This window comes from Pimephales promelas, chromosome 18 (genome assembly GCF_988280905.1).
Source record: "Pimephales promelas chromosome 18, fPimPro1.hap1.1, whole genome shotgun sequence".
NCBI lineage: Eukaryota > Metazoa > Chordata > Actinopteri > Cypriniformes > Leuciscidae > Pimephales > Pimephales promelas.
This window is the reverse complement of record NC_142786.1, coordinates 446237-568132: the sequence shown is the minus strand read 5'-3', so window position 1 is coordinate 568132 and position 121896 is coordinate 446237. Positions and strand designations below refer to the sequence as shown.

Genomic DNA, 121896 nt, shown 5'->3' with positions numbered 1-121896 from the left:
AATGTGTACGATCTTGTACGATTTACTTTATATATAAGACACAAACCTGCTAACTTTAGGAACATGATGAGTTCAGTCTGTTTGTACATCTCTCTCCGTGTGCTAATTGTGGAATGGGAACTATATTTACATAATTTGTGATTACTTTTGATTACTGTTGTCTAGATACAGGGGGTGGCTCTTTTTACCCACAGGCTGAGAAACTAAAACAAACAAGTCTTTGATATGGTTTTGTTCGTTAATTTCTTAAAGTGTTTCACAAATTACATAAATTGTGTAAATATAATTCATCATTTTAGCTTTCAAACTGATCAACAGTTACTGTGAATAAATGACGTCTCATCATATATTTAGTTCACTTGGTAAAGAGATTGCCGATCAAAATCAGCTAAACACATGATGTCCACAGCCGTTTTACTGTACTCTTACACAAAGAAACGGGTCATATTTCACACGCGTCATGCTCATAACAAATGAACACGGATCCAGAATAAAGGAGAACGGAGACCAAGGCACTTTTCAAATATTATATTAATCTTTATTTCAGTTTTGACAAAATACCCATAAAATCCAAAGCTCCTACCTTTACAAAAATATGTCTTCTACAAATGTCCTCGGGTCTTTTCAAGGGAGCGAGCGAATAAAGCACAGTGTAGAGTACCTGACAACATTACTAGCTAGCGAAGCTTCGCCGCACGCCCCGCTGTCCTCCCGCTAGTGTTCATGAGGTCATCAAGAGCCGATAGCAGCCGTCCTGTTCACCACACAACTCTTCTTAAATTAATCAACTTAAATTAGCATTCCACAAATATACAGTAACAACATGATTGTTTTCCATTAACAACAAATAAGGTAGAACTAATGTACAGATGTTGAAGCCGTTTCAAGTGCCGCCAACAAAAAGCTTGATTATAAGATGATACACACACACACACACACACAAAAACAACGTCTTTTTGGTCCCACAGACATGTATAGCAAGAGTATAAAAGCACAGCAGCTCCGCACGAGAGAAGGCAACCGAGATTCTTCAAGCCAGTTTGAATGTAGATGAAGATCTTTATCTTCTGACTCCAAAGTGCAATTGAGCGTACGAGGAGGAACCTGCAGGACACAGATCAACATCAGCATGAAGTCGCAGTCGTTCAGTTCACATCAGTCACATCAGCAATATTATATTCATTTAGGGTTGAGAATCGAGTTCTTGAGGTCAGGAATTTGATACTTGTTCTAAAATAAAACTGTAGATTCGTCTTATCGACTCAGTGTGAGTTAGCGAGAGACTCACACGTGTGTATCAGTATACTGGAGCAGTGCAGCTCTTAACCCTTGTGCATCATTTTAAAAAAAAGTTACATATAGGTAAAAAGAGGACAAAAATGTCCATGTCAAAAAACTGTCGTAAAAATGTGACGCTTCGGAGAACAAACTTAAGTTTGGTATCATTGTAAAGACCCTTTGCAGATTATTGCTGAAGTAAAACAATAATAATAATAAGTAAATCCAAAAAAAGTTATATAGGTATAAGTTAAATATAACAAATATTTTATATAAAATATATATTTTATAAATCAGGTTGAACTCAAAACTGCAATAAAATCAAAGCCATAAATCTAAATAGGTTGTGTTCCAAATTTCTCAAAAAATGAGCTTTGGGTAACAGTTTGTTTGGGCGTAGTAACATATTTTCCCCATTGGGTGGCAGCAAAACCCCACTGCAGCTCACAGTGACTGGATTTGTTATTTGCAGTTTTTCTCTCTCATTATTATATTTTTTTATAACACACATACTAACCACACTCTGACATCCATACCAACACACCCACACAAATATCGTTGCATAATTTATCCCGTTGGCTCTATAATATGCCGAAGCAGAAAACAGGAATAAAGCGATATTTGTTTTATAGGCCAAACTTAAAAAAAATGACACCATCAGATAAAAAAATAGTAAAATAAGCCTTGCCATCAGACTAAAAACCTCTTAACAAAGATTGCATCATTTTATAGTTGACTGAACCGGGGATTAAAAATGGCACTTTTCAATGGGGACATTTTTGTCCAAAAGGCGCTGAGAGGGAGTATTTTTTGTACCGAATGCAAAAAATATTTTTTTAAGAAAATGACGATGAAATAGTAAAATTCCAATAAAAATACACACCAAGTTGTTTTGCAGTTAGCTTTAACACAGGCAAAGTGATCAAAAAAAACAAAAATGTCCATCAGGATGCAGAAGGGTTAAAGTGACAGAAGCCGTCTATAATAACACTGATCAGAGAAAACTCACTCCATCTCGACTGAATAACTTCTGTTAATATATTTGTACTATCACCTGACTGCACACTTCCCAGGCGCCTCTGCAGGGCCTCCAGGCGTGAGATGTAGTCGGTGAGAGCGCGATCCGGGTCGTAGTTCTGCAGGTGGGAACACGGTAAACCTCCGGGCTCAGCGGCCATACTGAGATACCTGGAGAGAGACGCGACACACTCATCAACATCCTCCTGTCCACGCGTGATGATGAATACACTGCCCAGACGTATAAAACAGGGTCTATACAGGCGAGTGCTGCGTTTATGTGTCCATGTGGTGTTTTTAAACGCTTTCAGACACACCATGTGTAAAGCCTGTGTTTGGGCTTGAGTTGTGTGTGTGTGTGTGTGTGTGTTCATGATAGGCTGAGTGTGTGTGCTGTACCTGTGCTGCAGTGATGGGGTGGATCGAGGCGAGTCTCGTCCCGTACGGCCCCGGCTCGTCCCCCGCCGCTCTCTGAACACCTCAACGCTCCCGGGCTGCAGGAATGAAGACTCGTTCCTCACATCCGCACCTGCACACACACACACACACACACACTCAGTGAGCTTCAGAGGCGCTCAGTGCAACATGATATATACACACTAGGGTTGTCCAAAGTACTGACTTCGGTACCAAGTCAACACTAGAATTATTAAAAATGTGAGGCTTTGAGCGGGATCATAAACACCTCTGATTGGCCGTGGTGCTCACGAGCTCATTGGATATGCCTGTGATTGGCTACAGTGATCAGCACTGTACATCAGTGAACTGTACATCAATGAGGCTCTTTAGTTTGAATATCCCCAACTGAGCAAGCCAAAGGCAACAGTGGCCGAAAAACTCCATCAGATGACCCGATGATGTCCTAAAACTCCATCAGATGACCCGATGATGTCCTAAAACTCCATCAGATGACCCGATGGAGAAAAAACCCCTTGGGAGAACCCAGTTCTGCTCTGGCGTTTATGAACTAGAGGCCAAATTTACAGCAACTGTAAGATAAAAAATGTATATGAATGCCAGGATAAATAAATGCAAAACCGTGGGGAAACCGAATCGTCAGTTTTGTGTATCGTTACACCCCTATAACACACACACACACACACACTCAGGGATGAACAGGATGCAGTCACCTGTGACCTGGCTGAGGCCGTTTCTGCTGACGATCGCAGTGCTCACGGTTCCTCCGGCTCTCTGCCATCTCTTCACCAGAAACCTCATCCTGCAGAACACACACACACACACACACACACACACCCAATAAAACCAGTTCAGTAAAGGAAAATAAACCATTTTACAATAAAAGCAAAACTATCACAAACAATTAAATCATACAAATATAAAATATTGGTAATTACCAAAAAAAAATAAATAGAGCACAAGTGTGTGTGTGTGAGAGAGAATGACTGAGTGTGTGTGAGAGAGAAAGTGTGTGTGTGTGAGTGAGTGACTGAGTGTGAGAGTGAGTAAGTGAATGTCAGAGTGTGTGTGTGAGGGTGAGTGAGTGTGTGTGTGTACCGTGAGAGGGCGATGCAGACGCGCACAGCCGATCTGAAGCGTGTGAAGCCCCTGCGCTGACGGCCGATGGACTCCAGACTGGTGTGTGAGTGTGTGTGTGTGGGCTGGCCCCCCATGCGTGCGATCAGAGACAGCGTGGCCTCCTCACACTCCTGAAACCCCCCCAGCAGAAGCAGGAGATACTTCTTCTGATACACCAGAGCCTTCCGGAAGCTCTCGGCACGCAGGTATTTCCCATACAGCCTCTGTGGACACACACACACACACATCCAGATCACACACTGACACACAGCTTTACATGCACTACTTTTGTGCTTTTTCCCAAGGACTGCAATCAGAGATCTCATTAATCATCTTTTTATTATCTTTTAAATCCTGAAAAAGTAAATAGATAAATAACAACAAACTAATAAAAACTGCACCTTGAGGGCCGTGTTGTCGGGGTCGGCCCCGGTCAGATCCCGCAGTGTGTCGGAGCGGATCTCGGCTCTCAGACGGGTCAGCTCTGCCTCGGCCCGACCCACGGCCTTCTGCAGCCGGCTCCTCTCCTGAGCCCAGGACTCACGCTCACTCGAGAACAGCACCAGCTCCTGCCGGCCCGAACCCTGCCGAGCACACACACACACACACACACACACGGTCAATCCTGCATCACCAGCGCTGAGACGGACTCTGCTGTGCTGAGGAAAACAGAGGCGTTACGCAGAGCCAGCTCACTGTCAGAAACATGGAAGGAAAAAATAGATCGAAAATAAAATGAACAAAAAAAAGACAGAAAAGAAAACACATCACAGCAGAGAATGCAATCGAAGTGCTGCACAGGGCGTAAAGTCTCCGTGCTCTTTGGTTGCTTGGGATAGTTGTGTTTGAAATCAAAATAATAATCCAAGGCACTCGATTTATAGTACAAAAGTTAAAAAGCCTTTATTAGTTCATGGCTTTAATTCATAAAATTGGTGACAGAGACACCTACACGTTGCGGCTCATGCCTTCGTCAGGGTGTGTGTAACAAACAAAGTCACAGGTGTGTTTAAAGTAGCAGTTGATTAATCTCAATAGTAAACAATAGTCAATAGTATTTTTTTTTATTAAATTTTTTTTTTTTTAAATTAAAAAATTGATGTATATATAATTTTTTTTTCTACACATATCAAGTCTGAAAAAAAAACAACTGAAAAACTACTACTTAAAAAAAAAAATCAAATAATGTATGTAATACAAATGTAAAAAAAAAATAAAAATAAAAAATAAAAATAAAATTTAAAAAATTGATGTATAATTTTTTTCTACACTTGTATTACATACATTATTAGATTTTTTTTTAGTAGTAGTTTTTCAGTTTTTTTTTTATTATTTTTTTTCTACACTTGTATTACATACATTATTATAATTTTTTTTTTAAAGTAGTAGTTTTTCAGTTGTTGTTTTTTTTCCAGACTTGATATGTTGTAGGATATTATGCTATCTGTTGAACTCTGCTCCCTGCTGGCTAATGTTTCATAGTATGACCAGGTGTTTACTATTGAGATTAATCAACTGCTACTTAAAACGCACCTGTGACTTTGTTTGTTACACACACCCTGACGAAGGCATGAGCCGCAACGCGTAGGTGTCTCGGTCAGCAATTTTATGAATTAAAGCCATGAACTAATAAAGGCTTTTTAACTTTTGTACTATAAATCGAGTGCCTTGGATGATTATTTGGATTAAAAAACAAACAAAAAAAAAACACATTCAGACAAAAAAATAATAGACCAGAAAAAAATACAAACAGAAAAAAATTATAAAATACAAAAAGCAAAAAAAAAGAGAAAAAAAATGACTGATTGATCGACAGATAGATTGACTCACGCTCTCGGCGACGGCCTTCTTCTGTCTGCTTCGGCGCAGCTCGTCCTCGAGGTTCAGTAACTGGTTTCGTAAGTCGTTCTTCTCTTCTGTCAGCCGACTGACGAATCCCGTGAGCTCTGCGTTCTGGCGGAGTAAACGCTCATTCAGCAGACTAGAGGATCCTCCAGCCAGCAGAGCGGGGCTCTACACACACACACACACACACACACAAATGAGATCACCTGCATAATAACACTCAATTAATAACAATAATCAATCACGAACCTTTATGATGCAGTGATAATGATCGATAGTGCATAATAATGTACTGACGCTAAAGGTCCTCCGACACCGCCTCCGAAACTTTCGTCCGTCATAAAAAACATTTGTACCGGGTTCGATTTACTGCGTTTTCCACAGTTTGAGAGGAGTTCTGACAAATCAGAGCCACCGAATGACGAATACGAAAATTTCGTCGAATACGAATACGGGAGTTTTTATATTCATAACCTAGAATACAGTTCAGCAACATCACACGACCAAGAGTGCATCTCGACTGATCATGTGACACTGATTTCATACGACAGCGATTGATCAATAGACAAGTCGTTAATATTAAGTCAGTTACGTTTTAGACGAAATATTGACTGTTTTTGTTGTATTTTAGCAGCGAAAATAGTTAGTTAATGATTCAGTGTTTTGAACGAATCGGTGGAGTCAAAGATTCACTGACTCCTTAAACAACTGCCTCATTCTTGATGAATCAGCTGTTTGAATGAATCATTTGAATGAACGACTCATTAAGTTGCCTCTTATCACCCGCATTTCTGCGCTCAATATCAACCAATCAAATCCGTTTACAATTATTTATTTATTTTTTAAGTCAGACCAAACACATTTTAATGTTTATTCAGGAGGTATGCATAAACAAAATGATAACTTCTGGTAACAGTAGCCTATTGACGTGGAGTTGGTGATCTGATATATCTGATATCTCCAATCTAATTGGCTGGCTACCAGAACACAAATATGAATATTTATTTATAGCATAATCAAATATGTATTTACAAAGCCACACAAGCTGACTGTTTCCCGAATGAGTGTAAATGTGCTCGCTCACCGCCGGTAGAGCAGAAGGGGCTGATGGGATACGCTGCAACAGTGACATCACATCCTGTACATTACTGTGAAGCCACGTTAGACTTTCACGGTCGGGCCCTTCTCCAGATAACCTGCATACACACACACACACACACACACACACACACACAGTTGCTAGGATGTTCAGAGTAGCTGTTAGTGAATTACTATTCTATTGCTAAGGGGTTGCCTTGCTGTTGCTAGAATGTTCTGAGTGGTTGAGTTGCTAAGGTGTTGCTAGGGTGTTTGGAGTGGTTGTAGTAAATTTTTGAGTTACTAAGGCGTTGCTAGGGTGTTTAGAGAGGTAGTACATTTTTGAGTTGCTAAGACGTTGCAAGGGTGTTTGGAGTGGTTGTAATAATTTTTGAGTAGCTAAGACGTTGCTAGGGTGTTTGGAGCGGTTGTAATAATTTTATTGAGTTGCTAAGGTGTTGCTAGGGTGTTTAGAGAGGTAGTACATTTTTGAGTTGCTAAGACGTTGCTAGGGTGTTTGGAGTGGTTGTAATAATTTTACTGAGTTGCTAAGGCGTTGCTAGGGTGTTTAGAGAGGTAGTACATTTTTGAGTTGCTAAGGTGTTGCTAGGGTGTTTGGAGTGGTTGTACATTTTTGATTTGCTAAGACGTTGCTAGGGTGTTTGGAGTGGTTGTAATAATTTTCCTGAGTTTCTAAGGCGTTGCTAGGGTGTTTTGAGTGGTAGTACATTTTTGAATTGCTAAGGTGTTGATAGGGTCTTTTGAGTGGTTGTAGTACATTTTTGTAGAGTTACTAAGGTATTGCTAAGGTGTTTGAAGTGGTTGTGTTTATTGAGTTGCTTAGACGTTGCTAGGGTGTTTTTTATAGTACAATTTTTAGTTGCTAAGGTGTTGATAGGGTCTTTTGAGTGGTTGTAGTACATTTTTGTAGAGTTGCTAAGGTGTTGCTAAGGTGTTTGAAGTGGTTGTATTTATTGAGTTGCTAAGGCATTGCTAGAGGGTTTTGAGTGTTTGTAACACATTTATGTTGAGTTGCTGTGGTGTTGCTATGATGTTTGGAGTGATTGTATTTATTGAGGTAAGGCGTTGCTAGGGTGCTGTGAATAATTGTAATAAAATATTATTGAGTTGCTAAGATGTTGCTAGGGTGTTTGGAGTGGTAGCACATTTTTTAGTTTCTAAGGTATTGCTAGGGTGTTATTGAGTTGTTAAGGCATTTATGGGGTGTTTGGAGTGGTAGTACATTTTCTGAGTTGTGAAGGCGTTTCTAGGGTGTCTGATCACTTTGCAAAGTATCAATACTTTTGTGACATCACTAGCCCTAACTTTGAGCAGCAGATAGTTGATGCGTGGTGTCGTACCTGCCCGTGGTGTCGCTGGTCAGGCTGTTGATCCTGGTGGCGATGAGCTGCAGTCGGCTGAGGATGGGGTCCGTGTGCTGACCAGTGTGTGTCGTAGCATCTGTCGTCTCCTGCTGCAACACCCAGTCCCGGGTTCGATCCGCAGGCCGAGCGTCTCTCAGTTTCTCCTCCAGCTCTCTCACTCTCTCCAGCAGTCGGTGTCTCTCTCCCTCCAGCTCTCTCACTCTCTCCTGCAGTCGGTGTCTCTCTCCCTCGAGGCTCCTGACGGTGTCTCTCTCCGTGTCCAGCTCCGCCCGCAGCTCTTCCACCCGTCGCCCCAGTGCATTCTGGTCTTGCTGAAGTGAAGACCTCTCCTCGTCCCACTGTCGTTTGCGCTGCACCGCGTCCAGTTGGTGCTTCTCCAGCTCCTCCATCATCTGCACCACCTGCGCCTGCTTCTCCACCAGCTGCGCCTGCAGGAGAGACTCCACCGAGAGCACGCCCGCCTCCACCTGCGCACACCAACACCTTGCTAGTGGTGGAGCTTGCAGTATTTATTTAGGGAAGTAAACATGTTTGGTTCCTCTGGTTACCTGGAGTGTGTGTGTCCCAGAATCCTGTGCGTTTGACGCGGAGCTCGTCTGGACCCGCCGGAGCAGCTGTGCGTTGAGCTCCTTCTCTTTCTCCAGAGCACTGCTGATCTCTGCGGCCCGAGCTCTCTGAGCGTCTAACTGAACCTGCACACACACACACACACACACACACCTTCAGAGTTACTGGATGAGCGAATGCAACCAGGAAAACGTTCCTGAGGGAACCGGCCACCTATAACTCCCCGGTGCGAGAGCCACTAATGACCCAAACACAAGCATTACGTGTGCTAGCGGACACACACCTGCAGCTCTGAGGAGACGCCGGCCTCCCGCTCCTGATCTCTGAGCCGAGCTGAAGTCTCTCTCTCTCTCTCCAGGGCGATCGACAGCTCGACCACACGCCCTCGCTGATCTTCCAGAGCCAGTTTGAGATCCTGCAGAGACCAATAACACATCAACACAAGCCATAGAGACAGAGCGACACGTGTCATAATCTGAAAGCCACGCCCACTGGGGGGGGGGGGGGGGTCAACCGTCTCCATTGGCTTTATATTGTGTGAAGCTGCCTCCATGTCATTTCTGAAGCTGTCATGTGACGGGGTGTACAGCAAACAAGCTAAAAAACCCAGAACTAAAGGTGATGATACACAGGGCGACTTTTTGAGCAATGTTGCCGTCAGCGGGGAAACAGATGAGACACGGCCCACGACCCATCTAAATTATCCACATAGAAATGTATTGCATTTTTAATGAGAAAGTGCCCAAGCAACAATCGCTCAGCAAGATTGCTCAAAATGTTGCCCTGTCAATCATCACCTCAAGTGTTTATTAGAGCCAGACCGATATTATCGGCCGATATTAGGCATTTTCCAAACTATCGGTATCTGCAGTTATATTAGCCGATAAATGAATATTTAAAAAATAAAATAAAAACGGACTAAACACGCTTAAACCATGTCACGAGTGTTGGAGTTGTATAGTTTGTCCACCAGAGGGCACTCTACACCGTCCCTGTTGGCAACACTCGTTGAGTTGGTCACGATACATACATTGCTTGAATAACAATTAAAAGATCATCCCCATCAGTTCTCGTAACTCAAATAAGCATGACAAAATTTGTGACCATCATGTCCAGTTTAAAATATATAAATAAATAAAACAAAATATCGGCCGATATATATCGGAATATCGGATTTTAAAACCCAAAAATATTTGTATTGGTATCGGCCTTCAAAATCCTTTATCGGTCGGGCTCAAGTGTTTATAAGCTGTTGACTCGGATCGGATGGGTATCACTGGCAAGTAAAATATCCAAATGTCAGTCGCCGATTTTGTTCCCCTCCAGTAGGTGTATGACACGTTGCTCTGTCTCAACTGTCTGTATCCACTTTTGTGTCCTTAAACGTTTGTTTTTTGGGGTCGGCAGCTTATAAACACTTAGTTCTGGGTTTTTTAGCTTGATTGCTGTACACCCGTCACATGGCAGCTTTTAGACATTGTTTTGTTTCTTGTTATAAGTCAGAAAAGACTCAATGGATTTCACCTGTGATTGACAGATTGTTTACCTCCACTTCCTCTCTCTCGCTCTCCTGCTGCCGGTCAGACTTGCACTTCTCCTTCTCGTACGCCCACTGCATCTCTCTCGCTCTCTTCTGCTCGTGTGCCAGTGTGTCGTTCAGTGTGTCGACCTCAGCGGCCTTCAGCGAGACCTCCACCCTGCCAGAGCACATGGGTCACACACACACACACATTCCTCATTTATATAAATATAAATAATGTTGATATATAAATATATAGATATATATATATAAAATGCAAACTACAAATAATAATATTAAGCGTGTGTGTGTGTGTTACCTGAGTGTGTCGAGCTCTTTCAGGTGTTTGCGTTGTGATTTTAAAGCGCTCTCTAGCTCTAGTTTAGTCTGGCTCAGTTCAGTCTTGATCTCCTCCAGCCGATCGGAGCCGGACCCGACCGATGTCCCGACCGGCGCCGGTTCTGCCTCCCTCACGCTCGCCGCTCCTGATCAACACAGGAGAAAACCTCGATGAAGTGAAGCTGAAGCTAATCTTCATCACTGAAGTCATTAGAGTCAGTGTGTGTCGTACCGGTAGTGTCCACATGGTGGCGCTGTGTGTGTGTAGACGTGAGTGTGTGTAGTTGATCTCTGAGCTGATGGATCTCCGAGCGCAGGCTGCTTCTGTCCGCCGAGCTCAACACACACATGCCCTCGCTGTGCCGGGCGTCCTGCGCACAACACACACACAGGTCAGCAGGTTAAACATCTCCTACTCTAGGCCGTCTCAGACGAGCTGAAACTCACTCATCTTACTTAGGTTTAATAATGTGGTGTTATTTTTATGTACAGCACCTGGTGTGGCACTAATCACAGCTGTTGGTTTGTTGACAAGTATTGGGACTATTTTCATGGCAAACAATTCCTTACATTTTAAAACACTGCATCAAACATTTCAACCTGACACAACGGGAAATTGAAAATGCTAAACACAGCTGTAATTAAAGCGCAAGATGTTTTGTAATTATTGCCGTAAAACATTAAAGCTAGTAAGGTACGAATCCAAAATAATGAGTGTTATTTCAGTATCATTAATATACTGTTGTAGTGTTTATGAATATTTTGAATTAGTTTAAAATGTTACATATATTTGTTTTTTATTTTGGTAAAAAAAAAATTGTAATTTTGTTACGTTTTTAATGGGTCTATATAGTTTGTATTAATTTTTATGTTAGTTTTAGTTTTAGCCTTGGCAACAAGCTAAAATAAAAATAAAAATCTCATAACATTTATTTTGAGATGTATATTATAATTATATTTTATATATATTATATGTAATAAATTATATATATTTATTATATAATATATAAAAAATAATTCTAATATATTATTATCAATAACATTATATATATATATATATATATATATAGTTTATTTATTTTATGGTTTATATAGATGGATATATATATATAATATAAAATGTAATTATAATATAAATATTAAATGCATTATTTACATATAACATATATTATAATATATCATCGATATATATAGACCATTTCACAAGATGTAAACAACACTGGTCCTGAAGCACTTCCTGTTTCAGTTTGCAACTGTTTTCTTTATTTTACATGTAAAGAAAAAATCTTAAAGATGTTTGTTTAACTTTTTGATTCAGTTTTAAATGTTCTGTTGGTTGTATTTTATCCCAGCTTTTATGTAGTGTTAAAAAACTGAAACAGGAAGTGCTTCTGGACCAGTGTTGTTTACATCTTGTGAAATGGTCTATAATATATATATATATTATATATCTATATGAGAACCAAACCGACCTACTGTATATAGATATACCGACCTCATATAGATATATTTCTATAAATATATAGAAAATTTATATATATATATATATATATTTTTTTTTTTTTTTTTTTTTTTTTACTCAAAAAAAGTTTAGGGCCTGAGCACCGATCCTCTTGGAATTGCTCTGTTTATTTTATATTATATTTTAAGATTTTTTTTTATAGTTTTAGTTTGTTAACCATAATAACCCTGTTATTAATAATAACTCTTGCTCTATCATATACAGTTACACACTCTTGAGTAAGTGATGAATGCAGTATATAAATCAGAGACCCTCAAAGAAACCCAACACGTCCATCCCACACAGAGCCGCCCAGTGATGAGGAGTGGCGCTGGCGTATGCTAACGACGGCGTATGCTAACCTGCTCCGCTAGCGCTCTCTCCAGCTGGTTGAGATGAACGACGGCGTCAGCGGTGTCCAGTCGCTCCAGGTGAGAGTATAAAACACTCTTCAGCGCGTCTCGCTCGTGAACAAACACCTGCTGAACGGCGGATAGCAGCTCCGCTCGCCAGTCGCCGTCGACCTGCACACACACACACACTTCAACATCTGAACCAGCTCAACACCTCAGGCAGGATTCAAAACAAAACGTGGATCATTTTAAAATGCAGATGCACCACTAGGGTTGAGAATCGAGTTCTTGAGGTCAGGAATAAAACTGTAGATTCGTCTTATCGACTCAGTGTGAGTTTCAAACATTCAGGCGAGAGACTCACACGTGTGTATCAGTATACTGGATCAGTGCAGCTCTTAAAGTGACAGCAGCCTAATATTCCTGCCGTCTATAATAACACTGATCAACAGAGAAAACTCACTCGTTCTCGACTCAATAACTTTTGTTACTAAAAGTTTGTTAATAAACTGCTGTTATTTTACATTTGATTACAGTTTCTGTTCCTGAAAATCTTAAATCGCGGTTTATTTCAATCGTATCTTTGTTCAGTTGCGTCTATTTGCTGCGATTGCTAATGTTTTATTTGTTCTTTTTCCTGAGTGTTTATTGTCTTTAATAACGCTTGAAGTGTGTGTTAGTTCGGCTAGTTGTGTTTAAACCTCAGGCAGACGCTGCGTGTGTAAGTGTTCTTCAGCTGATGATCTGCTCATGATATTCAGTCACATGTTCTGCAACAAGACTAAATGTGAATGATATCCACGTGTTTTTCTTTTTCTTGGAATGGATGAGGACTGTGGAGTGTGTGAGGTGGTGTGCTCACCTGTGTGTGCGCCTGCAGTCTGCTGATGAGGAGCTGCAGCGAGTCCACGGTGTGTATGAGGGCGTCTCTCTCGCCGCTCGCGCCTCGATCCGCTCCACACGCCGGCAGCTCGGACAGCGACAGCACCTGCATGCCCTCCCGATGGACCTCGCGCAGCAGACTCTGAGACGACAGGGGTCAGGGGTCACACACACACTGAACTGGACTTTTAAATCGTTACTTTTATGGTTTCCAAGGACTATAATCAGAGGGTTTACTCTCCCTCAAGTCATCCTAGGTGTGTCTGACACGCATAAATGCGCACAACTGGCGTAAATCAAGCAAGCTAGTGCACATAAGCGATAAATTCAAGCACTTTCAAGGGCCTGTATCTGTGTGTGTTTATTATCAAGGGCCTTAAAAAAGTTTTTTTTTTTGTAAAATTCACAAACTTTCAAGGATTTCGAGGACCTGTGGGAACCCTGATTATAAGGTCAGCATACTTCACGTCCAGAACGGTAGGATAGGGCGTTTATCAGACGGACAGCAGTGTTAACAGCATGAAAAGATTATATTTGCCTTTTTCCAAAAAATAAAACTGTATTTCATGTCTATATTGTATTTAAATAAGTAAAGCACCTCTTCCTAACTATTTAAGGGTTTTCCAGGACTTCAATTTAAGAAAGTCAAATTCAAGTACTTTACTTGGGTCACAGGTCACAGGTCAGGTCATTATTACATTACATCGGGATCCGGGAAAGCTCACCTTGACCCGGTCTGGCAGGAGGTCCGGCTCCGGGTCCCGGCGCGCGCCCTCGGGTGTGCTCCTGTTCTCCTGCAGGTGAGGGTGATCCAAACCTGTGCGCTGGCTCCAGTCTGAACTGCTGTCTGTTACACACACACACACACATTTAGGAAATTGATTATGACAAAATTAATGAAAGTTATACTTCTATTATGCTTCTATTCCCAAAGGACACATTAAACTGATCAGAAAGTGTCAGTAAAGACATGTTACAAAAGATTATATTTCAAATAAATGCTGTTCTTGTTCATCAAAGAATCCTGAGAATTCAGTTTCCAGCACTGATAATAATCATAACTGTATAACATAATCATAAATGTGTCTTGATCATCAGATCCTCATATTAGAGTGATTTCTGGAGGATCATGTGACACTGAAGACTGGAGTAATGATGATAAACTCAGGAATAAATGACACTTTACTGGATATTCACATAGAGAACAGATGATTTACACTGGAATAATATTTCACAGTTTTAATGTATTTCTGATCAATTAAACGCAGTCTTGATGAGCAGAAGAGAATAAATCATCTGTATTATTCCACAGTTGTGATGAAGATCTCACCGCTGGCGTATCCGTCTTTAAGCAGAGCGGCGGCGGGGCGCTCTGACCTCACCGGGGGACCCTGCAAACACACCTGAGATTACACACGATCCACAACACACACACACACACACATCTATCTTAACTTATAGGTGATGTTTAAAAGCAGATTTTTACACCCTTAAAAATGTTTTATTGTGAATGATTCATCAGTGCATGTTATTTAAAATGAATACAATGTTTTTCTTAATGTTTCGATATTTTTACACCCTCAGATTCCAGATTTTCAAATAGTTTCCACACATCAATGGACAGCTTATTTATTCAGCTTTCATCTCAATTTCGGGTTGTGTGGCCCAGGGTCACATATGAAGGTGTGTGTGACTGGCTGCTTACATGTGAAGGTGTGTGTGTGACCTCGGCGGCTGTGAGCTTGTCGATGGCGTCTCTCAGCGCTCGGCTCTCCAGCTCCAGCTGCCGGTTCTCCCTCTTCAAGCTCTCGCTCTCGGAGATGTGCCGGGCCTCCATGTCCATGATCTCGGCCGCGTGCAGCTCCCGCATCTGCCCGATCTTCTCCGAGAAGCCCGAGATCAGCTCCTGCACGTCCTCGGCTCTGCTCGGGTCGCTCTGCGTGCTCGCGTCCACACGCGACTGAGGCGAGCTCTCGGATTGGTCCGTGGAGGTTCGGTGAGGAAGGGAGGGCGTGACTTTACTTGCGTCAGCACTTTTGTTTATCCCATGATGCTCTCTGTTGTCTCCGTTTTTCCCTGCTTTGGTTTTAGGCTGAGACTGCGGCTGTTGTGGAGGCTCCTCAGATCTGGCCAAAGCGATCTGCAGCTCGTGAACTTTGACCCTCAGCTCAGCAATGGACACGTCTCTGACCTGAGAGAGACACGAAGAGCTTATCACCATATTTCTGTTATTTCTATGAAAGATCTGGAGTGAAGTCCCGGTTTTAGCCTTTAGTTCTGTGTGAAAGAACAACTGGCATCATTTTGTAAAATTAAAATGAAATAATTTAAAATTTTCTTTTCTTTTCTTTTAATAATTTACAATATTTTTCCATTCGAGTACCTCGATCTCTTCCTGCAGTTTCAGACTGCGTTCCCTGAAGCCGCTCAGCTGCTCTTCAGCGGCGGCCGCTTGACCTTTGACCTCCTGCAGCTCCTGTAGTGTGTCCGCCGCTTGACCTTTGACCTCCTCCAGCTCCTGTAGCAGCTCCTCTGTGGACCGATCTCCCTCTCGTGAGGCCTGCGGAGAAACCAATCAAAGGTTAAAGGCCAAAGAGCCTCGGTGACATCCCATCAGGCCGTGCGCGGAGCGAGCGAGTCTCACCCTGTGGAGCTGATCCTTCAGCAGAGCGATGCTCATTTCTCTCTCCTGCACAGAGAAAGAACAGGAATAATGAGCCACAAGTTCAGGAACGAGCCGAGACCCGTCTGAAAACAGGGAAACCGCTCATACCTGGAGCAGCTCCTGCAGCCGGACGCTCTGATCCCTGAAGCTGTGCAGCTCCTGTTGTGTGGCGGACGCTTGACCTCTGACCTCCTGCAGCTCCTGTTGTGTGGCGGACGCTTGACCTCTGACCTCCTGCAGCTCCTGGAGAAGTTTCGCCGTCTTGGCGTCGTCTTCGTCACGCGAGCCCGCTTGGACCTGCAGGTGAAACACAAGAGGTGAAGGTTTAGCGCTGAGCCGATGTAACGTGGCGTTGGTTTGCTGCAGCTGTACTCACTGTGAGAAACCAGAGAAAAATATAAATTAAATTAAACTAAATCGAGTGTGTTTGACTCTACCTGGCTGAGAGCCGTCTGGAGCTGCGTGATCGTGCTCTCCTTCATCTGATGAAGAAACAGCACAGTTAGCACCAAACAACAGTGTTCAAATACATCTAGGATGACTTGAGGGAGAGTAAATCATGAGCTAACTATCCCTTTTTAAACAGAACAATAATCTTGCTCTCCGTGTGAATGAGGATTATTTTTCTGACCCCATTGGCAGATATTTGTTCATTTTTTAATTTTGATCTATCTTTTAGAAAACGAGGCCTATTATCGTGAGATAAATACAGTAGGAGAATTTGGATCGGCGTTTGTACCTCCATCTCCTCCTGAAGCTTGTGGCTCAGTTCCCTGTAAAAGGTCAGCTCCTCTTTAGTGGATTGACCTTTGACCTCCTGCAGCAGCTCTGACGGCGGCCGACTGTCCTCGTCCGACTCCTGTGTGTGACAGACTCTCATGAGGTGACGGCAAACACTGCTGTTATTAGTAGAGCTGCACATGTGCACTAATCGTGATTTAATTCAGTAAATATTTGTGCTGCATGTCTCAGAGCAGCACTGTTCATTTAAACCATTCTCGGTTGTTGTTTTTTTAGTTTGAGGTGCTTATAATGTGCATTTGAGAACGAAACATGCGCCAAACATCTCAATCTTCTAATGAAAATTACTTTTGGTCAACAAAATATATGAAGAGTTCAGATGCAAAAGCCTCTAAGTGCCATTTGAAATTTTCTTCTTTAATGATGATTTTTGTCAAGCTTATATATTTAAGTTCAGTAATTTCACTTAAATGGCAATGATAATTACCTATTAATTGTTATTTAAATGAAATTACTGAACTTAAATATACAAGTTTGACAAAAATCATCATTAAAGAAGAAAATTTCAAATGGCATTTAGAGGCTTTTGCATCTGAACTCTTCATATATATATATATATATATATATTTTTTTTTTCAAATAAAAGCACTACAGTTTAACATTTGAAATTAAGATGATATAAACAAAAACGTAAGAAATAAATATTAAAAATTTACACTTAAATATCATTATTTAAAAATATATTTTATATAAATATGAAATATAATTATAAATTGGTATTATCTAATTGTGTACTTAAATTTAACAGATAATTTATCAGATATTCAACATAATTCATGTGTGCGAGTCCAACAGAAGGACGGACAAAACCAGTCAAACATCAAACACTGAGTTCTGCTCATGTTTATCTCCATTAGCCAATAAACTGATGATGAGTGACGCACCTCAGCGGTTGGTCGGTTTGGTTGTGACCCGTGATAGGAGGGTTTGGTTCTCATCTGGTTGAGGATGTCCATCATCACGGCTAACCTGCTCTCGTACTCCATCACCTCGTCCTCGGAGCTGCTCAGCATCTGTTCCTGCAGCTCCTGGTCCTTCTGCATGAGGCTCAGCCCGTCCTCCAGCTCCTTCAGCCTCTCCGTCAGCAGGAGCGGCCCGCGTGTCGCCGCTACGCCTCTCAGATCTTTGGTTTGCGTCTGTACGGCTCCGAGTTGAGCTTGACTGACCAGAACGGCGGCCACTTTCTCCCTGAGTTTGTCTTCTAGCTCGGCGACTTTGACGCGGTGAGTGCCGGCTTCCGTTTGCGCTAGCTCCACGTTTAGCATGCAGGCGCGCAGCTCCGAGTCCTTCTCCTCCAGTGCCGCCTCCAGCTCCTCCACCCGCCGGCTCAAAGCGCTCAGCCGCGCCCCGGCGCTCTCCTCCAGCGCCTGCACCTGCGCCTGCACCACCACGAACGCCGCCGTCTTCTCCCTCAGCGCCGCCTCCAGCTCCACTAGCGTCTCCTCGCGCAGCCGCTCGTATTGGCTACGGAGCGAGCCGTGTTCGGACTTCAGCGTGTCGAGCTCGGTCGCGACTTCATCCATCTTCTGCTTCATCTCGTGGCTCTCGTCGCTGGGCTCGTCCTTGCGCTCGATGTGCGACAGCTCCTGCTGGAGCTTCTCGATGACGGCGTTGAGCTGCTCCACCTCCTCCTCGCGGCTCCTCTTCAGTCGCTCCTGTTCGCTACGCAAACGCTCCACCTGCGCCTCCAGATCAAGGAGAACCTCCTCTTTCTGCTCCAACGCCTGCACACACACACACACACACACCAACTCGGCTCAGGGTTCATCTCAACGTCTCAAACCAAGCATTATTTTCTAAATCAGATATTCCTACTGCCATGATCCGAAAGGAAAACCAAAAAGCAACATTACAATGTAGTGATGCATCGAAATTATTATTATTTATTTTTTTTTACCAAATCTCAGGAAGTGAAATTAAAGTTTAGTGAGGTTTGTTAGTTCATGTTAACTATTGTAGATCTTAACAAATGGAATCATACCGTAAAGTTTTACCAATAAATTAAAACTGTTATATTTTTTAGCGAAAAATTCACTACTATAAAAGCTTTCACAAATTCAGTTTTATTTTATCTCCATTTCAATTGCTCTCTATTTCATTTTATTACTTTTTATGTTTTATTAGTCTATTTTAATGGTAAAATTAAATGTTAAAGCATGTCTAATTAAAACATGCAATTCATTAAAAGTAAAAAACAAACAAACAAAAAAACAATTAAATTAACTTTATGGGGCCATATGAAATCCTTATTTTTTAGAATGTTTCCCCAAAATTGTATTTTTTTATTTTATATTATATTGTAATTTAATTTTAATTTATTTTTTTTTGATTAAATTTTAATGGTTTGATTACATTTTAATAATCAAATATGTAATTAATAATATTTACAATTTAATAATTTTTAATAAAACATGTTCCTATGAAATGTTTTATTTTTTCTTAATAAAAAAAAAAAAGTTTTATTTTTCTTAATTTTTTCTTAACTTTGTGTTTCCGGTTTTAACTTTGCTTGCCACAAAAACAAAAAATGTAATATTTTCTAAATGTAAATTTAACAATTCCTTAATTTTTTTAGGAGAAGTGCTGCACAAACGATGTTTATTATTCAAATAAAAAAATATATAATAAAACTTCAGTGCACCACTAATTAAACGAACCATCATAAAACCTCATATCCAATAACTGGTTAATCGATCACATGACTTCAGGAGTCGTCGTATGAATAATTATGATGACAGTATAAATCACATCCCACTTAAATCACATGATGACATACTGTCTGAAAACTCAGTGTTTCATGGACGACAAAATTAAATACAGGGTTGGCACAACACAAGGGTGAGTAAATGATGACAAAATGTTCATTTTTGAAGATATATTCCTTTAAAATAGTGACATTAATGCGTCACATGGTTAAGCAGGTCACCTGACCTGTCTGACTGGGTGTGTGTGTCCTTCCCACGCCACAAAAGACTGAGAGATTGAAGAATTTGGAGATATATTAGAGAATAAACAGGCTGCTCTTTTCCATACAGTGACCCGGAGATCTGAGACAAAGCTATCATGTGACTATATAAAGCAACATGAGGCACATGGACTATTTTTATAATAATTTTATGGTACTTTCATGTCATTCCGACAGGAGGTTCGAGCTTGACAGTGTTGGACCCCATTCACTTCCACTGTACGGAAAAGAGCAGCGTGAACATTCTGCTAAACATCTCATGTTATGATCCACAGACAAAATATGGGTTTTCCTTTTTGGGTGAACAATCTGAAGGAGGTGTGAGGAATTAATATCAAACACACTGCAGAACAGAAGAAAAACCCAAACCACAGCAACACATCAACAACAACAACAAAAGAATCGATGATTTCATTCAGGTCAATGTGAATGAGAGCACATTACACACAGTTTAAAGAATGCAATCATGGTTTAATCATACAGTAACACTGCAATGAAACGTTTGCACTCTTTAAACACGAGCAGATGTGTTTCGCCATTTGTGTGACTCTTAATAAGATGCAAAGTAAAGTGCGTTTATGCAACACAAGATGGCAAAACACAGAGGCGGCACCAAACCGAGAGGCAAACACACACACATACACACACACGCGGGTTTGACGAGTACTGCTATATGCATATGTGCAGGACACACACGCGACTTTACCTCTTCCTCAGGCTGTGTGTCCGCGTGCTGATGCTTAACGACCTGCTCGTTAAGGGCGATAATCTGCCTGTCCTTCTCCTCCAAGACCTTCAAGAGGTAAACATCGTCACATGACTCTGAATTTAGGACACTAGCGGACGACAGGTCGCGATGATGTCACATCTCCTGTTTGACTCCCAAATTAGTATCAAAGTTCACTCCATTAACGATCTTAATTGGGGTTCCCGCGTCTTGTTTCGAATGATTCATCAGTTCACTCCATTATACAGGAACTAGGGCTGTCAAACGATAAATCGCATCCTAAATAAAAGTTTGTGTTTACATAATGTATGTGGGTGCACGGTGTATAATTATTTTATATATATATATATATAAATACACACATGCATGTATACATTTAAGAAATATTTTCATGCATATATATTTATATATAATTTATATTATATATAAATATAAATATTTTATATATAAATAATTTTTTTTTTTTAAATATACATGCATGTGAGTGTATTTATATTATATATATACAAAATAATTATACACAGTGCACCCACATATATTATGTAAACACAAACTTTTATTTTGGATGCAATTAATCACGATTAATCATTTGACAGCCCTAAAAGGAACACTTTTTGTCTTTATAATAAACTCTTATTTTTCATCCCAATATATGAGATCACATACACACACTTTTCACTGTCCAATCAATTTAATTTCCCATATTTCGTTTGCTTGGATATTCTGTTTCTGTCTGAAATCTTATATCACAAGAGTAACATTAGATGCAGATGTTTAATTCTGCAGATGCTGATATTTATATGAAATTCTGATAATTGTACTGTAAATCAATGAGATCTTTATAGCTAAACAGCAGATCATTTCATTAAATGCATATAAAAATTAATATCAGCCAATAATGTCTTTGTAAGATGATGTTTAAATGCTCAGTTTTATGATCGGTAGTTTTAAAGCATATAATGCAATGACTGACAGGTGAACAAATAAACCTGATGTTCGTATTTGATACTCGTGATTTTACTAATGATGATGATAATCACGTGAAGCTGCTTCAGTCCAGCTGAAATATTACTAACAATATCAAAGTCATTCTTGCGTTTCCATGATAAAATCAGCTCAGATCTGACAGGAAGACTCGTGGAGCTCGAGCTGAAGGACGTTTGTATTAGGGGTGGGCGATATAGCCTAAAAATTATATCACGATATTTCAAGAATATTTGCGATAATGATATTTATCACGATATAGAAAAAATATATATGAAACAATGTTTTATTGGTGATTGCAGCTGGCTGGCAGCAGCATTAGTGCAAAAAAAAGTATAACATAACTCCTTATCATTTTATTTTAACAATAACTACAGTAATACATTAACAATATTAACAATAACTTCAGAAGCCTGAACAATATTGTCACCTAATAAAATTTACCTAAACTTTGAAGTACAAAAAATTTAAACAGACAGCGGCAATCCAAACAAACCTTCAAAATGTAACAGTTGCCTTGCATCTTTTTTGGATTAGCATCAAATGAGGTATACAATACCTAATTTATACAATAATTGCATAAAATCTAAAAATCTTAGGGAAAAAACATTTAGTGTGGAATAAATAAGAGACAATTGTAACACTAAATCTGGTAAAACTTTACACATTGCTCTTTGCATTGTACATTCATGAAAAAACAAGGTAACAAAAATCAAAAGGATTAATTATTATATCCTAGTCTACTATAAAATTGAGACATGTTTAAAATGTATAGCACAGCTGTTTAATGAGGCAGCAACATATGATCGATAGGACAGAACAAAGGCTATTAATAATCTTTCATTGCGCAAAAGTATTATGATGTGAAAGGCTCCAATACATCGCACAGCGCTTATGCGCATCCCGAGCGCTGAATGATGCGCTTGAAGCAACACGGAGTCACAGCGCGCACGCGCAGCGCGTCGAGTACTCCGCACTGAACACTAACAGTTCAAAGCACAAAGGATAAAATACTGATGCGTAGCATCGTGTATAATATACAGTATCTAGCTATGCAATCGTTTATTGAGTCCTTTCTTTTAACAGTTTTACATTTCAGTTACTGTGGGCGTGATGAACAATAGTGCTCTGACTCTGACAGACACCCGGCCGGTAGAAAGTAACATGATGATTTAATTACAGCAATAAAGTCCAGCAAGATAAAGTTGTTTTATGCGAAACCATAGACCTTTTATTTACAGATTAAATATAATAATAGTAACATTGAATCATCTTAGAAAGAGTTTAATCGTGTTGACTGTTGTACCCGAACTGCGGAAACTCTGAAGGAAGATTAGGCGAATGCAAAATGTACGCTAGTAGGGAAGTGGTGAAACGAGTTTTCATGCATATTTGACAAAAAAAAATAAATTGTGTTGTTGGAGATCTGACCTCTTGTACTCAAACAACTTCCATACTATTGAAGTAGCTCCCTTTTTAGGAACTAAATCTTGATCTGATCCGGAGGCTGACATGCTGCTGTGTTGTTGTGCGCGCGCTAAGTAACGTAAATACGCCATACGTCATCATATCATCAATATCGCGATATGACAATTTTTTATCATGTAAAATTTTATACCGGTATTATCGTGGACGGTATGATATGGCACAGCCCTAGTTTGTATCGTTACATAGGAGGACTGAGAGACTTCATTTAATGGTCTTTATAGGGTTAAACCAGCCTGGTGTGTGTGTGTGTGTGTGTGTGTCTGACCTGTGTGAGGCGGGTCTGGTTCAGCTGGTGGCTGCTGATCTCCTTCCTCTGGATCTCCAGCTGCATGTTGAGCTGATTGACCTCCTCGCTCTTATTCTCCAGCTCCTCACGAAACTGCTCCAGCTGCTCCTCCAGGTTCACTATCTGCACACACACACACACACACACACACACACACGATTCTTATGTGTTCATTACAAATGATCGCTGCGCATCATTATTGTGTTAATAATCATTTAATATCAATAATCATGAGGATCAAGCATCTCTTTTCATCTCTTATGATGTGGGCGGGGCTTTAACCTGTCACTCACACAAGTTCAGCCAATAGCAAACCACAACCATCCAATCAAAATCAAGCCCCGCCCTATATCTGTTCTTGCTCCAGAAGCAGTTTTACTCCGATATACGACACAAAAGACGAGCACAACTTCCTTTTATGATGACTTTAACAAAAGTATACACTGAAGTGAGCTAGTTACAGATTTTTAAAATGTCTAATTCAATGCAAATTAATGCAAAATTCACAAGCAAAATTTTGAAAATATTTGATGATATTTTTTCAATTAAGATGTTTTATCATAATTTGTTCATGACACTCACTGTCACCATGGAGAAAACAATCAATTATTAAAATGATAGCGGAGGTTAGTTGGGTGACATGAACCACCAGCCTGACACGAGTTAATACAGGGCGTTTCCGTTTACGGGATAAAGATGCGGATTCTATAAATATAATTTCAAAGGAAGTGTTTTGTATAAAGTGCTGTAGAAATGAAGCTGACTTGACGACATTAGTGACGCTTTCTAGAACAAAAACTGATTAAAAATGTATTTTAATAACTTTATCATGTATTGAGATGTTATTCCCGGCGGAGAATGAACGTGAGGAGCGCTACACACTACAAATTGCGTCTCGATACACACGAGGTGAGGGTGTTCTGTCAGTGAGAGGGTCATGTGACAGGAAGTACCTCTTTCTCCTTCCTGTCCAGAGCCTCTCTCTCGGTCTGGAGCTGAGCCTCCAGTGTGACGTCTCCTCGGCCCGCCATGGACACATGCTGAGCCTCCTCCACCTGCACACACACACACACACACACACGTTCCGATGTGTAAGTATACAGACTAATTAGTCGTCCAGGTGAACCATGTACTATTTTGAAAAGATGTACTTTTGCAGATTACTAGTAGACATAATAATAATAATGATAAAAAAATAAAATAAAACTTAGTATAAGAACATATTTATTTATTTATTTAATAATAGAATAAACACAACAAAAAATAACAACAATTATTTATATTTAAAACAATAATAACATTAATGAAATAAATAAAAATAAAAAAGAATGACAAAATAATAATAATATCAATTAGCAGTAAAATAATAAAAATCACGATAATATCAATATTCCAAAAATACATCTATATAAATGTGTAAATATTATTATTGAATTATCTAATAATAATAATAATGTTGAATAGCAAATAATAATCAAAAATAATCAAAATTATTTATTCATTAAAAATTAGTACTAAAAAAAAAAAATCAATATTCAAAATCACAAAGTTAATATTTATTTATTTATTTCCTTTTTAGAACTCAAGGTCACATAAATAGCGAAGTGAAAAACAGCACACGTCCCAGATGGTGGCTTTAGCGTGTATAGTGTGTGTGCGGTGCTTTGGCACGTTACAGTAATCAGACGGTCAGAAACACGTAAAAAATATTGAAGAATATAACAATAACATCTAGATAACCTCACTCCCATCCCTTCACAATTATATTAGACACACACACACACACACACACACACAGGTCGTCTGATCACGCTGACATTCAAGCCCAACAACACACACACACGCGCAGAGACAGAACATGATCATTAAAGCAGAGACATGACGCTAAACCACTGCATTCACACACACACCACAGCAAGGACACACACATTCATCACGCTCTCCTCACACACAGCGTTCAGACACTCCCTTTCGTCACGCTCTCCTCACACACACACACACACAGCGTCCCAGTGGAGTAAGACTGGCGTCTAACAGCAGAACCGGAGGAGAAACACACACTGACCCTGTGCATGAGTGTGTGTTCCAGCTCTCTCACGCGCGCGCCGAGCGTCTCGATCTCCTCGTCTCTCTCACACACATCTCTCTGCAGCTGCTCGGCGCTCAACAGCAGCTCACTGCAGCAGTCAGACTTATCCTGCAGCGCACGGGACAACTCCTGCACCTGAGAGAGAGGAGAGAGAGAGAGAGAGGGAGAGAGAGATGAGGAGAGAGAGATGAGGAGAGAGAGAGAGAGAGAGAGAGAGGGAGAGAGAGATGAGGAGAGAGAGATGAGGAGAGAGAGAGAGGGAGAGAGAGAGGGAGAGAGAGATGAGGAGAGAGAGATGAGGAGAGAGAGAGGAGAGAGAGAGAGGGAGAGAGAGAGAGGGAGAGAGAGATGAGGAGAGAGAGATGAGGAGAGAGAGAGAGAGAGGGAGAGAGAGATGAGGAGAGAGAGGAGATGACGTCAGATGAGAGTGTGTGTCGCTGCCTGGCAACTGACTGCAAATCACTTAAAGGGATAGTTCACCCAAAAAATTAGCCCATGATTTACTCGCCATTCTTTCATACTAACACAATCTGAAATGTCCTCCCAGATAGCAAACTGACATTGAATCAACGTGGAAATATGACATCGAAACAACGTTGATCTGACATTATTTTGCTCATCGAATTAACGTTGAACCAACGTCAGACGCGTCATTCTTTCAAAACTAACGGAAAATCAACTTGAAATCAACGTTGTTTCAACGTTGTGAAAGCAAACCAATTGCGTCGATATTCATTTAGCTTTGAAGAATGCCGCGTCTGAGGTTGGTTGAACGTTAATTCGATGAGCAAAACAATGCCAGATCAACGTTGTTTCGATGTCATGTTTGTTGTCTGGGCTGGCTCTTCCAAGCTTTATAATGGCAGTGAATGGCCGTATATTTTTTGAAAAAAGTAATTGAAATAGCTCAACACAATACTTATTTCAATTATTGGAAATGCAACTTTTAATGACGTCTGCCGTCTGAAAATGATTCAACCCCCTGATTTGAATCCCTCACAACAGCACAGATCTGTGTCGTCTCACTAATCAAGGGCTTCATGAGCTGCACCAGGTGCGCTTGAGCTGGAACACATGAAATGTCTGAACTGGCGAGGTTTGCTGAGCGTCACAAAGAAAGCCACTGTCACCTGACTTGAACCTCATTGAAAATCTGAGTACTAAAGATCCTTACCATGAAGGGGTTGAATACTTTTGATACTGCAGAAGTCATTTGTTGTTTATAATTTCAATAATTGATTGTTTTTCCATCGTAACGGAGTATCATGAAAAAAGAAATTGCTTGCTTTGAAACAGCTTTCTAAAAAATGCTAGTAAATTTCACAATGAATTACAAACAGGCAGCAAGTAACACAGAGTAGAAAATCTAAAAGAGTATATATACATTTGTTGTGTTGAACTTTATATTTCTGTTGTTTGATTTGTTCATCGCAAACCGCTGAAAGTCTGTAACGTTTGCCAATAAACCTGATTTGCAATGGGGGAGGAACAATTTCGATTACAACTGTATTTGGACATTGAAAAACTCATTGACTTGGAAGCAGAAGTTCAAAAATACAAATTTCTGGACACAATATTTTAGGACACATTAGCACAGAAATAGGTCATATTCTGGAAAAACAATTGGTTATGAATGCCATTTTATGAATATAAACTATTTATTACGACTGCTCTGTATTCCTGCTGGTATTTGGGGTTTATCTGCTGTTTTGTGAGGTGTTGTGTGTGTTTGAGATGACATCAGTCCAGCAGAGAGCACACGAGCTCAGTGTCTGAGGACTAAAGGCGTGAGGCCTCAGGGCCAGCGATCGGGTGTCGTACCTCTCGGTCCCTGCGGTCGCTTCCGGTTCCTGTTTTGGGCGGGTTCTTCAGCTGCTGCTCCAGGCTGTGAATCTCCTGCTGAAAGACGTCGCGCTCGTGTTCCCTGTCCGCGGCCTGTTCCTGATAATCACAAGAGCACAAACACGTCACACTTGAGCCATTCGCATGATGCAACACTCCTGATTAAGGTCCTGATGAAATCCAAGAGCGAAATGGTGTGACGTCATTTAAAAAACAAAGCTTAGCTGAGGTGACGTGACGCTAGTAGTGACATCAGTGGCAATCCACGTGTCACTCAAGTGGCCACACCCTTAATTATGCACGAATCATCCCCTCTCAGTCGTCATGAAGGGCAGAAAATTTGCTTTATAGACCAAAACCACTTTATGCACCAGACTGTAATCATGTTTTTCTGCTTTAAAGTTGTGCATTTTAACATGGCGGTCTATGGGAGTGAGTCTCTTCTAGTGGCCAGTGGAGGAACTGCAGTCAAACTCACTCAGTGTTGATTCAAACGTTTAATGAACGTGAAAGAGGCATGATGAGGAGACTCACGTCCATGAACCTGCGGTTGTTCTCCAGCTGTTTCTCCAAGGCCTGGATCTGCTGCCGCAGGTCGTCTCGCTCGGATCGGCTCGTGTCCTGGAGCTCCTGCAGACGCATCACCTGATCCTCAAGCTCCGCCTCCAGGTGCTTCACCTGCTGGTGCAACTCCACACTCTCCTTCTGCGCCTGCCGCTGCACCTCCACCTTCTCCAGCATCAGCTTCTCCGTCTCCTCCAGCAGGTCTGAGGACACACACACACACGTGAGGACACACACACACACACACACGTGAGGAGAGCGGTCGCCCCATGGCAATAATGGAGCCGCTTCAGAGAGTCATTCACGGTCTTCTACGTCTCTAAGGCCAGAGTTCTTCATTAAAGAGTTTATAAACTGAGCAATAGTTTTGATGGACTTTTTTTATGAAATAAACTGTAAATCACATAAAACTCGTCATGTTCAGATCATATTTAACCACAAAATCAAAAGAAACAAACTAATTAAATATTAGAAGAAAATAATTGTAAAAAAAAAAATGTTCTGTGCCTTTTCAACTTACTGAAATAAACAAGTTTAAGCTGAAGTAATACTTTTTACTATTTACTAAAACTGAAGGATAAATTAAAAAAAACATAATAATAAAAATGACACAAGCACATAATTACTATAACAAACTAATATTGAAACAGAAAAAAGCTACTTAAAAATATAAATAAATATTATGATAGTATAAAATTAATACTTGAATAATACTGCTTAATTGGCATGAAACTAATAAAAAAAAACAGAAGAAAATAGATTTAATTAAACAATTTTTTTTAGGGAAAATATGCTTAATTGCAGTGTTGCGATTGCTGACTAAAACTAAAAATATGAAAAATTAAATATTAGAAGAAAATCTTACTTTAAAAAAACTCAGCAACTAACTAAAATAATTAAGTTAAAGTGCTAAAATGAGTAAAACTAAGAAAAAAAATGGGATATATAGATTAAAAAAAGGCAAAATAACAAAGAAAAAAATGACAAAAGCACATAAATACTATAAAAACTAATATTGAAACAGAAAAAAGCTACTTAAAAATATAAATAAATATTATGAAATAAAATTAATACTTGAATAATACTGCTTAATTGGTGTGAAAATAATAATAAAAAACCGAAGAAAATAGATTTTTAATTAAACAATTGTTTTTAGGGAAAATATGCTTAATTGCAGTGTTGCTATTGCTGACTAAATCTAAATATATGAAAAATTAAATATTAGAAGAAAATCAGCAACTAACTAAAATAATTAATTATTTTATTATAAGTTTCATATTTTGTTCTTTTGATTTTGTCATGAAATATGAAGACGTCATGTTCCATTAGTGAATGTTCTCTGAGGTTCTCCACTTCTGCACATGGACACGAGACACCGTTTCCCACAACCGTTCCCGTACGATCCGGGATCACATGATCCGGTCAGCAACCACGAGCGACCCCACAGGGCAGGAGGACGGGAGAAAAGTGCAAGTGCAAAACAGAAAGGAAAGGGAAAAGGAAACGTGTCCCTTATTGAACAGCCATCAGTCCAGCACAGACTCCCATGATCCTCCAGAAATCACTCTAATATGAGGATCTGATGAGCAAGTGGAGCGTTGTGTACAATCTTTTGTTGCATTATAAATGACTTTACGGTCAATTTTTCCAACACTGATAATAATCATAACTGTGTGTTGATTATCAGATCCTCATATTAGAGTGATTTCTGGAGGATCATGTGACACTGAAGACTGGAGTAATGATGATAAATTCAGGAATAAATTACACTTTACTGGATATTCACATAGAAAACAGATGATTTACATTAGAATAATATTTCACTGTTTTTACTGGGGTTTTTGTATTTTTAATCAAATAAACGCAGCCTTCATTATATATATAATTAGTATTATATTATTGTTTTATAAAAAAGTTTCCAGTGAACTACAGTATTCCATCACAATCCTGTAGTGAAATCGACTGTAGTTGTTGCACATGTGGAGACGGCTGTTCAATCAGGAGACACACCAGATACACCTGTTAGCGCTAGTTAAACCATGCTAGTGTTTCAGCAGACAGTGTGTGTGTGATGTTACAGCCGTGGAGGCAGCGGTTAGTCGATCAGCGGGAGCCCAAAGCAAGCAAAGCTCCAGTTACTGGTGTATCGATCAGAGACGTGCCGGCCATGCAGCTCGTGAACACACACACTCACTCACTCACACACACCTGCTTCAGGTGCTGCGTCAAGAGCAGCCTCAACTAGTCCTGAGGAAAGAGAGAGTGAAAACAACACATTCATCATGCAAATACAGGAGGAAAGAGGGTAGAAACATGAAGACGTGACAGCATCGGTTACAAGCGTCTTCTGTGGGGGCACTTCATGCACCTGTAAACACACACCTGAAGGCCTGAACGCACCTGTAAACACCTGAGCGCACAAAACCGGACACATTCGAGACGAGAGCGAAAGAAAATCGTGTTTTAAAACATTAGCGGTGAAATCTGCTTGACTGCAGGGTTGTTATATTAAGCTAAAACTGTAAAATAGTGTTACCACATTTTTTAATAGAGTAAAACTATAAATTATGCATAATTACATGCAAATGAACCAAACCTTAATCTTAATTATACAGTAAGTGCATGCAATTAGTATTACTCAGTACTTAAAATCATAATTATAGTGTAACAATGACATCTAATAAAGTGTCGACATTTTTTTTGTTCATTAAAATGAAGCTGAAATAAAGTCATAAATATTAGATGAAAAACTTCAGGTTAAACTACACACAAAATCTGAATTATTGTTATTTTTATGAATTTTTCATAAAGAGTTTTTATAACTGAACCCAAAACTTAAATAAACATTATAATAAATATATTAAAATGTAAAAAACTTTTATTTTTATTTTATTTCAACTAGTTGCCAATGAAACATTTTCCATTTTTACTGTGTTTAGTTTAACTTGTACTAAAATAACTAGAACTGATCTTAAAATTAATAAAATCTATATAGACACTCAAAAAAACCCAGTACTAAAACTTTAACAGAAGTTAAAATGACAACAGAAAAAATATTTAAAAAAAAAGTTGAATATTACTAAAACTGAAATAAAAATAAATTAAAGAAAAAGAGAAATATTTAAAAGAATTACAGACAGTAAAATTAACTAAATTTAAAATGAAGCTATTTAAAAATATTAATAAATACTATAATTGTAAATTAATATTATTAAAGTAATATTAAAATCTTTAATTGTCAAAAATAATGAATATAATAAGACGATATTAAAAAAAAGTCACACAAAATATATATTATTAATTTGTTCGTTTGGTTTTGTGAATTGTTCAGATCGCTGCTAGCATTGCGTAATGTAGCGTCTCGCCGTGGTGAAGATTCATGTTCGGTGTGGACAGGCCTTGAGAATGAATACTGATACAGCCTATAAAGAAATAAACCATAGTTAATCATACTCTCATTACCCATCAACCCCTTCAGCTTCAGTGTTCATCACACTAGTGTTGTCAAAAATACTGAATTCGGTACCAAGTTGATACTGAAATCTAAAAAATGTGAGGCTATGAGCAAAATCGTAAACACCTCTGATTGGCCGAAGTGTTCAATAGCTTATCGGATATGTCTGTGATTGGCTACAGTGATCAGCGCTTCAAAAACATGTTTTAAATATACATACAAAAGTGTGACCTATGTAACGTCAGTGAGTGTGTGTTGAGCGTGACGTACGCAGCTCTGGGGCCCCGGCGCCGTCTCTCAGCGCCTCCTGCTGGCGGGACAGGAGCTGGCGCTGGTCCTGGATCTGCTGGCGCTCCTCCTCCAGTTCCCTCAGCCTGAGGCTCGTCACACACAACTCCTGCTCCAGCTGAAGCTGCAGATCGACCCGCTCGCGCACCTGCTGCTCCAGCACCTCACGCTCGCCGCTGTAGCTGTCAATCACTCCTGAAACACACACACACAACATTACACCGTTACAGTATTTACAGTCTGGGGTGGTTTGGACACACACACACACACTCATGTCAGGCTCTATTTGTTTAACAGGGTCTGAATTTGACAACAATGCATCTCTGATCTGAATGTGTTCCAGCTCGCTGAGTCTCACTGCAGGACAGATATTAATCAACATTCTTTCAATTCAGCAAACACTCACACATCAACGTCTTTAAGAGTGATAAACAACATGTGTGAGGAGAACAACAACTGGAGGACGAGACAAACTTATTTACGGCTAGTTTTACAGCCACTGGAGAAGCTCATGGTGGAGAAGAGCTTTAGTTTCACAGAGTTTACACACACACACACACACACACACACACACACACACACACACACACACACACACAGGAATGCACTAATAACTCATGAATATTTAACAACACAGATCTGACACTCTTTAAGGTCATTTGCAAATGAAATGAGGTCGCAGTGAGCGATCCCACTGACAAAAGAGCTTCACACACACACACACACACACACACACGTAAGAAAAGAGTCTGCTGTATTTAGACTGAATACAGAATCAGCAGCTGGTTCACACATACAGGCTGAACAATACAATACAATACAATACAATACACACACACACACTCACAGTTCAGACATGCAGGCTGAACAATACACAAACACACACACACACACACTCACAGTTCAGACATACAGGCAGAATATCATCACACACACACACACCCAGAAAAGTAAAAGATGATGACATCACAGACGCCCCTGCAGGGCAACAAACATCGGCCCATTCGTGTGGAGCGGTTTATTAAAGACTGAGGTCACGACAATTTCAAGCATTAAAACTATTAAAGAGTCATTTCAGTAAAACACACTGCACCTAAACACACACCACCGACACCAGGGCCAACACACACACACACACACACACACACTGCACCTAAACACACACCACCGACACCAGGGCCAACACACACACACACGTGATCATGTGACCTGCGATCGCAGTGTTGTGTGAGATGACTATGGTCAACATTGAGTGGTAAACAGCACACACTCCACCGCTCCGTCAAACCTTTACGACGAGCCAGTTTACAACAAAGCAGAGTAAAACAAAAGAGCGTAACCATGACAACACACTGGTAATGATGGTCTGTTTGAGACGTCTCTGAACGTCCAGCTGCTGGTGTGTGTGTGTGTGTGTGTTTGATAAAGTACCAGCCAGTGCTGTCACCGACAAACAGACACACACACACAGGCGCGCAGACTCACTCACACACACACACACACACAGAGACACAGAGACACAGATCAATCAATCATCTGTCCTGATGTTCTCCAGAAGAGCGGAAACGGACCCTTGTTTTACATCGGTGTTCCTGGACAGGGTTTGGATGAACAGCTTCACACGGACATGACGAGTTATGATACACACTGTGTACACACAAACACCACACACCTCTTTCACACACTCACCTTCTGCCAACACACACGGATCCTCTTCACATCCTCAAATACACACACACAGACACTCACACACACACTCACAGACACACACCTTCAGCCCGGTGCAGCTCCAGTGCCAGTTGTTCTCTCGCTCGGTTCTCCTCACACACACACACACACACACACCTTCAGCCCGGTGCAGCTCCAGTGCCAGTTGTTCTCTCGCTCGGTTCTCCTCACACACACACACACACACACACCTTCAGCCCGGTGCAGCTCCAGTGCCAGTTGTTCTCTCGCTCGGTTCTCCTCACACACTCGCTCCTGAAGCTCCTCTTGTCGGCGCAGAAGCTCCTCCATCTCCTCGTTATGCCTGAACTTCTCCCTCATGAGCTCCGTCTGCGTGATCCGCGCGTGTTCCAGCTGAGACACACACACACATCACGAATGGGCAAACACACTCAAACCAGTGCTTCAGATTAAATAATGCGTCTAAATGCAATACAAACATTTTTTAATATGAATATATGAGATATAAAATGTAATAACAAATATGCCTGTAATAATCAGACGTGAGAGCCATGTACTGTAATAGTACATCTACTGTACTGTATAGACCTTATTCAGAGCAGCGCCATGACAGGTATGAAAGTGAGGCTGTGAGGGATAGACTTACCGTGTTTCCAATGGCATCCGCTGTAAAAAGCTGAATAAAGCTCCTAGATTACTTACAATTTTCCTCAGCTTACATTGTCGGGAGTTTTTTGTCAACTGAAATGTCTTGGAAAGATATTTTTCCAGTGTTTCATGAGCAGAACAATCCGAAAACACGTTAAATAACAGTACAGCCCATTGAAGAGATGCAAGTCTATCCCTCACAGCCTCGCTTTCATTCTCATTAAAAATCAAAGATGGCGCTGCTGTGAATAAGGCGTATTGACACAAATTTCACAATTCGATTCGATTTTGATTCACAAGCTTGCAATTCGATTCGGTTTCGATTCCGATTCAATTCAATATTGATTATTTTGGATATCAGTTCAAATTTTCTCAAGGAAATCAAATCTCTTAACTAACGCTGTAAACTATGGGAGACGTCATTAGCCTATGAAGGTAATAATGACCTGTTTTGTAGCTCTACAAACACTTAAATTACACTTTTATTTATTTTTATAATAAGAAGATTATATGAAATATAAACATTTAAATGGTGGCTGTCATAAAAACTTGCCAGATTTATTCAAATATGCATTAAATATCGAAGAACATTAAGATTATAATGCATATGTAATATGGTGTATATATTTAGCAAAATGCTCGTCTCTGGAGTTATTTTTCTAGCTGACTAACGAGTTTATGTGGGTTTTCTGAGGTAAATATGACGATAAATAAGTAAGACGACGTCTTTCCACGGTTGAAACGCTGATTGAGTGAATCAATGTGACATGATCCGGATTTGGATAAGTTGTACTCGATCTTTAACACACTTTCAGATGCTCATTCATGTTTATTTGGCGCTGTGACTGGTATTATTAAGCCGGAAGAGAGATCAGCGCTGCTGCTTCTCCAGAGCGATCTCACGCCACAGCGACAAAACTCTATTTATGTTTCTGAATTTCTAAAGAAAATGGACGTAATTTGACAATTGAGACTTTGTTTCATATCAATAGTAACAAAGGACAAAGATTATTGCGATTTTGTTTGGATGCGCGCAGCCGCGATACAATGATCCATTCATTCAAATGAAACAGGATGACTAATCGATTCTTGAGATTTAAGAATCGATATCGCTTCGTAAAAATGAGAATCGATTAATATCGAGAAATCGATATTTATTACCCAACCCTAGAAACAGCGATTGTAAAGTTCCAGGAGTGATTACAGTAACGAGCATTCATCACTTCGTTAGTCTCGTTATGATCTTCTGAGCTCGTTGGAGGAGCAGGGATGCGTTTATTACAGTACTGTGTGCAATTACCCAAAACAGCACTCTGAGTGATTATCTCTAGAATTACCAGAAAGGAAAAGATGATGCATGATGGTTAATTAGCAATATGGAACATGTGAAGCTCGTTTTCAGAATATAGACCTTACAATAAAACTGATACACACACTTCTGTTCATGAGTCAGGCGTCAGATATTCATACTTATAATCAGCAAAGACACACTCGACTGATCAAAAGTGACATTTAGATTCTGTTTTAAATTAATGCAGTTCTTTAACTTTCGATTCATCAAAGAATCCTGAAAAACTAAATGTACCACAGTTTACACACAAATATGAAATATGTTTTCAACTTGTTGATCATCAGATCCTCATATTAGAGTGATTTCTGGAGGATCATGTGACACTGAAGACTGGAGTAATGATGATAAAGATCACAGGAATAAATTACACTTTACTACATAAAATAAAGAAAATAAGAACAAATAACCTAACTACAAGCAAAAGCACAGATATATACAATAGAGCAAAGATACGCATAAATAAACCGTGCTCTTTCACGTTAGTTTCCAGGGACAGAAACTGAATAAAGTATATTTTGCTGTGTAAATAAAGATTTATCCTTGTTAAATTTACAGAAGATATCCGGTCCAGATCTGTGAGTGACATGTGTGTGTTTCGTTTGATTAGCAGTACTAGCAGAGAGCAGGAATATGAGGCCGCTACATAAGGTCTATACACTCCCTGAAGGAGAACAGTGCACGTCTGCGGGATGCTCATCACGGACATGTGGACCTCTGGGGGGATTTGGCCATTCAAGTGCAAGACTTGAAAGAGATATCAATAATTGTAGAAGTGTGTGAAATTAACTTAAAATATCTTTAAAATGATACAGCCAACATATGTGTTTCACGAGCAGAACGCATCCCTCGTCTGACAGTGAACATCAGTGTGTCGCTGTGTTTGGGTCTACTGAAGGCTTCTGGGAGAGCGCTTGACCACTGGTGTCCAGGCCGCTCACACACACACACAATGCTCAATCTTCCTATATACCCCTCAGAGTGCTTGATGTGGTTGAAGAGCGAGAAGCTTCGACAAAAGGACTTTATAAAAACACGACAGCGAGACTGATCTCGTGTTACACACACAAAACACTTCATACACACCGAAACACACCCTGGAATCTCATTACACTGCAAGTCAACGTGTACAAAAGCTCTTATCTAACCATGTAGACACTGAACGCCTATAAAACCTTCCCAAAGGTCGAACTCGATCTCCCGGTGACCTCACACACACACACACACTTACTGTATACGGGGGAGTGGGAAGCGAGATCTTGGAGACGACTTTGAGCAGGTGGCCGTTGTCGCGCCGGTTGACGTGTGAGATCTGTGTGTGCACCACCACGGCGTTCTTCTCGTGGAGCAGGTGAGAGAGCGGGAAGGGTCTCGGGAGCGGGATACGAGACTCCACCTCATAAATATCCTGATCCTGACTGTCCAGCCAGCTGTCCTTCACAAAGTGGGAATCCCAAAACGTCCGATAGGAATCCATCGCGCCTGATCCTAAAGCAGAGACGTCTGAGGCTAATCGGCGAGCGACGGGCGAGTGTGTGACGGAGGAGTCTCCGTGTTGGTAAACACACACGACAGATTTCGCATGGCAGGTCAAATCCCCCAAAAATCCCAGTGACAGAGCTGCGACTAATCCCCAAATCCTAAACAATCCCAGTGATCTCAACACCCAGAGCAACCTGTAGCCGAGAGATCCAAACAGGAGAGTTGTAAAACAGCAGGACTCTCGTTCACTTTCCCTCGGTTACTCCTGCTGGAAACTCATTAACAATTCCATGCTTCCGTGGCAACGATCCGCTGGGAAAAGGCAGGGCCTCATTAGCAAGTGAGAACAGAGAATAGCAGCGCTCCGGGGGGAGATCCTCTCTCTCTCTCTCTCTCTCTCTCTCGATCCCACTTCCTGATTAGTGAACATGTGTGAGAGACGTCAGTAAAGGTGGAGTCACACGATCTGCAGGTGAGTGAACACACACACACACACACACACACACACCCTCCCCAGCCTGTCCGACCAGATTCCTGGGCCTCATAACTGAGAACGAGACCTTTAAACACGTATAAATTTTGTTTGGTTGGAGTAATTATTTTCTCTTCAGTCTCCATGATGACTACATTATTGATTAACTTCTCCTCCCACCGCCGCCTCGCCGTCTATCTTCATTCCTGAGCAAGCCATTACATGATCAACTCCCCATCAGAGCCGAGCGCTAACACTCATTACACAGACCTGGACTCATGAGCGCTCCATCAGAGCCGAGCACACACACACTTACGTTTTATCTTTTATTGTTTATTTGATTAATTTATGAATATTTTTTTTATTAATCTAACATTTGTTATTTATTTTATTAACTTATTTGCATTTATTTTATTATTTATTTACTGATATAAACAATTATTTTTTTCATTAAAATTTTGATTTTCATATCTAATAATAATAATAATAATAATACATTTTATTTAAAGCGCCTTATCAGGACACCCAAGGACACTGTACAACGCAGATAAAAAAAAAAAAAAAAAAAAAAACACATTAAAACAAAACAATAAAATTGGCAAGACAGCATTGGTGTGATATGGGTCAGACGGAATATGATTGTCTAAACAACAGAGTTTTGAGTTTGGATTTGAAAACATTAAATGAATCAAGGGTACGAAGATCTGGAGGGAGGGAATTCCAAAGATGGGGAGCAGAGCGACTAAAAGCCCTGCCCCCCATTGTGACAAGCCGAGCAGGGGGAACAGAAAGCTGGCAGGTGTGAGAGGATCGGAGTGAACGAGTAGGGATGTTTAAATGGAGAAGATCTGATATATATGAAGGAACCATGTTGTGAACTGCTTTGAAGGTGATGAGAAGTATTTTAAAAATGATCCTCTGTTTAACAGGAAGCCAGTGAAGCTGTTGCAAGATGGGAGTGATATGATGAGAAATGGGGGTCTGAGTAATTAGGCGTGCAGCAGAGTTCTGTAGGAGCTGCAGCTTCCGGAGCGACTTATTAGGGAGGCCAAACAGAAGTGAGTTGCAGTAATCTAACCGAGATGTGATGAGGCTGTGAACCAGGATGGCGGTGGTTTTGGGAGTAAGAGAGGGACGGAGGCGGGCAATATTGCGCAGGTGGAAATAGGCTGACCGGGTGATGCTATTAATGTGAGAGTGGAAAGATAAAGTGCTGTCAAGGACGACACCCAGACTCTTAACCTGGGGGGAGGGAAGGACAGTTGAGTTATCAATGGTAATGGAAACTTTATTAGCTTTGGAGAGGGTATGAGGTGTGCCCACCAGGAGGACTTCGGTTTTTGAGCTGTTCAGTTTGAGAAAGTTAGAGGAAAACCAAGAATGAATTTCTTGGAGACAGAGGGTAAGAGAGGTTGGTGGGAGTGAAGAAGATGGTTTAGTAGAAAGGTAGAGCTGGGTGTCGTCCGCGTAGCAATGAAATTTGATGTTGTGCTTACGGAGGATGTAACCAAGAGGGAGGATGTAAATGATAAAAAGGAGAGGCCCCAATACAGAGCCTTGGGGCACTCCAGCGGAGACGGGGAAGGTAACGGATTTCTGGGTTTTTAGTTGTATGAACTGTTTCCGATCTGAAATGTAGGAAGTAAACCAAGCTATAGGAGTGTGGGTGATACCAATAGATGATAATCGACTGAGGAGGATGGGATGAGAAATGGTATCAAAAGCTGCAGTGAGGTCCAAAAGAATGAGAATTGAAAGTAACCCAGAATCAGAAGCCATAAGAAGGTCATCTGTAATTTTAATGAGAGCGGTTTCAGTGCTGTGAAGGGGACGGAAGCCTGATTGAAACTGTTCATAGATGCTATTCAACATGAGGTGATTATGAAGTTGAGAGGCGACTGTTTTTTCCAAAATTTTGGATATGAAGGGTAAGTTCGATATGGGACGGAGATTGCTAAAATTAGTGGGGTCCAGACCTGTTTTTTTCAGAATGGGTGTGACCGAGGCAATTTTAAGTGAGGGGGGGACTGAACCGGAGCTTAGGGAAGAGCGAATAATCTCAGTGATTAGAGGGGCAAGTGAAGAGCAGCAGGATTTAACCAAAGTGGAGGGAAGTGGATCGAGCTGACATGTGGAGGGTTTAGATTTATGAATAATATCTGAGATGGCTTGAACAGAGGGAAGGTCAAAACTTGAAAAAGTAGTAGTTGGGTATAGATAAGGAGTGTTAAGGTTGTATCCAGAAGCTGCAGCTCCGGAGGAAGTCAGGTGATTATGGATGTCTGTAATTTTGGAAACAAAAAAGAACATAAGGTTATTGCAAAAGTCTTGGGATTGCATATGGTACGGAAGAGAGTCAGGAGGTTTTGTAATAGAAGTTAAAAGAGAGAACAGAGTTTTAGAACTATGGTGATTAGAGTGGATTAAGTGAGAGTAATATGCAGATTTAGCTGAAGAAAGGGAATTCTTATACAGATTGACATGCTCCATGTACATGTTTTTATGAATGGTAAGTCCAGTTCTGTTAGCAAGACGCTCCAGCTGACGACCCTGAGATTTCAAAAGGCGCAGGGCGGGAGTGAACCAGGGTGCTGAGCGGGTGAAAGAGACTGATCTGAATCTCAAAGGAGCATGAGTGTCTAAGAGAGCATGAAGATTAGTGTTATAATGAGAAACAAGTTCATCAGGTGAACAGCTGGCAGGCACACTTGGAAAGTTATTAATATCAGATGCAAAAGTGCCAGTGTTAATGTCCTTAATGTTTCTGAAGGAAATGGTGCGAGGGACGATCAAACGATCAATATCTATATTATTTTATTAACCTATTATTTATATATATATTTAATAACTAAAGCACTGTATATTATTTATTTGATGATTTTGATCTAAATGTATTATTTTATTAATTTACTAATAACATTTTTATTTTAATCGGTTATTTGTTAATCTATGTTATTCATTTTAATCTATACTCATTTATCTGTATTGTATCTATTTTTTATTCATTTAAATATTATTGTAATTTATTTATTTAAATCTAATTATTTTTACAGTTTTTACACTGTTTTTTTCTAAACTAAATCCCAGAGTGGAAAATAAATCCCGAATTCTCATTTGCTCACATTTCAAGTCGAACAGGATCTGATCCGATCTTTAAATCTGTGGCATAAAATACCAATATCACCACATTCGGCAGTCAAGATATTAATCTCTGGCAGGAAGTGATGATCAGAGCGAAGCCAACATAAACTACTGGGAAAGAGGGTTTCGCTTTACTTCACACACACACACTCAGCTTTACGCATGTTAACCTGCTGCCACGGAGACCAAAGCATTATGCAAATCAGCTGTTATCTAGAGGCTCCGCCCACTGTGTCCTGTGAGCTTGAGCACTGTTGCCTCATGGGAAGCGTTCACTCATCTGATATAACCAGCAGTGTTAGTTAATGATCCAAAGACGATGTGTTTAACCAACTACGATCTAAACATGAGCTAATCCTGCTTCAGAAACTATTACAACAGACATTTAATGTAATATTATTGATCTCCTGCACCGACAGCATTATATAAGAACTGGACTGAGCTGACGATGACATCACGGTTTCTCCAGAATTAAATTAAATAAATGTAATTAAAATTAAATAAAAAACTTTTTTACAACAAAATTGAAGCATCACTGAACTTACTTAATCTGGATGATGATGCTATTTCCTTCTAGAAACAAACTTTGTTGTGTTATTTTCATGTTATCACTGTAAAGCTGCTCTGAAACACTGTACTGTAAAAAGCGCTGTATAAATAATAGTGACTTGACTGATAATTACTTCTATTTTTAAATGTGTGTAAAGAGCCTCTTCTGTTGGCTATATTTATTTAATCAAACACAGAATATATATCATATTTCATCACATCAAAAACTGTGAAATATTACTCCAATGGCTGTTTTTCTGTGAATATTACAGTAAAAAGCTGAATTTCACTCCAGCGTTCAGTGTCACATGATCCTTCAGAAATCATTCTAATATGATGATCTGATTCGAACGTTAGTTTTGTCTCCCTGTGCTTGCCGTACCTGAGAGCTGGTGTCAGTGATGGCGATGAGCAGCTTCTCTACGGCGCTCTGCAAGCGTGAGCTGATGCTCATCAGAAACTCCTCCCTCTCCAGCTGGAGCTCCGCCCCCTGTAGCTGAAGCCCCGCCCCCTGGCGCAGAAGCCCCGCCCCTGGGATCTTCATCTCCAGCCCTTCTTCGGCCTCCACTGAAAACATGCTGACGTCATCAGTGTCTGTGTACGGGACAGAGGAGATATCGTTATATTTATATAGTTTATATCGTACACGTCCAAATGATCTGAGGTAAAAACTATATAAATACTGTTCGTTTTCTGCTCGTTTCGTGTCTTAGGCCATCAATGTGTACTTACATTAACGAGTCATTAAATCATGTTTAATTTGGACTTCTCTGTGCATGCTCTTTGAGGTGGTGACCATAGACCTGCATTATATGACTGACAGACAACACTGATTTGACGTATATAAAATATCAAATATCAAAATTGAAACTACTCTTGGATGCCCAATCTTACTAGAGGTAAGCTAAAACATGAACAATCCCTTTAAGGCTAACATTTTAATTCTGAAAGCTAAAAAAACCCCGTACATTTTGATTCCCGGAGGCGTTTAAATCACGCTATAGTTTGGCTATCACTAATAAAGCATGATATGGTTAGCAAATTATGTTTTTGGTGAGACATAAGATACAGAAGACGAGCAGAAGAATGGATGAAATCACAAAGAGACAGTTTTGGGTGTCGAGTTGCAGGAGCAGTCGATCACACGACACGAGACGGCCCTTAACACACCCTAGCACCGGTCACATGACCTCGCCTCAACAGTACACAAAACATCTCTATGCAAAGACAATGAGTCAACAGAGAGGGACAAACGAGACAGACAGGATCCGCTGTGGCTTCACTGGTTCCTACATATCAATTAAACGGTCCTGTCATCTGTTATTGACCCGCTTCGATCAACTTTAGGGTCACATGCTTCTTTAAATCTTTACTAAACCGCACGACAACATTTCAGCTAAAACTCACTTTCATGTCTGAAAGCCTTCTGTTTGTGATCCCATGTGGATTCTGATCACATTTACATAATATTTATGTACCCATCACCATAAACATGCTAAACATGACTGCTTGAAGAAATCAGACAAAGCATGTTAGTATTGTGTGTGTCAGTGCATCTCGTGTCTTTATACCGGACCGCCTGATATCATATTTAGCTCCGCATGTGTCCTAAACTAAAGCAGTATTCTCTGGCTGATGATGTCACTGCACTGGGGAGATGCTAAAGCTCCTCGGCGGATGTTTTGGTGGCATATTTGTATTAATGATCGTTCTTCTTAAATGTGATGTAAACGTAATGTGCTGTGAGGAAATAAACAGAAACATACGCGGCTGAATAAGTGCGCTCCTCTTTCGTTCTTTTGAGAAATAACAGTAAACCACTTTATTTCTGTGTGACTAATGAGCAATATTGACGCATCATAATTCATTATGATCTTTTTAACGGTAAACCTGTGGAGAAACATCAGCGCTTGGGTTTTAAATATTCCAATAATGCCAGCAAACCAACGCTTTTATCATGTTCGCTTGTGATCTCGCTGTTTCCAGCGATTTAATTCTGATAAACTTCCGTTTGTTGGTGAAATGATGTGTGTGTGTGTGTGTGTGTGTGTGACGGTTGCAGGTGTGTTTAGTGAAGCGCTGCGGCCCGACGGTGGAAACGTAGCACGTTTTGTGCTCGGTGCTCCAGGTCCGAGGCTATTAGCCCCGCCCACCCGTCCGCTTAAAGCCCTGCTCGCACTGGCCCGCGGTGGAAACACAGCTAATGTGTGACTGACATTTATTATGAAGCGACGTCATTGTTGATTCCTGATGATTTAGAATGAAAAAAAGGGCAAATGAACAGGTGAAAGGGTGAGATGTGTCTGACCTCCAGCAGGTCCCGGTCTGACCCGCTCCGCTGGGGTCATGTGACCCGGACTGGACTCCAGCATGGCCTCCACATGGCTGATGGTCTCCTCCGCGGCCGCTGTGGTCTTCAGCACCTCCAGCAGAACCTGAACCAGACGAGCGTTCGCCTCACGCAGCAGATCCCTGAGGAGAACAACACTGATGACACAGAGATCTGGGGGTGTGTGTTTATCTATCTATCTATCTATCTATCTATCTATCTATCTATCTATCTATCTATCTATCTATCTATCTATCTATCCATCTATTATCCATCTATCCATCTATCTATCCATCTATCCATCTATTCATCTGTCTATCTATCCATCTAGCCATCTATCTGTTTGTAAATCCATCAGTTCTAACGACGTCACAGAACTTCTTCATGAGCTCTAATTATTCCTCACCGCTCTGTGATGATGTCATCAGATGCGAGCTCTGGGTCAGATGACTGTGATGTCACGCTCCTTCCATGACCTTTGCCCTTTATCACCTCCTCCTCCTCTTCTTCCTCCTCTTCTTCCTTCTGGAGTTTATGCACAGGCAGAAAAGAGATGGCGTATAAGAAGCCCGTCATTGAAGCTCAAACTCTTTCAAACTGTCTTTCTATTGAGGTGCGTTTGTCAGGCCGAGCGCAGCGAACACACACAGTCAAACACAAACACACACACACACCAGACGGGGCTTTCACTGCTGCCATAGCAACAGCTGCACCTGAGAGGAAAGATAGAAAGGTTTGTAAGGTGACAGACGCCACCTGGTGGAGGAGGACGGTAAACACACACACACACACACACAGTACTGGTGTGCAATATAAAATACCACACACACTCACGTTTACTTAGCTATCTAAACGGGGACATCTAAACCTACCCATCTCACACACTCACACACACACACACACACACACACACACACACACACACACACACACACACACACACACACACACACACACACACACACACACACACACACACTAACCTACCTCTAAACCTGCCCATCTCACACACATACACGCACACACAGCTCACCTCGGCCTCCTCATCTCTGTTCGTCTGCACAGCGGTGCTCGTCTCTCTGGCCTGTTTGCTGATGCGTGTGTGTTCGGTCTGCTGGGCGAACTCCACCGACATCTGCACGATCACCTGACACACACACGACATCATCAAGCCCTCATTCAAGACAAGCTATCGAGATCAAACTCATCAAGACTGCCGATTCAAGACACATTTTAAACAAAGCACCTTCGCGATCTCCTCCTCCAGCTGCTCCTGCTGGTGTTTCTCCTGTGCGGGAGGAGATCCGGGTCGACGCTCCCGATCCCGATCCGTCTGCTCCTCACGCCAGCTCTCGCACGGGGATTCCTGACCGGCCTGCAGCTCACGCCACAGACCTGACCCAGCGATCACAGAGACACGCTCCTCGTCCTGAGAGACGATCACAGAGTCACGTGAGAGTGTGTGTGAGAGTGTGTGAGATGTCCGCTCATGCGTGAGGTGGTGTTGCGTAACACCCTGACTGCTCGGCTCTGAGATGTAGGGCGGCTCGCACGGACGGACTTCACAGTGAATCACAGAGAAACTCTGAGGTTAGACTGACCTGTTCAGCTCGCTCGTCTCCGGTCAGGGGCACACTGGCACTCGGCACGCTGGGAGGAACACACACACACACACACACACACACACTGAGTGAATATCAGCAGAAACATGGACCTCAATCATATCCCAGAGTTTGTGAGGGAATGGCAGGACGTTTAAGAGTGAATGAGCTCATGATCACTTACTAAAAAGATTACAAAATAAAAGTTTGTGTTCACATAATGTGTGTGTGTGTGTGTACTGTGTATACTTATTTTGTATATGTAAATACACACACATACATACAGTATATTTAATAAAAATGTGTTTTTATATATATATATATATATATATAGACCATTTTGCAAGATGTAAACAACACTGGTCCAGAAGCACTCCCTGTTTCAGTTTTTTCACACTACATAAAAGCTGGGATAAAATACAACCAACAGAACATTTAAAACTGAATAAAAAAGTTAAACAAACATCTTTAAGATTTTTTGTTTACATGTGAAATAAAGAAAACAGTTACAAACTGAAACAGGAAGTGTTTGTGGACTAGTGTTGTTTACATCTTGCGAAATGATCTATTATATGTATACATATGTATCCAGTATATACATTATATTTCTTAAATATATACATGCATGTGTGTGTATTTATACATATAAAAGTATAAGTATATATTATATAAGTATACAAAGCACACACATATATTATGTAAACACAAACTTTGTATATGATTAATCGTTACCCAGCACTCATTTTATTTGTTTATCTGTCGTGTGATCATTAACCCTCATCAGTGAACCGTGAACGTGTTTTTAAATGATTGAAATATGAACTGAATCTCAGGGGAACTTGTTAGTTCAATTCGCTTGGGAATCACTGACAAAAATAAGACACAAATACATTTATAAACTTCATACGATGACAGGAGGATAACAATATATTATAAATAAATATCAAGAATAATAACAAATAAATTATGTGACAAACTAGAAAGAACAGGCGCTGGAAGTGTTGAGTTATGACCCAAGAGGCCTTTAGTTTTCAGCCTTTATTGTGGAAATATCAAACTGACAGCAAGTGGAGTTCCTGGCCTTCGTTAAAACGCCCAGACAGAGAAACTCTGACTTTAATTAATACAATTAATACAGGAAGAGTCCATCGCAAACGATCTGTCCGACTCAGATGAACCCCTTAGATTGAGAGTCTCAATAACTTTCACGCTCACGGTTCTCTGATGTTGCTTACATGAAAAAAAAATGATATCTTTATATTCTCTGGGTTTTTATCGATAACTATAATTATACGATATTTGGCTGAGTGTGTAATTCTACTGGACTCATTAACAGCTGACTCATGAAGTTTTCATATTCTCCCTACTCTGGCCAGTTCACAGCCGTGACAGAAATTATCTTTTCCAACAAGTTTACATTGATTTTTAACTTTTATGGGCATTTTTTACTTTATAAAGCCATTTTTTAACCTAATTAAAAGTTAAAATAATATTTAATGTACAATTAATTTACATTTAATCATTAAAGGGGTAGTATATGGATTATGAGTGGTCAGATTGGGAGCTGATGGAAGTGTGTGTTACTGTACTGCGTGATGTTTAGGCTCAGAGCCTGACTGTGCACCAGAGATGATGACGAGGGCTCACCTGCAGATGTCCTCGGCGCCGGAGAGCTCCTGCAGTCTCTGCTGGAGGAGGAGGATCTCAGCGGTGAAGCGCTCCTGCGTCTCCTGCTTCTGCTGCTGGTAGAAGAGCTTCAGCCGCTCGATCTCACGTCGGTGAGTCTCCTCCAGCTGAGCCCAACTCTCCTGAAACTCCGCCTTCAGCTGCGGGGCCGTCGGCTCGCTCGGCTCTGCCGGACCAGAACAAATACGGTCCAAATACGTCACGTAATACGAAATTACGTTCAAAAGGTCACGGGCGACGTAGCCGGAAGTACAGAGTCAGTGTTTCCAAGTTGAACGTGCAAACTAACTCAAACGCCGTTTACCAAAAAAGGAATTAAAAGGTAAAACAACGATGTCGGACGATTTTGATTCTGTACTTCCGGCTACGTCGCCCGTGACCTTTTGAACGTAATTACGTGACGTTGCAAACGCGCCTCACAGAATAGAGCAAGGCTAGCATTTGTCCTTAGAAAAGTTACATTTTTGGAATAAGCTTTGAAATAAGCGATCGTTTCACATGATAAGACCCTTATTCATCGTCTGGTGTCGTTTAAAGACATTTGAAGCTGCATCTGAAACTGTCTTTTGGACCTTGAACCGTTTGGTCCCCATTGAAGTCCATTATATGGAGAAAAATCCTGGAATGTTTTCATCAAAAACCTTAATTTCTTTTCCACTGAAGAAAGAAAGACATGGACATCTTGGATGACACGGGGGCGAGTAAATTATCAGTTTTTTCAAAAGTGAACTACTCCTTTAAGGGTGCAGGCTGTAAGAATGACTAGTGGTCGAGATCGGTACTGCAGTCCATGAACACAAATGTGTTGCTAAATGATTGAAATTTCAAATCTCAGGGGGACTCAAAGGGGGTCGGCTGACAAAACAACGTTTGTGAATCCCTAATTTATAACATTACCATCACATGGGTTAGCAGAAATCACATACAGCCATTTTTAAACAGAGCCGTTTCACAGTGTCTCTCTCTCTTTCATGTTGAAGGGTCTGTTAATAATAGATCTGAGACACCGGGGCTCGTTTCATGTCGACTGACCTGCGGACGGAGCGCCGAGGCCCTGTTGCTCCGGCTCTCGACTGCGCAGCTCCTGCTCGTGTGTGTCCGTGAGCAGCTCCAGCTGCGCCGCGTGGATCTGCGAGAGACTGATGCGCTGAGCCTCCAACTGCAGACGGCACTCATCCTACACACAGTGAATTAAATATGTACATACTGATGATGCTGAAATACATCAGAGACAGATATACACTCACGTTCAAAAGTTTGGGGTAAAGAAATTAATACTTTTATTCACCAAGGTCTCATTAAATCGATCAAAAGTGACGGTAAAGACACTTATAATGTTACAAAAGACTTTATTTCAAATAAATGCTGTTCTCTTGAACTTTGTATTCATCAAAGAATCCTGAAAAACAGTTTCCAACACTGATAATAATCATCATAAATGTGTGTTGATCATCAGATCCTCATATTAGAGTGATTTCTGGAGGATCATGTGACACTGAAGACTGGAGTAATGATGATAAACTCAGGAATAAATGACACTTTACTGGATATTCACATAGAGAACGGTTATTTTGAATATATTTAAGACGGGTGTTTCTAATCAAATAAATGTAAATCCTACCGATCCCAAACATTTCAACGGCAGTGTAAGTGGATGAAACGTTATTTTCTGGGGGCGGGCCTTTCTGTTTGACCGACCAATGACGAGAGGCCGGGCAGAGAAAAGGCAGCAGGAAAACCTGCTTGGAAACAATCAGTATTTCTGCAAAAACTGTTTGGAGCTCCTGATCTCACATCATAATCAGTGTGCGGTATCGCCTGGACATCATGCGAGTCTTTATCTGGAACAATCATCTGAGAGAAGAGTTCAGATGAGCCCATCACACACACACACACACATCTGTGGTTTAGCATATCATGAGACTGAGAGGCTCTTTTATCCGAGACACAAAGAGTCCTGTACGGATTGATGTGATGACAATCGCTACAGGCACAGATGAAGCATTTTAATGACCATCACAGGAATACGGAGATCGAGAATCAATTAAAATCAGAGAAAACTCTCCGGCCCGTTTATTCACAGGAAATACCGGCGATGCTTTAATAGCAGGCGTTTGATAAATGTCACAGCTATCACGCTAATACCGAAAGCCAAATTCAGCTAATAGCTCTCAAGAGCAGTCTGAGACGCACACACATACACACACTCCGGACACGTCGACAGACTCTGGAGAAAAGGTTATCGGGGCACGTTTTACGAGAAGTCTTTAATTTCAAAATTTTAAAGAAAAATCAGGTTATATTCAATGTGTCACTTGCTGATTCTTTGTAAATATTTGTTTAATATACTAGCAATTTCTGAGTGAGACTTATTTTAAAGAAGAGCTGAAGGATTCTGGGTAAACGGAGATCCTGATTCTGAACAAACAACTAAAAAACATGCAAGTTACTAGAGGTTCTGACAAAATGTTAATAATAATAATAATAATACCTTTAATTTATAAAGCACTTTTCATTTGCGAACAGATCTCAAAGTGCTACAGCAAGCGTAAAATGAGCAGAATAAGATAACATAAAAAGTGAAAATTCTAGATTAAAAGAAGCTTTTTCTAAATAAGAAAGTTTTTAAGCCTTTTTTAAAATGGTCGACTGGCTGTGGCGCCCTCAGGTGGACTGTTAATTGTCTTCTTTTTTAAAACATATATTATAAATCACAATTATTTTGCTCAATATTGAAATCAAGATTATAATAGGCTGGTGATATGATCAAACTCTTATTTTATGATGCGAGTAACGTTAAATTCGGTGAAATGTCACAATTATCAATACTTAATAACAAAACTTATTCTAGGTTAACTAATCCTTAAAGTAAAAGAAAAAAGGAAAGCTCTCTGGGTCAGAACGCACATCTTCACTGTGATCGGGGATAATAGGTTTGATAGCCGAATCACTGTCATTTAGGACTAGGATCATGTGGGTGTTTTAACTTTTAGTCGCACAGCTCTATTTCAAAGTACATCATGAACCATTTCTTTCAGTGTAAGTCTCCTAAACTGCTCAGCTGCATCTATAAGATGAAGAACAGCACGAGTTTGATGTGCACAGACAGACAATTACTTACATGCTCAGCGCCGTCCATTTCCAGTGGCAGAATCACACGCGAAGCTGTGACAGCGTCTCCATCGACCTGAGCATCTCCCGTCTCATGCTGCAGAACACACACACACACACACACACACACACACACGTCACACACACGTCATGAGAGAGTTTAACTCATGAACACACAACCGTCCTGTAGGTGAGGACGACGGAGCATCAAATCTAGCAACACGTGACTCGTATTAAAAACAAACTCAATCAGAAAGCTGCATGATTACGACATCAAATGCATGAGCTCATTAGCATACGACGTCACATGCATGAGCTCATTAGCATATGCCACCCACATTTACATAAACACCAGTGTTCAGAAACTTCACTGAAGTATAGTCATGTAAATTACATCAATATGCAGATGTTAGTCGATCAGAACAACGGTCATTTGCTAAATATTTAGGATAAAGGACCACAAAACAATTGGTTCAAGAAAAAGAAAAGAAGCCAATTTAAAGCAACTAATCCTATTTAAGGGCCATTATGATTTGTTGCCATGTGACATTAATTTGCAACAAAACAAAACAAAAAAATCATTCAATGTGAAGAAACTCGTTAAACCACATCATGGTAATGTATCGGTTAATTCAAGCTGAATTAATTAAAAACCAGCAATAATTACTTGACTAATGAGAATTTGTTTACGGTAGAATTAAATCAAACTCATCCACCACATTAGGATAATGATAATTGTGCACATGTGCTTAATTGTAATTAAAATTCCAAATACCATAACATAGCAAAAAGCCTTTTAATGTGCGATGGAAACGAGCAAACGAACATCTCTTTTCTTCCGCTTTCAGGGGGCATGTGACCTGCGTCTGTTTTAGAGAGATTCACCCATAAATGGTCTTTAGAGAAAGTGTAAATGAAGAGCTTTTCCATCAGAGCTGCTGAGATCAAAGAGTGTTCACACACAAGGAGAATAAAGCTCATCTGTCTCTCTCTCTCTCTGCTATAGCACAATCTCTCTCGCCCCTCGCTCCCCCTGCTCTCTGTCCGAACCGCAATAATCCCTCGTTCTTTCTCGCTCGCATTAAGTGCCCTCGATTCCTCCCACAGTTCTGCACAGATATATAATTCCCAGAGCGTCTACCGATAAAACGGCAGCTTTCTAAACCAACTGTTGCATCACGAGCGCTCCGTTTAATCATCATGAAGCGGTAGCATGTCGCTTACCTGCTGCGTGAGGCTGAAGGAGACCGCGAGCTGCTCCTCGCGAGTGTGTGCGTGTGTGTGTGGAGCGAGCCGGCTCGCTGTAGTACTCGCAGGCGTCTCTCTCTCCCTCCCTGATCTGGTGTGTGTGTGATGCGTCTCCAGCCCACCAGAAACACTGCAGTCCCGAACCAGCGCTTTATTTCTCAGCTCCAGCTCGTCCGCCAGGCGTTTAGCATCCGCTTCCGCTAGCGAGAGCCGCTCGGCTAAGCTCTCGTTCTCTTTCTCGACCGCCTCGAGCTTCTCCATCAGCTCGGTCGTGTGTTTCTCGCTCCCGTCCGCCTCGTCGCGTCTTCGCATCTCGGCGAGTTTCTTCTCGAACTCCTCGGCGTCTCTGATCAGGCGCTCCTCTAGCTGTGCTTTAGCGTTAGCCGTGAACACGTACTCGTCCTTCAGCTCCTGGAAGTTCACCTGGAAGTTCCTCTCGGCGAAGGAGAAGGTGTTCCTCTGCGTGTCGATCTCGTCCTGAAGCTCCTCGAGTCGCGCGGACGCCTGCTCGTTCTCCAGCGTTAGCTTGTTGACCTGCTCCAGGAGATTGTTGGTTTCGCTCCGTCTCCGTCTCTCGAGCTCCTCCGAGGTTCCGCTTTCCTCGCTGTGTTTGAGCGCCTGAAGCAGCGCGACTCTCTCGCTCTCCGCCGACGCTAGCTTGTCCTCGTAGCCGTCGATAGCCTCGCGGTGTCTCACGCTCATCTCGTCCCGCAGGTTCTGCACGTTGAGCTGGCCTTCCCGCTGAAGGTCGTCGCGGAGTCGGGAGAGCTCTTCCTCGTGGCTGAACAAGAGTTGCGTTCGGAGTCGCTCCAGTTCAGATTCCTGCGACTCGGCCATGCGATCCAACACCGCGTCTTTTTCCCGCTCTAGCATGTCGAGTTTAATCTTATAGTTCGTAATCTCTGATTCGTGTTTGACCTCGAGTTCGACGTTAGCCGCCTGCGCGGCATCAAGCGCGTCATGTAGGCGCTGCACCTCACCGACCTCTGACCTCACGCTCTGCAACTCGTTGTGTAAACGCTCAACTTGATTCGCCAGACTGAGTTTCTCTCCGCTCACTCGCGCTAACTCCTGCTCCGCTTTCTCTCGTAGCACTAGCGTCTCCTGCAGCTTCTGCTGGAGCTCGATGACCCTCACGTTCAGGACGTTGCTCTGAAACACCTGACCTTTGAACTTCTCAATCTCGGATTGGTGCTCCTGAACGATTTTCTCCACTTCGGCGCGACTTTGCTCTCGGATTCGGTCCACTTCGGCCGCGTGTTGAACCCGGAGCTCGTGTTTCATGGCCACGATCTGCTCCCCGTACATCTCGTCGAGTTCGGCTCGCAGCGTGTCGCGCTCTGATTGGCTGCCGTGATGATGGCAGCGCTGCTGAAGATCCTCCACGGTTTTCATGAGCTGCAGGATTTCTCCCGAAGACATGCGCTCCTTCTGCCTGGACACGGTCAGCTCTCGTTCGCAGATGTCCAGCTCTTGGGCTTTCGCTGACAAACGCCTGTTCGCTTCTTCCGCCTGTTGTTTGCTGGTCAGAAGCTGATCCTGAAGTTGCGCTATCGACTGCTGATGCTGATGATGTTCGGTGTTCAGCAAGTCCTTATCTCGTAAACTCAGCGCAGACGATTCTTCGGATTGTGTGCGGAACTGATGACAGAGAAAACGGCATGTTTTTATTTCAAAGTAGCATTTAATTTTATTTAAAAAACCATTCAGTCAGGGGGTTTTTCACACAGTTAATCATTAGTTTTTTCTGAAAGACGTCGTCGGATGCCCATTTTCCACAAGTTGGAGTCTTTAGGGTCTTCATGTAAAGTTTTTAACATACTTTGGTTAAAACACCTAAATTATTGTGTAAAACAACAACCTTTTACCTCCTCAAAACATCTAGCAAATATGCTAATACAGGAAATATGCTAATACGGGACAGTGTGTCAGCGGTCGTAGGCGGAGCATGAGCAAAATGACATCATAGTGCTCAGAAAATCCACACAGCTTGATTATTGAGAGTGTTTAGGCTTTTTGAGGATAAAAAAAGGAGTGAGCTATTTTTATAATAATCGATACAATCATAGACATCGTTTCATCGTTATAGCTATTTTTACAATTATCGTAATAATCATATCCATCGTTTCATCGTTATTTTATAATAATCGTTACAATCATAGACATCGTTTCATCGTTATTTTTATAATAATCGTTACAATCATAGACATCATTTCATCGTTATAGCTATTTTTAAAATGATCATTATAATCATATAAATCATTTCATTGTTATAGCTATTTTTAAAATTATCGTTATAATCATAAATCGTTTAATCGTTATAGCTATTTTTATAATTATTGTTACAATCATTGACATTATTTCATAGTTATAGCTATTTTATAATTATCATTACAATCATAGACATCGTTATAGCTATTTTTATAATTATCGTTACAATCATAGGCATCGTTTCAACGTTATAGCTATTTTTATAATTATCGTTACAATCATGGGCATCGTTTCATCGTTATAACTATTTTTATAATTATCGTTATAATCATAGTCATCGTTATAGTTTTTATTGTTACAATCAGTCATCAAATTAAAAAAAAGGTAATTGCGATTTTTCTAACAATTCTCACTTTTTCTCAGAATTGCGAGATTGTACTTTTGACAACACTACTACCCCTTTTCCACCAAAGCATTTGGAGAGCCGGTTCATCAGTGAACTCTCACCCTCTCGGCTTCACTCAGCCTCTCCTGAAGCTGTGTGATCAGTATCAGCTGCTCCTGTGTCTTCTCCTGGTGACCTCTGACCTGCGTGTCCCTGTCCTCCAGCTCCTGTTGGTACAGTGTGATCTTCTCCTGGTGACCTCTGACCTGCGCCTCCCTCTCGTCGAGCTGCTGCTGGTACAGAGTGATCTTCTCCTGGTGACCTCTGACCTGCGCATCCATCTCTTCTAGCTTCTCCTGGTGACCTCTGACCTGCGCCTCCCTCTCGTCGAGCTGCTGCTGGTACAGCGTGATCTTCTCCTGGTGACCTTTGACCTGCGCGTCCCTCTCGTCGAGCTGCTGCTGGTACAGCGTGATCTTCTCCTGGTGACCTCTGACCTGCGCCTCCCTCTCGTCGAGCTGCTGCTGGTACAGCGTGATCTTCTCCTGGTGACCTTTGACCTGCGCCTCCCTCTTGTCGAGCTGCTGCTGGTACAGCGTGATCTTCTCCTGGTGACCTCTGACCTGCGCCTCCCTCTCGTCGAGCTGCTGCTGGTACAGCGTGACCTTCTCCTGGTAAAGCGTGATCTGCTGACGGGCCTGGAGAAGATCTGAGGCGGTGGAGCTGATGCTGGAGCTCCTCAGGATCTCGCCGGCCTGCAGCTGGAGGAACAACGAGACACTCAGGGTATCGACAAATACAATACATAACTACAGTAAACCTCAGACGTTATAGTTATCGTTAGTTATTTTTAGAATTATCATTAGTTATAGTTATTGTTACAGTTAATGTTATTGTTAGTTATTTTTAGCATTATCGTTAGTTATCAATAGTTATCGTTATAGTTATTTTACAATTATCGTTACAGTTAGTTATCATTACATTAGTTTGTTATTATAATTATTTTTAGAATTATCGTTATAGTTATCGTTACAGTTATTTTTAGAATTATCGTTACAGTTATCATTACAATTCTTTTTAGAATCAACGTTACTGTTATTTTTAGAAGTATCGTTATAGTTTTTTTTTAATTATCGTTACAGTTGTAGTTATCGTAACAGTTATTTTTAGAATTATTGTTACAGTTATAGCTATCGTTACAGTTTTTTAGAATTATCGTTAAAGTTATAGTTATCGTTACAATTATTTGTAGAATTATCATTATAATTATCTTTAATTATTTTCAAAATTTTCATTAGTTATTTTTAGAATTATCGTTACAGTTATAGTAATCGTTAGTTATTTTTAGAATTATCATTAAATTTAGTTATCGTTAATTATTTTAAGAATTATCGTTACAGTTATTTTTAGAATTATTGTTACAGTTATAGTAATTGTTAAGTTATTTTTAGAATTTAGAATCATTAGAATATCATTAGTTATAGTTATTGTTACAGTTATGTTTTTAATTACCATTACAGTTATAGTAATCGTTAGTTATTTTTAGAATTATCGTTACAGTTATAGTTATCGTTAGTTATTTTGAAAATTATCGTTAAAATTGTAGTTATCATTATGGTATCATTAAAATTGTAGTTAGCATCACGCAGGAACAGTAGCGACGCGTCTGGTACCTGTTGGAACTGAACCTGTAGTTTCTGGCTTTGCTCGGTGAGCTGCAGGAACTCACGCATCACTTCCTCCTTCTCGGCCCGCGCCTGCTGCATGTTAGCGGTGAGCTGCGTGATGATCTCGTCCCTCTGTTTCAACGCCTCCTCGAACTCCGGCAGCTGTGGACACACACACCGGACACGTCATTTCATTTCACCAACCCTGGACGCGCGTCTCTGAAACGTTTACAGACCGAGTGGCTATGTAGCAAACTTAACTTGTGCGGAAATTTGGAATAACGCATATAAAAAAAAAAACAGCAAACAAAAACAACGAGTCGTTAGCGGGACGGGCACACACACCTGCTGCCCTCCTTCGGGCCCGAACGCTCGTCGGATCTCCTCCAGCTCTCGGCTCAGCTCTTCTATGGCCATGCTCTTGGCAGCCAACTCGTCCTCCATGACCTGGATCTGGTTCTGCGGGTCAGGCTCCATCTGGGCTTCGGTCTGAGGGAGGTCCTCCTCCTGTCGGAGACACCAGAGCTGAGTCACAACCAGAACCAGAACCAGAAGCATTCATTAAACACCCCTTCCACCCAACGGTGCCGGAGCGCGGTCAGGAGAATCTGGGAAACTTCTACTGAATCTCAGGGTTATTAGAGTTAGCCAAAACATCTTCATTCCTTGAAACAAAACAAAAAAGTTAATTGAAGTAAAATCAAATATTTAAAAAAACAAACTTATTTTATTTACTAAACTTTTCTACATTTTGAATTAATCACAGGGTTATTATAGTTAAAAAACAATTGTTTTTTCAGTTTTTTAAATATTTTAAAAAAAGATAAATTATTAAATGTTATAGATCAATTATTAAAACATAAATATCCACTTAATTATTGAAATCACCAAACAAATTCCTAAAAGTACCTTTTATGTAAATTTAGTATTTTTTTGCTCAAGTTTTTTTTTATTTAAAATGTAGTTTTTTTACACAAGCTTGTGCTTAAATATAAAACAATCCAGAAACAATTAAACAAATCAAATGAGCGCAAACAAATGCTAAAATAAAAAAAAGAGATAATTTTTTGGGTGATTTAAAAATTAGTCAATTTAAAAAAATTATTTTTGTTATTATTATGAATTTAATAATTTATTTGAATATTTCAACATCTATTTAATGATTTCATTTTGAGTAATTTGGTGTACTACAATAAATATTGATGTACTACAATAAAAACTGAAATGACTTAAACCTAATAAAAATTACAAAAACTCAACAAAATGACTAAAATGGTTATTAAAATTAAAACAAAAATGACTTCTAAATAAACATCTATTAATACTAAATATTAAAATAAATATTTACAGTAAAAAATATAATAGCGTCTTAATTACACTAAAATAGCACTTCTGAATTCTCTTTTATTATATTCTCGTTCCTCTTCTGTCGATGGGTAAGGCCGTGTGTCCACAAAAGCGGTATTCTGCAAAGGCTAGCGTACTTTTCCGATTGTTTTGAATGGGAGCGCCACGTATTTAAAAACGCCAGAAGCGTGACGAGGCGGATGGAACGTTCAACGGTGGGTAAAACGCAGCGCTCCAATCACAGTGGAGGAAGGGTTGGGCAAATACCACAGCGACCAATCACCACATCCCACTTGTAAAGCAGCAACAGATGACGAGCTACCGTACAGTGCATCGACATTTTTATATTCAGAAACTCTGTTAAATCAGACGCTAGTAACACTTTCACAGCAGCCAAAGCATTTTCAGAAGAGCGTCTGTGGACACACAGCCTTATTCCCTGGAACAGCTGAACGCTCTCGAATATAAGCATTCGTACACGCTCTCCTCCACCAATGTCACATACACCCAACAAAATGCCAAGCAGCCGTGATTTGAGTGAGCGCGGTTAAAATGGCACAGAACGCCACGGCATTAGCATGTCTACAGCGTTAGCATCTCCGCAGCTGAAGGTAAAGATCGAGCTGGAGGTAAACAGGGGTTAGTGGGTTAGGAGGAGAGAGAGATGCAGCGAGGGAACTACTGTACCCCGATCACACAGGAGGACCATGGGAAATCACTGTCGGCCCTCTCCTGGAAACCATTTACCTGTCAGTTCACAACATCACACATGAAAGAGTGCACACACAAAACATGACATCATTTACCCTAAAATTGATCACATTAACCCTTCAAATACTGTGATGTGTGCAGACGTCCAGCTTCTGTACTTCTCAACGCTCCCTCTATTTCCCTGTATTATATTTCTGTAATCGAATCATTTTAAATTTAATTTTATCACCATATTTAATCTTATTTTAACTTAGGTTTCATTCTATATTTGAAACGTATGGATAATTGAGGATAAATGTGCTTAATATAAATAGATAAATGTATTTAAAGACAAATTAATGAAATAAACAAAATGTTTTTTAAAAAAATTTGATAATTGGAGGAAATAAAAAAATACTAAAAATAGGGATGCACGATATATCGGCCACCATATTGTTATCGGCCGATATATGTTCAATTTACTGTTATCGCCGATATATTAAAGCCGATAAATAATGTAAAGCTGAGACACTTAAGATGCGCACTGTTCAACATGATGGATTCGAATTGCTTGAGGACAGTAAATTGCAACATGCAAGGCTGTCATATCCGCTACATAAAATTATAACGAGAACGTCATTGTAATTGTGTTTTGGACGTGGATTTTAATGGTGAGACTACTTCAGGTGGTCAAAAATTCTATAAAAATTTGGGTTTAGATTTATTGGCAAATATATCGGTTATCGGCTTTCAAATATAAAGAATTATCGGTTATCTGTATCGGCCAAAAATTTTTATATCGGTGCATCCCCAACTAAAAATAAAATAGTTAAATAGATAAGAACTAGTATTAATAATCTTATTATTATTCAATTTCATAAAGTATAGATTTATCGTGCCTTGTGATCTGTCTTTATGTGGTTCTGCACTGAGCAGCTTCCGCTTGGGTCTCTGTGAGACTTCGGCCTCTTCAAGGTCTTCATTTCAGGCAGGATTGTCAAGCCTTCACTGCCTGGCAACCGCAGGTCACATGATGCATGAGCACAAGCGAACGCTGAAGGTTTCTGCATCATGAACCGTCCACAAGCACAGTTTCATCCCACGAGTCATTAACAAAGCAAACCTGACTCACTCAACCTGAGCCAGAGAACACACACACGCTTAAAGGGATACTTCAGGATTTAGCATTAAGCTTTATATTAGTAGAAAACCTCCCTCATATCCCCCTGAGACGAGAGATTTATGGATTTTTTGTAAAAAAACGTAATTTTGTGAAGTTTCGACCAGGGGCTAAAGACTACAGTCAGTAGTCGGGTCTGTCCAGCATGTCCTCAACCCGCCCATAGAGGGCGATCACACTCACAGAATGAACACATAGTGTCGGCCATCTTTTTTTGGAAGCTAAGCTAGCAGGCTCTTGTTCTGTGGAGAAAGTTGAGTCGTAGGGGTCACCATCCTCTTTTTCCCGGACATGTCCGGCCGTCGATGTCCTTCTGCAGTCGCCATTCATTGTTTACATGCACAGCTTTTGTTTCAATCAAACTGAATTCATTCCGATTGGAAAAGCTGAATGCAGTGTTTACGTGAGCGGGGTCTTATCTAGCGAAACGATCGCTCATTTAAAAAACCTAAATAACAAAGTTTAAGATTTATAAGCTCAAATGCTCGCCTTGCTCTGTTCTGTGATGAACTTTCGTGACTCTCCTGTTCGAACTCGTTTAAAAAAATGAACTAATCTTTTTTCATGTCATTTGGTTCATTCAACGAACGAAACGAAGGAGTTGACTCGGAAAAAGATTCGTTCATATTCTGGTGTCGTTTAAAGCCCTTTGAACAGTTTGCACTGAAACTGTCTTTTGACCTTGAACCGTTTGGTCCCCATTGAAGTCCATTATATGGAGAAAATCCTGGAATGTTTTCATCAAAAAACTTAATTTCTTTTCGACTGAAGAAAGAAAGACATGGACATCTTGGATTCACATGGGGGTGCGTAAATTATCAGCAAAAGTTTTTTAAAAGTGAACTACTCCTTTAACTACTGCGCTCTGTTCTACAAGTGCATTCTGGGAGTTGTTGTCTTTCATCCACATCTGCCAAAAATACATTTTCTGGCTTTTCTCAGTCTAGAAAGCTCCAAATTCAAAAATAATTTCACATTTCTTCCACATAAATGACCCATTTTAAACACACATTCATCTTTCCAGAGGCGAAGTATCCCTTTAAACACACTTCAGATGCAGTCTAGCGGCTCTTACCTCAGACGAACAGTCTTCAGCCGTCGTCGAGACCTCACTCTCGGGCTGGAGAAAGAAGACAAAATGAGGTCGCATGAGCAATTAAATGCAGATAATTGAGTCTTCTGTGTTAGTGGGTCATTAATCAAGACCGACACGCTTTTAAAAAAAAAAACAGCAATCTTAAAAATAAAGCAAAGGATCTGAAGGAAACCCACCATATCAGAGAACACACACACTCCTCAGCGTCTCTTTAACCGCCATATCAGAGAACACACACTCTCCTCAGTGTCTCTTTAGGGGTAACGCATGACTGGCCCTGGCGGCCTGATGCGCTCGTTCGCTTTAGCGAGGATCACGGCTAATTACACCGATGCATAACCGTCTGACCTACATCCAGCTCAGAATAACCCACCAGAACCGCTAACACACACTAACACTGCACACATTAACACACGAAAGCTAAACATTTACTACAGATCATCTAGTATGAGGTTCATAATGTTAATCTGATCCTAGATTTAATTTTGTTTAATGATAGCAAAATGAGACAAAGTTGAATATAAATCTGGTATTTTCATTGGTTATATACACTACTGGCCAAACATTTGGATTACATAAGATTTCCACACAAATATGAACTGTTTTCAACACTAATGATAATAATCATCAATGTGTCTTGATCATCAGATGATTTCTGGAGAATCATGTGACACTGAAGACTGGAGTAATGATGATAAATCACACCACATGGTTACAGCTAGCATTACTACAGTAAACCCAAGGTGAATATTGGTGATTTGTGAATTGAAAAGCGTTGTATAGCTTGTTCGTTCATGGCACGATGTTTCTCCTGGTTTCCCCGTTAGCGCTGTTTGATCTGACATAAGAATGCTCCTAATGTGAACGCTTTAATGAGATCTCGCTGCGATGTTATTAAAGGAGTAGTTCACTTTTGAAAAAACTTTTGCTGATAATTTACTCACCCCCGTGTCATCCAAGATGTCCATGTCTTTCTTTCCTCAGTCGAAAAGAAATTAAGGTTTTTGATGAAAACATTCGAGGATTTTCTCCATATAATGGACTTCAATGGGGACCAAACGGTTCAAGGTCCAAAAGACAGTTAATAACAGTTTCAGATGCAGCTTCAAATGTCTTTAAACGACACCAGACGATGAATAAGGGTCTTATCATGCGAAACGATCGCTTATTTCAAAACTTACTCCAAAAATGTAACTTTTCTAAGGACAAATGCTAGCCTTGCTCTATTCTGTGAGGCGCGTTTGTAACGTCACGTAATACGTAATTACGTTCAAAAGGTCACGGGCGACGTAGCCGGAAGTACAGAGTCAGTGTTTAGAAGTTGAACGCATAGGTTGAACGTGCAAACTAACTCAAACGCCGTTTACAAAAAAAGGAATTAAAAGGTAAAACAACGATGTCGGACGATTTTGATTCTGTACTTCCGGCTACGTCGCCCGTGACCTTTTGAACGTAATTACGTATTACATGACATTACAAACGCGCCTCACAGAATAGAGCAAGGCTAGCATTGGTCCTTAGAAAAGTTACATTTTTGGAATAAGCTTTGAAATAAGCGATCGTTTCGCATGATAAGACCCTTATTCATCGTCTGGTGTCGTTTAAAGACATTTAAAGCTGCATATGAAACTGTTATTAACTGTCTTTTCGACCTTGATCCGTTTGGTCCCCATTGAAGTCCATTATATGGAGAAAAATCCTGGAATGTTTTCATCAAAAACCTTCATTTCTTTTCGACTGAAGAAAGAAAGACATGGACATCTTGGATGACACGGGGGCGAGTAAATTATCAGCAAAAGTTTTTTCAAAAGTGAACTAATCCTTTAATACAGGCGAATTCAAACACCTTCTCACTGGATCTCCCAGCGCTGTGTGGTGACTAGTTGTGATCGCGAGTGCTAGGGATGTGACGGTGAGGATATTTTTGCACCGGTTAATCGATTTGTGACACACCGGTATTACCAGGATCGACGGCGGGGGCTTTTAAATCGCTAATTTAAAGGCAAACATAAATGTGTGCTTTGCATGGGCATTCATAATGGTGCGGTGCGGCACTGTTGTGTTGTTGTGTCCGAAACTAACATGTGCACGGCCGCACGTGTCCACGAAAGCAGAGCTAGCAGTCGCTCGGTCAACATGTGCAGCACATTTTAGTTTCGTTTTCAAACTAGCAACAATTCGGGGCGGATCTTCTGCCGTGGTCTTGTCAGTCGAACGAGACCTGACTCCTGTTGCTGAGCGGACATGTTCGGTTTAATAGTGTCTGTTCTCTAACTGAACTAAATGATTTTATATGAAAAAAAATAAATAAATAAATCAAATGGCCAGTGGGGGCGGTGTCGCGGTGGGCAGGAGGTGTAACCGGTGTTGCTTCTGAATGCTGCTAACGAGAAGCGCGGATCCGTTCTGCTTTCATTCCTAATGTTTCTCAAATGCAACAGAAGCGGCGGCTCTTATCAGTTGGGGACTTCTAACAAAATGTAGTCACAGTGGCAGGAAAAATATGCATATTCACCCGTACAACAGTTTAATATCTAATGTCTGCTTTTACTGTGTCCGATTTCAGCACAGTCACAAACGTTGTTTCCATGGCAACAGGAAATGACACGGCCACTTGAAACTTTGCCGTGGTAATTTAAATAATGTATACGTGCGTCAACTACGCATTACACTCTTTCTTCTCATTGGAAAGATGTGGAAACGGTGCTGACGGAGTTACGCAACACTCAATCAGAGGAGTCCAGCAAGACTGAGCCTGGGGTGAAGAGGACCGTTTTTAACTCCGGAGCCGCATGAGCACACAGACGAGGCGACCCGCCGCCGGTGTCCTGGAGATGAAGCACTCGCTGCTCTCGGAGCGGAGACAATAGCGGGAAGTGCTGCTATTCTGCTGCAAGGACACCGGAGCGCACACACACACTCAAACACACACACTAAAACACACACACACACACTCAAACACACACACTTAACCACTTCAAATGCAGTTGTCTGTTGCCTGGGCAACCACTAATTTCACACTCATCTATAACTACAAATGCTGCCCAAACCTGCCAGGCTTTAAAATCATCTACGCACTTATAATCGCATTAATTTGGCAAAAGAGCTGCGAAGAAAACAACTCATAATATACACACACACACACACACACACACACATATATATATATATATTAGGGATGCACATATTGTCTGTTTAACCGTTAACTTAAAGTACAAATGCAGACTTTTTTGTTGTTGTGCATACATACATACATACATGCATACATATATATATCAGTACCTGAATTAATAACTTTTAATAGTGACTCTTTATAATTGTTGTGAAATTGCGGTTTTATTTTGCACCAGCAGTGAACCAAAGACAGTCTCATAACCTCAGTCTCAAGACCGATGTCAGATCAACGCGTGATCGATCGTCAACCAGTGGATCTCTGAGTGAGTGAGTGGAGGCGGGGATAATTTGCATATTCATTGAACCGTGAATACTAAATGAGGCAAATCAAAAAGATTTGTTAAGTCATATATAATTTTGGTGATCAAAGATGAGATTTAAGGGATAAAATGATTGACTTTAACAGGTTAAAGCAGGCAAATAAAACCCTAAAATTAAAGGGGCGGTGACCACTTTTGAAAAAGAAAGTCTATAAAACTCGTCAAAACTCCACGTATCCCAGCATGAGAACACTCATTTAAACAGCACACACACACCCGAACTTGACACTGCTTTCAATCGCAATGCGACCGGTCTACGGGACATAATTTAAGCCTTTAAATAAAAGGGTTATTGGGCTGTTCATACAGTCATATACAATAAAAGAGCCTTCTACGCGCGCACACAATATGACGTCACTCTCTGCGCAAGTGCGCGTAGTATGTTTTAAAAAACATTATTTAACAAATATATTCCCAACACTTTTTAAATCGCCCACTTAAAGGGTTAGTTCACCCAAAAATGAAAATTCTGTCAGTATTTACTCGCCCTCATGTTGTTCCAACCCCGTAAGACCTTCGTTCATCTTCGCAACACAAATTAAGACATTTAAGATATTAAGATCGCTCCTGCATACAGTCCATAGGCTTCTTGAGGGAATGACTCTTGCTGTCCTCGAAACGTCATTAAAGACATCGTTAAAATAGTCCAAGTGACGACAGGGGCTCAATCTTAACTTTATCAAACGACGAGAACACTTTTATGTGCAAAAAAACAACAAAAATAACGACTTTATTTCAACTATTGGTTTATTTCTCCCTCTGCGCGAGTCAGGTTACTAGTTTAATAGCGTAAGCTTCTGTTATTGTACGTCACACGCATCACACACATGACCAGCGTCAGCCAATAGTGAGCCTACGTGTGACGTAGCTCTACGCAATCACACTACGCTAACTGACTACAGGCCCATGGAGAAGGAAGTGAATAGTTGAAATAAAGTCGTTATTTTTGTTTGTTTTTGCACACAAAAGTGTTCTCGTCGTTTGATAAAGTTAAGATTGAGCCACTGTCGTCACTTGGACTATTTTAACGATGTCTTTAATGACTTTGAGGACAGCAAAGGCCAGTCCCTCAAGAAGCCTATGGAGCGATCTTAATATCTTAAATATCTTAATTTGTGTTGCGAAGATGAACGAAGGTCTTACGAGGTTGGAACAACATGAGGGTGAGTAAATACTGACAGAATTTTCATTTTTGGGAGAACTAACCCTTTAAAGTGTTTATTACATGAATAAATGTAAACGAACAAAAGTTTGTGCAACATTTACGACCGTGTGAAACAGCCCCTCCCCCCCGCCGGCGAACGCCTCGGCTCACCTCGATGCTGTAGGTCTGCTCGTGTGTGACGCTCTCTCCGCCGCGCAGGGTCTTGGAGAGCGAAAACACGGTGTGTTGATCCCGCGGCTGCTCGTCTCCCTCATCTCTCAGACGCTCCTCTGCTTCCGACTCGGGCTTCTTTCTCTTCTTCTTCTGCTTCTTCTGGCCGTCGGATTGAGCTTTCTTCTGCCGGTACTCGGCCAGCTGGGAGAGGCGAGACACAAACACACACTCATGAGCCACAAAAACACACACACCAATCGCACGATTGTACAAAACCGGTAAAAAGACCCACGGAAAAGCGACAGAGTTTGGAGAAGTTGAGGCGGTTCATGATTGTTGATGACTGTCACCTTCCCGCGTCTGTCATCGCCAATCCTTCGCTCTAACAGGATTAGCGCCACAGACGTGCATTAGCACTGACATCTGCTTCCCAATATGCGGCCGCATACGCCGACATCCATCCGCTCATCATTCATGTGAAACATAAATCATGTTGGGGACGGAATAAGAGCTTGAGAACATGAACATGCACTTCATGATCACATGAATCTGTTGCTTGTGCTGGAAACGAGATCAGGACTTCCGGCACTACGGTGTGTGTGTGTGTGTGTGTGTGTGTGTGCTAATACCTGAGCGGCTCACCTGATTACCTTACTGACCCAAATACACAACAGGAAGATCCTGTAGAGATTAATTCATGAATTGAGCAGAATGTTGACTTTCATGTCTCACGGACACACAAACTCACAGCTGTCTGAAGACACACACACACACACACACACACACACACACTCACACACAGACACCTGTCAGCACACACACACACACACACAGCTGTTGTGCGAGAGCACAAACACGTTTTACTAATTTCAGTCGCCAAATTCATGTGGGAAATTCATCATCCCAAATTCACAAGTTCATATGGGATTTACTTCACAAAGATCTTTCAGTTTCTATGAAGAATAAAATCAATATATAATAAAAATAAATATATCTTTGTAATAGTGCATCAATGAACATTGACTACAAATATATAGCCTCATTAAATATCAGGTGAAGTGTCTACTTATGTACAAGAGTGACCTGAAAGAAGACATTAATGCACTTTATATGAATACTCCATGAAATATTGAATAATTCTCATTACATATTAATTGAATGCAGCTGGTTAGATCCCTCCATACGTTTCATAGGTCTGTTTTTGATCCACTGATAAATAATGGCCATAATTTGATCCAGTTCCATAAAGTGGTTAAAACATCTCAGTCTGGCTCAGAACATCAGGAGCGCCTTGACATCTTACCCAGAAAGCCCCTCTCACACGCTCAAGAACATGAGTGAGAAACACATTTCACATTTCCCAGAAACCTCTTAACGCCCGAGCCGAAACACGGCCGATTAAAGGAACAGTCTCCTTTGCTGTTGCCATGGCGACGGATCAGGAACCGCACGCGGCTCTTACATTATTTATGTAAACAAGCAAAAAGAGCGTTCGGACTAATGTGCGTCCATTACAGCAAATGAACACTAATAAGTGGAGAGGGAACACACACTCCTGACGGCTGTGTTCAGTAAGAGCTGATCCCGGATCAGAGGTGTCCCGCGGGATCAGAGCGCCAGTGTCAGGGAGACAGCAAAGACTCCTGGGAAAGTTCATCCGGAGAAACAAAACAGCTTCACACAGTAAAAACATCCCTCGACGAGCCTCCTGACACACACATCACACACACCCTGTTAATAGGCTACACTGTAAAAAAAAAAAATACATTATCAATAAAGTTATGAAAACGTTTTCAAAATAAGTTATCCAATTTAAAAAAAATATATATGTCATAAAAGATTCAACCGATTTCAACTAAAGTCAGTTTAATGTAATTTAAGTTGACATGACTTAAACATCTAAGTTGATTGTCCTTAATATACTGCAGCAACATTTTACAGTGAGAAAGTTTCCGTACTGTATACGGTGAATAACTGATTTAATATAATTTTACAGTAAAATACGGTCACGTCTACAGTATTTACAGTGGAAAAAACCTAAACTGACATTCCCACAATTCCCTGTGTGACACATTTTTGTTAAAATAACTGTTTCTTCATACTTTTTTAATCCGTTATAAAGATTATAGGGTTTTATGTTACATTTAATGTTGTTAAATTTTTTGTTTAAAATTTTATGTGCGCTACCATAATGGTGTTGTGTGTGTGTGTGTGAATGACTCTGTGCAGCTTTTGTTTATTACTGTTAACTTTCTTGGGGAAAAGCTGTATAAGATGATCTTTGATTGGTCATGTGACTCATGTCCACTGTGATTGGTGGTTGTGAATGTATTACACTGTTTTAGAACAAAACGGATATTTGTACCGTACTTAAATCGATCAGTAAATTAACATTATAGCAGACAGTGAAATAAGTGATTTACTGTAAATTTAAAGTTAAGTTTGTTGCTACCGTATTTTTACGGTACATTTCTGGCAACCACAGCTGCCCGTTTTTTTTACTGCAAAATTGACGTGTTTTTTTTTGTTTACAGTGTACAGTTTTGGCAGATTTTAAAACAAAGTTGTCTAAACAATACAATAAGGTCTTATTTCTTAACATTGATTTATTAACATTGATAATTGTTAATGTAAGTAAAAAAAATAAAACAGTTGTTCATTGTTTGTTCATGTTACTTCACTGTGCATTAATTAATGTTAACAAAAATGTGGCGTGTAGGGATGGGCAACGATTAATCGCATCCAAAATAAAAGTTTGTGTTTACATAATATATGTTTGTGTAGTGTGTATAATTAAATACCCACACATGCATGTATATATTTAAGAAATATGTGCATGTATATATTTTATATATATTTATTCACAATTAATATTATATATAAATATAAATATTTGATATATTAATAACACATTTTTCTTAAATATATACATGCATGTGTGGGTATTTATATATACAAATTAATTATACACACTACACACACATGTATTATTTAAAACTATATTAATAAATGCATTAGAAGTATTGTTTTTATTGTACGCATTACCTCTAATTCTCTACCAGGCCTGTGCTAAACGTGTGCCGAGTGAGTCTGATATGTGACACTGGAGCGGTAGAGTCCACTTCAGCGAAACCGTGAAAGAGACAGCAGGAGCCGGAAGACAAGCAATCGCACAGCTTGAAATTACATTTAATTTGTTTTTCCCACAAAGGCCGGCCTTAATGTGTTATCTAACAGGCGTCTGCGGCGGACACCTCAGGCCCGGTCCGGCGACCGCTCAGTTCGGCTGCGCTCTTCATGTCGACACGTGTCGAGGAAATTAATGCTTTCATTCTGCAAAGACGATTTCAATTGATCAAAAATGACATTTATAATGTGACAAAAGATTCTATTCCTCATAAAACCTTCTATTCATCAAAGACAATTAAGATAATAATCATAACTGTGTGTTGATCATCAGATCCTCATATTAGAGTGATTTCAGGAGGATCATGTGACACTGAAGACTGGAGTAATGATGATAAATTCAGGAATAAATGACACTTTACTGGATATTCACATAGAAAACAGATGATTTACATTACAATAATATTTCACTGTTTTACTGTATTTCTGATCAAATAAACGCAGCCTTGAAGAGACTCGTTCAAAAGCATTAAAAATGTTACTGACCAATAAACGCTCTCGACGGATCAAACACTGAGATCTGTATACGGATTCTTCGAGGTGAAAGTTCAAGCTCTGTGATGCTCAAATTATGCATTATAACATGGACCAAACAATTACTGTCAACAGATAACGCGGATCAGAACGAGGTGCTGTTAATTAAGATCATGAACGTGGAGTGTGTAGGACGTGTTTAATTATGCAGCCGCTTCAGTTTTATTATAATATCTCTTGAGTGACACCGACTGTGTTATTGGCCAAGCCAATTATCCTGGAGTTATCCCTGCTGTTATCCAGAGCTTTTAGCCTGCAATCACAACACACACACGCACACACGTGTACAAGCAAACATAGACAGACATTCACAAGTAAACATACACCCACACACAAACACTCTCACATGCAGACAAACACAAAAAAACACTCTCACAAACTCACACAGAGGTAAACATACGCAGGCACAAACAAACACATTCACACAAACCCTCACGAGCACACACACAAACAAACACACTCACTCTCACAAACTCACAAGGACACAAACATACACACTCTCACAAACTCTAACACCGTCACACTCTCACACACACACACACACTAAAGCAGGCAGAGAAAGCTGTCACTGCACGCTGGGTTGGAACAATTGATTCTGCATAATGGACCGATCTGGAGTTAACCCGCAGCTGGACACACACACTTCGCTCCGTCTCATCTAACGAGGGTTGGGTACCGGTTGGGTTTATCCGATACCAGTATCTAATCTGTATTTTTTAAACGGTTCCGGCGCTAAAACGGTTCTTGAAACTAGAGCCCGACCGATAAAGGATTTAAGGCCGATACCGATACAAATATTTTCGCGTTTTAAAATCCGATATATCGGCCGATATTTGCTTTTTTATTAAATATTGTTGGATTTCACACACGTGTAATAGAAAAGCTAACTTTTCTGCACAAGATACGTTTGATACTTTTTCTCTCTGTCTAAATGTTCACTCCTCGCAAGTATAACTTACATTTTACAATGCAGGGACGGTAACTAGAGATATGCGAGTTATAAATACAGTAATCATTACTTTATTTAGGCAGAAAAAGTTCATTGTGGTTTCCAAGCTCATTAATGTTAACATTAGCGGTCTTCCACTGATGATAGCGGCATTAGCTAGCTTTGTGGTTAGCTAGTCTATGATGAGCCATAATTTAGCAATAGATAACATCATACTGCAAATTGTAAAACATTCATTTTCAATATAACAGGCCAAGTAGAGATGATTAAAGCGTGTTTCGTCCATTTTTATTTTATTTTGTAAATATTCATTTATCGGCCATTTATAACTGCCGATACCGATATTATGGAAAATGCTTAATATCGGTCTGGCTCTACTTGAAACGGTACTTAAGAAAACGAAACCGCACACACTTTGTCAAAAAAAATAATACCTTTTCATTTACAGGCCCAAATTGGACACAGTATTAACTCAAATCTTTAAACAATATAAATACAAGTAACATGGTAATAATAAATAAACCCATATCAAATAAAAATTCACATTTATAATATCAAATAAGCCAATAATTTATCAAAGAATGTAATAATACTGGAGATTAACAGAGATTACTGACAGGGTAATCTATATCCACATGGCTGCAGGTTCCCATGTTTGTCTGCTTGAACCGGTCGTGCGAGTTATCTGGTCATTGTACTAGTTACGCAGCGCTTAGCATGGCGAGTTTGGTATTCGTTCCCACTGCGTCTTAGCTACGCAGCTTTGAGTAAGCTTATGAAAGAGAAGGTCTGTGGTCACTGGTGTAACCCATGCTCTCTGAGTAGGGAACGAGAGTGTCAAGGCATCGCCTGCGCCATCAGCTAATGGATTAGCGTGATTGTATAAGGGCTTCAGACAATCGGCACACTTACTCTGACGCGCAATTTTACACGTGAAATGCAGCCAAACCTTGGAGCGTTTTGTCTTATTCTCCTGCATTTTGATAACGGCTCCCTGATGACCCCAAATTAGTTAAAAGTTACCGTTTACGTCGGATCCGGTTCTCTATTGGCACCGAGGTTCGCTACCTAACCCTACTTCTAACGCACACGTTTAAAGGGTTAGTTCACCCAAAAATGAAAATTCTGTCAGTATTTACTCACCCTCATGTTGTTCCAAACCCTGTAAGACCTTCGTTCATCTTAGCAACACAAATTAAGATATTTAAGATATTAAGATCACTCCTGCATACTAGTCCATAGGCTTCTTGAGGGAATGACTCTTGCTGTCCTCGAAAAGTCATTAAAGACATCGTTAAAATAGTCCAAGTGACTACAGTGGCTCAATTTTAACTTTATCAAACGACGAGAACTGTGTGGATGTGTTAATCATGCATTAACATCGAGATGATCCTGTCCATTTCTAGTCTGACTGGCATCATATTTACTAACGCAGCATTTGTGTTTAGCGTCCAGACCGCGAGACTGTTCTCCAGTCGTGATCCCGAGAGCCGCTTGCTAATGACACTGGCATGAAACTGTGAGCGCTAACAGCTGCTGAACGCCAACACACACACACAGCAGATCTGAGCCAGTGTTGCTGAGCGGCAGGGGTCAGAGGTCACACGCTGAGTCCTTCACTGCAAAAATCACACCGTGCAACACTCAGACACTCATACTGGAAAGATGAACTCACACACATAAACACTGATGCATGCTTTCATCCAAAGCGACTCGCAACGCACTCACGATGATAAATTGCTAAATTCACCGGGAAACGGACCTTGCGTAGCTCGACCAATGACCTACGGTGATCTAACGACATGTCATGACACTGCTGTTGTTCTTCCTTCATTACTGACAAAAATAGAGACTGTTTACACGTACAGTGACAATCAGGGGCGCAACAGATCGCAGCTGGTCGTGACCCGCACGGACCCGCTGCCCCAGTCCGCGCATGATTTACTGCTACATTTTACCGTCAGAGTGAAAGTTTATCATTTGGACGTGTTTTGTCCTGCTAATTTACACATCAAAACTATTGTGAGTGAGTGAGAGAGATGAGAGAGTGAGAGAGAGAGAGAGAGAGAGAGTGTTAGTGAGTGAGTGAGAGAAAGAGAGAGAGATGAGAGAGAGTGAGAGTGAGAGAGAGTGAGTGAGTGAGAGAAAGAGAGAGAGGAGTGAGTAGGAGAGAGAGAGAGATGGAGAGTGTGTGAGAGAGCTTGAACACAGAATTGATTCCTCTTTCACGTTTCCTTGCCCTTGCACAGACACATAAACACAACATGATGTCTAAATGCCCGTCTCGGCGAGTATATTCTGTTATTGCTATCGTATATTACTATTCTCTCGGTTCTGTTGAGAAAGTCGGGCAAGAAACGGATATGTGTCGGTTTATTCGGTCTTAAAGTGACGGCGCCTAATATTCCTGCAGTCGTTAATGTCAATAAAACAACAAAATACAGCTTTAACAAAGATGAAACTATATTTAATTCTACAGCTAACAAAAAGTGTTATTTTACATTTAGGATAATTCATTTCTGCACCTGAATACTTCTGTTAGACGTCTGTTAAACTGTTATTTAGTTCATTTCTGCATGCGATTTGTTCTTATTTTTAGGGTTGGGTACCGTTTGAATTTGAACGATTCTGATTCCGATTCCGATTCCTTGTTTTGATTCCGATTCCTAACGATTCTCGATTCCGATTCTTTTAAGAAGCAGGGTCAAAAAAGTTTAGCTAACCTTGCTAACCAACGGTCTTTCTGAAGGAAATACTCCTTCTGTCACAAATACTCCTTTTGTCACAAATTTTGCATTTTGCCGAGATTTCGTTATTTTTTAGAAAAGTAAAGCCACACTTTGGACCGCCGACGAAAGCTACTCATGTTCGACTCGCGCGGTTATGCCAACACTTCCGGTAGACGCTTCTTCGTTTCTTCTTCCGCTCGGCGAACTGTGAATATCGAAACTAGGAATTGAAATTTTAACTTTTGAACGATTCCGGGAAAAACAAAAAGTTAGTCCCGATTCCAATCGATACTCGATTCTCGATACCCAACCCTACTTATTTTATTACTGACGGTTCACTTGTGTTTAATAATGCTTTTTGATGTGCTATCCAAGAACTTCAAGTGAGCTTTCAGTAATAAATGAAAAGCAAAATTACATACATATTTTTTCTTTTTTCTGATCCAAAATATTATCCGATCCATGGCTCAAAACCTTGAGTTTTGTGATCCGTCGCAGCTCTAATGACAAATCTATTCAACTGAATGCATGTCAGGCTGAGGAGAGATGGGTCATGTGACTGCAAAATCACAGACAACTCTACGAACGCGCTGTCGAAGAGATGCACTATTACACACTGAAAGCCTGTCATATTTTACTGGACACAACACACACTCAGACCGCAACAAATTATTTCTGCTCCAAAGCAGCTCAATTTGAAGAAACGTGATTTTCTGCTTTTGTTCGCATTCACTCCGAATGTTTACAAAAGCAAATATGAATGAATCATCTCTTTCCATCACAGGCGTCTTTATTCAGCAGCTCTTGGCATTTACAGAGTAAACGTGACGTTGGTTTGCAGCACTAATCGACTAGTTGAGGAAAGCTGAGAAATGAAAGCTGGATGCCAAGATGACATTTAATTTGATTCAAGAATTCATGCTCAAATGAACTCGAGTGTAAACAACGCATGAAATAAGAAATTATCTTCTTCAATAAAGATTCATATTCACAGTACTGAAGGTGTAAAATGGTGGAATAAAGAAAAAAAGTGTTATTCACAGTATTGTGTTGCTCAAACTCAGTCCAAAATACTGCCGTGCGCATCCAAAATAAAATTTTGTGTTCAGATAATGTGTGTGTGCAGTGTATAAATACACACACATACATACATATTTAAGAAGAAATCTGTTATTTATATCATATAAATTATATATAAAGGCAAATATTCATTAAATATATACATGCATGTGTGTGTATTTATATATACAAAATAATTATACACATTACACACAATTTTATTTTGGATGCGATTAATTGTTGCACAGCCACAGACAGACTAACTGTAGATATCTTTCCCTCATATAAGCACAGGTGGACGGAGATGAGGTGTGTGTGACGCGAGTGTGTGCGCTCAGCGGGACATCATGTAAACCTGTCAGCGGGAATCAGCCACACGAGTCTCTAGAGGTCGACATCTGTGACCTCGGCCACATATGCTCACTCTTTTTGTGAGATAACTCTGTTATCGTGGCCAGTGTGTGCAGAAACTCATGCTCCATCATTACAGGTTTACACACACTGATACGACACCTAAAGAACAATAAATCACTGATATAATGCAATATTATTGATTCAAACACCAATCCAAATGCATTTAAAAGTCATGCTCAAAAGCTTTTTGAAGATGTTTCTCAAGTGCATGGTTTTTAAAATGTTGTTTTTGTGTTGTAGTGTGTGGACAGTGAAAACAGACGTATTTGAAAACCATGATGCATGTTTCTTTAGTCATGTGACTCATTTTGTATCTATAAGGCCTTATTGATTTCCAGAATCTAGTCATAAAAATAAAAAATCTTATTTATTATATCAATTTGACATGTTTTTTTGATTGCTCACACACACACTCTCTCTCTCACACACTCACATTCTCTCACTCTCCCTCTCACACACACACACACACTCTCTCTCTCACACAATCTCTCTCTTACTTACTTACTCACACTCTCTCTCTCTCACACACACACACACACACACACTTTCTCTCACACACAACCACGAAAAAAGTCCAGAAAATATGAAGAGAATTTTTTTTAATGAAAAATTTAAATACTGGGGGAAAAAAACAAACAGAGAAAACGGATTTCATATGTGGCTGCTGTGCAGTTCACTTTCACAGTATTGTATTGTTCAGTATTGTTCAAGATAAATGTTACCTCATATTACATTCCTGCGAAAGACAACAGAAAATTTACTCGCAAGCTGTCCTGCGGCAAAACAGAGATATTTTGCTGAAAAATCAAACAAAGATGGAATAGCGTGATAATATTATAATATCTGGTCTACTTCTCATTATGTTTAATGCATGCACTGTGAGATGATGTTAGCGTTTTCCAATGTTTCAGTGCTAACAAGAAGCTTCAGGATAATGCTTGAAAACACTAGTGTGGATGGAGTGTGTAGAAAACGTAAGTCAAAAGCTCTTTGTCCTGACACGCTATAGAGGGTTATAGAGACCTGAAGAGCTGAGAGATCTGAGCAATGACAGGCATGCGGGGAGAGATCCGGTTAAGCAATCTCTAGAAAATCCAGTCTCACAAGCCCATCCGTGGGTTCAGAGAAACAGCAGAGGAAGTGTTATGTTAATCCGGTAACTGCAGTCATATTCACAATGACTTCGCCTGTTCATATATTGATCAACGAGAGCTCACTGCATGACAAGCAAACTAGCCTACTCAAAAACAAACAACACAAAAACTCATAAGAGTTATTCTGCCTTCATGTGCTATTGGAATTATAGTAAATGTGTGCTTTTTCCATAACAGCTACATCGTCATCGCCTTGTCTTGTTATTAAAGTAGTGCATATTTACATTACTGAATAATCATTTTGCATATTTTTACAACAACAAAAATAGCCTGTATTTGACCAAAACTTGGTCAGCAAAGCTGACTATCAAGATATAGCACAGTGAATGTTTATATGGTTGTCAGAGAATGAGACACTATATATCATTTTGACTTTAATAAGATTGATCTTATCCAGTAAATAGGCAAGAATATTCCTCCATGATGCAGGTTCTTTCTGACAGCAAAGCACTTGAACAAGACGAACTCGTATTCAAAACTTGGGAAGTGAGAAATTTCCGATAAGGCAGCATTACTATACAGTAAATCTCAATTAATTCTCAGATATGATTTATAAGGAGGTAAATGTTAGCAGTGAGGTAAAATATAGGTAAATGTGAGTTAAATCAATAGTGTTAGCTGTTTTCTGAGGTAAAATAGAGGTGTAAATGTGAGTTAAATGCGAGTTAAATCACGAGTGTAAGGTGTTTTCTGAGGTAAAAAAGAGCTAAATGTGAGTTAAATCAAGAGTGGTGTTTTCTGAGGGAAAATAGCAGGTTAATGAGAGTTAAATCACAAGTGCCAGTTGTTTTCTGAGGTAAAATAGCACTAAAAGTGAGTTAAGTCACAAGTGTAAGATGTTTTCTGAAGTAAAATGTACATAAATGTGAGTTAAATCACAAGTGTCAGCTGTTTTCTGAGGTAAAATACCACTAAAAGCGAGTTAAGTCACAAGTGTAAGACGTTTTCTGAGGTAAATATAGGTAAATGTGAGTTAAATCACAAGTGTCAGCTGTTTTCTGAGGTAAAATAGCGCTAAAAGTGAGTTACGTCACAAGTGTACAGTGTTTTCTGAGGTAAAATATAGGTAAATGTGAGTTAAATCACAACCAGTTGTTTTCTGAGGTAAAAATAGAGCTAAATGTGAGTTAAATCACAAGTGTAAGGCGTTTTCTGAAGTAAAATGTAGGTAAATGTGAGTTAAATCACAAGTGTCAGCTGTTTTCTGAGGTAAAGTAGAGCTAAAAGTGAGTTAAATCACAAGTGCCAGTTGTTTTCTGAGGTAAAAGACAGCAGTTGGGGGTAACAGAGGTAAATTCGAGGTAATTTGAGTTAAATCACAGATGTCAGTGAAGTAAATGACATGACAGCTGTTGGCTGAATCTCAGAGATGGGCGTAAAACTCTGAGGTAAACTAGAGCAATGAGGTAAAGTTGAGGTAAATCTCAGGCTTGGGGTGTTTTCTGAGGTAAACGAAAGCAGACAGGTAAGCATGAGGTATTTAATCTCACCTTGGCTTTGCCGGCCTGCAGTTTCCTCTGTCGCTCCTCGTCTTCCATCATCTCTGCGGTTCCTGCAGCTTAAACACCACACACCCGTGTCATTAACGTGCCACACACACACTTAGCGCTGAACGCGGACCGCTGACATGTGTGTTCGCTTCGGCTCGGACGGCAACTCCTGTGGGTTTTCGGGGTTTCGCTGTGTTTTATTCGGGATTTGCTGTCAGACTCACAGTCGCCGCCATGTTTCTCCACGTAAACACACGAGACTCCCGGCGCGGTGACGTCACCGTGCGCTCACACGCTGCTAAAGCCTGACACTGCAAATATCGCTTTACAAACAAACTGCCAATCGTGCAAATATAAATAATTGATGATTACATTGTATATTATGCCGATCGAGATTTTTGTATGCGCTTGTCGCATTGTACCTAGATTAGTAGCAAAACGTGATTTGGTTTTAATGTCACTGCTGTCAAAATATGAGGAATATATTTTATATTATTTAAATATTTGCAAAATGAGGGAGTAACAAAACGCCAAACTTGGTTAATTTATCTGATAAAATTATTTGACAAAAAAAAATGCAAACTACAGCAATGGGTTTTATTTTATATGCAAATAATGCATAGAAAAACAAGGAAAAGCATACATTGACTACAACATAATCATAATTGTTTCTTGTTCATAATTTCTTAGTTTGACAGCCAGGACAATAAATAAGCGCAATCTGGCATGTTTCCTTTCATTATTATCACAATTTTCACAACTTTACACATTTAATCATATTTGAATATTACAGTAATACCATATTTTTCCAACTTTTGGAATTCTGCTCATTTAGGCCCTGTATGGTGTTGTATCCGTGTGGTTTCAGGTATTTTGGATTGATTTAGTCTCAAAAGACACACGCATGTAACCCTTCTGCACACATCTCGTGTCATTTATTACTAAACACACATTGAAATAGAGACTTCATGCACTATTTCTACATGTTATATATCAGTCCATTACAGTAATTGACCCAGATCAGTCTCTCACACACTCTCTCTGCGTGTGTGTGTTACCTGCGGCCGCAGCAGGGGATGCTGGTCTACTCCTGCGGCCCACCGGAGTTGAACAGCTGATGGTTTGGCAGATCCTGAATTCCACCCATCGTCTCTTGGACATCCTTCACTTCTGCTCCACCTGATGCTCTGATGATCAGATCTGAGTCTCAGGGCAACACTGAACACTCACCGGTCAATTATTCATGACTGAGGACACGGGATCAGGTTCAAACTAACTAACTACACTGAGGAGAGGAGAGTAGAGTAGAAAAGAGTAGAGTAGAGTAGAGAGGAAAAGAGTAGAGTTAGAGTAGAGTAGAGAGGAGAAGAGTAAAGTAGAGTATAGTAGAGAGGAAAAGAGTAGAGTGGAATAGAGTAGAGTGGACTGGAGTAGAGTAGAGTAGAGAGGAGAAGAGTAGAGTAGAGTATAGTAGAGAGGAAAAGAGTAGAGTAGAGTGGAATAGAGTAGAGTGGACTGGAGTAGAGTAGAGTTGAGTAGAGTAGAATGGAGTGGAATAGAGTAGAGTGGACTGGAGTAGAGTAGAGAGGAAAAGAGTAGAGTTAGAGTAGAGTAGAGAGGAGAAGAGTAGAGTTAGAGTAGAGTAGAGAGGAAAAGAGTAGAGTGGAATAGAGTAGAGTGGACTGGAGTAGAGTAGAGTAGAGAGGAGAAGAGTAGAGTAGAGTATAGTAGAGAGGAAAAGAGTAGAGTAGAGTGGAATAGAGTAGAGTGGACTGGAGTAGAGTAGAGTAGAGAGGAAAAGAGTAGAGTAGAGTGGAATAGAGTAGAGTGGACTGGAGTAGAGTAGAGTTGAGTAGAGTAGAATGGAGTGGAATAGAGTAGAGTGAACTGGAGTAGAGTAGAGAGGAAAAGAGTAGAGTTAGAGTAGAGTAGAGTAGAGAGGAAAAGAGTAGAGTGGACTGGAGTAGAGTAGAGTAGAGTAGAGAGGAAAAGAGTAGAGTATAGTAGAGAGGAGAAGAGTAGAGTAGAGTGGAATAGAGTAGAGTGGACTGGAGTAGAGTAGAGTTGAGTAGAGTAGAATGGAGTGGAATAGAGTAGAGTGGACTGGAGTAGAGTAGAGAGGAAAAGAGTAGAGTTAGAGTAGAGTAGAGTAGAGAGGAGAAGAGTAGAGTATAGTAGAGAGGAAAAGAGTAGAGTGGAATAGAGTAGAGTGGACTGGAGTAGAGTAGAGTAGAGAGGAGAAGAGTAGAGTAGAGTATAGTAGAGAGGAAAAGAGTAGAGTGGAATAGAGTAGAGTGGACTGGAGTAGAGTAGAGTAGAGAGGAAAAGAGTAGAGTAGAGTGGAATAGAGTAGAGTGGACTGGAGTAGAGTAGAGTTGAGTAGAGTAGAATGGAGTGGAATAGAGTAGAGTGAACTGGAGTAGAGTAGAGTTAGAGTAGAGTAGAGTAGAGAGGAAAAGAGTAGAGTGGACTGGAGTAGAGTAGAGTAGAGTAGAGAGGAAAAGAGTAGAGTATAGTAGAGAGGAGAAGAGTAGAGTAGAGTGGAATAGAGTAGAGTGGACTGGAGTAGAGTAGAGTTGAGTAGAGTAGAATGGAGTGGAATAGAGTAGAGTGGACTGGAGTAGAGTGGAGTGGAAAAGAGTAGAGTTAGAGTAGAGTATAGTAGAGAGGAGAAGAGTAGAGTAGAGTGGAATAGAGTAGAGTGGACTGGAGTGGAGTTGAGTGGAGTGGAAAAGAGTAGAGGTAGAGTAGAGAGGAGAAGATTAGAGTAGAGGAGTAGAATACAGTGGAGTAGAATAGAGTAGAGAGGGGTGGAGTTGAGTATAGTATAGTGGAGTATAGTAGAGTGTAGTGGAGTAGATTAGAGTAGAGTGGACAGGAGTAGAGTAGAATAGAGTAGAGTGGAGTAGAGTGGATTGGAGTTGAGTAGAGTAGAATGGAGTGGAATAGAGTAGAGTGGACTGGAGTAGAGTAGAGAGGAAAAGAGTAGAGTTAGAGTAGAGTAGAGTAGAGAGGAGAAGAGTAGAGTATAGTAGAGAGGAAAAGAGTAGAGTGGAATAGAGTAGAGTGGACTGGAGTAGAGTAGAGTAGAGAGGAGAAGAGTAGAGTAGAGTATAGTAGAGAGGAAAAGAGTAGAGTGGAATAGAGTAGAGTGGACTGGAGTAGAGTAGAGTAGAGAGGAAAAGAGTAGAGTAGAGTGGAATAGAGTAGAGTGGACTGGAGTAGAGTAGAGTTGAGTAGAGTAGAATGGAGTGGAATAGAGTAGAGTGAACTGGAGTAGAGTAGAGAGGAAAAGAGTAGAGTTAGAGTAGAGTAGAGTAGAGAGGAAAAGAGTAGAGTGGACTGGAGTAGAGTAGAGTAGAGTAGAGAGGAAAAGAGTAGAGTATAGTAGAGAGGAGAAGAGTAGAGTAGAGTGGAATAGAGTAGAGTGGACTGGAGTAGAGTAGAGTTGAGTAGAGTAGAATGGAGTGGAATAGAGTAGAGTGGACTGGAGTAGAGTGGAGTGGAAAAGAGTAGAGTTAGAGTAGAGTATAGTAGAGAGGAGAAGAGTAGAGTAGAGTGGAATAGAGTAGAGTGGACTGGAGTGGAGTTGAGTGGAGTGGAAAAGAGTAGAGGTAGAGTAGAGAGGAGAAGATTAGAGTAGAGGAGTAGAATACAGTGGAGTAGAATAGAGTAGAGAGGGGTGGAGTTGAGTATAGTATAGTGGAGTATAGTAGAGTGTAGTGGAGTAGATTAGAGTAGAGTGGACAGGAGTAGAGTAGAATAGAGTAGAGTGGAGTAGAGTGGATTGGAGTTGATTAAAGTGTAGTGGAGTATAGTAGAGTAGAGAGGAGTGCAGTAAAGGGAAGTAGAGTACAATGCATTAGAGGGGAGTGGAGTGGACTGGAGAAAATTAGAATAGAGTATAGTGGAGTAGAGTAGAATAGAGTGGATTGGAGTAGAGTAGAATAGAGGGGAGTGGAGTAGAGTAAAGGGGAGTGAGTAGAGTATAGTGGAGAAGAGTGGAGTAGAGTAGAGTAGAGTAGAGTGGAGTAGAGTACAGCGGAGTAGAGAAGAGGGGAGAAAAGTTGTGAAGAGTAGAGTAGACTAGAGTAGAGCAGAATAGATTTGAGTAGACTAGAGTGGAGTACAGGAGAGGATTGTAAAATAGATTTGAATATAGCAGAATAGAGTATAGTACAGTAGATCAGAGTAGAGTATGACAGAGAATATAGGAGAGTAGAATATAGTAGATTGAATATTATAAAATAGAGAAGAGTAGAATAGAGTACAGTAGAGCAGAGTAGAACAGAGTAAAGCGGAATAGAGAAGAGAATAGTAACAGAGTGCAATAGAGTACATAGAGTAGAGAAAAGTAGAGTAGAGTAGAATTGAGTAGAATAGAGTGGAGTATAGAAGAGTAGAATATGATAGAATTGAGTACAGTAGAATATAATTTAAAATAGAATAGAATTCTGTTGAGATCTTATCATTACTGATTTTTTTTTTGTGGAAATCATACACTGTACCACAAAATCTTCTGAAAACTGTCCTGACAGGAACAGTTCTTCTTTATCTTTAAGGACATTTCCTTCAACCCTAAAACACAACACAATGAAAGGTGTAATTCTATTATGGGTGAATGCCTGTGAAACGTTAATACTGTAATTATACTCATATTAACACAGTACATCATGCCGTATTTTTTCAGACTTTTCTTATAGTGTATAAACAACAGCTGTTAAATATGCAGGAGTACAAATTAAAATAATAAATAACTGGAAGAATATACGTACATTAAGTAATTCAAAACTGAAAGAATCTTAAATTTACTAATAACTAGAAATATTTTAAATGGTTTAATTATTTAATACATTTACATTTAAAATGCAACAATAATACCTTTTATATTCCATAATAGTCTGTCAGATGTAAATGAATCATTTGATACAGACAGAGGATGTGTGTGTGTGTGTGTGTGTGTGTGTGTGTGGTTCAACGCTGATGAATCCATATGTTATTGATTACGGATGGTGTTGCTGAGAGGGAACATTAATCTGATGAGTTTTTGGATGAATTCACAAGCACGTCTGAGGACAAGTCCACGCCTGAATTCATAACTGGATGACAGGACCAATAGAATTAAATTATGTTTTGTTGAATTAAAAGCTCTCAGCAGGTGTTGATGCGGATAAATAAAGCATGTGTGTGTGTGTGTGTGTGTGTCTGAGTGTGTCTGGCTGAAGGAGGAGCTCAGAGATGAAACTGATCTGGGTCTGATGAATGATGAATGATGAATGAGACGCGCTGATCAGCACAGACGGAGAGTGAGGCTCGAGAGACGGCCCTTCTCAAGTGTTCCTGACATCTGCCATCCTCATGAACACAGAGAACGAGGAGAACGAGGATCATTGTGTTGAAATCACTCGATATGAGACCATGATGATGAACGAATGAAACTGCAGCTCTGGAGACTTCAGTGCGTTTCTCCATTCTGCCTCTTCTCTCGCTTTAACACTGAGCATTACCTAAATAAAGTAAAAGTAGTAAATAAAGAAAGATAGTCAGAATTAGATTGAAATATACAGGTTAAAAAGCTATTATTTTACTTATGTTAATTTTAATAATTTAATTATTTACTGTTTTACTATATTTTCTAATATATGCCACCTTGTAATCTTATCCTCACTAAAGCTGCATATGTTAAATCACAAAATTCAGAGAAACAATATTTCTAAATGCAATATATTGATGACGTGAAGAGCATAATAGAAGGTTATAACAATTAGTAATGAACGCTATTATAATGTGTTGATGAATGTGGAGCTGAACAGTGGCGGTCCTGCGCCCCCGTGTGGCGGTCAGAGGAGTCGCGCTCCCTCCACACCAGCAGGCGGCGACACACACACACACACACACACAGCAAACACGGCGGAGAGGCATCATGTGCTGAGATGAGGTGGTACGTTATAATAAATGTTATGTTTGCTTCTCAATAACTGCTATAAAGGCACGACAGTGAACAGTTTTCATGACTCATGGTGTTACAAACAGAAACTTTTATGCATAAATAAGAAGATCCGTGTTGAGAGTGTTGAATCTCACAGATGAACTTTGAGATGAGATGAAACATTATCTCCTCGTTATGGTTTTGCTTTTTACTGTCTCTAGTTTCTTCATTCGCTCGACTCTTTCTCTGGGGAAGCGCTTGGGTTTAACGTTACATGTGTATTAATCAAGATTATTGTTGTTCATATATGAATGTACCGTACTTTCACTGTCTTTGATTTATATAACGATCAGACATATATGTTATTAATAGATAAGACTCTCTATTATGTGGGTAAATATCACTAAAACATGTCCTGAGTTGAGCCAATATTTTACCCCACGACAAAACAAGAATCAGTATTTTGCAGAAAGAAAACAATTTACTATTATTATTTACAACTATTAACATTGGTTAAAATTCTGGATAATTGACGATTTATTTTTGGTTTGATATAGAGATCATGATTCTCACATTATTCTGAATTAACATGTAATGTTAGAGGTTTTAAAAAGGATAATTGCTGCAATCTATTGAAAATTATTATTTATTCATTTATTTAAATGTGGTTTGAATGAATGATTCAGTGTCTTCACTTTTTTAACTACTGGATGATTCAATGTTTTTGAAGGAATCCTGATTCAATGACTCACTCATACAGATTTCACTCTTTTCATTATTGAATGAATCAGCGTTTTAAATGAATCTCCGGAGTGAATGATTCAATGACTCACTCTTAAAGACTTGTTTCATAACTGGATGAATCAGTGTTTTTTGAATGAATCTCTTAAGTCTATGGTTCAATGATTTACTCATTAATCCTCCACTCGTTTCATAATCGGATGAATCAGTGTTTTTGAATGAATCTCCTGAGTGAATGATTCAATGACTTACTCTTAAACTCTTGTTTCATAACTGGATGAATCAGTGTTTTTGAATGAATCACCTGAGTCTGATTCAATGACTCACTCATTAATCCTCCACTCGTTTCATAATTGGATGAATCAGGGTTTTTGAACGAATCTCTTGAGTGACCGTACTCGTCAAAGGTTCAACAGACGTATTCGAATCGTCATTTAGAAATATGATCGCGTGGGTGAGCGTTTGAATCGAGTTCACAATCTATTAACACTTAAAGGATTAGTTCACTTTTGAAAAAACTTTTGCTGATAATTTACTCACCCCCGTGTCATCCAAGATGTCCATGTCTTTCTTTCTTCAGTCAAAAAGAAATTAAGGTTTTTGATGAAAACATTCCAGGATTTTTCTCCATATAATGGACTTCAATGGGGACCAAACAGTTCAAGCTCCAAAAGACAGTTAATAACCGTTTCAGATGCAGCTTCAAATGTCTTTAAACGACACCAGACGATGAATAAGGGTCTTATCATGCGAAACGATCGCTTATTTCAAAGCTTATTCCAAAAATGTAACTTTTCTAAGGACGTTACAAACGCGCCTCACAGAATAGAGCAAGGCTAGCATTTGTCCTTAGAAAAGTTACATTTTTGGAATAAGTTTTGAAATAAGCGATCGTTTCGCATGATAAGACCCTTATTCATCGTCTGGTGTCGTTTAAAGACATTTGAAGCTGCATCTGAAACTGTCTTTTGGACCTTGAACCGTTTGGTCCCCATTGAAGTCCATTATATGGAGATATGTTTTCATCAAAAACCTTAATTTCTTTTCGACTGAGGAAAGAAAGACAGACATCTTGGATGACACGGGGGCGAGGAAATTATCAGCAAAAGTTTTTTCAAAAGTGAACTACTCCTTTAATCGAGCAGCTCTACTTGACATTGAATAAATGTTCCAGAGAGAAAATGTTCCATGATCTCTTCTCCAATCCACAGGTGTGGTCAGTGATGACACAGAGGATCCTCCACTTCCTGTGGTCCATCCGGAGATGTTCTCCACTTCCTGCGGCGTCTCGCTCCTGCTGCTTCAAGCCGCCGGATCTCCCCCTCCCCCCGGAGGCTTCGGAGAACGAGTCTCTGGTGGAGTCGCTGTCCAGCATGGGCGTGGACCTGGAGTCGGCCCGGCGCCGGCAGCCCGGCGTGCTCCGCAAGCAGCTGACCAACGAGCAGGGCCTGGCGCTGTTCCTGCAGAGCAAAGGAGCCGAGCCCAAAGCCATCGCCAGCATCATCTCCCGCTTCCCGCGCTCCATCACGCGCACCTGCGCACACCTGGAGGAGCGCTGGACGCTGTGGAGGAACGTGTTCCGGAGCGACCGTGAGGTGGTGGGCGTGCTCTCCCGCTCGCCCGAGTCCTTCTTCCGCTCCAGCGACAACACCAACCTGGAGCAGAACATCACGTTCCTGATGTCTCTGGGAATCACGCGGAGAGACTTGCACCGGCTGCTCACCACCGCGCCGCGGACCTTCTCCAACAGCGTGGAGCTGAACCGGAACATGGTGGAGCTGCTGCAGGACATTTGCGCGAGGCTCGGCGGGAGGGACCCGCGCGCCTTCGCCAGAACCATCATCTCCAGGAACCTCTACATCTTCATCCGAAGCACCAACCGGATCAGCGCCAACGTGGATTTCCTGATGCGCGAACTGAACTTGAGCAACGCGGAGGCGCTGGGGTTGTTCCAGAGCCACGGCGCGCAGATCCTGGACCTGTCGCACGAGAGCCTGAAGAGGAACCTGGAGAGCCTGCGGCGGAAGCTGGGGTCGCTGGGGTGCGGCGCCGACCACTTCAAGGCCATGATCCTGAACTACTCGCACGTGCTGTTCCTGTCCTCGGCGCGGCTGGAGCAGAAGCTGGACTGCCTGCTGGAGGCCGGGGTGCGGGTGGAGCAGGTGGTGCAGAAGCCCAAGGTCCTGGACTTCAGCCTCGACAGCCTCCGGCAGCGGCTCGCCCGGCTCAACCGGCTCGGCTACGACTTCCAGAAGAGGGGCATCGCGGTGCTCGACTCCAGCAAGAAGCGCTTCAGCGCCAAACTACAGCGGCTGGGGTCGGTGGAGGAGTGAGGAGCGGCCGTAGACACGTGACTCTGTAGAAGCGTTCGTTTACTCGTAACTGCATTTGTGAGAGGATTTTGCTCAATAATATGACACCTGTTAACTTTTCTGGGCGGTTCTTGATTTCGTCAGAATCTCTCATCAACTTTATTTCACAATAAAAGTCCCATATTTCTATATATATATATATATATATGAAGAGTTCAGATGCAAAAGCCTCTAAGTGCCATTTGAAATTTCCTTCTAGAATGATCATTTTTATCAAGCTTGTATATTTAAGTTCAGTAATTTCACTTAAATTGCAAAGAAAATTACCTATTAATTGTCATTTAAGTGAAATTACTGAACTTTAATATATAAGCTTGATAAAAATGATCATTTTAGAAGAAAATTTCAAATGGCACTTAGAGGCTTTTGCATCTGAACTCTTCATATATATATATTACATAAATAAACATGAGCTTTTGGTTATGAATGTTTTATTAACATAATTAACTCTTTAATTTCAAAATAAAAGTTTGGAGGAATATAGACTTTGATTGTTTCGTCTGATAAGACAGTGTCTTTGGATTAAACACTTTGTATGAGCGTAGAAATGTTTTTTTTTTTACTCGTAACTTTATTTATGAGAGGATTGTGCTTAATTATGAATCTTTCAATATGACCTTTCTGGGCCCTTAAAATCAGTACATAATATGCCAAAGTGATTCATAATATGATGTCCTTTTATTTTTGTGATATCTCCTGTGTTTAGTTTGGTAAAAAAAAAAAAAAAGTCGACCCCATTAACATTAACGTGATTTCATGAATATATTCGTTTTTTTCAAAATTAAAGTCCCGTTTTAAGGGGCCGTTCACACAGAATGTGTTTTTCCTGTTAAAATATTACAGTACAAAGTATTCCACAGTGATTCATACAATTCCTTTTGATGATTTTCATTCATTTTTTCACGATCTCCTATGTTTTTGTTTTGAGTAGTTGTGAGAAGTGATGTATTGACTGATCTATGCTTTTTCATTTAAGTATTATAAAGAGCTGAATGAGCAAAAAACAATGCACTGCAAAACAATGTATATTGTATGATGAGGAACATTAAAACTGCTGTAATATTTTTCTAATCTTGTGATTTTGTTTGTTTATGACTGCTGTGATCATATTCATCAATACTGAGAATATTCTAATTGAATAAAAACAAATTTGCATTAAGAATTGGATTATAAGCTCAACAATTTGAGATGAAATCTGTAGAAATATACACACACACACGCAATGTGTGTGTATATACATATATTATATATATATATATATACACACACATACACATCTGATTAATAACTAATCTATTGTAATTTATATATTAAATTATACATTTTGTATATATTTAATTTTAGTATTTAATATAAATTCATATAATGGCATATCTTTAAATGTTTCAGTTTCAGTCTACAGTACTTATGTTACGTCATGATCCGCGGTGGCGCGTGTGAAGCGGAACTCCAGTGTTTCGTGTTTCCGGTCGGACACATTAGAGAGCTGCGCAGCTGCAGACTGTGCATGTGCAGAGACAAACTTCACTAGTCGGTGAGTGATGATGATTAATAATAATAATCAGACATAAATCTGAACTGATCCCAGAGCGGCTGCACGATCGGTGTTTAGTTACACACACACACACATATTCTTCAGATACGCGAGTTGTTTTCGACTGTCATGATGTTTTAACCCTTTTAATCCAGTGTGGCTCTATGTGCACTACATCTGAAGAGGCTTTATCAGCACGTTATCATCTGAAGGACTCTTATAGTGTTAGAGGAAGTCCTCTGAGTCTGGACGTTAATTAAATGTAATTATGTTATTATGTCGGGGCGTTTCAGTCTTTCAGATGCCACGGATTCATCCACAAATATAAAAGGCATATTTTCTTGTATAAGAATCAATTTATTTAATATTGTTTATTTTTTCTCAGAGTATATGTCTAAATATTATTAATTATATTATTATGAAAATATTAAGTTTTTATTAAGTTACGCTTTCTCTACAATTTGTAAAACAAATTCTACTCATTATAGTAAAACAAACTCTAGAAGAACTTTGTGAAATGTATTATTGATTTAATTATTATTTTTAATCAATTCATTTAAATATTATTTGTTATTTATTTTCGCATTTGGTGGGCGGTCTTATGTTAATGAGTGCACGATTGTGACAGACATCAACATCAGATTGTTTATTTCAAAATAAAAGTCCTGTTTTTTGCTTTGATCAGCTTTAGACATAGTACTTGTACTGTTGGATGTATGTGTATTCATTTACATATGATGCACTGTTATTCATTGCACTGTTTCAAATGTGTTTCAAAATAAGAGTCCTGTTTTCCTTCAGAGCTTTGACCCATTAGGACAGTGTTTGAGTGTCCATGATGGAATCGGCTGTGGAGGTCGAGAAAGGAATCGCCCCTATTAAAGAACAGTACGTTTATATATTCTGATTATGATATTAATAATCACAGCGTCTGTCAGGCGATATGTGTGTATGAGTGACTCGTGTCGGATGTGCAGGTTCCTCACCACCAAAGAGCAGTTCCACGCGTTCCTGGACTCGGGCCGGCCAGGCCGGAAGAGTGAAGATGCGGATGGAGACTCTGGAGAACCGGAGCAGAAGAAGATCCGGCTGGACAGCGAAGCGGCGCCGGAGGAACCGGACAAGACGGACAAGAAGAAGATGAGAGGACAGAATAAATCCAGACCTCGGATGAAACCACAGAGCTACGAAGCCAGACGATTGTGTACCTCAATCATTCAGGTGAGATATATATATATGAAGAGTTCATTTGAAGTGTCATTATGAAGTGCCATTTGAAATTTTCTTCTTTAATGATGATTTTTATCAAACTTGTATATTTAAGTTCAGTGATGGCAATGATAATTATCTATTAATTGTTATTTAAGTGAAATTACTGAACTTAAATATACAAGTTTGATAAAAATCATCATTAAAGAAGAAAATGTTAAATGGCATTTAGAGGCTTTTGCATCTGAACTCTTCATATATACACAGTAATAATGGTTACCAAATAGGTTTCCAGTGTTACTATAATTAACTAAAACCATTTAAAAATCTGCTGCTTAAAGTCCCCCTGTGGTGTAAATCCAGCGTTTAATGTTGTTTATGTGTTTAATCCGCTTTAACACACACCATGTGTAAGTTGATAAGTGGACAGCATTGCTGAGTATTTCCTCCTTAAAACTGCAGTGAACCAAAGACAGTCTCAAAAACACGCTTTGGTGTTTCTGACGTCACAAACCACCTTGTAACCAATCAGATCAACGTGTGATCGACAACCAGTGGATTACAGTGAGTGGAGGCGGGGCTCATTTGCATATTCATAGAACCACGCATAGTAAAATTCGAGTTACAGTCAAGATATTTAAAGTAAAGAATAACTTTTTCAAATACAAAACTTAATTTTGAGATAGCCTACAGGGGTCTTTAAGCGATATCTGTGGTTCGGTTGATCGTAGCGCTCCTCGTTAACATTATCCGCGTGTGTTTCAGGAGAGAGACACTAAATGCTTCTTCGGCGATAAGTGCCGCTTCCTGCACGACGTGTCGGAGTACATGCGCAGTAAAGCGGAGGATCTGGGAGAGCAGTGTTACCTGTTCAACACCTTCGGCAAGTGTCAGTACGGCGTCACCTGCAGGTTTGCTAAAGCTCACACCAGCGCCGACATGAAGAACGTGGTGAACTCCGACCTCTACAAGCCCAGCACCGAGAGGGAGGCGGTCAGGAACCACCTGGACAAAGACCTGCAGAGACGGCTGAGGAAGAAGCAGGTGAGCTTCAGCGGCGCCGAGGCCTTCCTGAAGACCATCAGCCGAGGGAAGAAGCCGCCGGAGGAGGAGGAGAACCCGGCGGGTCAGGAGACACAGGTCGGACATCACTGCATAACGGGAACCAACACGGCACAGTATTCCTCATTTAAATAATTCATAAGCTGAATAAAGGGGCGGGGCCTGGTTGAGTTATTTAGTAGTGTGTTGAATTAACACTGAAGTGAGTTAACCTGCAGTTCATCCACTGGCCACTAGAGGCGCTGCAGAGGAGTCCCTCCCATAGACCCGCATGTTAATATGTTAAAACTTTACAGCAGAAAAATATGTTTATAGTAATAAATGTTTATGCTAATTCTGCCCTTCATGACGACTGTGGGGGGTGATGGTTATAACTCATCCGTTTAAATCATATTAAGCCTTAAAGTTGTGCATATTTAAGGGCGTGGCCTCTTGAGTGACTGATGTCACTACTACATTTATGTATTTTGCAGACGGTTTTATCAAAAGTGGGTTACATTGCATTTCAAGGTTCAGTGAAGTGAACCCGTGACCCTGACGTTGCAAGCTAAAGTGTTCGAGCTACAGGAACGCTACTAGCGTTTGTCTGCTGTGTGTTAGCATCACATTACCTCAGCTAATCCGCTCGCTGCACATGTTCGTTTATTTGCGAGTGACGCAGCCAAGATGGCGCCCAGTTTGGGCTTGAAAAGCACTCTTCAGAAACACTATGGGTGACATCACACACACACTACGAACATATTATACACAGTCTGTTATTACCTGATGTCACCTGACCGCTCAATATAAACTGGAACGAACACGTCACAATATTCCTCATTATAATAATTAATGCGCAGAATAAAGGGGCGGGGCCTGGTTGAGTTACTTAGTAGTGTGCTAAACTGGCGGTTATAGAAAGGGGCGGGACATTTCCCAAACACACTCGAAGCGCTCGACCAATCACAACACACTTCTCCAGCCGACCAATCAGAGCACAGAGTGCTTTCAGAAGGAGGGGCTTCATAGAGACAGGAAGTAAACAGAGCGTTACTGACAGACTGGGAAGAGAGGAGCCGCAACAATGGAGAATATGAGGAGAATAATCAACATTCAAGCAGGAAAACCTGTTCTAGTAGAGCCTTCCATCAGCGCTGCTTCAAACACACAGGCTCATGGGTTTCCTAAAGGCAAATATTAAAGATGTTTTAATGTATAATTGAATCCGAATTGCAGGAGAGTGCGGTTCCTCCGGTGAAGACCATGGGGCCGATCACAGACGCTGACATCATCAAGCTGCGACAATGTGAAAAGAAACAGGTGTGTTTATTACATCCTATATTTCAGATGTGTGGGAGTCCAACAGAAGGACGGACAAAACCAGTCAAATATCCACTGATCTGAGAACTGAGTTCTGCTCATGTTTATCTCCATTAGCTAAACTATAGCTAATAAACTGATCATGTGAGAAATGCTGAAGGAGTCTGAATATAACCTATATTTAACCTTATACAGGTTTTAAAATGGCTCTTTTATAGCATTTCGACTTAGCCAAATCAAACGGGTGTGATATTAAATCAAATTAAATTGTTAATACATTTATTTAGTGTGTGATATCTAGTGTTTAATCCTGCGATGTTTGACTGTTGTGTCTCAGGTGGACTTCACAGACAAGCTGTACCTGGCTCCTCTGACCACGGTAACTCTCCCGCTAACGTGCGCTCCGCGAGTCCTCGGAGACGTGCTTCTCGCGGCTCATGTGTGTGTGTGTGTGTGTGTTCTGTGCAGTGTGGGAACCTGCCGTTCCGGCGCGTGTGCAAGCGCTTCGGGGCCGACGTCACGTGTGGAGAGATGGCCATGTGCACTAACCTCCTGCAGGGCCAGGCGTCGGAGTGGGCGCTCCTCAAGAGACACGCCAGCGAGGACCTGTTCGGCGTTCAGGTGCGCGTCTGTCAGATGAGCCGCTAGTGGCCGAGATCGGTACTGCAGTCCGAGTCAAAATACCAGCAACATCAAAACATGCCAGCCTGGAAACACACATTTCAAAGTACAATAACTGAAGAAGTGTTTTGCAGAGGAACGAGTGTGTGTGTGCTTTAGTAGAGTGAAGTTATGTACAGCACCTTTAACCTCTTAACTGTCACCCCCCCTTTTTTGAGTAGACATGGACATGCTCATTTCAAACTTAAATGGTTGTAATTCAAGAATGCTTTGGAATATAGACGTAAGATTGGTCTCGTTTTAAAGAAGACATTTGGCAGATTTTTCTCGAAGTGAAATAAATTAGGAAAGTGAAACAGAAAAAAAGTTATCGAAGTTTGAGTTTATAAAAATGTACAATGTAAAAAAATTAATTATTCATATTTTATATAAAATATATTTTTTCAAAACCTGGGCTACTCTAAAACTGCAGAAAAAAATCTGAACAAGTTGTGTTTCAAATTTTAGGTTGATATCTCAAAAAATGAGCTTTCAGTGAGATTTAGTTTGGGCGCAGTACCGAACGCTTCCACTAGGGCACAACCAGACAATACAGCCCATATAAGGGCGTCTCCATTTCCATATGTGTTTTGAGTGATCTGAACCATTATTTTCACAAATTTCACACAATTTATGAAGTAGAAATCCTATTCAGAAGTAGTATGGGTAGTTTGGCAGATTTTGATATGAATTCAACCTCTAGGAATCACATACAAAGCACACGCATGCGCGTTATAGCTTATTGCCATAACACAAATGGTGAATCTATTTTTTTTTTCGTAATATTTAAAACATTTTCAGACCTTTTTTTCTAAAATAATTGAATGGATGCTATCTTTTGAACTCTTGGCATGAAATCAAACTGAGGTTTCTAACTTTTTTTCATGTTCATTGCTACTTCAAAATAAAGGTCTGAACACGCTTTATGAGTATGAAAATATTCTTGTTGCAAATTGATAAATTACGGCTCCTGTGTAAATTATTTTCAGTATGTGAAAATGTGTTAAAATCAGTGTGTTAAAATCAGTCACCAAATATGGAAACTAGAGATTGTAAGCTTTCAAATGATATATAGTTTGTCAATATTACTTACGGTCTTTTCTAAGATATTATTGTTTTAAAAATATAATGGCAAGCGTCCCACCTGTGGGACGGTGACAGTTTTAATGAGTCTGATTCGGTTATACAGTGAATTATTGACTGCTTTGATGAAACTTCATGCTGGAATTACCATAATTATGACGAGCCGTTCAGAAGTCTGATTCTGAGTGTCGGTAAGTGTGTGTGCGTGTCTCGGCATGGGCTGACGTGAGTGTGTGTGTGTGTGTGTGTTTCAGCTGGAGGGCTGTTTCCCCGACACCATGACCAGATGTGCCGAGCTGCTCAATCAGAACATCGATGTGGATTTTGTGGATATAAACTCCGGATGCCCCATCGATCTGGTCTACAAGAAGGTGATGCACACACACACACACACGGCTGCGAGGCCATCAGCCGCTTCTAAAGAACAGTTCACACACACACACACACGGTCATTATTTAGTCAGATAATGTACACTGATGCTGTTTCACACAGATCTGTCCTACAGTGAGTCACTATTGAGCGCAGGCTGATTTGACCAACATTAGATTTTTGCACGGCTTGAAACTGTTTATTCCTCGCAATTGTGAATTTTTCTCAAGGGTCATGATTGGTCATGCTAAGTTTAGTGTTCTGAGTTGTTGTTTTTCATGCAATTTGCCAAAAATCAACACTAACACACAAAGAGAAACTGTTTTTTTATAGTATAGTTAATAATTTGGTATATTTTGGGGGTTTTTAGTCCCTGAAATGATCCCTAGAAGGCTAGCCTTTGTGACCGTTTGACTGCGCTGAACTGATGTGTGTTTCTTCAGGGCGGCGGATGCGGCCTCATGACACGGACCACCAAATTTGAGCAAATCGTGAGGGGAATGAACTCTGTAAGTGAACCGACAAACCTTGATCATCATTGAGTGCGTTGAGTGATGTTCGTCTTGTATCGCGCCAGTAGGTGTGTTTACGCACACGTGATCTCGGATTCTGAAAGTTACGTTAATGTGAACGTCACAATCTGATTCGCATATACATTAACATTTGCATTTATGTATTGCGCCGTGATAATTTTGAGTTAAATTGTTGTTTTTATGTGTCAAATTGACAACTTTTTTTATACTATAGTAAGACCCTATAATTTCCGCGATCACGGAATTGGCCAATTAACAATGTGCATACTATGCCCGAAATAGTATTGACAGTAATGACACACACTATTTAGGATGGATAGTATGCACATTACGACGCAGCTAGAGTGTGACTTTTATTATAACTTATATAAACTAATATAATTTATTTTACAGGACAGTTTAAAGCTCATAACCATATTTTGTAGTTACCTGAAGTACTTAGAGTGCAGTGTTATGTTGCATCATGCAGTATTTGTCATTTTAAGAGTAAATGCCTATTTTATTAACATTAACATTAAAAGCAACATTTAAAAGCTCCTTTTAAAACTAAAATAACAGTAAAGGGTAAAAAAAAAATGAATTCCCAAAAATTAAAACGGAAAAAACAGAATTTGCAAAAATTAAAATGGAATTTGGAAAAAAAATAAAACGGACTTTATAGGTCCCTAGTTCATAATTTGTTATATTTAATATTTTTGTATTCTTTGTCAACCTACAAGAGGTTTTTACACGACTCTAGTGTTGATAGCATGGAAAAGTTATAGTTATACGAACCCTATATGTTACGATACACATTTGCACGTATATATTATGAACAAAACTTTAGTTCACTGCTTGGAGACCCGGAGAAAACCAGCGCGAGAATGTCTAACCACAGGAATAATATTTAGTGAATGTTCTTCACACTGACCAATTAAAACGCTAGATTTAATAAACGCATGTCCGTCCGTAAGACATTAGTAAACACGCTCATCACGCGCTATATGTGAATCTGCCTCGAGCATCTTCATGCTGTTTCCCTATCGATCGGTCTGCAGCACTCTCAGCCTTCAGATCGAGCCGGAAGGCCTTTCGGTCCGACTGAGCCATCGTTCTGGTTATTAACGGATAGCGAGTTGCTGTGACGCGTCTCGTGCTCTCCGCAGGTGCTGGACGTTCCTCTGACGGTGAAGATCCGCACGGGAGTCCAGCAGAACTGCAACGTCGCGCACAAGCTGATCCCCGAGATGAAGAAGTGGGGCGTGTCGCTGATCACGGTACGGTGAGGTCCCGCGCGCGGCTCAAGCTAACGAGGTTCCCTTCATCATGAGTGTTCTCCTCCGCAGCTGCACGGCAGATCCCGCGAACAGCGCTACACCAAGTCAGCTGACTGGGACTATATCGACACCTGCTCCAAACTCGCCGCGCCCGTACCGCTGTTCGGTGAGTAGATGATGCGGATAATTCTATATCAATCCAAATTTTAGAGAGCCTGACTACAAAAACAAACTCTCACCCTGAAAAGCCACGTCCCAAACACACAATTACTATGTCATGTAGCCGGTATGACGTGACGTGTGATTTCAATCATATTTCAAGCAGTTCAAAACCATCGTGTTGATCAGAGCGAATCTGAAGGAAATAATACACCACCTATCGGCTGACTGAGTTTCTCATCGTCCGATACGGATACGGTGGCCGATATATCATGCGTACCTTTCTGTCCCGCAGGTAACGGAGATATTCTGTCGTATGAAGACGCCATGAAGGCCAGAGAAACGGGAGTGTCGGGGATCATGTTGGCGAGGTCAGTCTGCGTCCGCTTTCATGCATCATCGGTGCCGCTCTGGGCTGCGTAATGCTCAGAAGTTCGTAAAAAATAGGGCTGGGTATTGAGACAAATCTCACGATTCGATTACGATTCGATTCAATATCGATTATTTTGGATATCAGTTACAATAAATGGCCATTTTTCTCAAGGGAATCAAATCTCTTAAATGTTGTAAACTGGAGTCTAGTTGTAGCCTAATATGAAGGTAATAATGAACTGTTTTGTAGCTATACAAACACTTAAATTACACTTTTATTTATTTTTTTAATAAGAAGATTATATGAAATATAAACATTTAAATGGTGGCTGTCATAAAAACTTGCCAGATTTATTCAAATATGCATTAAATATCGAAGAACATTAAGATTATAATGCATATGTAATATGGTGTATATATTTAGCAAACTGCTCCTCTCTAGAGTTATTTTTTTCTAGCTGACTAACGAGTTTATGTGGGTTTTCTGAGGTAAATATGACGATAAATAAGTAAGACGACGTCTTTCCACGGTTGAAACGCTGATTGAGTGAATCACTGTGACATGATCCGGATTTGGATAAGTTGTACTCGATCTTTAACACACTTTCAGATGCTCATTCATGTTTATTTGGCGCTGTGACTGCTATTATTAAGCCGGAAGAGAGATCAGCGCTGCTGCTTCTCCAGAGCGATCTCACGCCACAGCGACAAAACACTATTTATGTTTTTGAATTTCTAAAGAAAATGGACGTAATTTGAAAATTGAGACTTTGTTTCATATCAATAGTAACAAAGGACAAAGATTATTGCGATTTTTTTAGATGCGCGCAGCCGCGATACAATGATCCATTCATTCAAATGAAACAGGATGACTAATCGATTCTTGAGATTTAAGAATCGATATCGGTTCGTAAAAATGAGAATCGATTAATATCGAGAAATCGATATTTATTACCCAGCCCTAGTAAAAACGATCGTACGACTGATCTTATAGGGATAGTTCACCCGGATATGAAAATGAGCCCATGATTCACTCTCCCTGAAGTCATCCTAGGTGTGTATATTAAACAGTTATATTAAACATGTCCTGACTCTTCAGAGCTTTATAATGGCAGTGAATGGCTATTTTTTTTTTGTAGTCCATAAAAGTCTTTAACTTTGACTAAAATCACTAGCTTTTGGACAGACGTGTACATTTATGGGAAAACGCGGCGAGGTTCGTAACGTTACACGTAGAGAGCTAAGATGCATCGTTCTCGGGAAACCCGGCGCTGGTGATCTTTGAGAGATCTGTTTCCTGTTCGTCAGGGGCGCGCTGATCAAGCCGTGGCTCTTCACCGAGATCAAGGAGAGCAGACACTGGGACATCTCCTCCAGCGAGCGCCTGGACATCCTGCGGGACTTCAGCAACTACGGCCTCGAGCACTGGGGCTCCGACACGCAGGGCGTGGAGAAGACGCGCAGCTTCCTGTTGGAGTGGCTCTCCTTCCTGTGCAGGTGACCAGGATAATGCAGCTCACATGTATTTCAGTGTTTCCCCTACCATTGTTTTAGGTGTTGTCCGCCCCCCCAAAACGACCCCCCCTAAACTGCTGATGAAATCCAGTCATAAAAAAAGGATTTTACTGTATATTTTCGGGGAATAAATAGAAAGCGGTTCAGTACACTTGAAATAAAAAGCGCGATATAGACTAGTGTGAATATTAAACCACAAATACTATTTAAATACGAATCCTGTTCGTATGAATCGTATATTCGGTGTGAATGAATAGTGCAGCCCAGAGCCGTTAAATATGAATGTTTTTCAACGGCTCTGGTGCAGCCGACGTGCAGTTTTATTTACCACACACACACACACACACACACTGAAGACACACGTGTGACGCTTGCGCTGTTTTTTTTTGGCTATATGAAGACAGAAATGATTGAACTTCCTCTCCAGGCTCTAGATCCACTCTGAAAGTCACTTCGTGATCATTAAACCGCTTCATTTTTGAAACGATCATGACAAACACACAGAAACTCCAAAGGGCTTCACAGCAACCCGTCAAAATAAAAGTTTGGTTTAACTTGACAGAAAGATATTACTCTTGTACAGTAGAAATAGAAAATGTCCAGATGTAATAATACGAATAAATTATGATTTTTTTTTTTAAACAAAACTGAATTTAAGGAATAATCCGTGTTTTAATTTTAACAGTAAAGCTCATTGTGCAGCACATTATTTGACAAAAAGTCTATGATAAAATTAGTGTTTTGTTTTGGCTTAATTTTATTACCAGCAAAAACACTGAATTTAGTGTGAATTTTTTTCATATCTATATATTTAAAAAAAAAATGTATAATACATGATTTGAATTATTATACATGCTTTTCAGAACACATCGTCTCAAAGCAGCTTCACAGAAACTCACATTACAGCTCACACTGACTGTTATTATCAGGAGACTGAGTCGTGCGTTTCAGAAATGGACAGATAAATCACACTTAGCCAAAAAGGTATTAATTTAAACTAGGGCTGTGCAAAAGTTAATTACGATAAATCGCATCCAAAATAAAAGTCTCTGTTTACATAATATATTTGTGTGTGCTGTATATAATTATTTTGTATATATAAATACACACACATGCATGTATATATTTAAGAAAATATGTTATTCATATATAAAATATTTATATTTATATAATATAGATTATGTATTTATAAATATATACAGAATTTAACCGCAAATAATTCTTAAATATATACATGCATGCATAGGTATTTATATATACAAAATAATTATATACAGCACACAAATATATTATGTAAACACAGACTTTTATTTTGGATGCGATTAATCGCAATTAACTTTTGCACAGCCCTAATTTAAACACAAACTAATGCAATGAAATAAATGTATCATTGATGCACAACCCGGCATTAAACGGTTCACACGCGGCGCTTGGATTTGACTTTCTGAACTGAACTGAAAGATAATCCAGATATTGTTGATAATAGTGAGATCTCTGATTGTAGTGTTTGTAGTCCTGGGATCTGATTTGCTGATGCATTGCTCACCTGTGTGACGTGTGTTCAGGTATATTCCCGTGGGATTGTTGGAGAGAGTCCCGCAGAAGATCAACGAGCGTCCGCCGTTCTACATGGGCCGAGATTACATGGAGTCTCTGATGGCCAGTCAACACGTGGGCGACTGGATCCAGATCAGGTGACGGGTTAATACACACACATCTCGCTGACCAAAGCCTGTTACAGGTGTGCCACAGACAGACTGAGGTTCTGTTGTTCAAAGGGTAAATAAAGTTAACCAGTTGCATTTGCATCTGTTTCAGTCACACTAGCTCTCTTTCCATCCACCGATGTTGACTGCATTGTGGGATAGGATGGAAATGTCAAGATGTGCATAAATTATAAAAATGTGCTTACAATGATTTATTTATTTTTCATCTGACAAGAACACATGCGCATAAGTGATGGAAACACATTTACTGAACAAACCTCATGTGACTCAGCGTCAGCTGCGATTGGATAACTGGAGTAACCGGTGGACCAATGGCGTCGCAGCGTCTCTAATGTTGGTTTGGTGTTTCTGAAACGCTGCAGTCGAAGTGTGTGATCATGATTGGGTGTAATTCCCTCCAGAAGCGTTTCGCACACACACACACACACTTGTTTATGGTGACGCCTGACACACACTCGCCCGACACACACTCGGTTATGATGGAGGGAAAACAGCCGATTGCAGAAACTTAAACTTTTATTACTGATAATTTGTGTCAATTTCCCAGGAAGTGGTGATTTTGTTCTCTTGAACACGCACTTTATTCACAATGTTTTATGCCATATTACAATTTTGCACAAAAGTTAAATTCGCAGCTTTGGATGGAAACATTAAGATTAGGGTTGGGTATCGTTTGAATTTGAACGATTCTGATTCCGATTCCGATTCCTTGTTTCGATTCCGATTCTTTTAAGAGGCAGGGTCAAAAAAGTTTAGCTAACCTTGCTAACCAACGGCCTTTCTGAAGGAAATACTCCTTCTGTCACAAATTTTGCATTTTGCCGAGATTTCGTTATTTTTAGAAAAGTGAAGCCACACTTTGGACCGCCGACGTAAGCTACTCATGTTCGACTCGCACGATTATGCCAACACTTCCGGTAGACACTTCTTCGTTGGTGTTGTTCAGCGGTTTCATCTTCCGCTCGACGGACTGTGAATATCGAAACTAGGAATCGAAATTTTAACTTTTGAACGATTCCGGGAAAAACTAAAAGTTAGTCCCGATTCCAATCGATACTCGATTCTCGATACCCAACCCTAATTAAGATGTCTTTTTAATTGTTAAACGGCTAAATTGAGTTGTATCTGTTGAATTTAATACATGTGTTTGCACTTTAGGTTTTTGTGTAATGATTTCGCTTGTGAATTTATAGACTGAAATAAACTTATTAGAAATTCAGATTTAGTATTTACTGGATAAATGTCACTCTCATGGAGTTTAACTTGTGTGGGGGGTCATGTTTTTTATTAATTGAATCAGACATTAGTAATTGAACGCATATTAACGTGTGTTTTCTTCTGCTATCAGTGAGATGCTGTTGGGGCCGGTGCCGAAGAACTTCAGCTTCCTGCCGAAACACAAAGCGAACGCTTATAAATGACCAGCGACAGTGCTGACGGAATAAAGTGCTAATCAAACTCTTTATTTTATTTTCGTTTGAACACGATTAAGCCGAAGTGGTTTATATTCAGGTTGAATTTATTTTAAATGTATTCGAGATGTTTCATACTGAAGATGTGTGTGTGTGTGTGTTAGATATGAATAAAACTGATCGACACTGACCTCCATCTTCTCTATATCGAGATGTTTCCTGATGAAGTGAAAGAGAATAAAGTCAGATACTCACTATGACTGCAGTTCACATCTGATCGCCCGTCGCACCACGACCTGAAGATATCATGTGATCTAAATGAATGAAAACACTGAAATATTGCATTTTGTACATTAGCATTGTTTTATTAAGTGCATAGCATAAGTGTTTTGACATGATAGTGCCAGTGTTTATTATCATTAATGATCAGTGACCTGAGAAATACACATTCATACACACCTCACAGAATATAGTGCTTTATCAAACACACTGATACACACCATCAGGCTGCACCAATCACGGCCTCTGCTGGTCAGGTGGGCGGAGCTACTGTCAGAGCGGTGGGTGTCTCAAACACACACATACACACACAGAGGTATACAAACATGAAATCATTGTGTCTCTTGCAGCACACAGAAGTTGTCTGAACTCTGACCTGTGATTCTGTGCAGGGAGAGGCTCGGAGGAAAACCAAACGTCTTGTTTTTGCAATATATCTAAACATTCTTAAACCAAGATTCATTTCCTGGAGAAGCAACATAACTAAAGAAATTAAGTCTTGTTTACCTGAAAAATTTATAAAAATGTAAGATAGTTTGTGCTTATGTTTAACCCTCAAATCTGATAACACTTTTTACCCTCTGGGGTCAATTTGACCCCAGTAATTTAAACCTACACAATATGTTTATTTATTTATTTTTTTTTACAAAGGTTTGTCTCAGTTAATTTAAGTCTTTGTTGACTACTTAAGTAACTTTTTAAGTTGACCCCATTAAATTAGGAGAAGTCATTAAACTTGAAGCATAAAAAAATAAAATAAAATTATGTTTTTACAGACGTTAAACATTGAATGGGGTCAAATTGACCCCAAGGATAATAGGAGGGTTAAAGAGTGGACTCTCATCTGGGTTGTTTGGCATCAAACGAGTTTAACAGAATAAAGCCTTCAGACTTTCCCGTAGTGTGAGAACAGCATTTATCATTGTGCATAGTTGATTAGAACAAGCATGACATCACATCCTGCTTATCTTTGCAGCAGGCCCTGAAAATAGTTACTTTATATGGGTATGTTTGCAAGCAAAATGCGATATTATTATGAAGTAAATGTTTCGCCGGTCACATGTTTTTGGAGCTCAATTTACAAAACATATTTCTGTCTTCTGCGTGACATTTACAACTGAAAAGAAACCTGTGCGTGAAAGTCCTGCTCCAGTGATGGACGTCCTCACCTCTGACCTCTTACAAACACCACGGAAGGCACAGATGAGTGCAAACACATCCTCATTAACTCCTCTACCTTAATGACATCAGTCTGATGTGATGCTCGTGATAGATTCCTAAAGCATGGGTGGGTTCAGTCCGACTCGAGTGGTTCTCCGGCTCTCGGTTCCTCCTCGATGGAAACACAAGCATTAATATCCCGTCGTGTCACTGGTGCACACACACACACACACACACACACACAACTGCACTGTTTTAGCCCATTTTCTGACCTGGAGAACACTAGCACACTGTCACTGCGGCATGTGAATGAACACCATGATGGTGTACTCTATCCCACAATGCAATGCACTTGACATGATCTTCAAGAAATGAGTTATTTTTGAACAACTGGTTTCATCTTCTTGCAGTCAGTGGGATTTTTGTGTGTTTGTAATTAGGTCTGGGGTGAACACAAGCTTTATTCTGTGAATCGGTAATTCACAAGTCTTCAAAAAGACGTTTGCTTAAAGTGGCATTAAACGAGGAAATAGGGACATTAATCGGGTAAACTCTTACTCGCTAGCGACTTTGTGTTTATAATCACGGTCGGGCAAACTATTCTCAACATTTCAACTTGCAGATTTTAAATAATTAACAAGTTGTTGGGATGCTGAAGTCATGTGACTGTGGTGTAGTTCGTTTATAACATTAGCTTTTTACTTCTGCCGATTGTTTGCAGAGTTCAAGCCTTTGTGAAGATAATCAGAATGAAGAAATCAATGAATAATCCTCTTCATAATTGTGTTAAAGGATTAGTTTAATTTTGAAAAAACTTTTGCTGATAATTTACTCGCCCGCATGTCATCCAAGATGTCCATGTCTTTCTTTCTTCAGTCGAAAAGAAATTAAGGTTTTTGATGAAAACGTTCCAGGATTTTTCTCCATATAATGGACTTCAATGGGAACCAAACGGTCCAAGGTCCAAAAGAAACTTTCAGTACAAACTGCAAACTTGTTCAAAGGGCTTTAAACGATTCCAGACGATGAATAAGGGTCTTATCAAGCGAAACGATCGCTATTTTTTTTTTTTAAATAAAGTTTAAGTTTTATAAGATCAAATGCTTGCCTTGCTCTGTTCTGTGGTGCACGTTCGTGACTCTCCTGTTCGAACTCGTTCATCAAAATGAACAAATCTTTTTCTGAACCAATTCGTTCGTTTCTTTCGCCGAATGAACCAAATGACTCGGAAAAAGATTTGTTCATTTTGATGAACGAGTTCAAACAGGAGTGCGTTACAGAACAGAGCAAGGCAAGCGTTTGAGCTTATAAAACTTAAACTTTGTTATTTATTTATTAAATGAGCGATCGTTTCGCTTGATAAGACCCTTATTCATCGTCTGGAATCGTTTAAAGCCCTTTGAACAAGTTTACAGTTTGTACTTAAAGTTTCTTTTGGACCTTGAACCGTTTGGTTCCCATTGAAGTCCATTATATGGAGAAAAATCCTGGAATGTTTTCATCAAAAACATTCATTTCTTTTCGACTGAAGAAAGAAAGACATGGACATCTTGGATGACACGGGGGTGAGTAAATTATCAGCAAAAGTTTTTTCAAAAGTGAACTACTCCTTTAAAATGCAAAAGTTTTAAACAAAGAATCATGTTGAATTAAACATGCCAAATAACGAGATCATCTCCGCTATATGCAGTATACACTGCGCAGCGATCAGTATGCTAGTATTCAGTTCTGAATCGAGTGTGTCTTTAACCTCTGACCTCTCCTCTGTGGGGTCATTGGGGGTCAGAGGTCAGTGGCTGTGTGTGCAGGTGCAGAGTTCTGGCGGGTATGTTCACAGGTTTAGGGGGGATCTGTGGTTTGAGCGATGCGGTGCGCCTGACGAGAGCCGCGCGCGGGAGCACAGGAGGCTCACTGTAGCTGTGCTGTCGCGTCAGACACGAGCCGCCCGCGACTAGCGGCCTGTGTATCTCGTAGACGTTGCCCGCGAGCGACGACTTCTGGTTGAAAGTGTGCCGGCGGGCCGTTGTGACGCCGTTTCCCATCTTGATGAGGACTTTGCGCTGTGATTGGACGGTGTTGCCGTGTGGCCGTTCGGGAAGCGCTGGCAGTGGAACCTGCTGAAGCGTTGTGGTTTCAGGCGTCTCTTTTAGGCAACTGTAGTATGAGGAGGGCATCTGTAACGTCTGGCTGTACGACACTGGCACTTCTGGATGCTGGATGTGTTTGAATATGTCGTCGCTGCGGTTTTCTGAAGGTGTTTGATTGGTTGGAAACACCTGCAGGGTGGAGTTGTGGGTGTGGCTTCTCTCCCATTGGCTGTTCAGAGCCTTTAAGTTCTTGATTGGCAGCTCGGGGGTGGAGTCCGGGGTGGGCAGCGTCGAGACCAGCTCTTCCTCCACGGTCGCGTGTGGTTTGATGGGCGGCTGCCGGCAGGGCGGGCCGGAGCTGTAGATCTGGGAGGAAGTGATGTCGTTCTTGTCTGGTTTGGCGTCCAGCAGGCGGTTGAGTTTGGCGAGGCTGTTGAGCGAAAGCGCGTGTGGAAGCGGCGCCTCCGGCTCTTGTTCTCGCTGGGATCTCTGACTGCAGAAACACGACACCAGCAGACCCGACGCGATCGCGCCCAGCACGAACGCCACCAACACACACGCGCTCAGAAGAGTGAAGTGAAAGCCGTCGCTCACACTCGCCGCGTCAGGAAGCTGCTTCACTCCTGCAGACACACACACACACACACACAATCACAATCTTTGAATTTCATGAGTTTCAAAAATTCAGACACCAGATATCATTTTGTATATTTCTTCACGAGTGTGTGCAAGACACTATAGTTCATCTCTGTATGTGAGGAGAGCAAAATAAAGCAAACTGAGACATATTACACCCAAAACTCTTCCTACAGAGACGACCAGTGACATTTATAAAGATTTAATAATAATGTGAGAAATGTTCTGAAAGGTGTCTGCAGATATTTGGGTTTGACTGTATAAATTAGGGGTGTAACGGTACACAAAAATCACGGTTCGGTACGTACCTCGGTTTTAAAGTCACGGTTCGGTACGTTTTCGATACAGCAAAAAGAAAGAAATGCCAGAGAAATTTCCAATTTGTTTAAAGAAAAAATATTTTTAAATAAGTGTGAGTTTTCCTAGATCTTGAAACTTTCAGGTTTATAAATAGGGGTCATCTTTGAAGGATGAACAAATAATGTTTTGGTCATCACATTAAAAATAATATTTAAATATATATTTATTTATATAATATTTGAATTTTGAAGTGCTGGAAAAAGATGTGTGAAGTACTTGAAAGCATTTCACCATTCCAGCCAAACTGGTTCCAGTTAGTGTTACTATATTAAATCCATGGTGAATGTTGCTGGTCTGTGGACGTAAAGTATTACTAGTTCATTCACGGCACAATGTTTCTCCTGGTTTCCATGACAGCGCTGTTTGATCTAATAGAGATCTACGGTTAATAACGGAGAAATGTGAATGCATCTCACTAGATCTCGCAGCGATGTTATTACCTCAGTGGCGAATTCAAATGTTTTCTTTACCAGATCTCTTAGTGCGGTGTGGTAACAGTGTTGCTTGATCGAGATCGGCTCGCGCTGCACAGATGTTGCTGGTCAGCACGAATTTTGCCAGCAAGAAAAATGGTCCAAGCAATCGTTCGGTTTGTATGCGTACCGAACTGGAAGCCTCGAACCGAAACGGTTCAATACGAATACATGTACCGTTACACCCCTACTATAAATGTTGCTCTGCACTATTTTAATCATACGCTGCGATGCGTGGTCAATGAAGGATCTTAAAACAGAAGCTCATTAGAGTTTCTGACATGATCTTGAAGAGAACTGATGAACTGAGCCTGAAAATAGTTGTTTGTATTATTGGTAGCACTTTCCATTTCAATACAACACAAGCTACATATAACACACACTGAAGAGACAGCAGTGATTAATAATGTAAACAATGATTGGTCATGATAATGCGTGATGTGACTGCTAAATTTGGAAACAGTAGATTGTAGTAAACTGCCTTTGGACTGATGTTAGCACTGAACCTCACACACTCAACGAACCCCAGTATAACCAGACATGACATCATAACGTGTGTGACACTGACCAGACACTGAATCCACAGCTGAGTTCACATCACTTCCTGCGGCTGACATCACATCTGAGCACATGTGAATATAGAAGAGAATTAGTTTAAAGTACTATTAAAACAGTTAGTACTATTACGGTGTTTTTATATATATACATTTTTGCTACATTGTACAAGACAATTCCATAATATTAGAATATCTGGAATATTCAATTCATCAAGTTTAAAAAGTTGAGGTTGACTTCATAACAGCAGCGTGAAGTGTTTAATGAGAAACTTTAACAAAACATTAGTGTCACAATGATTCACCAATGGCAAAATTCTCACATACACTTCCTAGAACAAAAATACGACAGAACTGAAGCATCTCACTCACCGCCGCACGTCTCAAATAAATGTGATTGGTCCCCATCGATGTCCTGCTCAAAACCGGCCCTGCTCACCATAAACACACACAGGAAGGTTAGTGTGATATGACCCATCAATGATCATAATGTGGTAGGAAGTGATGTCACTCTTACTTAAATCCCGGGGCCATGTCAGCACAGCGCCCCGTCCGCAGCCAGATGCAGTATGGGTCATGTGTGTAGAGACAGCGCCTGTGGAGGAACAGGGAGAGTTATGGGTGTATCTGTGCCAATAGCCAACAACACATTGCCTGGGGCAAAATATAGATTTTTCTTTTATGCTGAAAATCATCAGGATATTAAATAAAGATCATGTTCCATGAAGATATATTGTAGATTTCCTTCCGTAAATATATTAAAAATATTTTTTTTGTGAGAAAAAAAAACATAAATCATCAACTTTAAAGATTTTCTCAACGTTTAAATGTTTTTGCAACTTCAAAACTTAAAATACCACAGTCTAAATCTAGTATTTTGCTGTTTCTATGTTAGCGCAGGTAACGGATCATGTGACCTGGCCTCACCTCCTGCAGGTGTCGTGTCGCGCGCAGCGGCTGAGAGGAACTCTGATGATGCAGCTGGAAAACGCCACGAACAGGGCGTGATGCTCCTTGTCCAGCTCCAGACCCAGAACCCTGCGCTCCCCGCTACACCTGCAAACACACGCCAGGCTTTACATCAGCGCCGGAGAGAAGTCATGCAGTTTCTGGGTAGAATGCGTCACAGTTTGCTTTATTTTGCTCTCTTCACTTAAATGAACAATAGTGTCCTGATCACACTAGTAAAGAAATATCGAAAATGATATCTGGGGTCTGAATTCTGGTTTTCTGTATATCTTCAGACTGATGATCTGTGTGTGGAGCGCTCACTGCGTGGGGTTGAACACGTCGAGCTCCTCCAGGAGTCTGGACCCGTGCGAGCCGTTGGGTTGAGTGCTGGTCAGAACCTTCAGGACCCGACCGTCCTCAGAGCCCAGAAACACAACGCTGCGGTTCCTATGAGGCCCGGCGGCCGTATCCACAACTATCTGAGTCAGCTTATACCTGCAAAATACAAACTCATGTTAGTGTGTGTGTCGGTAGGTTAGTGAAACCATTACGTCTATGGAGAGTCCACACAGAGATAGCAAACCAGACGTGTGTGTGTGTGTGTGTGTGTGTGTGTTTGTAGCACCTGCTGGCGGTGTTGGTGATCAGTGGTTGGCTGTTGACGGACGGCACAGACTCGTCCATCAGTGGGTGTGTCTTAATGAACGACAGCACAGCGTCTGGAAACTGAACAGAGGACGAGTAGGAGGACGCCGAACCTTCACCTGCACACGAACCCGGACTGAACACACACAAACAACAGGGTTACTTTCCTATCATTTATAGAGTTTTTTAACCCTCAGGTGCTCTTCGTTTCGGAGTCACACTTGTTATCTTCCCGGTCAAAAGTGACCGGACACCTAAAAATGAAACTTTCTCCATCCTAGTAAAACCAATGCAATTTATTTTTGTTCTATAATATTTATTCTTTTTAATTTAGTATTTTGAGACAAATTAATTGAATTTATTAATATTTATGCAATATTTATGGTTTATTTTTGCCATGGAAATATATATATATATTTTTCTATATATATATATATATATATATATATTTATTTATTTTTTCAAAAAAATATTATTGCAGTATTTTAGTTCAATATAGAGTCTAGGCTTTCAGAAAAAAAAATATTTTTAGAAGAAAATTAGCACCATCTGGTTACAGTATAGAGAAAAGGCGTAGAATCATGGTGTCACCACTTGATGGCATGTACAGCTCTCTATGGAGAGGCATGAGAATTCCCCAGCTGTTTATGGACACATTTTTTGTTGTTGTTGTTGGTGGTGGATTTGAATACATAGTTGAAACAATCTCAAAAACTATTTCTTATAAAAAAAAAAATTGACAAAAAACTAAAATTCACAATTTTTTTTTTCAATTTTTTTTACAATTTCCCATTCATTTCCTATGGGGGTCATTTTTGACCAAAGACCACAAGTGTGACTATTTTTTTAAGACCACTTAGCATGCTCAGATCATGACCTCAATTTTTTTTTCCAGAAATGACCGAAGAGCACCTGAGGGTTAAAAAGTTGTGTTAGATATTTTCTGTTAGATAATCTCCTAGAACGTGAGGTTGTCTTGAACATCTCACCGTGGTTTGGGCACGTGCTCCTCCGGCACTGACGTCCACATCGAATCACTGTTCTTCTGCTCTTTAAACTTCCCATTAAACACTCGCTCGATGTCATCCAGATAAAACCCACAGACGGCTGATCCGGGGATGCTGAAACACACAGACAGAGTTAACACACATACGGTATTTCTGTGTGTGTATGTGACTGTGTGTGTGTGTACCTGTTGATCTGTGTGGTGAAGACTCCCACCACAGCGGGCCGCTGGTTGATCTGAAGCACGTTAGTGAGCGACTGAAGCACATCGAAGTAGAAGAACGTTTCTCCGGGAACTGAGCAGTTCAGCCGCGCCTTCAGGAACGACGTCCAGTAGCGATCCAGCACGCGCGTGGAGCCGCCGCGGTCGTTCTTGCACACGCGAGCCACGCGCGAATACACCACCTGCAGCACGAGGAAGAGGAGAAGGACTTTGGCTTTGCTGCAAGTACACACAACATCCCAGCAAGCAATTCTGCGTCTAATAGCCATCTAACACAGCCCAGACGTCTAGGCTAAAACAAGACAGACATCTGACCAGAGCCCAAGAATAGGCTAGTCATCACTTACATAACAAAGAAATGAAATGAGTGAGGAAATCACCTTGTAATCACTGTTTAATTTGCTTACATGATGGAATATTAAACATCTCGCACGTTATTTTGGCAAAAACGTCATGTAACCAAATTTGAGCTTATTTTGGCTAGAAGGGATTTACTCGTTAACCGAGACGATGGATGACGGCTATTGCTTGCTGGGATGAACACTCATACGGTACGCTTCTGTTTGGGTCACCTTCCCAGCAGCGCTGTGCTCCACTGCGATCTCACTGAAGAAGAAATACACATAGTTCCCGTACTCTACAGCATGCAGGAAGTTAGGCTCTGCAGAAACAACAACACAACTCGGGTGAACTGGGGCGTCCGATTCACTTAGTTAAAGGGATAGTTCACCCAAAAATGAAAATTAGCCCATGATTTACTCTCACTCAAGCCATCCTAGTGTATATGAAGTACTTTTATTGTGAATAGATGCACTTTTATGATGATAGATGCAGTTTAATGGACTTTTAAAACGGGAACAGCCATTCACTGCCATTATAAAGCTTGGAAGAGTCAGGACATGTTTAATATAACTGTGATTGTGTTCGTCTGAGAGAAGAATGTCATATACACCTAGGATGGCTTGAGTGAGAGTAAATCATGGGGTAAATTTAATTTTTGGGTGAACTATCCCTTTAACTAAGTTTCCTCAACAACACACAAGATCTGAGGAATCATTCATGATCATATAAACGTCCTGATGAAGTTAAAGCAGCACCTCGGAGCCATTTGGAGTCGTATTTGACGGTGCGCAGGACGGGCCGGCCCTCTCCTCCTAAACTCCTGTAGATCACAGCATCACTCGCCTGGAAGTCCGTCACTGTGGCCGAATAGAAATGACCGCCTGAAATACAAACGTACATGACTCAAACGTACGTGACTCAAACTCAAGTCTCTGGTTAACTTGTGAGGCGGCCAATAAAAATCTCTTTAATTAACCAGTCACAGACAGGTGATCGGGTACGGACAAAAACAAAGAATCACTGCTTTCCCCTCATTCATTATTAGGGAGAAATAATACTAATAATAATAAAAAAAATAATAAAAAATAATCTTTTTATTGTATTATTTTAATTGTAAAAAGAAATCAATTAAATATTTTACTATCTATTATAAAATATGATTTATTCATGTATTTAATTTTACTACTACTAATAATAAAGTACTGTCATGTTTAAATTGTAGAAAAATTAGACAAAACAAAATATATTGCTATTTAATGGAAAATTAACTTTTTTATTAAATCATTTTATTATTAATGATCATAATATTGATGAGTGAGTAAAAAAATAAACAAATCAATAAAGAAATATATTAATATTTAATGTAAAATAAATTGTATTAAATGTATTTTATTATAATAATATGAATCAAAGTACTGTTTTTAATGTATTATTTAAATGATAAAATTAAAGAAATCAAAGAAAAATATAACTATTTAATGTAAAATAAAATGTTTTATTAAATGTATTTTATTATTATTTTTAATAATATTTATTTATGGCTGTTATAATTTCCTTTTCTCCCAGATATTAAAACAGAGATTTAGCATTTCCTGTGACCTGCTCCAAAATGCACTGATTTTTTTTATTTTATTTATTTTTATTTCAATTAAGCAATTAAGGTGGGTCATAGTTCTCTAGTCAGGAAAATATGGAAAACACATCCCTGCAATCATTAAAATCCTTAATATTTTGGGTCGGGCCGTTACACATACATATACTTTGGAAAAACCCAAATGCTTTGGACGCCTGTATTGCTTCACACCCTTGACTGGATGTGAATGTTGTGCTTGTGTGTGTGTGTTTCAGCACCTCACCTGCAAACACTCCGACGTTGGACTGGCGAGACTCAAATGGACATCGGGCCTGACCCAACAGATCCTGGCCGACCTGCTCCAGCGAACTCAACTGATCATAAAGCAACACAACAGGGGAGCGATTACACATGTGTCCATGAGATGGCGTGACTGACAGCTGACAGGGGATCAGTGACTCACTCTGTAGTTTCGGCAGGCGGGGTTCAGCGCGTTGGTTCCACAGGCAAACAGAGTCTCGTCGTTACGAGGCACAATAACTTTGATGTAATTATAGCATTCATCCTGAAAGCAGACAGAAGATGAATGATTGACAGTCCAACACACACAACCTCATCATTAACATCTGTTGAACATCTCTGCATGTTTGTGGTCCAGCACAGAGTAAATTCAGCGGCTCTCTCGAGTCGAGTGTGTGACACTTTCCCACAGAGACACATGTTTCCTCCAGCTGTGTGTCTGCTCTGATCTCAGATCAGCTGTAATGAGACACTCACACTGTTCCTGCCTCTCACGGTGCACTTGGACACATCTGTGGACCTCCACGTCACGATCTGAAACAACAGATTACTGTGAGAGTGTGTGTGTGTGTGAGGGAGAATGTGCTCCAGTGTGTGTGTGTTTACGAGAGAGTATGTGTGTGAGTGTGTGTGTACCTGTTGTGGGATGATTCTATCCACTGATGCAGTGAGATTCACAACAAATACATGATCTCTAAACAGGAGGCAAACACAAGAAACCTCATACTGTGCGTCTTCATGATTTCTACAGATATTTTCATTCTGCAAACATTATATATTCAAACCACTGACAGAATCACATTTCTTCAAAATTCATCCAGCATTTCAAAGGTGTAAATTAGTCATTTTACTTGATTACTTAAGTATTATCTTTAAGCAATTGCACTTTACAAAGTAATTCAAACGGAATAAGAAACTTGGATTTTAATTGAGTTTTTATTTATTTAGATTTTTACACTGTATCTATCTGTTATCGTGAGCATCATTCGAGTGGTGTTTCCACACTGCATGTGTTTTGAGCTGTGATGAGAGACCTGGCAGCGATGTAGAGCATCTGCTGGATCCGGATCATCCGCTGATAGTCCAGCCCGAGACGCCCCGAGTGATTGTGGGACATCAGACCCTGGAAACTGGGATACAGGAGTGTGTCTGGGGAGCACAGCAACACTTCAGTCAGGCAACACTCCTGTGAGGCGTTCCATCCCAGAATGCAGTTGGGTGTTTGTATGAAGTGGACTTCATTGAATTAAATGTTAACAATGTTATTCATCTGAATAAAGTCCCTATATCAGTTGTATTGCTGTCAAATTTGGGTAAAAGAAAAAATACTGTTCCATTTATCGGAAACAGCTCAGTAAATTTTGTGAAATATGTAATTAATTGCAATCAAAAGAAGAAGATCCATATTCTGCTTCTGATAAACTATTTAAAAAGTTCCAAACAAATTATAATTTTTGAAGGAGGGCCATTAAAAATGTTAGCAGAGTAAACAAACATTTCGTCATGTGACTCACCTTCCAGTCCCACCAAACTGATTGGCTGCAGATCCCTGGGGAAGGGCGTGGCAGTGATGAGTGGGAGGAGCCAGGCGAAAGAGACCATCGTCATGACGACAGAGTGACAGCATGTCCTGTCAGTCATCTGCAGAGTTAGAGATTAGAGAAACACAAAGACAATCATTCATATTCTTCTTTAAGAGTCATATTCTTGTTCATTACTTTTTAATTACATTTTAATGTAGAAAGACTTTAATCGCAATTTTAGCTCTGGTTTAAGCTAACATAAATAGTGTTTTTTGTTCAAAGCATATTTATTTATTCATTTATATATATATTATGTTTTCAAAACCAGATTTTAATTAACAATTTTATACTTTTTTTAGACAATTTTAGGCGAATGTAAATTTTTATGTAACTGACTAGAAATGTACATCACACAGCAATAACACAACAGTCAAAAATCACATCAGAAGCACAGATTTAAACAATGAAAGTGATCTAATAAACATATTTTTTTGAACCCTGTGTTAATCCTCCGGGGCAAATGTCAAATTGGACTGTAATTCTGGGATCGGCTTGTTTTTGTCTGTATGTGTATGGTTGAGATTAAGGTCAGACAAACATTAGTGTTTAAGGTCAGCGTTAACATGAGCTGCTGTGTTTATCTGCACTAATGTGTGCTGCGATACACTCACACATCCAGCACGACTAAACACATCAAATAGACATCACTCATGAACCTTTACATTTGACTTATTTTACTATTTTAATTCTTTTTATGACCGTATTCCTCCGTTTGATTGACTGAACTCAAGTGGCACTGAGAATTGTGTAAGAGAGAAACATAAAAGATTTAATTGTGGCAATTAGCAAGCCAAAAGCAAGGCGACAGTGAGAGTGACGTGATTAAAATCCACTCCATTCCTACAGCTTCAGAACAAATGGGCTTTTGGGGTGCGGACTGATGCGGCGGTGAACTGACAAATAAGTTTAAGTAAAGCTGCAGTCCGGCGTTTTTCCTCTTTGTCGCCATCTCTGTTCGAAATCTGCAATTGCAGTCATTCGAGGAATTATCAAGTTTACGCGAGTAGTGCCTCAGCGCGGATGAACACAATGTTTGAGGAGAGTGTGTGACTCTCACTGCCAATCTATCTCATTAGCTCCGCCCACTCCCATGAAGCACTGCGAATGACTAAATTAAGTCAACTTAAATATTTATGCTTATTTTGCATTAAGCTTAAAATGGTTTTAACATACTCAACATTTCTAAAATGAGCAGTTTTATATTTATCGTTATTAATTCGATTATGCGGTTTGCAAAGTATCTTATATCTGTGTAATTTTCAAATAAATATTTCACTTAAAAAAAAAAGTTTAATGTTATGATTCTCTGTGTAGCTGATTGGCTTATAACACTTTTAACTAAAACAAAATTGGGGGGGTAGAAATTAATGGACAAAATGACTTCCAGAACCAGCACCTGCCTCTGAAAAAGTGGGCGGAGTATAAATCGGTCTAAAACTACGATCTCATAACAATCCGTGTCAATGTTTAAAACCGGACCCAACCCGAGGCTAATCCTCCGAGTGTGCCAGTGGGAGACACTTTAGCTAATTAATGGCTAATCAGAGCTAATCTTCCATTAGTCAGATCAACCGGGACACACGAGGCGGGGTGTAATCTGCATCTTTTTATGTCCAGGATTATTCAATTATAAAGTTTTATACACTACAAGTTAAAACGCTTGGTTTTCTGAATTCTCCTTTAATTAAATTGCTTTCCAGGCCTGTAATTAACAGTAACATTCAGGCTCATTAATCAGCACAGAGAACCAATTATGCAGATTACTAAATACAACATATCAAAGCAAGTGTCATTATTGTAGAGCGATAACACACACCTCACACACAGTGCACCACCTCAGTGTCTGTTCCCTCAGTGTGTTCAAACTGGAACAGTTGTTTTCAGCTAAACACAGACTCACAACCAGATCAACACAACCACAAACACACAAACCACATCCAAAAACACCACAACACACACACCACAGAGACAGGCTCTCACACACACACACACACACACACCACAGAGACAGTCAGAGCCGCAGTGAACACACAGATGAGAAAACATCTTTACAAAAGCAGTGCTTGCAAAACAGAGCAACAGCTTGCCTATAAAAAGCATTTTATACGAATGTTTTACATTTACTGAACCATCACATGCTGGACTGCTTGTTATAGTCTCATGGAAACTAGGGGGTGGTAACGATATTTCTGTAAGTGTTGTGGAAGCGTTCAGGGCCTCATGTGTGTGTGTGATGGACAGGTCGTGATCAGACCAGGTGTACACGCCCTCGAAACGCGTTGAATCCGTCGCTCAAACCCCATCAGGAGGAGGTCTGAGACGCTTTCCAGACAAAACTGGACATCTCCTATTTTTATAAAACGGGGATTGTAAATTTTAAAACAGTAACTTTTGAGACTGAGACGGCAAAACGCAAATTAAGAATTACAATGAATCAAATATGTGCGAGTATTGATATTTTACTCCACTGTATTTGTTTAGAATTCATTTAATTTACAGTAAATGCATTATTATTAATAATAATAAAACCGCTTATGAAAATACTAGAGGTGGGAATTGATTGACCTACATTCTTGACCTACATTTTTTTTATAATTAATGAGTTTACCAACATCATATCTAATTTATTTGTGCATGTTTATTACATTACTTATATAATTATAAGTACTTTTTAAAATATGTAAAAATTAATAATACATCAAAATAATGGTATTTTGAGAATTATTACTAAATACAGCTTTGAATATATAAAATGTAAAGAATCACTTTACAAGTATGAAACACAAAGTGCTTTTCCAGACAATCAGTGAGGGATTATTCTCTTATCAATTCATGAGTTTCATTAAGAAGAGAATCATGAAATATCAGAGAATAGTTTTTTTCACCCATTCCTAAAAAATACAGGAGCAGAAATACAGATTCTTCATTAAAAACGGCACTTTGAGAATCATGTAATAATTCAGACATTCCTTTTGACGTCAGATTAAATAATAAACACGGCACGCAGTGTGTCCAGTGCATGATAATGCTCTTAAAGCAACAGACGAACAGTGCTTATTGCCGTGTTTAGAGACGCCAGAACACAGATCCACACTCTCGCCTGAGTTAAAGAGAGACTGTCCAGGACTCGGAGATCTAGTAAACACTGAGGGAATGTTCTCCGGCTATCCTCCAGGAACACGTCAGTCGGAGCGGATGGGGTCTGCAGTGTTTCCTGATCCTCGGAGTGAGAGTTCATGAAGCTGAAGCTGCCTGGGCCTTTAGTTTGTTCATGTTTTACTGTCATTAAAGAATGGCTTTATAGAGTAGTAGAGCGTGGCGTTATCAACGTCAAGGTCATGGGTTTGATTCCCAGGGAATGCATGAACTGATAACAGGAGCGACTACATTTCCCAGCACTCTCTAAAATACACCTGGGTTTGTTGCACGCACATTAAAAAGCATAATGTTCTTGTCGACAGTCGCTATGAAATTGCACAACACAAATTCGTTCGAACACACATCATTACCATCCAAGTCATTACCATCTAAAGCCGTATTCGCACAGTAATTGTTTCTCATGTGGACGTCTGTAATAATACATTAGCATTAGCACCTCAGTGATAAACTCACTGGATGGCGAGTTATTCACAGTCGAGGAGCAGATGTTTTGTGATCCTATGAACCCGGGAAGTTCGGGAACGCACTGATCATGTGATCAGTCACATGATTATATCATTTTAATTTAATAATAGGATATCTGATTTGATTATCTAAATATCCTATAGATCAAATAATTTTCTGTGTTGTATTTTATCTCAAAATGATGGCCGTGTCATTTTAAAAATGTGAAAATTAGCGGAAATAAGTTAATACAGCCTCTTATTTACACGAGGTAAACAAATCTGCTTGGCTTATTTTGTTTATGTATATAATTGCTGCCATAAAAACAGCCTAGTTCAAATGTTTACATGCTTTTCTTCTCTTTCTCTTTTGTGAGCTGATGAAATATTGTCCTTGTGAATACTTTCCAGCATTTCAGTAATACAAGTGTAGGAAATGCAAACTCATAAGTTGCGCAGCGTATTGTCAGTGGTCAAAAATTTGGTCAAATATGTAAACATGTAAGTAGATCACAGAAGTCAGTGAGAGTGAACACTTTCCTCAGAGCTGTGTGTGTGTGTGTGTGTGTGTGTGTGACGTCTCTCTCTCTCTCTCTCTCTGACGGCTCTCACGCTCTCGGTAAAAATACTCGGCACCTTTGACATAAAGCAGCTGTTTTGCTTCCAGTCAAGATCTCAGCTTTTCCTTCTCTTTCAACTAGTCCCACTCGGACACACACACACACACACCCAGCGAGAGTGCAGCGGTTCCTCAGGAACACACACATGCGTGCTGCTCGTCCATCATCAGCGCTGTCTGTGCAAACTATAGGAGGCTGTTGACACAGAACGTGTTTCTCAGTTTTTCACATGTAAACATGCAGTAGATGGATGTCTTTGAGCGGCGAGCACGGCTCACATGTCTTCTGCAGCGTCTCGCACATGACATTGATTTAAACTCAGAAGGTCACAAATTAAAAATATTGCGAAAATTAAGAATGTGTTTCTAGACGTCGTTTTTTCCCCTATTTCACTGCCCTGCTAAAACGTGCTCCGCACAGATCCTCTTTCTGCATTCACTGCGCAGCTTTTTCAGAGTCGTTTATGTAAATATGCTCTAGATGAACGTGATTAACCGCATCACAGCATTTGAGAAACACCAAGATTAAGAGATTTAATCTACTGCTGTGCATATTGAATTTTTAAACAGAAAAATATGTTCATTATTTATGGTCCCAAAGTGCTGTATTTTTAAAGATGCTTTGCAAAGTTATTAACATTCTTTAGTTTATGGATTGTCTTAAGGGATATTAATATTATTGTTAAATAAACTATTTTCATTTACTCACCCTCACATCATTTCAAACTCGTATGACTAACTTTCTTGCACAAAAATAGGAGAAAGAGGAGATTTTTTCCTTTAATAAAGAATTTGGGATCCATATACTTTATTGGGCAGTCGAGCTCATCACTCCCTTTAACAGAAGATATTTTTAACGAAAACTTTTTACTGACAAATGGGTGATTTGGAGGATGTTGGCAAAGTGGGGACTTTAAGCCTTAAATAAGACTTTTTGGTTATAAACTATTTTGACACTGAGTCACATTTTAGTGGACGTGTCTTTTGTAAATTATGGTCTAAGCCATTATTTTTAAATTAAACAGGACACATTTTAACTTACAGAAAAACAAACAAATTTAAAGATGTATTGCACTTCTTTTTTTGGATGAATGCTTGAAAACCCCCTTTTTTGATGGGTTTTTGTCCATAAAGGGGTTGTAATCAATACCGTTTGTTTACTAGAATTTATTTAGTGTGTGTTTGGTGTTTTTGCAGAAGAATGAAAGTCATAAAGGTTAAGAACATCTTGAGGGCGGGTAAATGATGGCAGATTATTCATTTCAGGGAAAAGTATGGCTTTAGCTCTAGTGTGAGGGTTAGTTAGGGTGAAGGTTAGTTACGGTCAGGTTAGTTAGGGTGAGGGATAAACTATAATGCTTGTTAGGAGCACTCGGACCCCAGCTTTCTCTCTCCTGACCTTCATGTTGAGGAATTCAGGGGGAGTTTATCTCCGACCCGTCGGTTCTGTGCCGAGAATCAGAGCCCAACAGAAACTCTACAAGCGTTCCAGGAATGCCAGAGTGGGCAGAGAGAGAGAGAGAGAGAGAGAGAGAGAAAGAGAGAGAGAGAGAGAGAGAGAGAGAGAGAGAGAGAGAGAGAGAGAGAGATCGCAAGATGAACAGAAGGGCAAACATGCAGAAGACCCATAAAAGCAAGACAGAAATATGGAAGCTTGTTCTCGCCACAGAATAAAAAATATACTCTACTTTTTATCTCAGAATCATGTGAAATAAAGTCAAAATTACAATAAATAAAGTCAGAATTGTAATTGCAAGAAATAAACTCGAAATTCTGACCTTTTTTCTTTTATATCTCAGAATTTATATCACAAGAAAAGATGTCTCTGAGAAAAGATGTCTAATTGTGAGATATGCTCGCAATTGTATGTGTTATAAAGTCAGAATTGCGAGATATAAACTCGCAATTGAGAGAAAAAGTCTAATTTCTCACAATTGTGAGTTCATTTCCCACAATTCAGACTTTATATTTTGCTATTCTGACTTTATAACGCGCAATTGCGATTTGCTACTTTATATTACTGAATTCTGACATTATATCAAGCAATTCTGAGAAATAATGTCAGAATTGCAGGATGTGAAAAAGGCGCAATAATGTTTTATTCTGTGGAAGAAGCAAGCTTACAGAGAGCCATATGAAGGAGAAAAGAGATAAACATTCAGAAGAATGTCAAAATACTGATTAATAATAACACAATGTATTATAATGATGACCTCATTGTGTCTCTGGAGTTATTTAAGATTAAGATGGACGTTTCACATACATTTATCCAATGTGTGTGTGCGCGTGTGTGCGTCTATAAGTTACTATACTATACACACACACACACACACACACCAGTGACAACTGATGACATATAATGTATTTAAAATGACTATTTATAGTTATTAATTAGGGAAAAGTCAGGTATATTAAGTCAGGTAACATTACATTTATCACCAGAAAGGTTTATCTTTAATCAAACCACTTATATTCTCTGAAACCTGTTTTTAATATACAGAATCATCATTTTAAATGTCTGAAGACCGTCCTAGTCCAGCTGACTGCATTGTTTGTGTAATTTCATAAACTATACTCACTTTTCAGACGTGGTTTTCTCCGGTATCTGGCTAATTTAAGGCTGTTTTGGCAGTTTTCTGAGGGCAGATGGTCAGACATGAGCTTTAAACCCCAAATCCCCTCAGAGAGCAAAGGATTACCACATCTAACGTTACTCTCCAACATCTTCACTGTTTCCCCCTAAAACACCCGTGACAGCTTCCAAACATCACGTTTCTGTGAAACGTTAGTCTTTATCTTCACGCGGCCGCGACTGACGGAGAGTTGAGCGTCTGACGGTTTAACGGTCGCAGTATAAAAGCTTTTAAAACTCTTGTGGCGCGATTGATAACTCGTATGCGCGTTCATGTTACTCCTGCGCTCGCAGTTATGACCGGTTCAAAAGTACTACTCCCATTTATGAACCACAATCTGACAAAACAACACAGAAACTTACCTGTTTTGCTTCAAAAGCCATCATAGTCCATGTTCTCTGTGTTTTCTTCTAATCCGAGCGTTACAGACCAAGAGCTGTTCATTCAGTTTAATCACTGACTGCTGCGAGAGGAAAAGAGGCGGGACTACAGACACAACAGACACGCCTCCTCATTTACGTATGCAAGTTTGGGCCAATCAGAGCCTGTAGTCCGGTTTCTTTACTCCGCGCAGCCAATCACAACACATGTGGCGGGTTATTTATGATTTAGCCTGTGGAATCGCTTTGCTTTTTAATTATATCCCTAAATAATAACAATACTTATATATATATATATATATATATATAGTTACAGGTAAATTTAATAACAGGTAAATTTCTCTGTATCAGGAATACGTGATTGTGTTTGGTTCTGTTATATGTTACATTAAATGCATTCATTCTAAAGTGACTTCTAAGAATTAGTGTGTAAATATATTATTATGCATAATTCAATCAAAGTCCTCATGATTCACAAGTCGAGTCCCCTTCATCTATAGGCTACAGCGCTTTAACAGCAGCGTTACAGTGATAACAGGAGATTACAGTAACAGAGAGTGTTTAGGCTATACAGCAGATCTAGAATAAAGTTATTGTCCAGATAAAGTTAGTTTTGATTGATTCACTGCCGTTGTAAAGATCATTAGTGATTAACTCTGGGGCTGATAACACGACACCGCTCTACAGAACACCCTTGACACGCTCCGGCTCATTCACACGACCGAACAGTGTCAACATAAAACATATTCTCTCAGTTATGATCAGCTCACGATAAACACACACAGTGTCACGGTATAATAATACTGTGTGTTGTGAAGGAAACATCCCTCCGTCTGTGTTCTTTTCTTTCTTTCTGCTGTTTTCAGGGCATATAAACATCGAGAGGAACATCCTCCTCTTCCGGCCTCTCATTCCCACGTCCTGCTTCAGTCCCAGCGTGACCTTTGACCTGCAGATCCCGCTCTGTTTCTAACACACACACAAACCTAATCCTTAAACCTATAATTCTGTATGGTTTATGAGCTTGTTTCCTCAGTCTAGGTCCACAGTGACACGAGTCCCCATGAGTCTGTGTGCTTTCAGGGTTAAGTCCCCACTGAGATAGAAAAACATGTACACACACACACACACACACTGGAGTGGAGGAGGATGTGTGTGTTGGTCACTGTGCATGTTTTTTTCTTGAAATTGTGTATTCTGAAGACATTTACAGACACAAACACAAACATGTGGGAAAACAGAGTCAAATTCCTGTAGAGACACAGAGACCTAATTGAGATTAATTTCAAATACCACATATCTTACATGATGTTTTGTTTTGTTTGCAAATGAGCAGGCAGCAACACACTGGTGGACACATGTTTCGATCATCCAATGAGTGTCTTTGAAAAGTAAATCTGGTCATGGTAATCTATTTACATAAATGACTTAAAAAAGTTCAAAATGAGAATTTTTAATACAAAAATATGCATACTTGCATTAAATATGCTGCATACTTGTTATAGGCATACACATGTAGGCCGTCATGTGTCCTCCAGAACAGGGAATGGCTCCCTCTCGTGGCAGAGTGACACCAGTTCATGTGTGTCTGCTGCCCCCTACAGGACCGAGCACAGCACTGCAGCTCTGTTACTGTAATAGTTTACATTTCATACACAGGTGATTCACAATGCCTTACATAGTTAGATTTGACAGGTGAGGAGGAGAGATAACCGCCCTGTTGACTTTTGTATTCTTTCCTCTGGGCAACATCATGAAAGTGTTCATCGCCATAGTAACTTACACTCCACCTACGCTAACCTGGTCCAGAACAGGTTATGTTCCAGGTAAGAGTTTGCAAACCGAACTTGGACCAATCAGCTGTGAGCAAAGTGATAAAGTCACTCCACAGCAAATGATTTTAAGACAAATCCATGGTGTTGTGTTAATGTACTTGACAGGAGATGGCGCTGTAATTCACATGATGTTACCTATAAAAGGTGTAGAGTAAGAACGGAGGTTGTTGCACCTGCTGTCTAATTATGTGACCGTGTGGCACTGTTGCCTTGCTTGTGGGTTTGAATAAACCTTGAAGAAGTAACAAGTTTCTTGTCTTCATGATCACCAGGATTTAGACATATCAGATGGCTTTTAGTAAATAAATTTGTATGATTTAGAAATTATGTCTGTAATTATTATACCCTTAAAAATCTCACATGTACAATTTCAGAGTTCATCAATTATTATTACGCAGATTTTAAATGAATATAAAGGTTATTTAAAATACGCTTTAGAATCAATAAATGAAGCTATAAAATGACTACATGTGAGCTTAAATGTTCAATTCTCTCTATACCTTTATCAGCTGTATTTAACAAACTTCACAACTTTTTCTTGCACTGATATACAGCAGCAAGACTTTCATTTAGTTGTCCTCTTTCACAGACAGCTATTTTCTTTTTGCTGTGTAAATTTTTTTAAATTCTTAACATTTTAATAATTTTATTTAATAAATGAATTGCGCTACTTCTCTCGTCTCGTGAGAAATTAATTTCAATGAGTTTTGAATAAGTTTAACTCTTTCTCAGCATGTGATTGGCTGTTCGCTACTGATGTCACACCTAAACTCAGGATCAAAGCCTGAGTTGACAGAGAAAGTTGAAGATCAGCATCATGGTACCAACAAAGCCTGGTTGGATTGGTTTGGTTTTGTCAACTCGAAACTAATCCTGCAACCCTGAGTTCGTTCAACCACCATCGTGGTACAGGCCCCTGTACTGTTAGATGTACTAAATGAAAGTACACCATTACAAAATAAATATTTCATTTATTTATTATAAATTTACATCAAGTTGTATTTGTGTTTATACATTTTTTTTAATAAAATGTAATGATTTATTTATTTCTATCTATTTATATTTATTTTTTTCTTAGCATTTCTTTACACCCAGAGTTTCCCCGGAGCCCCAGCACTCTCTTGTGGCCCTTAGTTTGTAACCCCTGCTCTAGAGGAGACACAACTGGTGAAAGATTTCTGTTTTAAACTCAGTGCTGCTGTGAAGAAACAGATATCAGAGAGATCTGGTGTGATTTCTCTCTGCCTCGTGTGTGTGTGTGTGTGTGCTTGTGGAGTTTAGAGGTGATGCCTCAGGTGATTCCTTGCAGACACACTTTCAATGCTCTGAACGATACAAAACATCTCTCAAGAATCTGAAACTCAGCATTTAAGTGTGTGAGAGAGACAGAAAGCAGAAGTGACATATCTCCTCCGATCACACAGTTTCCTCTCACAGTTACACAGCGGAAGACGCCACTTCCTCACACAGACACGACACACACACACTCCTCCGACTGCCCGACGCAGGTAAACACACACTGCATGTCTGCGTCCCTCCGTCCTCTGGTGCGGGATGGAGGCGTTCAGCTCCAAGGACATGGCCATGAAGGCCCAGAAGAAGATCCTCAGTCACATGGCCAGCAAGTCCATGGCTCACATGTTCATCGACGACAACAGCAGCGAGGTTCTGGACGAGCTGTACCGCGTCTCCAAAGAGCACTCGGGGAACCGCGCCGAGGCCCAGAAGGTGGTGAAGAACATGATCAAGATCGCCGTGAAGGT

The 121896-nt window shown here is 40.2% G+C and overlaps 5 protein-coding genes across 6 annotated transcripts in view; 3 read left to right on the top strand and 2 right to left on the bottom strand.

Moving 5' to 3' along the window:
* Positions 1 to 513: 513 nt before the first annotated feature.
* Positions 514 to 75926, bottom strand: akap9 (A-kinase anchoring protein 9). Its single transcript, XM_089122663.1, has 51 exons — positions 75660 to 75926; positions 64142 to 64345; positions 59312 to 59356; positions 57054 to 57113; positions 55365 to 55526; positions 55026 to 55181; positions 53475 to 54113; positions 50733 to 52397; positions 49519 to 49605; positions 47430 to 47574; positions 46359 to 46563; positions 44712 to 44760; positions 44357 to 44539; positions 44144 to 44257; positions 43517 to 43635; positions 43090 to 43253; positions 41164 to 41375; positions 33372 to 33534; positions 31435 to 31647; positions 29919 to 29957; positions 27681 to 27913; positions 27126 to 27245; positions 25281 to 25439; positions 24169 to 24270; positions 23195 to 23338; positions 20437 to 20523; positions 17650 to 18489; positions 16704 to 16823; positions 16402 to 16446; positions 16073 to 16261; positions 15944 to 15988; positions 15683 to 15859; positions 15005 to 15490; positions 14630 to 14702; positions 14025 to 14146; positions 13280 to 13441; positions 12427 to 12588; positions 10796 to 10934; positions 10544 to 10709; positions 10252 to 10402; positions 8989 to 9120; positions 8687 to 8830; positions 8115 to 8605; positions 6761 to 6872; positions 5662 to 5844; positions 4233 to 4415; positions 3811 to 4055; positions 3426 to 3514; positions 2695 to 2824; positions 2333 to 2466; positions 514 to 1104 (listed from the first exon to the last, which is right to left on the bottom strand). The coding sequence occupies exons 1-51, from the start codon at positions 75708 to 75710 to the stop codon at positions 1061 to 1063; spliced, it is 10284 nt and encodes a 3427-aa protein (XP_088978789.1). The 5' UTR covers positions 75711 to 75926; the 3' UTR covers positions 514 to 1060.
* Positions 75927 to 81482: 5556 nt separating this feature from the next.
* Positions 81483 to 85772, top strand: mterf1 (mitochondrial transcription termination factor 1). Of its 2 annotated transcripts, none has more exons than XM_039665917.2 (2): positions 81483 to 81600; positions 83541 to 85772. In XM_039665917.2, the coding sequence occupies exon 2, from the start codon at positions 83553 to 83555 to the stop codon at positions 84660 to 84662; it is 1110 nt and encodes a 369-aa protein (XP_039521851.1). In that variant the 5' UTR covers positions 81483 to 81600; positions 83541 to 83552; the 3' UTR covers positions 84663 to 85772. The 2 variants fall into 2 exon arrangements, with proteins under 2 accessions (XP_039521851.1, XP_088979037.1); XM_089122911.1 differs by having other exon boundaries at positions 81560 to 81597.
* A 366-nt stretch (positions 85773 to 86138) lies between these two features.
* dus3l (dihydrouridine synthase 3 like) lies at positions 86139 to 99149 on the top strand. Its single transcript, XM_039665916.2, has 15 exons — positions 86139 to 86235; positions 87037 to 87123; positions 87213 to 87456; positions 88210 to 88584; positions 89722 to 89805; positions 90143 to 90184; positions 90274 to 90426; positions 91803 to 91919; positions 92362 to 92427; positions 93597 to 93707; positions 93777 to 93873; positions 94162 to 94237; positions 95547 to 95735; positions 97319 to 97447; positions 98829 to 99149. The coding sequence occupies exons 2-15, from the start codon at positions 87071 to 87073 to the stop codon at positions 98899 to 98901; spliced, it is 1809 nt and encodes a 602-aa protein (XP_039521850.2). The 5' UTR covers positions 86139 to 86235; positions 87037 to 87070; the 3' UTR covers positions 98902 to 99149.
* A 2734-nt stretch (positions 99150 to 101883) lies between these two features.
* On the bottom strand, positions 101884 to 118382 carry sema6ca (sema domain, transmembrane domain (TM), and cytoplasmic domain, (semaphorin) 6Ca). Its single transcript, XM_039665915.2, has 18 exons — positions 118281 to 118382; positions 110996 to 111122; positions 110516 to 110630; positions 110118 to 110175; positions 109959 to 110015; positions 109645 to 109746; positions 109465 to 109555; positions 108364 to 108489; positions 107839 to 107927; positions 107231 to 107448; positions 107028 to 107159; positions 106019 to 106174; positions 105715 to 105888; positions 105370 to 105498; positions 104960 to 105037; positions 104815 to 104873; positions 104457 to 104510; positions 101884 to 103042 (listed from the first exon to the last, which is right to left on the bottom strand). Exons 1-18 carry the CDS (start codon positions 118302 to 118304, stop codon positions 102105 to 102107), a joined length of 2727 nt encoding a protein of 908 aa, XP_039521849.2. The 5' UTR covers positions 118305 to 118382; the 3' UTR covers positions 101884 to 102104.
* Positions 118383 to 121588: 3206 nt separating this feature from the next.
* Positions 121589 to 121896, top strand: part of tnfaip8l2a (tumor necrosis factor, alpha-induced protein 8-like 2a) — a 3628-nt gene continuing 3320 nt past the window's right edge. The window contains exon 1 of the mRNA XM_039665914.2: positions 121589 to 121896. This exon is cut by the window's right edge and continues 109 nt beyond it. Coding sequence (XP_039521848.1) covers positions 121688 to 121896 — 209 coding nt within the window. The 5' untranslated portion in view covers positions 121589 to 121687.

Coding starts and splice junctions, on each gene's coding strand:
- akap9 (XM_089122663.1), bottom strand. CDS start 75,710: ATGATGGAAGACGAGGAGCGACAGAGGAAACTGCAGGCCGGCAAAGCC. Junction 14,703..15,004: donor TCACACACACACCTTCACAT/GTAAGCAGCCAG, acceptor GTGTAATCTCAG/GTGTGTTTGCAGGGTCCCCC. Junction 5,845..6,760: donor CCCCTTCTGCTCTACCGGCG/GTGAGCGAGCAC, acceptor GTGTGTGTGTAG/AGCCCCGCTCTGCTGGCTGG.
- mterf1 (XM_039665917.2), top strand. CDS start 83,553: ATGACACAGAGGATCCTCCACTTCCTGTGGTCCATCCGGAGATGTTCT.
- dus3l (XM_039665916.2), top strand. CDS start 87,071: ATGATGGAATCGGCTGTGGAGGTCGAGAAAGGAATCGCCCCTATTAAA. Junction 90,427..91,802: donor AGGACCTGTTCGGCGTTCAG/GTGCGCGTCTGT, acceptor TGTGTGTTTCAG/CTGGAGGGCTGTTTCCCCGA. Junction 93,874..94,161: donor CGCGCCCGTACCGCTGTTCG/GTGAGTAGATGA, acceptor TCTGTCCCGCAG/GTAACGGAGATATTCTGTCG.
- sema6ca (XM_039665915.2), bottom strand. CDS start 118,304: ATGATGGCTTTTGAAGCAAAACAG. Junction 111,123..118,280: donor TGGCTTTTGAAGCAAAACAG/GTAAGTTTCTGT, acceptor CTAACTCTGCAG/ATGACTGACAGGACATGCTG. Junction 105,038..105,369: donor CGACACGACACCTGCAGGAG/GTGAGGCCAGGT, acceptor GTTCCTCCACAG/GCGCTGTCTCTACACACATG.